This window comes from Pseudophryne corroboree, chromosome 3 (genome assembly GCF_028390025.1).
Source record: "Pseudophryne corroboree isolate aPseCor3 chromosome 3, aPseCor3.hap2, whole genome shotgun sequence".
Taxonomy (NCBI): Eukaryota; Metazoa; Chordata; class Amphibia; order Anura; family Myobatrachidae; genus Pseudophryne; species Pseudophryne corroboree.
Window position 1 is genome coordinate 584,992,170 of NC_086446.1, and position 144,179 is coordinate 585,136,348.

The 144,179-nt window shown below is 44.7% G+C and overlaps 2 protein-coding genes across 3 annotated transcripts; one reads left to right on the top strand and one right to left on the bottom strand.

Moving 5' to 3' along the window:
• Positions 1-5,510: 5,510 nt before the first annotated feature.
• On the top strand, positions 5,511-6,865 carry LOC135058046 (uncharacterized). Its single transcript, XM_063963687.1, has 2 exons — positions 5,511-6,022; positions 6,105-6,865. Exons 1-2 carry the CDS (start codon positions 5,621-5,623, stop codon positions 6,678-6,680), a joined length of 978 nt encoding a protein of 325 aa, XP_063819757.1. The 5' UTR covers positions 5,511-5,620; the 3' UTR covers positions 6,681-6,865.
• Positions 6,866-17,504: 10,639 nt separating this feature from the next.
• On the bottom strand, positions 17,505-103,043 carry WNT8B (Wnt family member 8B). Of its 2 annotated transcripts, XM_063961431.1 has the most exons (7): positions 102,889-103,043; positions 68,608-68,641; positions 67,128-67,266; positions 66,325-66,540; positions 60,279-60,404; positions 27,959-28,101; positions 17,505-20,987 (listed from the first exon to the last, which is right to left on the bottom strand). In XM_063961431.1, exons 1-7 carry the CDS (start codon positions 102,951-102,953, stop codon positions 20,421-20,423), a joined length of 1,290 nt encoding a protein of 429 aa, XP_063817501.1. In that variant the 5' UTR covers positions 102,954-103,043; the 3' UTR covers positions 17,505-20,420. The 2 variants fall into 2 exon arrangements, with proteins under 2 accessions (XP_063817501.1, XP_063817502.1); XM_063961432.1 differs by lacking the exon at positions 66,325-66,540.
• Positions 103,044-144,179: the final 41,136 nt, after the last annotated feature.

Consider the following 144,179-nt stretch of genomic DNA (forward strand, 5'->3'; position numbering starts at 1 on the left):
TTTGTTTTTTAACTTGATATTTTTCATTACTTTTAACCATGTGAGACTATGCTATCATAGACTAATGTCCATGTCATGATGAATCTAGTAGTTATTCCTTGCATTTTATAGCTGGGTCAGCAGTTCAATGCAACATAACAGGCCTGACTACCAGGAATAAATTGCTATTGACGGTACTGGGATTTCCTCTGGGCAATGCAGTAGCACTGTGGAGCTTCCATAAACAATGTATTGTTTGAAACCCTGTTTGTATACACTACTTGTCTCAGAAGTCGTGCCAATCACTGCACCCAGTGTAATTTATAGCCGTGATGGTGGAAATAATATTGTTTACTTGGGTAGCATTTGCTGAAACCATGATTATACAGTATGTTGATTCTACATACTGTGTAATTAAATGCAAATGCAGCAGGAGGAACCTGTAGATGATGGACGCCTCCTGTGTGCATTTGCGAGACCTGAGTGCAGAGAGGCGCAGCTACAGTAGCTAGCCCTGCTGGCTACCTGATTGGCAGCTCATATCCCCCAGCAGCTGGACATTGTCGGACAGCCGCCCTTCTTGTTCCTGGGTCCCCTGCCAGCTCCACAACATCTGGAGATAAAAAAAAACTTACAGTACACAATGGTTATTAACAAAGAGAATATAATAGGTGATCATCAGCTTAGCTTTGATACTGTCCCTGAACTAATACGTTCTTTTCTTTTAGGGGTCGATGTATCGAGCAGTGAAAAGAGTGGGGAAGTAGACCAATGGGGAAGTTACCTTTAGAAACCAACCAGCTTTGAGGAAGCATTTATCAAGTACATTGTATAAAATGAAAACTAGATGCTGATTGGTAGCTATGGGCAACTGCTCCATGGGCCACTTCTGCACTCTTTTCACAGCTTGATACATCAACCTCCATAGTGAGGTCTGCAGCAACAAACTCCAATATCACTTCTTATGCTCTTTTACAGGTATTATATCCATACACGCATGGAGACAGGTTAAGCATACATTAATATCACAAATAAAAACACAAGTAGGATTGTTGAAAGGAGAGTGGGTCCTGTCTTAAGCTTTACTGAACATGTCTGGTACCCACCTCTCCTGGTACCTGCGGCTTTGGAGCACAAGGGAAGATAAAATGCTCTTGACTAAAGTCCACATTTAGGGGCTGATTCATCAACGAGATTTATCATATGCAACAAGTTTTAAAACCCGTGTTTGAAAAAAAGACAGGAGCTGATTGGCTGGAACACCATTTACCATACGCAACAGGTTTTAAAAGTCAGGCATATATAATTCAATTGTTTTTTAAGGCATCTAAACTAATGGTCTATTGGAGCTATTAAATTGTTGCTCTGATCAGACGCCCATTAGCCACAGCAGCCACATTTCAGACCCGGAGATGGCGAGGTAAAATGTGCAAAACATCTGCCGTTTGGGCGCCCAAACAGCACTTTTTCCGATTGCGACCATTAGTTTAGTCATGTTTGGCCGCCTTACACCGCTTAAATCTGACTAATTGGGTGTAATAAGTGTGAAAATTAAAGGGCGCCCAAAACAATTGAATTGCAACAATGGGCACCAATTAATCATTTCTATTGTTGCATTGGTCTACATTGGAATTGTTATTGAGGATTTGTAATAGTTTATTAGTACTTATAAGTTGTTAATTAGGGGTCAATAGTTAATTGTGAGTAATGCACATTTTTTTTTTAATTTTGGTGGTGACCAGATTTTCAGAGGGGAGAGGGAGAACAAAAGGAAGTAGAGTAAGAAAACATGCTTTGTGTGTATTTAATTCATTGTTTTGACCTATTTCTAGGCTTGCTATTATAATAGGTTCTATGGCTGACTAAATTTAAGCCTGCATTTCAAATGGTTTTGAGCAGCCACAGAATTTGTGTAATCTTAGGTGTCCCGGATTAAAGGGATATCATGGCATGCCTTCCTATTACTGAGATTAAGGGTACGATGTATATGTTTGGAAGGCTAGAGAGATGCACAAAGCCTTTAACATGGCTCTTAAGGGGGGTACACACGGAGAGATCTGTGCTTAAAATCTAAGCAATCTGACTAGATTGCTTAGAAATTAAGCATACATATCTCAGTGTGTATGCCATAAAGCGATAGCGATGCGCAGCCCCGCGCATCGCTATCGCTGATTGTAGATTGGCCTGCATGCAGGCAAAATCTAGTACAGTCGCTTAGCACATCGCTCGTGTGTACAGAATGAGCGACGTGCTACAGCGATGTACGTCACTCTCCTCTGCCACTCCGTCCTCTGCCGGGTCCAACCTCCGCCTCCTGCCTCTCCTGGTCCCGCCTTCGTCTTCTTCCTCTGCTGGTCCCGCCTCCGTCTCCGTCTCCGTCTCCTGCTTCACCACCACAGACTAGAGTCACACCAGCTACAGCCAGCCAGCGCAACGCACGTCAGCAGCAGCAGCAGCAAAACGGTAAGTGCCAACGGGTGCGCTGTGGGCAGCATAAACGGCATTGATGGGTGCCGGGGGGGGGGGGGGGGGGGGTGTTTGCGTGCGGTGCGCTGAGCCCCTTGTTATCGACCGGGCTGTATTAACAGCCGTGAGGGGACACACACACACACACACACACCATTTTCATGCATGTATTTATAGGGGGGAGTGTGTGTGTGTGACACTGTTATTATTAATATACTGCCGGGGGGGGGGGGGGGGGGGGTGTGACACTGTTATTATTAATGTACTGCCGTGGTGGGGGGGGTGGGGGGGGGGGGGGGGGGGCTGGGTGTGACACTGTTATTATTAATATACTACCAGCGGGGGAGGGGGGGAGGGGCGGGGCACCGTTATTGATGTTAACTGGGCTGTATGTATTTACAGCCGGGGGGTGGGGTGACACCATTATTATTAATGTACTACTAGCCGGTGGGGGGGGGGGGGGGAGACCATTATTATTGATGTTAACTGGGCACTTGTGTGGGTTGTATTAACAGCCGTGTGGGGGGGGTTCACTACGATCTGCCGGCGACCAGCATACCGGCGCCGGGAGGCCGGCCGCCGGCTTACCGACAGTGTGGCGAGCGCAAATGAGCCCCTTGCGGGCTCGCTGCGCTCACCACGCTACGGGCACGGTGGCGCACCACACTATTTTATTCTCCCTCCAGGGGGGTCGAATAAGTGTCGGTATGCCGGCTGTCGGGCTCCCGGCGCCGGTATGCTGGTCGCCGGCAGATCGTAGTGAACCCCCCCCACACGGCTGTTAATACAACCCACACAAGTGCCCAGTTAACATCAATAATAATGGTCTCTCCCCCCCCCCCCCCCACCGGCTAGTAGTACATTAATAATAATGGTGTCACCCCACCCCCCGGCTGTAAATACATACAGCCCAGTTAACATCAATAACGGTGCCCCCGCCCCTCCCCCCTCCCCCGCTGGTAGTATATTAATAATAACAGTGTCACACCCAGCCCCCCCCCCCCCCACCCCGGCAGTACATTAATAATAACTGCCTCTTCCGGCGCGGCGCATGTGTGCGGTGGCTGGGTAGGAATTTCCCCTTCCCCCTCGTTCCTCCCCCGGCTCCGTCCTCCCAGCCAGTAGCAGCACTCCCCCCTGTCTGTGCTAACGTCCTCCCACATCAGTGATTGCATAATATTCATTAATTTCTCTCTATTTCTCTCTCTCTATCTCTCTCCTCCTGTGGATTACTTCGTTTGTCAGTGTAATTTTAATTTTTACAGGTGCCCCTATTGGATTCTACTGGACAAGTGGACGTGACCGGCGTGGGATGTAGGTAAGTAATCTGTCTCTCATTGTTACAGGTACCCCTATTGGATTCTACTGGACAAGTGGACGTGACCGGCGTGGGATGTAGGTAAGTATGTGTGAGTGTGTAAGTGTGTATTTAATAAATTTTTACTTTCACGGTGTGTGTGTTGTGTTTTTATTTGGGTATTTTTTTTGTTGTAGAACTACAGGTACCAGCGGGCCCGTTATTTCCCCGCATGCTGGTACTTGAGGTTCTCCAAGTACCAGCAAGCGGGGGAGGCTTGCTGGGCCTTGTAGTTCCACAACAAAAAACAATATTCTTTTTTTTTACATACTCATGGCTATCAGCCCGGCACCCACCGCCCAGGGGTGCTGGGGACAGCCTCGGGCTTCACCCCTGGCCCTTGGGTGCCTGAAGGGGGGGACCCCTTGATTTAAGGGGTCCCCACTCCTCCAGGGAACCCCGGCCAGGTGTGACTAGTTGGGGGGGTAATGCCACGGCCGCAGGGACCTACATAAATGTGTCCCCCGGCTGTGGCATTATGTCCCTGGCTAGTGGAGCCCGGTGCTGGTTTTAAAAATACGGGGGACCCCTACATCTTTTGTCCCCCGTATTTTTGGAACCAGGACCGGACTAAGAGCCCGGTGCTGGTTGTCTAAATACGGGGAACCCCTGTCCAATTTTTCCCCCAGTATTTAAACAACCAGGCCCGGCTCAAAGAGCCCGAGGCTGGTTATACTTAGGAGGGGGGACCTCACGCATTTTTTTTATTTTTTAACCCATTCAGACCCTTCTCCATTAATGGGGAATGTCCACTAAGTAATGTCCACTAATGGGGGGGCCATTACGTGTAACAACGCTACTAATGGGGGGGCCATTACGTGTAACAATGCTACTACTAGGGGGGTCATTACGTATAAGGAAGATACTACTACTTGGGGGGAGCATTATGTATAGGATGCTACTATTACTTGGGGGGCATTAGATATAACAATAATACTACTACTTGGGGGGCCTTACGTATAAGGACGCTACTACTACTGGGGGTGCACTATGTATAAGGATGCTACTACTACTTGTGGGGCATTACGTATATGATGAATAAGATTGTGCTACATTGTGGCGTAATTTTGAATGGGGGTACTATTGTGTGGCTATGCCCCTTACTTGTGAGACCACACCCCTTTTCCCGGTGCGCGCCAAAGGAATATGGGAGGGCGCAAATTTATAGTTTGCAGGGGGGGCGCCGAACACCCTAGCACCGGCCCTGGGTGGAGGGCTGGGTAAGTTGATGGTGGGCGAGTTTGTAAGCCATTGGCGGTGGCAGCGGGCATCGGCACAGGGGCAGTAGCGGGCATTGGCTCGGCGGCAGTAGGGGGTCATCGGCAGGATTCGGCGAACATTATGGCTGTAGTGCCTCACCAGCCACTGACCTCGCCACACGCCACTGGAGTGTGGGCTGTATTAACAGCCGGGTGGGGGGGGGGGGGGGGTTGTTATTAATTATGTTTTTATGAGGCTGTCCTGTGTATCGAGCGATACATATATGGGGGAGTGTGATGCGGCTGGTGATAGCGGTCTAGGAGAAGATGGATGTATCCGTATGATTAGACAGGCTGCTTAATGTGCTTTGAAGCTGTATTAGCAGGCGGGGGGGGGGGATAGGGGGTGTTACTATATGTTTGTGGTGCTTAAGTGGCTTTACCTGGTTGCAATGTGTGTATAAGCGGCTTTACCTGGCGCAGCGTGTGTATAAGCACCATTTCCTGGTGCAACACGTGTATAAGCGGCATGGTTTTTTTAATGCGAGGGTCAACATATTTTATTAAAGTTTTTCCTTGCTTGTTATTTAAATAGTGTTGTTTTATTTTTCTCACAGCAATGGCTTCTTACATGGACCGGGAGTTCACAACTGGATTCATTGATGTGTATCGGGCCAGCGAATGTCTGTGGAAGGTCCGTAGCAAGGATTTTTCAAACAGACAGAAGAAGGATCAGGCCTACAGACAATTGGTGGAGTACAGCAAAGCCCATAACAGTGATGCTGATCTACTTTGGGCGAAGAAGAAGATAGCAAACTTGCGGACGGTGTTCAAGAAGGAACACACACGCGTGATCGAGTCTCAACGTTCAGGAGCCGGAACTGATGATGTTTACCAGCCGACGCTATGGTATTATGAACAGATGAAGTTCCTTTTGGAGAGAGAGGCGAAATTACATGGACAGGGTAGCCTGGATAAAGAGTCTCCTAAGACGCCAGAGGAAGAGGGGACCCTTAATCCGGTAAGTTAAAACACTTTAAAATGTTCAACTTTATCATTGTTTAATCAACGCCCTAATGTTTTATTTTCTTTTTTTTTTACAGGAATCTACCCCGGAGGTAATGAACACTTCCGCAACAGAGGCAACAGAACTGGAGCTCAGTGGTGAGGAGTCAGCACCATCTCGGTCGACAGCACCACCAAGGCGGAGACAAAAGAATTCATCATTGAGTTCCGATTCTGCATCCTCCAGCACGGTTCAATTTATCCAACGGGCAGAGGAAATGCTTAATAGGCCACCAGACTTCTATCGTCAATTTTCAAACACGATAGAATCTCAGATACGTGTAATGCCCGAAACTGTTTTTAGAACTTTCAGGCGCATAGTATTTGATGTATTGAGAAGGGCCGAGGATAATGACCTATCCGATGACCTGGATCTAATGTCAAATCCTGTGCGGCGCGCACGAAATGCCCCACAGTCCCAGTATCCTTATCCCCAACCATACTATTATCCGCCGGGTAATCCTCCGCCACAGCGCCCTTTTTTTTCGCCGGGACCCCCACCTACACCCACTCTGCCCACTCCTCCCACCAGCACTTTGTCCACTGGATTGTACTCAGCAATGCTGAGTACACAGCTCCCCCCAGAGGACGAGGCTACTTTTTTCAATTATTAAATTATAATTTTTTTTATTAGTTTTTTAGTTTCCGTTGGACAAATTGTTCCATGTTTCCTCGACTCTTTTATGTTGTTCATAGTTACCATAGTGTCGGTTTTTTGTCCTGGACTTTTGAACGTTGGGATATTGGTCATTCTTATCGATGAATCCAGTTGCATAAGTGTTAAAAATTAATATATTTTTATAAGTAAATTATTTTCAAAACAAAAAAGAAGTGTTGTGTATTTTTTATGGTTTATCATTATATTTTTAATTTTTGGGGGAGTTATGATAGGAATGCTGTTGTACCAAATTTGTCCTCACTTATCCCCCCTTAAAAAAATTTTTTTTTAAGGGGAGATAAGTGAGGACAATCCTACCTTCAAGGTACTGTTAAAGGGGACATTTATTACAGAGGGATGCGGTTAAGATCTCTGCGTCGGGTTCCCAATAGCCACAATCCTGACATATTCTCCCCCTGTGGGTGTCCATGACACCCATAGAGGGAGACTAAAAATTTGGCAAGCAAAGCGAGCCACAAGGGGCTTCTTTGCGCTCGAGCCGCTGCCGGCATTCCGGTGGCCGCCATCCCGACGTTGGGATTATGACTGTCGGGATGCCTGCTGCCGGGATATCATACTGATTCCCAGGGCCAGTGCTATGGTGTCCGGCGCCCTCCTGCAAACTGTAAATTTGCGCCCCCTCAGACACAGAGGTGATACAGTGACTGGGACGGAACACAGGGGTGATGGCACACACAGGTATGCCTGACTTGGTTCACACTGTTGGATCCCATTAGTCCTCACTTATCCCCCACAAAAAACGACGCAGTCGTGAAGTGTCCTGGGTATACCTGACCCCAGAGTTCCTCATGGCTACGTTGTTTTTTAATATACATGCAAAACACACACAGGTACATACTCTGACAACAGAAGTTTAAAACAAGATACATTTTTATTTTGGAAATAAATAAAAAAAATACAATAAAATATAAAACCAATCAAGCATATGTAATGTCTATCAAACATAAAAGCAGTTAAATGTAGGAGTCTTGCCAATCCACTGCACCTACTCCATTAAAAAAGGTCAGGTAGTCGTCCCTGACCTTTCTAGCCTTTAAAGTGGGATTAGGTGTGGACTGTGGCCTTTCAAGTCCAGGCAACCTAGCAGAGTCCACATCAGAGTTGTCGGCCTGAGCAGGCAACCTGGCAGAGTCCACATCAGAGTTGTCGGCCTGAGCAGGCAACCTGGCAAAGTCCACATCAGAGTTGTCGGCCTGAGCAGGCAGCCTGGCAGAGTCCACATCAGGGTTGTTAGCCGGAGTAGTAGATGGGGGGCATTTTGGGCCAGTCTTACGCCTTAGATAATTGTGTAGAACACAGCAGGCCAACACAACCCAGTCTATTTTATCCACCCTTAGGCCAATAGCAGAGTGGAAAATTCTGAACCTACTACTCAAGATCCCAAATGCGTTTTCAACTATGCGGCGGGCCCTTGAGAGCCGATAATTAAAAATGCGTTTCTCCTTGGATAAGTTCCTTTGTGGGTAGGGTTTCATGATGTGCTCGTGCAGAGCAAAGGCTTCATCTGCCACAAACACATAATTCAAGCCATGCATGCAGTCCTCAGCTTTCGGTAGGTCTAATTGGTTGCAAAGCAGCCTCTCATAAAACACAGTATCTTTGATTGATCCGCCATCGGATGCTCTTCCATTTTTCCCCACATCCACAAATATGAACTCATAGTTGGCATTAACTATAGCCATCAAGACTATGCTAAAATAACCTTTATAGTTATAATATAGAGATCCACTTTTTGTAGGAGGAGAGATGCGGACACAACAGAAAAAGACACACCCTCCCCTCCCCAGTGGCGTAAGTTCGTCCCAGTCGCCCGGAGGCATGATACATTTTGGTGCCCCCCTACACATACACACACATACCATATGTAGCTATCCCGCACCCATGGTGAACAGTAGAAGGGTGCTCAGGTACCTTTCCCAATAGTAATATAGATACACATAGAAAGTGGACGCATTCCAAGTCAGTCATTACAATAAAACAGACACCAGCATACCATTATAGTACACCTACAGTGCTCCCTCACCCACCAGGTCTCCATGGAGATGCTTTGGCGCAGCGGTGTGCCAATATAATTAGTGTTCACTGTAGTATTTTTTTTTTAGGGCAGGGTGCTGATCACGGGGAGGGCACATTTTTCATTCGTGAGGGTAAATTTTTAAGTTAAATGGGCAAACTTAGGTACATACTATAATGCTTGGTGCTCCCATTCCTATGGGCAAAACATGGACAGTGCGCACCGAAGGTGCGCAGCAAAAATCTAGGGGCGTTGTTTCGTGGGGAAGGGGCGTGGCCACATAATAGTGTCAATTCACATTACACCACACGGTAGTGCCCCTAATACACATTGCACCAGTTAGAACCTCCTATACACACTGCGCCAGGTAGAGGCTAGAGCACGTTATACATATTGCGCCAGATAGAGCACATTATACACATTGCGCCAGATAGAGCACATTATACACATTGCGCCAGATAAAGCACATTATACACATTGCGTCAGGTAGGGAGCACTGAGGCACATTGCACCAGGTAGAGAGCACTGAGGCACACTGCACCAGGTAGAGAGCACTGAGGCACACTGCACCAGGTAGAGAGCACTGAGGCACACTGCACCAGGTAGAGAGCACTGAGGCACACTGCACCAGGTAGAGAGCACTGAGGCACACTGCACCAGGTAGAGAGCACTGAGGCACACTGCACCAGGTAGAGAGCACTGAGGCACACTGCACCAGGTAGAGAGCACTGAGGCACACTGCACCAGGTAGAGAGCACTCAGGCACACTGCACCAGGTAGGGAGCACTCAGGCACACTGCACCAGGTAGGGAGCACTCAGGCACACTGCACCAGGTAGGGAGCACTAATGGCACACTGCACCAGGTAGGGAGCACTAATGGCACACTGCACCAGGTAGGGAGCACTGAGGCACACTGCACCAGGTAGAGCACTGAGGCACACTGCACCAGGTAGAGAGCACTGAGGCACACTGCACCAGGTAGAAAGCACTGAGATTAATGTTTACAGCTGCAAAATACTTACAAGGTTAATTTAGCCCAGGGGGACTCTCATGTACGTACCGGGTCCGGCGGCGCACGGCTGGATCCGGCGACGTGGCGGGGTCCGGCAGGCAGCAAACGGCGGGGCGGCAGGGCGCACAAAAATGGGCAGGGCGGGATTCAGCTGTCTAAAAAAGGGGCAGACACCTAGCGTGAACACTAGATATATATTAAAAAAAAGACAAACGCCTCATTCACTTAAACACACGTCTCACTTAAACACACACGCCTCTCACTTACATACACCTCTCACACACACCTCTCACACACGTGCCTCTCACTTACACACACCTCTCACATACACATGCCTCTCACATACACATGCCTCTCACATACACATGCCTCTCACTTACATACACATGCCTCTCACTTATAGGCCCTACACACATAGCGATTTCACTGCACGATATGAACGATCTTGTTCATTAATGAACGAGATATCGTTCATATCGTGCAGTGTGGAGTCCCCAGCGATGAACGATGCGCGACCCCGCGCTCGTTCATCGCTGGGGCCATGTCGGCTGTGCATGCCGGCCAATATGGACGAGATCGTCCATATTTGCCTACAAGTCTACGGAGCCGGGTGACGGGGGGAGTGAAGAAACTTCACTCCCCCCGTCACTGCCCCCCCGCCGCTGGGTCGCTCGTCGGCCACCTCGGCGGCGCATCGCCGAGTGTGTAGGGCCCCTTACATACACATGCCTCTCACACACACACACATGCCTCTCACTTACATACACATGCCTCCCACTTACATACACATGCCTCTCTCACACACACACACACACACACATGCCTCTCACTTACATACACATGCCTCCCACTTACATACACATACATGCCTCTCACACACATGCCACTCACACACATCACACACACACATGCCTCTTTTACTTGAATGTACAACTTTCCTTAAAAACACACACACCTCACTTAAAAACAAGCACACACAAAACACAGTACTTCCCCCCAAATACACCTCTCCCCCACCCCCCACACAGTGCCTACCTTTGGCTATCATCCAGAGCATGGAGGAGCAGAGAGTTCTGAGCTTCCCTCGGGTGGCTTACTAAGGGCCCGGGAGGAGCTGTGCTCTGGATCTCCCCCTAGCTGCAGCCAGTGCCATCTCTCTCTACAGGAGGCAGCTTCCGTGTCATTGACACAGCTCCTCCATCTGCAATAGCAGCGCAGTCCTCAGGCTGCGGGAGACAGTGGAGGAGATGCGCCCCCTTGTGGCCAGGAGCCCGGCGGCAGCCGACTCCACTGCCTCCCACAGTTCCGCCCCTGCCCCTCCCCTATAATACCAACCCACTATTTAAAAAGGTCTTTTTTTTGTTTAGAAAAAGACACACTCTCCCCACCCCCCTCACTATAATACCAACCCACTATTTAAATAGTTTTTTTTTTTGTTTAGCACAGATTGCTCAGCACAGATTGCTCAGCACAGATTGCTCAACACAGATCTCACGTGTGTATGGGAGATCTAGACACCGGGATGTTCAAGGGACATCTCCCGTGATAAATTGCTCAGAACACATCTCTTGCAGAAATCTCTCTGTGAGTATGGGCCTTTAAAGTGCTGCTCATCACTGTCCTAGCAGCTTACATGTAAGATAACAGCTATAAGCTCAAGATTGCACGTCATCTGATAATGATAGTAGAAGACTTGACCAATTCAGACTTGACCATAACGATCCTAAACATGGCTGTTATATACCATACACATGATTCAATAATTGTTAGTTCCAAAGAATCATTTCAATCCCAGAACATCTCTCCAATCACTGTCTCTGGACAATTATTATTAGACCCATATAGCATGTGCAGCACAAACTAGAGCCAGAGCCAATCCGACAGATTTTAGACTGTTGCTCATTGGTGCTGCTTACACACTATGCAATTATCGCCCCTATTTGACATATAGAAAAGTCAGAGCGAGAATTACATTGGGGGTAATTCCAAGTTGATCGCAGCAGGATTTTTGATAGCAACTGGGCAAAACCATGTGCACTGCAGGGGAGGCAGATTTAACATGTGCAGAGAGAGTTAGATTTGGGTGTGGTGTGTTCAATCTGCAATCTAAATTGCAGTGTAAAAATAAAGCAGCCAGTATTTACCCTGCACAGAAACAAAATAACCCACCCAAATCTAACTCTCTCTGCAAATGTTATATCTGCCCCCCCCCCCCCCTGCAGTGCACATGGTTTTGCCCAACTGCTAAAAAAATTTCCTGCTGCGATCAACTCAGAATGAGGGCCATTGTGTATTCCCTGCTTTAGGGCATGGGAGGCACAGACTATAGACCTGATTCCGAATTGTTAGCAGTGTGGCTGCATCTGCTATTTTTTACACAGCTCGTGTCCAAGGCCGTCTGGAGGCGAGTATCCGTATCTCTGGTAATCTGCAGGCTATTCAGAGCAGCAGAGAAGTTATACAAGACGGATCTCCACTTGTAGCTAAATGGGTGTAACAGGACATGTGTGTGCAGTTTAAAGTGTGAACTATGCAGCGGTGAGCCTACGTAGACATCCTGTAATTTCAGCTGGATCTCTGGCACCCAGGATACTGCAGATAATGATGATGGCCCTTCTTACAAGCGAGTGCATAGGAACAGGGCAGCTGAGCTATATACAGTAGATGTGGCCGACTCTGAACACAGGCAGAGATCCGCAGCTATTTTCAAGCATGCAATGCCGAATCAACCTCTAACTCTCCCCATCAGAACAAGCTCTACACCTTACCCTTAGTAACTACCCAGCACTGTATGAGAAAGTGCTCATGCATTCAGCATTGTCAGCACAGCGTTCACTGTCATTGTGGCACCTTTTTATGTCTGAGAGACGCAGTGATGACATAGTAAGGTGATGCATGGTCAGAGTGGTTGTTTCTCCAAAGTTTGCAAATTAACACTATTAAAAAGACATTTACCTAATGTGTTCACTCTGAGCATGTAGGCAAGAAATTAAAATGTCTTTGAGAAAAACTGTTTCCATGGGAGAAAGCACATTTCTTTGCACACAGCAAACAGTCGTGAGTGGTCCTCAATAAAGTTTTTTGCAACACCCCCCCCCCCCCCATATCCCCCAACATCCTCCTCTAAACAAGTGTCTAAAAGTAATATTGGGTGCAGACACAGGTGACTGTAGAAATGCTTAGTGCACACATGTAAATCTTGTGGGGTGTGGTTCATTTGGTTGACATGCATTAGGTCGACATACATTGGGTCATCCACTGAAGGTCAACATGTACAAGGTCGACATGGAAAAAGGTCGACATGAGTTTTATTACTTTTTGGTGTCGTTTTCTCCGTAAAATGATGGAAACCCCAATTAGTGCACCGCGTCCCTTCGCATGGCTCGCTTTGCTCGCCATTCTTCGGGCAAGGTGCCTTGCGCATTACCAATTGTAGTCCACATGGATTGTTAAGTATGAAAAAGGTGAAAAAATGAAAAATTGTGAAAAACTCATGTCAACCTTTTTGCATGTCGACCTAATGTCCATGTCAACCCAATGTATGTCGATCTAACGACCGCCTCCCAATCTGGTGGAGACCAGCACAATGCTGAGGCTTCAGATTGGCTGTATTAGCAAAACAAGATAAATTATAAGGAATACTGTATCTCAGTAACATAGCTATTCTAGGACTGTCCAGGGCAGGATATCTATCTTTTAATAGATGGTAAACTGTATCCATTCAGGGTTACAGAATTTTCAAACTGGCAGAAATATGAGTCAGTGTACATAATGGATTGTGCTACAATAACTGAGTACAAAATGGTCCAAATCCAATTATTTCACCCCTGCTTGTGAGGAGGGTGAGTTGCCGCGCAACGATGTACAAACCACGGCAGCTGCCTTGGGATCTCGCCATGGAACTCGCAGTGAGTACTTATCTTACCCTAGATTTCTGTATTTTTGTACACAAAAACCTATGAATCGCACTCGAGGGGGCGAGAACATCAGCGTCTATTGGATTGAGCCCTAAACGTTCAGTGAAGGATGCAGTTGTATTAGACCCTTTACTTATCCTGCGGGGCAATCCAGTTAGCCCCAAAGGTAGTCCTCCGCAGGCTGAACTTAACGGATTTTTATTTTTATTATTTTACCTGTTTTTAGGTGCCACAATTTAGTTATTTCATAGGTCCAGGAATTTATCACGGGTCCTGCGGATTAACGCCTGATAACAATGTCGTTTATCGGGCAAGAAAAGGGGCTCTAATTGAATAGCCTCAGGCATTAAAGCTCGAGGCTATACCCCTTCATGCCCGGGAAATTATTGGGGTCATTGTCTGACATCATGGGTGATTCTGCAACCATTCTGGCTAATCTGTCTCACATGCTTCATGTGCGTGGACCCTCATGTTTTGGATCTGGGTTCATCTTTATGTTTTGTTTTGGTTTTGCAACCACCCTCAAGTGTTTTGGTTTAGATTCAGTTTAAAGATAAAAAATATATAATCTTTGATAAAAAGCAGTTAAAAAAACAGCTAAATGTCATATTTGCAATCCTTAAAACAAAATTTGGATTTAAAATATGAATTCTGAACCACTGAAAGATCCGAACCAGGACTCAGACCTAATTGCTGTTTTGCTAAAATCACAGCAGCCGCTTATCAGCACATGCGCCACAATCGCATTCTGTGTGCGCAACCCTTCACAGTGCGATCGATTCCTGCAATTGCATTATATTTGACAGGCGGTGGATGGTCAGAGGCAGTGACGCAACGTTGTGGGGAGGGGAGTGGAGCAGGAAAAGTGGGAGTGTCATGGCTGTTTTCAGGGTGGCCCGATGACAATTCCTGCGATAGGGAACATGGAGCTGGACCGCCTGCACACGCAGCCTGGCTGCATATGCAGGGGGTCTACCTCTAATTCCCGATTCTGCAATGTGATCACAATTTTGCGATCGCATTGCTAGCTGGCCTAACCCTGTGCTGGGTTACCCCCAGTATGCAATTTTATCCATATCAATTTTTGTTAAAATAGCAAAAACTGCTACGGACTCAGAATAACCCCCACTGATCAGATTGGATTTCCTCGTGATCTCCTTGGCTTTTGGTTCGTTTCGGATCCACAAAACACGAGTGTATCTGGATTTCTAAAGAACTGAATTGCACATCTCTATTCATTTTTGTGATTTGTGAGCTCCTAGCATGACATAAAGAGCTATATCACAGTGCTTACAATTTACATTGACAAAAAATAAAGGTTTGGATAATTACATTTTAAAATACATATTTCATCGGCATAAATACCACAAGTGAAAAGGTAACCATTTTTCTAGTAGTTCTAAAACATCTGAATCATTTTATACTTTTTATATGTATTATTGGATCATGCATCTAATTTGTGACTCCCATTAACATGAAATGTTTAAAAGGGAAAAAAAAAACACTTCATCCATAAGCATGTTTTAAAAAACAGGTGTTGCTGAATTTATTGCATTTTCTACAAGATACACACAGACACATGGTAACGTTTTAGTTATCTATAGTATAAAAAAAATCCTACATATCTTTACAAGCTTAAAAAGACACTTATGTATAGCTTTTTTTGAACTACAACTCCCAGCATGTACTGACAAACATACTGGAGAGATGTACATCTACATTACATGTTACACTGTATGTCAGGTCTGATCCTTCTATTAAAAGTCTGTTAAAAAAATTTTTTTTTAAATGTACAGTATCTAAAAAATCCTGTAATGTACACAACGTCAGCACATACAGTATTGCTCAATATTCAATAAACTCTGCAACTGGTGCTGCCAGTATGCCAATTATAGGATCCAAAACATACACCCAGCATAGCATGCCACTGACTGCAAAGCAGCACAGCACTCAAGTACCTACTGGTACTGATTTCCCCACCTGTGTTATGTATACGCCAGTGCCTGTGCAATAAATTAAACTTACAAAGTGCTTAACTTTCTATATACAAATTTAGTAAACTGCTAAAGACATTTTCTCAATCTCTCCTAGGACAATTATTAGTGGTTAGTAATGGAGAACAGCAATCAAATCCTCTTGCGTACACATTAGTGAACTATGGGGGTCATTCCGAGTTGATCGCTCGCTAGCAGTTTTTAGCAGTCGTGCAAACGCTAAGCCGCCGCCCTCTGGGAGTATATTTTAGCTTAGCAGAAGTGCGAACGAAAGGATCGCACAGCGGCTACAAAAAAAAAATTGTGCAGTTTCATAGTAGCTCCAGACCTACTCCTAGATTGCGATCACTTCAGACTGTTTAGTTCCGGATTTGACATCACAAACACGCCCTGTGTTCGCCCAGCCATGCCTGCGGTTTTCCTGGCACGTCTGCGTTTTTTTTTATCACTCCCTGAAAACGGTCAGTTGACACCCAGAAACGCCCCCTTCCTGTCAATCACTGCGGCCAGCACTGCGACTGAAAAGCTTCGCTAGAAATTGTGTAAAACTACTTCGGCCATTGTGAAAGTGCGTGCGCATTGCGCCGCATGCACATAAGTGCCTTTTTTTGCATCATCGCTGCGCAGCGAACAATTTCAGCTAGCGATCAACTCGGAATGACCCCCTATGCACATTGCGATCATAGCACATTTTGCCAATAATGTTTCAATAGCGTGAACATTATAGCCAAAATTGACCTGCATGTACAGACGACAGAACACCTCTTTAACGACCCCCAATATTTCTCAGAAGGGTCAAAATTAGCGATATTGTTTAAAATATCGCCTAGTGTATACCCAGCTTAAATATTTAAAATAGTAGAGATAACATTGTGATTACCAATACTGTATCATCACACTCTATATCATGAACAGTAAAATGACAACATTTATTTGTTTATACCAAAGAGCACTTGGTAAAGTTTCTAAATTACATCTTTCTGAGCCCTTTCAAAGGGCCTACTACATGATTATATGGAATTGCACAGCCATAAAGAAGCAGCTCTGCAATTCTGTGTATTTAAAATTCTAATGCAGCAGGAGGCATCTGCACGAGATAAACACATACTGTTTGCATTTGCGAGATACAAGTGCTGCGCTTGAGAATACAGCCTTGGGTAACCATCATGACAATCAGTCATGATTTGCGATGGCTTTAAGCAGCAGTCAGCTTACGCAGGCTGGCCGTCGGATCTGGGCACCTGCATCCAGTAAGTCTGCGTCCGATGATGCAGACACTGGACCCGTCGTTCCTTTAAAATGTGGGTGACACTCCCTCATCTTGAAAAATGGTGTTGGGTGCCACCCACAAGCTCCGCAGAATGTCAGTCATGCTGCAAGCAGTAGTGCATGAATCATTCTGCATGTGCGCAGAATGGGTCTTGCACCTGCGCAGACGCCCAAACATCGTATTTGTATGCAAACCATCATGTTTGCGTACAAAGATGAATCCGGCCCAAAGTGTGAGATTTTGCTTGTATACATTTTAAAGGAATTTCAATTTAATATAAAGTAAAATAAAAATGAATCTGAAAAACAGATGGGGCTTAATGCAATAGCAGCCATTGTCTGTACACAGTGCAGAGAGAGCCATTTTGTCAGTGACTATAAATGAGATACGTCCCATGTTTCCAAAGGACTATGGGGCAGATTTATTAAGCTTGGTGAAGTGATAAAGTAGAAGGTGATAAAGGACCATCCAATCAGATCCTAACTGCCATGTCACAGGCTGGGTTTGAAAAATGACAGTTAGGAGCTGACTGGCTGGTCCTTTATCACCTTCCACGTTATCACTTCACCAGGCTTAATAAATCTGCCCCTGTATAACTTGGTGCTAACACTAATTTCTAGAAAAGTATGTACTGTACTGTTTCCTCCAAATCATACATACCCAATATTTTACTAAAGCACTCCAGGAATCACAGAGAACAAGTAGGAGACGTGGGGCGTTGTGTGATAAATATCATAATTCCAGATGTACAGCAGCAGGGACAAGGGCCACAATGATGCGTCTCACTGGGAATGTGGGCAAATCCAGGAGGATAGTTTACTCCCTAGATAGTTTGGGAGATCTCCTGAAAATTGCAGGCTTCTCAGACAGTCTGGAGGAGTACAAAACTATGCTGGTTTGTGCCCCAAATTCTCCACTGTGTAGCTGATAGATATATAAAGCAATGCAAATTTAACATGCTATAATCAGACAGTACTTGATTAGACTCATAATAAGCTGATATCTGGTTTTCTTGGGTTACCATCAACATTGCTAATTTCACTAAATAATCTCAATTATTATTTTTGTTATGATGTTGATTTTTTTTTAGTGTGTTTTTAGAAATGGTATTAAGCATTGAAAACAATAATAATGTGGGCTCTTAAACAGTGGCCCAAATGTATTAAACCTTAACAAGAGATAAATCTGAGATGCATAAGGAGTGATAAATGACCAGCAAACCAGCTCCTGTCATGTAACAGGCTGTGTTTGAAAAATGACAGTTAGGAAGCTGATTGGCTGGTCATTTATCACTCCTTATTCGGCTCAACTATAGCTCTTGTTAAGGCTCAATTACATTTGGGCCATTGTGCTTGTTTTAGTAGACATACTTCACTGGATTGAGTAAAACCTGAGCAGTCCAGAGCCAGGAATGCCAGACTGTACTGGCTCCCTGTAGCAACCTCTGCCACCGTGGAGCTTGTAGTGTGCAGTCCTGCCTGAAGGGTGTCATGTCCGGGTGAGTGTCTGTGACAGCTATAGCCAGGAGATGGGGAGGAAGAGATTACTACAGTATGTGGTCTGAGAATGGGGTAAAAAAACTGGAACAATCTGGACCATACGGGAATACTGGACCATAGGATCTCTCCTTCCCCATTTCCCAGGAGGGCAGTTGTCACAGACAACCTCCTTGGTGGGACACCCCCTGGACAGGGATGCACATTCATTGTTGGACTGGTCATGAAGGGCCCACCAGGTAATGCAGTGATAGAGGCCCGTACTTAGGGATGTGACCAGCCTCCAGAGGGTGTGTGGCCAGCCTCCACATAGGCTTGGCTAACCATTGGAGTGTGCATGACCTGGGTTCCCATTATACAGTACTAGTTACCAGCCTGATAAAATGACTGCACAACATAACAGTAATCTCAGCGCCAGAGGCTGTGCACGCTGGAACGGAGCAACTTTTAAATTGTTCCATTGAGCACCATCTAGGTGAGGAGCAGTGTTAGTCTTTTATTATATAGGATGTATAGTAAATATTGAAGTGCATGCATTAAAATATACCAAATTATTAACAGGAATGCACCGTAGAAAATAAAACAAAGTCCTGTGCAGTATAATGCAACACATGTAATGTATAGTGTAATTCAAGTTCACATCTAGATTCTGATCTCTGGAGGAGAGGATGGACCCTCATGCAGTGGGGCCCACCAGGAATTTCCAAAACAACCCCACTGTGGGGCCTGCATGCACTACAAGTTCCACAGTGGCATAGGTCACTGCAGGTAACTAGCTCCAAACCGCATTCCTGGATCCTGATCATAATTGTTTTTACCAAATACCTACATTTACAGAATGACTGGAAAATAAACTGGATTACATACCTTATCTACTTCCTGCATCTAGGACTACATATATTTTGTGTGCGTTTGTTTAAACACAGTGCCCCAATGTATATCTTGCTTAGACCACAGGTTCTCAAACTCGGTCCTCAGGACCCCACACAGTGCATGTTTTGCAGGTCTCCTCACAGAATCACAAGTGAAATAATTAGCACCACCTGTGGACCTTTTAAAATGTGTCAGTGAGTAATTAATACACCTGTGCACCTGCTGGATTACCTGCAAAACATGCACTGTGTGGGGTCCTGAGGACCGAGTTTGAGAACCCCTGGCTTAGACTAATTGTTATTCAGATGTGGAAGCAAACCAAAAAAGCAAGCAACTGGGAAAACCATTTTGCCCTTCAGTTGGCACAGATGTAACGTGCAGAGAGAGTTAGATTTGGGAGGGGTGTGACCAAACCAAAATTTAAATTGCAGTGTAAAAATAAAGCCGTCTAACATTTGTGGGCTACATGCCAAAGCAGACTATATTTACTGTGCACTGGAAAAATATAAATGTATTTCCTCTCCTTGCATTGCGAAATGGTTTGTTCCAGATACAAACTTGAGTGTTTTTTCTGCATTGCTTCCAAATCTGAATCCGTCCCACTGTGCAAGCTCTAAAGGACTGATTATTTTTAGAGTACTACAATAGTTGAGCTAACACTCCCAGCATGATGATTGATTGAGCATGCTGGGATTTGTAGTCCAATGACAGGCTGTTCTACTAAAAAACTATTTCTGCAATTCCTTTGTTTTGCAGTTTGCTTCATGGAGGTTATGAGAAGTGATAGAATACAGCACTTTCACCCAGTACAACAAAAGTTGATTTTTAAGAGAGATTAAAACTTTAAATTAAAATAAGAGAACAGCATGAAAAATCTATAAATTAAAATTATTTTCTTAGACTTCGAGTACGCATTGTCAGGATGTGATACTGAACAGATGAATTGCATGTTTTCAATTTAGTTGTCCGATTAGTAACTATTTGTGGGAACCATATCATTCTATTGTCTCACCAGGTTGACAAATCTATGCTTCGTGTCCAGCAACAATAAGGGTACAGTTTCATAAATGATGCAGTTATGAAGCAGTGAGATAGGATTCAAAATGTCTTTTTTGGTTTTGTTTCCTTTTTACGTGCGATGCCGCCTCCGCTCCTCTCGCGCTTCTCCTTTTTAACGCAGAAGTATTTGGTCACACTTTTCCTGCATTGTTCACATTTAACAGCACAACACCAGTGAAACTTGCAGTTACAGCTGGAGACCATGTCTGCGCTTCTCTCCTCCACAACCAAACCACAATCTCCACACAGACGCTTGCAACTTCTCTTTTCCCACTTGCTGAGCGTCTTCCCTCTCTTGAGGCATTCCCTGCCTTCTGTACCCAGCAGTCCCAGAGTCTTATTCTCCAGGCAGTAATCTGGAGAGTCTTCTAGGTGCACAAGCTCTTTCTTGGATATAGAACTGAAGGTTTCAGCTATGGCACCCCTGCTGGCTGCACTATTACCTGCTCCTTGTAGTAGATCCACTTTTAGGGCTTTGTGATATTTTTCCTTCAAGTAATAGCCCACTTCTCTAAACTCAGGCAGCTGAAGCCAGCAAGTTTGGGTAGTGCAGCTTCCAGAAACCCCATGGCACTTACAGGTCCTCTTCATGGTGCTTTTCACTGCCTGTGTAAGATGGAAGAGGTAAGTAGTGTCAGTATTATATAGTGTCCAGTGCCGTAACTAAGCATTTTAGCGCTGTGTGCAAGAAACGACATTGGCACCCCCCATGTAAGATGGGGGTAGTGCGCGGCGCAGGCGCGCAAAAAAATACATAAGGGCGTGGCTTCATGGGGAAGGGGCGTGGCCACAAAATAATAGCAATTCATACTACGGTGCACAGTGGTCTACATTATTCAAATTACGCTGCACAGTAGCGCCACTACACCAGGTAGAGCCCCTTTTATACATTACAGCAGACAGCGTCCCCCTTTTTACACATTACAGCAGACAGTCTCCCTTTTAACACATTGCGGCAGCCCGTCCCCCTTTTTACACATTGCGGCAGACAGCGTCCCCTTTTTTACACATTACAGCAGACAGCGTCCCCTTTTCTAACATTACGGCAGACAGCGTCCCCTTTTTACACATTACAGGAGACAGCGTCCCCGTTTTTACACATTACGGCAGACGGTGGCCCCCTTTATACACATTGCGGCAGCCAGTCCCCCTTTTTACACATCACGGCAGCCAGTCCCCCTTTTTACACATTGCGGCAGCCAGTCCCCCTTTTTACACATTGCGGCAGCCAGTCCCCCTTTTTACACATTGCGGCAGCCAGGCCCCATTTTTACACATTGCGGCAGCCAGTCCCCCTTTTTACACATTATGGCAGACGGTGTCCCCCTGAGAGAGAGAGAGAGAGAGAGAAAAAGAAAGAGAGAGATACTTACCATCTCCCCGCTGACAGGCTCCTCATGCAGCTCCCTCGGTGCAGGCAGGTGAGAAGGAGGAGGGAGGGGGACTGGAGCCGCAGCAGCGCTATTTCATTGGTAGTAAGCACCGCTGCAGCATCCCCCTCTCCTTCCGTATTGGCTGCCCGGCGCTACTGTGGATGCTGGGATGGAGGAACCGCATCCCAGCATCCACAGCAGCGCCGGGCAGCCAATACGGAAGGAGAGGGGGATGCTGCAGCGGCGCTTACTACCAATAACATAGCGCTGCTGCGGCTCCAGTCCCCCTCCCTCCTCCTTCTCACCTGCCCGGCGCTGTAGCTCTCCTCCACAGCACGGCGGCGGCGCACGGCGCAGACTTCAGAGGCATGTAATGAGTCAATTTGACTCATTACATGCCGCTTGCCGTGCGCCCTCAGGGCAACTGCGCTGTGTGCCAAGCCCACTTGGTACACACGTAGTTACGGCCCTGATAGTGTCAGACTGCGGCATGAAGAGCACACCGGGGGAAACACAGTGATAGGTGCCCATGTTTAGTGGTGTGGCCAGCCGCCACATTGTTTTAACTAACCATTAGAAAGTGCATAGACTGGGATCCTTTATAAATATACTGTATATATAGTAAATACTGCTAGTGCATGCATGATCATGTACCAGATTAATAACACCAATGCACTGTAGAAAATTAACCATAGTCCTGTGCAGTATAAGGTAACACTTTTATAATTGAAGTGCATACCTGGAACCTGATTCCTAGAGGAAGAGATGGTGCCCCAGGCAGTGGGGCCCACCGGTGGTTTCCCCTGTGGGCCAGTCCAACCCTGGTAGTACAAGGTTCTAGAGGCACATATTATTTGGAGCTGTGTGTCTGAGTCAGAGATGTATTCCCAGCTACAAATTTGTATGCAGCAGCTGTGCGAAAATATGCAAATGTTGCTGCTGTTTGGATTTGTGGTGAGACACCCATCAGTGGCTTTGCAAATCTTAGCAGCTGTATACAAAGACAGTTTTAAGTTAAACTATGATCGCGCAGCAGTCACAACCTATAATTCACCCACAACATGATCGCAACACACATACATTTCTGCCACCACCCCCTGTAATCTCTCCCAAACGCTACCTGACTGTCAATCACTTTGTCAATAATCTCTGCGACTGCCATCGCAGTTGCATGTGCAGTTACACTTAGTCGCATGTGCAGACTGCCGATAATCACTTAACTGAAAAATAAATCATGTTTGCATCTCTGTATGAGGCCCTCTGTGCGTCCAGGTGTTGTTATAGTAACAGCATTTTGTAACTGCGTGTTGCACCCTCTTTCCTTGCAGTATTTTATAAATTTTAGCATTAACATACAATGCAGCTGGTAGCATTGGTGCCACTGAGGTACACACATTGGCTAGTGTGTACCCGGCTTAAAGGTGCATACACACGGAGAGATTTTGGCTATGAGAGATTTTGACTGAGAGATTTCCCTTGAACTGGCAGTAGGAGATTTTGACTAACTTTACCAGAGATTTTGTCTAACTATGCAAGAGATTTTGGCTATGGGAGATTTTGGCTATGGGAGATTTTGACTATCTCATTTAAATAAAGGGATGAGTGGGGGAGTGTCATATATAGGACGATTTTACAGGGTGGCTGGTATTTAAATAGCTAAAAGTAAAAAAAAAAAATTGCGTGGGGTCCCCCCTCCTATGTAAAACCAGCCTCGGGCTCTTTGAGCCAGTCCTGGTTGTTAAAATACAGAGGAAAAAATGAGTAGGGTTCCCCCATATTTAGACAACCAGCACTGGGCTCTGCGTCCGGTCCTGGTTTAAAAAATACGGGGGACCAAAGACATAGGGGTCCCCCGTATTTTTCAAACCAGCACCGGGCTCCACTAGCCAGGGAGATAATGCCACAGCCGGGGGACACTTTTATATTGGTCCCTGCGGCCGTGCCATTACCCCCCCAACAAGTCACCCCTGGCCGGGGTACACTGGAGTGAGGACCCCTTAAATCAAGGGGTCCCCCCCTCCAGCCACCCAAGGGCCAGGGGTGAAGCCCGAGGCTGTCCCCCCCATCCGTGGGCGGTGGATGGGAGGCTGATAGCCTTTCAAAATGACAAAAAGAATATTGTCTTTTGCTGTGGAACTACAAGTCCCAGCAAGCCTCCCCCGCATGCTGGTACTTGGAGAACCACAAGTACCAGCATGCGGGGAAATAACAGGCCCGCTGGTACCTGTAGTTCCACAACAAAAGAAATACTCAAATAAAAACACAACTCACACACCGTGAAAGTAAAACTTTATTTAAACACACTTACACACTCACACATACTTACCTACATCCCACGCCGAGAATCACGTCCACTTGTCCAGTAGAATCCAATAAGGGTACCTGTAAAAATGAGAGACAGATTACTTACCTACATCCCACGCCGATCACGTCCACTTGTCCAGTAGAATCCAATAAGGGTACCTGTAAAAATGAGAGACAGATTACTTACCTACATCCCACGCCGAGAATCACGTCCACTTGTCCAGTAGAATCCAATAGGGGTACCTGTAAAAAACAAAAAAAAACCCTCACCTATTATCCGGTGAAGTTCATTCCACATAGTGTTTAATATTACATCATCCATACACAGCGTAGGCACCCACCACACACAGACATCACAGGCACCCCCCCCCCACACACACACACACACACACACACACACACACATACAGACAGCACAGGCTCCCTCCACATACAAATAGCGCAGGCACCCCCCCGCTCCCTCTACATACAGATAGCGCATCCACCCCCACCCTCCCTCCACATACAGACAGCGCAGGCACCCCTTCCCCCTCCCTCCACATACAGACAGCGCCGGCACCCCCACCCTCCCTCCACACACAGCGCCGGCACCCCCACCCTCCCTCCACACACAGCGCCGGCACCCCCACCCTCCCTCCACACACAGACAGCGCCGGCACCCCCACCTTTCCTCCACACACAGACAGCTGACAGCGCCGGCACCCCCACCCTCCCTCCACACACAGGCAGCGCCGGCACCCCCACCCTCCCTCCACACGCTGACAGCGCCGGCACCCCCACCCTCCCTCCACACACAGCGCCGGCACCCCCACCCTCCCTCCACATACAGACAATGCAGGCACACACACCCCTCCACCAATAGACAGACATGACAGTGCCATCAACCCTCACCCCCATAGACAGACAGAACCTTCTCCATCCCCCCCCCATTGACAGACAGAACCTTCTCTACCCCACCCATTGACAGATAGAACCTTCTACACCCCCAGCCCCTCATTGACAGACAGAACCTTCTCCATCCTGCCCCCCATTGACAGATAGAACCTTCTCCACCCCCCCCCCAGGCAGCATATCACCATCTCCGTTTCTCTCTCCCCCCACACACCCCGGACGTCAGCCAGTGGAACTGCTCTCAGCCTCTACACGCACAGGGAAGCTGAGCTCCGGCCCACTGTGCAGCAGGTAACCCCCACACAGCGCCATCCCACTGCAGCTAATCTTCCTCTCTCTCTCCCCCCCCCCCCCCCCGGAACGGACAGTAGAGAGCGCCCATTCCTCCCCCTCCGTCCCCCAGACCACGGACACTGCAGAGCGGCCAGAGGACGGACAGTAGAGAGCGCCAATTCCTCCCCCTCCGGAGGACACTGCAGAGCGGCCATTCCTCCCCCTCCATCCCCCGGACCACGGACACTGCATAGCGGCCAGGGGACGCACGGTGCAAAGCGGCCATTCCTCCCCCTCTCATCCCCCCGCGGACCGGACACCAGGCACGAGTGTGAGAACAGCACTCCATAATATACTCACGGTTTGATGAGTATATTCAGTCTTCGGAATGCTGCTGTACTGTTCCCTCAACTTCAGCCTCCACGCACCACTGAGGTAAAAGGGGTGGCGGGGAGTGGCTAAAGATCGCTATCGCTAGGAAATATCGCTGGGCACTTAAAATATGAGCGATTTTAACTAACTTCTCCAGCGACCTAGTCTAAATTGACTTGCCTGCCCAGTCTATTTTTCCCAGCGATAGCGACCTGGCGGGGACGTGCATCGCTATCGCTGCTTGTATACACATGGAGCGATATGCACTAACTTTCTGAGCGATTTTGACTATATAGTCAAAATCGCTCAGTTATATCGCTCCGTGTGTATGCACCTTCAGTCTCGCTAAAGAGACAATACGAATGGTCACAGAGGCAGCCAAGGCCCTGACCAAGCAGAAGTATTAGGTGGAGAATTTTAGATGAGTATTTTTCTGATTGCTAGTAAATTAACGTATTAAACAAACTTGTACCAAAGATATATTAAAATGATGCAGATCTGTTTTTCTGGAACTTCAGTAGGTATCTTTTGAATCAGTCTCTCATAAGGAGTGACATAAAACATAAAATGTAATATGCAAAACACAGGCTTACTTAGCCAAATGAAAGCAAAAAATTAAATGCTTACATCAAATATAAATTAAGACTTATCTGGTATTGGACCAAGAATTGGATCAAAGGTAAATTGCAAGTAAGAAAGGTGACCACAGATCCAATGCATTTTGTCCTATCCAGTACCAGATAAGTTGTTTGTAGTTTATAAGTGATATATGCATTATATCCGCATTTGTTCTTTTACGTTTCTTATGTATTGTTCCAATGTAATGCAGGGACCACACTCCCTGTTATAGTGTGCCCAGCATTTCACAGCCTGCCCTGGTGCTTGTTATAGCTTTTATGTGAGGGCCCCTTGCTGCTTGTACCCCTGCATCAATGGCAACCATCTCTGGATATGAATCCTGGTGCTAAATTCACATTGCAGGTTGGGGACATGCATTTGTTGTTATTTAGTGTATTTATTATTTGTAATTCATTAAGAAGCCAGTCATCAAGTTGATGACTGGCATCTCAAGTCTCTCTTAAATGAAATTCATGTAGCCACATTTATGCATTATGTAGATTTTTTCTTTTAGTTGTTTTAGAATACATGCAATGTAGACTGGCATTCATTTTACATGTACATTTGTATCCAACTGTACATGAGATCCTTGGACTATACGTGTGTGTGTGTGTGTGTGTGTGTGTGTGTGTGTGTGTGTGTGTGTGTGTGTGTGTGTGTGTGTGTGTGTGTGTGTGTAAAATTTTAAATAGTACTTGAAATCGGTCATCCCTATAGCTGCCAAATAGGACACTGTTGTCAGGATTCACAGTGATTTTAAGAATTTTGTTAATCACAATTGCTGTGGCTAGACTCACCAGGGAACCCGGCAAGGAGATATGCACTTCACTGCAGGAATCTCATAGGTTGCAGCATCCAGGAAGAGTACCAAAGGACTAGCTGGGAATTGTAGCAAAGATAGAATATTGCAGTACACAGGTAGAATTCAAGAGGAGATAATTCAAGGTCAGGGTCACTATTAGTGGTTTGTAAATAGAATGGCATGCCAATAGGTCAAGGATGTAGGCGCAAGAGCAGAGGTCAAGTCAGGATGGGGCAGATACACAAAAGATAATACTGGAGGTTATATCAGTAGTTAGAAACCACAGGAGAGTCAGGAAGTCTTAATCCAGGAGTTAGACAAGAATCTGAGAAAGAGACATTAGAGGAAGTGGTTTTATAGGACAGAAGCCTCTTTGATTGGCTGCAGTGGTTGGCTGAGAAGAAACTGGGGAGTTAAGGCTTTGGCAAAATGGCAGCACCCACAAGTGGAGACTACAGCTGGAGCACTGTGAACTACCACAAGATTGCAGAGCCCAGCAGCCAGATGGAACAATCAACCTGTCCCTGCACCAGTGAGTCATCACTGCACAGTGAAGTATGACAGCTATATACTAACCTACAGAGCTCATCAATATTTCATTGTTTAACTGTACCAAATTTTGCAGCAAAATGTTTTGTATACTCACAGCAACCCATTACATTGCATCTAAAGAAGAAATACATTTTATTTTAAAGGATTTTATGATTTATTTAGATATCAAAACTTCAGATTGATATGGCAATTCTGACTTTCTAGTATTTCTACCCATTCCCTAACTGGTATAAAATTCCTTACTCTTCCCCCGTTGATAGTAATATTATATTCCATACATTGGTTGTAATATAATTTTCAGTATCTGCTTATTGTATTTGTTTGTTTTTTTATTGCTTAATTTTCAATAGAAATGTAAGTACAGAAAACATACATTCAAACTAAAACTGTACCTTCCTTCCTGCCTCGTTATTATGCAGATTCATGGCAGCTCTTGCATCTTGTCCCGTCTCTAGTGCATCCACAAACTGCTTAGAAATTGCTTCTCCGAAGCCTACATTGTCACTGCAGCCACCCCAGAGCCATCCTTGTCCTCCTGTGAGCCCAAACACATTACAGCTCAATTAACATTGTGAAGTTTAAATGGATGGCATTAAATAGAATTAGTTCTTTACTGTTCCTATTCTGAACAGTAGCATGTGGTGTATTTATCAACCTCATATAAAAATACCTCCTCATAGGAGGAAATCCATTTATCTGCAGGGTTTGCCTTGTGGGGGAAAGAGCTCTAGGTTTCACGCCTGGAGCTATTCAATAAAACTGCCTTTCCCCTGCATGCAAAACCCCAGTAAGTGCCATTTGTCATGGACTTTTTCTCATAGCTCCTGAAGCTGGGAGGAAAAGTTCACCTCTGGGTCTTAAAGCGGGGGTTAAACGCTGCTAATCGAATCGGCCAGTGAGGGCAAATTAACAGTGGATGAACACCGCAGCTAATTGGATTCCTTCCATAGAGTACATGACAGCAACTAGACTATCAGACATACTTCAAATGAGCTCCTGGGATGAATGATGTTGGCAATAGATGAAGCACCAAGAGATGCCAGGCTGGTAGACTCCTATATCTATAGAGCATATGTGGCTGCTTAAAATTTAGTTTTGTAAATCCAGGCATGAATCCTGCATTTCAGAATATGTGTGACCTCTACAGATAAAGAATTACTCTGTAAGGCAACACAAGTTCTATCTTGTGGAGCATTAGAATGTAGCTGTCCTTTGTAAAAGTCTCATTCTCACATGAGCTAGAGCCTCATCTGTTCTCTGTATCATCCATGTTCTCATACTGACAGAGTTGATTTATAAAAGTTCAGGTGCCATTGCAAAAATGCAGGTTGCCCCTATTGTCTGCAATATGCTTGGAGCTTGCATGTTAAAATGGCAGCATCTCACAGTGTTGCATGTCTTGGTGGGAAGAGCTGGGCAAATCTGTGACTTCCATAACTAAATGTGGAATAGGCACATTTTAATTCCATTTTGTAAAACAAGGTTTTACTTTGTATGATGTGATATTTACTAGAGATTTGAGACGTGAAGATGTTTAAAATACTGAAGTATACCTGCATCCCTCTTCTCCCTGCAAAAAATGGACTTGAATTTTACATGTTCTTATCTGTGGTAAACTAGGCCTTGACCTATACTTTCGGGGCATGGTTTCTACTTCCAAGCACAATTTTCATGGGAAATTTCATTTTCAATTGTCCATAGGGCCTAATTCAGAGTAGTACGGAAACCTGATAGTTACTGCTCAGATAGTGGGTGGACTGCGCAGGACCCGTTCTGCAAATGTCTCACAAGTCACTTTATCATACAGAATAATAAGCAAGCACTGCAAGGATGGGGCTGATCATGTACCTTTTTCCCTGAGAGGTTAAAAAACTTTATAAGAAAACACCAAGAATCAACAGCTAGCACAGCCTAAGGATGGCACTGATGGCAGATGATTTCACTATCGATGGCAAAGATAAGGATGGTTTCCCACTATCGATGGTAGTCGTGGACCTGATGTTTTTTTTCTCATTCTTGCACTGCAGCGCAAAGCTAATAGATGGCAGCTAGTAGCCCTGAGCCACAGCGCCACCACCGGCTCTGAGCTTGGCATCATGCAGTTCAACAACACACACTAACACAGTCAGTATGACATAGTAGATGTGAGCAATGAGATCAGTCCACACGATTCCAAACCAGAGTAGATTTTATTGAATATAACAGGACACGTGATAGAAGACAAATGGCAGTCAATACGATAAGGTGTCAATCTTTCTTGGGCTAAGTACTATACAGCCGTGCAGCACTGTGACAGTCGAATAACAGTTTCAGGCTTGTGCACATGCAGATACTTTTACAGAGGCATGTAAATATGTCTTGCCATTGGAGTTTAAACAGTCTGACCTTAAAGTTTGGTAATAATATTTAGTTAGACGTGATGTTATTTAGACAGATGAATCATGCACAATAACACAGTTAAGAAACAGCTAGTATCGAGGGCGTGGCTTGGCAGCCATGCAGGGTGGATGTGCCCAGTGTGAGCTCCAAGACTCTGGTGCTTTTATATCCCTCTGCTTCATCTGCACCTGCCCCTTGCCTGTGTGGAGTGCTTCTGGGTGAGCGGGTGGAGGTTACAGAGTCGGGAAGAGCGAATTCATGCTTCCGCAGATTGTGGCCTCCCTGCACCTACAGTACCTGATCGGGGACTGGAGTTTGGACATCGGGTGGAAGAGGGCTCCATTCCGGACGAGTGGCAGCTACGTGGTGGCCTGGTGATTCGGATGCCGGCGGGCATGGCCAGGAGATCCCCGCTGCAGCTACACGTCTCAGAGCTGCACGGCTCTCAGTGGAGCCGGAGACAGAGTGAAAAACGACCTGCCTGGGAGTCCTTAAAGGGGCGGTAGAGGCCATCTTACTTCCACCCCTGGATGTTCTTCATTGCTGCTGGGTGCCGATCTCCGCTAGACGCCGGATGACCCGTGCCCTTCCTTCACTGTTTAGAGGCAGCCAGCGGAGTTGCTGGCTTCCTCCCATCTGACACTAAAACCAGACGCTGCAGTAGTGCCTGACTGGCTGGTGCTGGCTTTCCTTAAGTGGGGCACTAGATAATATAAGGAAGACCTCCTGCACACATAGCGCCCTTGGCGTGAACACTTTACTGTGGGCAATAAAAAAATGTAATGAGGAAGGACGTGAGCTCCCCCTTCCCTGGCCCACCTGTACTGACCTCCAAGATTCGGGACCAAGCCGCAGGCCAGGGGTGTATCTAGGGGCCCGAGCGCCCCTGGCAAAGTAGGGGCTGGTGCGCCACCCCCCCCCCCCCCCCCCCACACACACACACACATACACATATTTGAAATAAGGAGAGTATCAAAAAAGGGAGTGGCCTTGTGGGGAGGGGCGTGGCCACACAATAGCACTTTTAATTCAAATTATGCCACAGTAGCATATTACACAGCACAGTAGTGTCTCTTATTCACGTTATGCCACAGTATCACATTACACCGCAAAGTAGTATCTCTAATTCACGTTATGCCACACAGTAGTACCCCTATAGGAAACACTGTCTATAGTAGGCATATGGGGAATGCAAATAGAAAAAAGAAATGTGGACCAGTGCTAGTAAATATATTTCTATTTCTATAAGTGGAATGCGGTCAAACCATATTCAGGGATGCAACTGCAATATCCCTGTTCTCAGCGCTCCGTCGATTGGATCACATTGGCTGTAAACACAGCTGCCTGATTGACAGGCAGAAGTGGGGGGCGGTGATGGACCATTGCGGAGGCAGCATTGGAAAAACGGGGTCAGGCTGTCTGCATTTTTGGGGCGGCTGAGTGACATCACACGCAGCCACCCCTATGTGAAAAAATAGGATTTTAATACTTACCGGTAAATCCTTTTCTCCTAGTCCGTAGAGCAGAGGTTCTCAAACTCGGTCCTCGGGGGCCCACACAGTGCATGTTTGCAGGTCTCCTCACAGAATCGCAAGTGAAATAATTAGCTCCACCTGTGGACCTTTTAAAATGTGTCAGTGAGTAATTAATACACCTGTGCACCTGCTGGGTTACCTGCAAAACATGCACTGTGTGTGCGAGGACCGAGTTTGAGAACCTCTGCCGTAGAGGATGCTGGGGACACTTCAAAAACCATGGGGAATAGACAGGATCCGCAGGAGACATGGGCACTTTAAGACTTTGAATGGGTGTGAACTGGCTCCTCCCTCTATGCCCCTCCTCCAGACTCCAGTTATAGGAACTGTGCCCAGGGAGATGGACATTTTGAGGAAAAGGATTTATTTTTATTTTTAAACTAACGGTGGGATACATACCAGCACACACCACAAACACACCGTACAACATGGCAGTCAATAGAACTCCAGTCAACGGCATGAACAATGTCAGCAACAGGCTGACCATAACAGAAAACACAACTCGTGTGTAACATAATCAATAACTAAAAAGTAATTACTGCAGATAGAGTCCACACTGGGACGGGCGCCCAGCATCATCTACGGACTAGGAGAAAAGGATTTACCGGTAGGTATTAAAATCCTATTTTCTCATACGTCCTAGAGGATGCTGGGGAAACTTCAAGAACCATGGGGTTATACCAAAGCTCCAGAATGGGCGGGAGAGTACGGATGACTCTGCAGCACTGATTGACCAAACCTGAGGTCCTCATCAGCCAGGGTGTCAAATGTGTAGAATTTCGCAAACGAGTTTGCACCTGACCAAGTAGCTGCTCGGCAAAGTTGTAACGCCGAGACCCCCAGGGCAGCCGCCCAGGATGAGCCCACCTTTCTGGTAGAGTGGGCCTTCACTGATTTCGGCAACGGCAAACCAACCATAGAATGAGCATTCTGAATTGTAGTACAGATCCAACGCGCAATAGTCTTGTTGGGAGCATACAGGACAAACAGAGCGTCTGTTTTCCTAAGTTGAGCTGTCCTGGCGACGTAAATTTTCAAAGCCCTAACCACATCAAGGGATTTTGACTCAGCGAAAGCGTCAGTAGCCACAGGCACCACAATAGGTTGATTCGTGTGGAATGATGAAACCACTTTCGGAAGAAACTGTTGACGAGTCTTCAACTCTGCTCTATCTTCATGGAAGATTAAATATGGGCTTTTGTGAGACAAGGCCGCTAATTCAGACACCCGCCTTGCAGATGCCAAGGCCAATAGCATGACCACTTTCCAAGTGAGAAATTTTAACTCTGTCTCCTGTAAGGGTTCAAAGTCAAACCAATGTGATAGAAGGAACTGCAATACCCCGTTAAGATCCCACGGTGCCACCAGGGGCACAAATGAGGGTTGGTTGTGCAGCACGCCTTTGATGCAAGTCTGAACTTCCGGAAGGGAAGCCAATTCTTTTTGAAAGAAAATTGATAAGGCCGAAATTTGTACTTTAATGGAGCCCAACTTTAGGCCCGCATCCACACCCGCTTGCAGAAAATGGAGAAAACGGCCTAGCTGAAATTCTTCCGTGAACCCTCTTGGACTCACACCAAGACACATATTTTCTCCAAATACGGTGATAATGTTTCACCGTTACTTCTTTCCTAGCCCGAAGAAGTGTGGGAATGACTTCACTGGGAATACCTTTTTGGGCTAGGAATCCGGCGTTCAACCGCCAAGCCGTCAAACGTATCCGCGGTAAGTCTTGATACACGCACGGCCCCTGCTGTAACAGATCTCGTAGAGGAAGAGGCCAAGGATTTCCTACTATTAATTCCTGAAGATCTGGATACCAAGCCCTTCTTGGCCAGTCCGGAACAATGAGGATCGCCTGAACCTTTGTCCTTCTTATGATCTTCAGCACCTTTGGAATGAATGGAAGCGGAGGGAACACATACACCGACTGAAACACTCACGGTGTCACTAGGGCGTCCACTGCTATTGCTAGAGGGTCTCTCGACCTGGAACAATATCTCTGAAGGTTCTTGTTGAGGCGAGGAAGGTTCTTGTTGAGGCGAGACGCCATCATGTCTATTTGAGAAATTCCCCAAATACTTGTCACTTCTGCGAAGACCTCTTGATGAAGACCCCACTCTCCCGGATGGAGATCGTGTCTGCTGAGGAAGTCTGCTTCCAAGTTGTCCACTCCTGGAATGAATATTGCCGACAGAGTGCTTGTATGTCTTTCCGCCAAGCGGAGAACTTTTGTGGCCTCTGCCATTGCCGCTCTATTTGTTCCGCCCTGGCGGTTTATGTTCGCTACCGCTGTTATATTGTCCGACTGTATCAGGACAGACAGGTTGTGAAGAAGATGTTCCGCTTGAAGAAGGCCATTGTAAATGGCCCTTAACTCCAACACGTTTATGTGTAGAGAAACTTCCTGGCTTGACCATCTTCGCTGGAAAGTTTCCCCTTGTGTGACCGCTCCCCAGCCTCGGAGACTCGCATCCGTGGTCAGTAGGATCCAATCCTGGATCCCAAACCTGCGTCCCTCTAGAAGGTGAGAGATGTGCAGTGAGATTCTGGTCTTGGAGGACAGGAGTATTTTCCGGTGCATGTGCAGATGGGATCCGGACCACTTGTCTAACAGATACCACTGAAACACTCTGGTATGGAACCTGTCAAATGGAATGGCCTCGTAGGCCGCAACCATCTTCCCCAGTAACCGATTGCATTGATGAATTGACACTCTCGCTGGTTTTAGAATTTGTTTGACAAGACTCTGAATCTCCAGAGCCTTCTCTTCTGGAAGGAAAACTCTCTGTAATTCCGTGTCCAGAATCATTCCCAAAAACGACAGTCGTTTTGTTGGATTCATCTGTGACTTTGGCAAGTACAGGCGCCAACCATGTTGTTGTAGAACTGACAAGGAAATCGTGATGCTCTGCAGCAATCGGTCCCTGGATCTCGCCTTTATCAGGAGATCGTCCAAGTCTGGGATAATTGTTACTCCTTGCGCAGGGGAAGCATAATTTCCGCCATTACTTTGGTGAAAACCCTCGGAGCTGTGGATAGACCAAACGGCAGCGTCTGAAACTGGTAATGACAATCCTGAAAGGCAAACCTCAGGTAAGTCTGATGCGGAGGATATATGGGGATGTGTAAGTAGGCATCCTTTATGTCGACCGACACCCTAAAATCCCCTTCTTCCAGACTGGAGATCACTGCTCAGAGAGACTCCATCTTGGATTTGAACTTTTTTAGAAAGAAATTGAGGGATTTTAGGTTCAGAATTGGTCTGACCGAGCCGTCCGGCTTTGGGACCACAAACAGGCTCGAATAAAAGCCCTCTCCCTGTTGTGACGGGGGCACCTTGATAATCACTTGATTTTGACACAGCTTTTGTATTGCGTTGCATACCACCTCCCTGTCTGGAGGAGAGGCTGGTAAGGCCGATTTGAAAAATCGTCGAGGGGGAACGTCTTGAAACTCTAATTTGTACCCTTGGGACACTATTTCTAACACCCATGGGTCCAGGCCCGAACGAACCCAGAATTGACTGAAGAGTTGGAGGTGTGCCCCCACCGGTGCGGACTCCCGCAGAGGAGCCCCAGCGTCATGCGGTGGATTTGGCAGAAGCCGGGGAGGACTTCTGCTCCTGGGACCCTGCCATGGCAGGAGACCTTTTACCTTTACCTCTTCCTCTATTAGCAAGAAAGGAATAATTTTGGCCCTTTTTGTATTTATTTGGCCAAAAGGACTGCATCTGAAACTGGTGAGGTTTCTTTTGTTGTGGAGGAACATAAGGCAAAAATTACGATTTACCCGCGGTAGCCGTAGATACCTGATCAGCGAGGCCGTCACCAAACAAGACGTTACCTTTATATGGGAGAGACTCCATAGTTTTCTGTGAGTCAGCATCAGCATTCCATTGATGAATCCACAATGCCTTTCTAGCTGAAATAGCCATAGCATTGGCTTTTCGATCCCAACATGCCAATATCTCTCGCCGCTTCCTTCAGGTATGCTGCGGCATCCCTGATATAACCCAGCGTTAAAAGGATACTATCCCTATCTAGGGTATCTATATCAGATGACAGGTTATCTGCCCACTTTTCGATAGCATTGCTCACCCATGCAGATGCAATGGTTGGCCTGAGCAGAGTACCTGTGGTTACGTAAATGGATTTTAACGTATTCTCCTGTCTACGATCTGCCGGCTCCTTAAGGGCTGCCGTGTCAGGAGACGGTAACGCCACCTTTTTTGATAACTTTGACAGGGCCTTGTCCACAATGGGGGATGACTCCCATTTATCCCTATCCCCAGAGGGGAACGGATATGTCACCTGGATCCTTTTGGGAATCTGAAACTTTTTATGAGGATTTTCCCACATTTTTTCAAAGAACGTATTCAGTTCATGAGAGGGCGGAAACGTTACCTCAGGTTTCTTTCCCTTATACCAGGCATTCCCAACCGCGGTCCTCAAGGCACACCAACAGTGCAGGTTTTAGTGATATCCAGGCTTCAGCACAGATGGTTAAATCAAAATAACTGAGGTACTAATTAAGTCACCTGTGTTCCAGCCTGGATATCACTAAAACCAGGACTGTTAGTGTGCCTTGAGGACCGAGGTTGGGAAAAACTGCCTTATACATACAGACCCTAGTATCAGGAACCGCAGGGTCCTCAGTGATATGTAACACTTCTTTTATTGCCACAATCATGTACTGAATGTTCTTAGCCAATTTTGGGTCTAATCTAGTCAAATTATAGTCGACACTGTAGTCAGTATCCGTGTCAGTATCCGTGTCCGCCAACTGTGCGAATGAACGTTTATGTGACCCTGAGGGGGTTTGGACCTGTGATAACACATCCTCCACAGACTTCTTCCATGCCTGGTTCTGAGAGTCAGATTTATCCAATCTCTTATTAATAAGAGCCACGTTAGCATTTAAGGCATTCAACACATTTACCCAATCGGGTCGGCGGTGCCGACAGGGTCACCCCCACAGCTGTTTCTGCCCCTAACACAGTCTCCTCCTGGGAAAAGCATTCAGCCTCAGAAACGCCAACACACGTGTACCGACACCCACAGACACACAGGGCAAATTGGGACAGACCCACAGTAAAGCCTGATAGAGAAACACAGAGGGAGTTTGCCAGTTCACACCCAGCGCTCAATCCCGGTTCTGAAAACTTAATATTAAGCCCCAGACCTGTAGCACTTTTAAAATAAGTTATAACTGCACCAAATTACTGTGTACCCGCCCCCAGTTTTGCACCCTGTTAATTGTACAGTGGTAGGAGGAAAGGACCTGCGTCTCTGCAGCTTCTGTGAGAGAAAATGGCGCTTCAGCCAGCTCTTTTTTAAATACATAAATGCCGGCGGGGGTCCGAATTCAGTGCCCAGGCACCTCAATCACCTTCTGCCAGCCTAATAAGAGGTTTCTAATTCTGCCCAGGGCGCGCGCCCCCCCGCGCGCCCTGCACCCTGCACTGCCACTGTGTGAGTGGGAGCATGGCGCGCAGCACAATTGCTGTGCGGTACCTCATAGCCATCACTGAAGTCTTCAGGTCTTCTTCTACTCACCTGTCTTCTGACTTCTGGCTCTGTAAGGGGGTGACGGTGGGCTCTGGGAGTGAACCCCTAGGCGTACCTAGTGTTCCAATTCCAAACCCTCAGGAGCTAATGGTGTCCCGCAGCCAAGAAGCAGAGCCTTTAAACTCATCAGAAGTAGGTCTGACTTCTCTCCCCTAAGTCCCACGATGCAGGGAGACTGGTGCCAGTAGACCTCCCTAAAAATAAAAAACCTAACATAAAGTCTTTTCAGAGAAACTCAGTAGAGCTCCTCAATGTGCATCCAGTCTGCCTGGGCACAGAATCTAACTGGAGTCTGGAGGAGGGGCATAGAGGGAGGATCCAGTTCACACCCATTCAAAGTCTTAAAGTGCCCATGTCTCCTGCGGATCCCATCCATGGTTCTTGAAGTGTCCCCAGCAACCTCTAGGACATATGAGAAATGATATACAGTACAGTCACACATGCAGTATATACAAATAGTTACACACATATACAGTATACAGTCACATACATACATAGTCATACACTAATACACACATAAATACAGTAGCTACTTATACACACACAAACATACTTACACATATAGTCACATTCATAAAGCAGACACATACAGACTATATAGTGTTTACCCCTCTCACTTCACAGACAGGGTTCACTCAATGCATGTACTTTAGTAGCTCCTTGTCCTCTCCTTTATGCTGCTTGGTTGCCTGGCACTGCCCCGCCCCCCTGTTTCTGTTCCGTCCACTTCCCGAAGGGCAATGCCGTGCAGTGCAGTCTTGTGCCACCCCTCCCCTCACTTAATCTGGATTGTACCTTGTGATTGTCTGTTACTGCCGGCGCCGGTTTCCAGCGGCACAGCACTGCACTAGTGATCAATCAGACTCAAAATAAACTACAGCTCCCAGAGCTCACGGCAACAGGGGATGCTGGGAGCTGTAGTTTATGTTGAGTCTGATTACAAGTAAGGTGCGGTGCGCTGCCGCCTGACACTGCTGCTGGCACTAACAGACAGTCACCAAGTCTGACAGTACTACTGGATTCTACCCCCTGGACGTGGATGGCACTCCAAGGCAGCGCCCCCTCCTTGCCTGGTACCCCTGGCAAGTGCCATCCTGGCCAATGGGTAGATACACCCCTGCCACAGGTCTCCCATTGCTGTGCCTCTCCACAGAGCAGTGACTGACTCTGGTGACAGCGTCTGGAGTGTGCACAGATCGGTCTATTCCCCAGCCCTAACTCCCGCAGCTCAGGCTTCCAGGTGGCTGGGGGTGAGGCTGTGGCTGGAACAGGCACCCACCATACTGTGCCCTGGAGCCCATACAAAGGTGCTGCACAAGGGAGGGGGTCTAACTGTGCCCTTATGCTCCGGCCCTCCCAACATTTCCAGTTCACCCCCAGTGCTTCCCTATAACCCTGGATGGGCATGATTCCACCTGTACCTGCCTTACAGTGCTGCCTTGCCTAACATGCAGTGGCCTTTCCTACTCACGGCACAGCTACACAGATATTTGGCCCCATAGTACCATACCTAGTGACTTTGCTTAATCTTCAGGCTTCGGTCATTTATTTGTTAATTAAGTACTCCCAGCACATCAGGGGGACCTCCTGTCCCCTCCATAATGGGACTTGTTGAGTTGGTATCTCCCTATTAATGACCGGCCCCCCCCCACCTATATGTCCACTTGAAAGTTATCAGTGGCATCCCCTGGGTATACACCCCATCTCACCCCACCTGGCTCCCATTGCTCTAGGTCTGTTACTCTCCCTGGCTGATGCGTACTTATTGAACCCATACTGATCTGGTCCACATGCAGAAATCTACGACCAAGACTCCTAAACAAGGGGGTGCTGATATCTCTCAACATTTCACTAGGGGTTATAAAAACACCCAGCACTAGGGTCACCCCTCCCCCCCTCACGAATCTATGGATACCTCTGCCAGATCACCCTCTGCATTTTCTACTAAAGATCTGATCATGGAGTTTAAAGATTCTTTGGAATCGAAATTGGATAAAGCAGTGGCATCAAACAAATCAGACATCTCTCTTGCTTCAAGGGCCACCAAGATGGAAACCAGTCAGGATAATAAAAAAAAAAAAAAAAATGAATGACACTGGTCGCGACCTGGATCACATTGTGTCTGAATTATCTGAACTTCGCACTAAGAACGAGGATCTCGAAAATCGCAAACGCAGAAATAAACTGCGCATCCGCAACATCCCAGAATCCGTCAATGGAGATGCTTTGGAACCCTACCTCCATACACTCTTCTCTTTCCTGTTTCCGGACCTGGGGGTCAAATTGCTGCCGCTAGAAAGGGCCCATCGCACCCTCCGACCTAAGCCTAGAGACGGGGAACCTCCTCGAGATGTGGTCCTTCGTTTTCTTAGCTTCAAGGACAAAGAAAAGATCTTAATCTCTACATGTGGAAAACTGCATATACTTTTTCATGCGGTAAAACTCCAATTTTTTTCAAGATCTGGCCCCGTTGGCCTTCGCAAAGAGGAGGGAATTCCGTGACCTCACTAAAGCCCCATGCAACAGGAATATCCGTTACCATTGGGGTTTCCCCTTTAAATTGATCATTTAAGTATTTCACTCATTCAGCGACTTTGGTGAAGAAGAGTTCTTAACATGTCCGTATTCGTTACAGTGCCTCCCATTTTCCTGTATACTGTGTTCCCCCTGGGCATCTTACGAGACTGATCACACCCGGGACAAGCCTGTATTTCATTTCACAGTTTGACCTGACTTTAGCTAATTTTTTATGCTTGTTATATTCATTGTGTCCAGATTTCCTCCTGGTCCTTCCTGATACCATGACTTATGATTCATGACTAGTGATGCTTGTCAATGTTTTTTTTTTTTTTTTGCTTCTGATGAAAATGATGGTTCACTTTTATGCTTAGACTTTCCAGATTTGGAGGGCTTGACAGTTTCTAATTTAATTATAGATGACTCCTCCACTCCCTCTGGCTTGAGTTTTTGTAGGCCCTTTGACATGGCTACTCAGTGCCTATCGCCCATACTGGTTTGGATATACCATTGTTTTGTTTTGTTTTTCTCACATTGCCGGAAAAGGACAGAGAAAAAACTCTTTTTTGTATTTGTGTTATTGGTGTATTTATGTCTTTTTCCCTTTATATCAGGTCCCCTTTTTCTACACAATTGTACCAGTGTTATTTGTTTGCTCCCCCCCTCTTTTCCATGTGTGTCCCTGCCCCCCCCCCCACATCGTTCACCAGTGGGAGGCCATCTCCTCCCCCTACTCTCACATCTTAATCATTAGCCTTCAACTCACTTTGAATGACATTTGCTCACTGATTTATCTGTATTGTTTTATACTGTTTTGATATTAGCTCTATCCCCCCCGCAACAATTTTTTACCCTTGTGGCGGTTTGGGTTTTCCTGCCCTCGCCCATTTGAACCCAAGGGTCCTACATTTCGGGTACCTACCCCTTCTCCTTGAGTAGCGCCTTCATCTTTTTCTCTTTTTCTTCAGCCCTGCTCAATTGAGGTTGAGCACACCAACTCCCCTTTTTCTTGATTCTTCATTTTTTCTTCTCTGGCTTTCTTTTCCCCTCTACTTCTTTCTTCTGAGTGAGTCAACTTCTCTGCTCTTTTTTTTTTCCCCTTTCCTCTTTGCAATATGCCTTTTATTATTGCATCTATGAATGTCTGGGGCCTCAATACGCTTCAAAAACGCTCTCATCTGTTCCGCACGATACGCTCTCTATGGGCTGACATTGTCCTTCTCCAGGAAACGCATTTTAAGAACCCTGGACATCCCACCTTGATATCCAAGCACAATGGAGTAGCCATCTTGATTAGCAGCAAACTCCCCTTTGTTCAAGGTTCAGTACATGTGGACACGGACGATAGATATATAATTTTAACTGGCAGGCTAGGCCACTTGGAGGTAACCATTGCCTATCTATATGCACCGAATTCGGGCCAACTTCGTTTTTTTTCAGTCTTCTTCTCTGCTCTTCATAAACTCAGAGTTGGCTATGTTTTTGTAGGTGGTGACTTTAACGCTGTCCTAGATCAGTCCTTGGATAGGTCCTCCCCTCATAAAAACCCATGTACATGCCTTATCTGTAGCTCATTTTTTAAATATGTTAAGGAGGCGAAGGATTATACCTCCTCATCGTACTTATTCCAGGATCGATTATCTGTTTTGTGGTCCCCCAGCCTCTAATCATTTACTAACGTCAATGTTCACACCTAATGTCTGGTCTGACCACTTCCTCAATCATGTCCACTTTTGATCTTCTGGACATACCGACCTGTCGTCCTTCATGGCGCTTGAATGATACTATACTCAAAATTCCCACATTTAAAGCCAAGATGGGTGACATTCTTAAAGACTACATTTTTCTTAACAATGATGATTCTGGCTGATCCCTGCTAGTGTGGGAAGCTCACAAAGCTGTCTTTAGAGGGCATGTGATCAGTTATGCATCCCACCGCAATAAAGAGCAAAAAATGACTCTTAGAAACCATACGGATCAGGTTTACTCCCTGACATCTCTCCATAAACGGAGCCCCACTGATTTTAATTACAAACAACTAGTTGCTGCTAGAGCAGCTCATGCAATTATGTCTGAAAAAATAGTTTTTATGAGAAAAGCAATAAGGCTGACACTCTTCTTGCCAATAGGCTAAAAATGCAAAAAATTGCTTCATCTACAGTATTGCGTCGATCAAGGATACTCAAGGTACGACTCATTATAATCCTACTAAAATTAACTCCCTTTTCACTGAATATTATACTCAACTATATCATTCCCCCTGACCTTATACCTGTCTCACCTGACTCGTCCGCACAGATTTCAGATTATTTGACATCATATGCGTTGCCTCGAATCGATGCCGCCGCCGCCTCCTCCTCCAATGCTTTGTGTAAGCCCATAACGGACGAAGAGGTTTCGGCAGCTCTCAAACACCAAAAGCCATCAAAGGCCCCAGGGCTTGATGGCTTTCCCTTTGCATAATACTAATCTTTTGAGAACCAACTCGTCCCTCACCTGACTTCTACCTTTAATAGAGTACTTAACGGTCAGTTTTTTCATAACAAAACTACCAACGCTGTATTCCCCAGATCGGGCAAGGATCACCAACAGATTTCTAATTATCGCCCCATCTCCCTTCTAAACGCAGACCTTAAGCTATTTACAAAGATTTTGGCTATACGCTTGAACCCTCTCCTCCCATTCCTTATTCATCCTGATCAGGTGGGTTTTGTTCTCTCTCAGCAATCTCTTGACAATACTAGACATACTATTAACAAGATTCATTATGCTAACTCTATCAGACTCCCTTCACTACTAGCTCTGGATGCAGAGAAGGCTTTTGATGGGGTTTCCTAGGTCTTCCTTGACCAAACCCTACGCAGCTATGGTTTTCAAGGTGAATTCCTTCAAGTTATCCAGGCACTCTATCATAACCCCTCTACCTTGGTCTTGGCAGGTGGGATTCTTTCGGACCAATTTTCTGTATCCAATGGGACACGACAGGGATGCCCCCTGTCGCCACTTATATTTGCCTTAATAATTGAACCTCTTGCCTGCCGTATTTGGCTTAATTTGTACATTGCAGGCTTTACCGTTAAGGGTTCCCAATACAAACTCTCCCTGTTCGCAGACGACGTCCTCCTCACTCTCACCAACCCGCTTGTCTCCCTGCCCAATGTTTTCAAGGAACTGACTCTCTCTGGTTATAAAATCAATCATGATAAGTCGGAAGCCCTCTCTTTACACATTCAGACAACCACATTGGATCTCCTTAAGTATAATATTTATTTTACTTGGCGGCACACTTCTATTATATACTTAGGGGTACATATCACTTAATCTTACCATTCACTTTATGAAGCTATTCCCCCCCACCACCACCTATTTAGAGAACATATGAAGGGCTGGAAAAAAAAACATTTAATTTCCTGAATTGGCAGAATCAATGTCATTAAGATGAATGTCTTACCTAAACTGTTATATCTCTTTCAGACATTGCCCCTGCCGGTTCCTCTCCGGGTCCTCACGTCTCTTCAAGCACAAAATAGTAAATTTATTTGGGATAATAAAAAGCCTCACCTACGCAGGGATATCCTTCAGAGGAGTTCCATTAGTGGTCGCTTGGGTCTCCCATCACTGTCTAGAAGATATTATTATGCCTCCAAGCTTAGTCAATTGGATGCTTGGCACTCCCAGAGGAACGTAAGGAGATGGGTCGACTTGGAGAGTGATCTGGTACAGGTGGATGTGATCTCCCACCTTCCGTGGCTTTTCTGCCTCCACAGACCAAAACCCATTTCTTCTGTCACAGCAGTCTCCCTTACACTCTCGATATGGGATTCAGTAAATTCTAACCTTTCCCTCTACACCTATCCTTCTCCTCTGACAGCCTTATGGAACCACCCTTCCTTTCCCCCTGGCCGATCACCTGTTATGGCTACTACATGGTCAGAAGCGGGCATCACCTGTTTTCATCATATAATTCGTAACAACTCTTTTGCGGAACTTCAAGAGAAATACTCTCTGCAGACGTCCTATTTCTACCAATATCTTCAAATTAGAAACTTTGTTTCGACCTCTACCAGAGCGATTGGTCCTTCGTGTATACCGACGGCTATTGAACATCTTTGTATTTACTGTTCTATGGGCGGAGACACCATCTCCCTACTGTATCATTCCATCTTATCCCTGGACTCTCCTCCCCGAGTGGCACACGAGATTTCCTGGGAGGAGGACTTGAAGATCTCTCTCTCTCAAAGAGACATGGGATACTATTTGCTCAAATATCTCCAAATGCTCGATCAGTGTCTCCATTAAGGAAAATTCCTATAAAGTGTACACACGCTGGTATCTTGTTCCGGAATGTTTGCATCGAATTTACCCAACCACTTAGAATCTTTGCTGGCGCCAGTGCGGCCAAATAGGTTCCTTTTTTCATATTTGGAGGAGTTGTCCTAAGATTACCCCCTTTTGGTCCCTGGTCCAAACTCTCATAAACTCAGTTGTCTCTGATTGCCCCTCCCTTACCCCGGCGATGCTTCTTCTGTGTGCCCCTGCTTGCCAGTTGTCTAAATCTGATAACAAAATGATTTTACATATAGCCTGTGCAGCTAAATTTCAAATCGCTAAATCGTGGAAACAAATATACCCTCCTACCAGAGCTGAATTTGTGAACCGCATATGGTTTGAGGGTAAGATTTAATATCTGTACTCCTCAATGAACAACACAGTGGACAGGTTTCACAGTACTTGGATATTCTGGTATGCAAAGTACAACGTGGCTCTTCCAGGACTTAATTGAGGCACTTTTCTAGGTATCCCCCCCCCCCCACACACACACACACAAACTTTTTTCTTCTCTTCTCTCCGACTCACTCTCTTCCTCACTCTATCTCTTTCTTTCCTCTCTGGCTTTCCCCCTCTCCTCTTCTATCCTCCACCCTTTTTCTTTATTATTCTTCTGCTCGCTTTCCCCTCAGCAATGACTCCTCTTTTCAATCCTACTACCAGTTCTAATTCGCTCTCCTCCCTGATAATGTTTGTAGTCCTCCATATTTTTTTCTACGGTACCACTGGTTGGCCCTCTGAAAATCCTTCTGCTTTCTGATTTAGGAGGTTTTTGCTCATAATTATTATATGCTTCCCTCTCCTTCTATACCTTTTACTTCTGAAAAAAAGTAACATTTTTGTTCTTTGTAATGCCGTCACTACAGATCTAGATTGTTTATATTGTGACCCTGTTTTTGCGAAAACTCTGTATTTGCTGCCGATTGCAATTTTGTTCAATAAAAACTTTATGATAAAAAAAGAAACAGCTAGTATCGATTAAGCATTTAACTACATAAACACCCGCTCTCGCTTATATATGTCACTTGTTGCGAGTTCTGAATATCTAAAACTTTCTTGAAATCTTCCTGCTTCTTTTGAAGATAGGTTCTTTTGAAGATATTTTGAAGTTGGTTGTAACTTGTATCTTACTTGACCAGCTTCTCGCTGTACCTGCTAATTCAACTAGGTATCCAGTATAAGAACTCCTGTCCTCTTCATCTGCTCCCCAATCTGCATCACAGAATATTTAAAGTTTTAGTCCTTGAAATTATAAATTTTAATGAACTAATACCCTTTAGTTAACTCAAGATCCTCTTAACCGCTAACCAATGATGTTTCTCAGGATTCAGTGAAAATTGGCTAACGTGGTTCACTATATGTTTCATGTCCAGTTGACTTCCAACACTTGCTTACATCAGACTCCCAATTGCATTTTGGTATGGGATAGCTCTCATCTCTTCTATTTCAGATTCTGTAGTTGGTGACATGCTTCTAGTTAGTTTTGTACTTTTGCCAACAGGAGTATATACTTACCATATTTCCGTAGTACAGTTTCAATATAGTTTTACTGATCTATGCTAGTAGTTCCAGCCTTTAAATTTGGCAAAATTCTTATATGCAGCAGGTGACTTGCGGGACCTACTGTAGGTCTTTAAATCTAAATATTTCTCCTAAAAGTCTCTTTACATTTTCAGTGTGACTTTCTTGACCAGCTAGTAGCAAACCATCCACATACACTACAAAGAATTGATCTCCTATTATTTTGTGGTATAGACAATGATCTGTTTGTGAGCAAAGTCCCTTTCTAGCAAAATAGTGGCTAGTTTGATGTACCAACTACTGCCACTTTGTTTTAAGCCATATAATTATTTATTTTTTATGTACTGTATGCATACTTTTCCTTTTTAAAACAAAGTTTTATCATAGTGCTCTGGTGGCTCCATAAAGATTTATTTAGCTAGTTCACCAGTAAGAAATGCTGAATCAAAATATAATTTATACCTGTATAACAGCAAGTTGCATAGAGCGGATATAGCAATTACAAATGTAGGGTACTGTACCTTGCGACAAGGGAGAACACTTCACAGTATTCAATTCCAGACTTTTGAGTAAATACCTTTGCAACAAGGCAAGCCTTATAGCAGGCAATTGATCCATCGGTATTTAGCTTTCTACAGAAACCCCATTTGTTTTTGTTTCCCTGTTGGCTGGTCTGTTCACAATAGTCCAAGTCCCATTTGCATATAAAAATGCCAGTTCCTTATTTATAGGAGACTTTTATTCGGGCCATTTATTACTTAATTTTGCTTCTTCTAAACTTTGTGGCTCTGAGAATGCAATATTGGCAAATTCCTCACAATACCTTTTACCCATCTGTTATGTCTTGTTGAAATCCTTCTTTGTTGTTGGTTTTCAAGGTTTAAAGACTCTTGGTTACAGATATATGTATTTACAGGTAGTTCAAGTATTACACATTTCTCTGACGTCCTAGTGGATGCTGGGTACTCCGTAAGGACCATGGGGTATAGACGGGCTCCGCAGGAGACTGGGCACTCTTAAAAGAAAGATTAGGTACTATATCTGATGTGCACTGGCTCCTCCCTCTATGCCCCTCCTCCAGACCTCAGTTAGTATCTGTGCCCGGCCAGAGCTGGATGCACCCTAGGGGCTCTCCTGAGATTCCTAGAAAAGAAAGTATTTGTTAGGTTTTTTATTTTCAGTGAGATCTGCTGGCAACAGACTCACTGCTACGTGGGACTGAGGGGAGAGAAGCGAACCTACCTGCTTGCAGCTAGCTTGGGCTTCTAAGGCTACTGGACACCATTAGCTCCAGAGGGATCGAACACAGGCCCAGTCCTCGGTCATCCGGTCCCGGAGCCGCGCCGCCGTCCCCCTTGCAGAGCCAGAAGAACGAAGAGAAGTTGAAAATCGGTGGCTGAAGACTCCGGTCTTCATTAAGGTAGCGCACAGCACTGCAGCTGTGCGCCATTGCTCCCTTAGCACACCACACACTCCGGTCACTGATGGGTGCAGGGCGCTGAGGGGGGGCGCCCTGGGCAGCAATTAGATTACCTTACTTGGCGAAAAGCACATAATACAGTCTGATAAACTGTATATGTGCATTAACCCCCGCCATTACAGTACATAAAAGGACAGAAGCCCGCCGCTGAGGGGGCCGGGCCTTCTTCCTCAGCACACCGGTGCCATTTTCTCTTCACAGCTCAGCTGGAAGGAAGCTCCCCAGGCTCTCCCCTGCAGTATCCTGGTACACAAAGGGTAAAAAAGAGAGGGGGGGCACATAAATTTAGGCGCAAAACTGTGTATATAAGCTGCTATAGGGGAAAAATCACTCAGTATAGTGTACATCCTTGTATTATATAGCGCTGTGGTGTGTGCTGGCATACTCTCTCTCTGTCTCTCCAAAGGGCCTGGTGGGGGAACTGTCTTCAAATAGAGCATCCCCTGTGTGTGTGTGGTGTGTCGGTACACGTGTGTCGACATGTCTGAGGTAAAAGGCTCCTCTAAGGAGGTGATAGAGCGGATAAGTGTGTGGGAGGGTGTCTCCATCAACAACGCCGACACCTGTTTGGATATGTGTAAGTGCTGAGGTAAAATTATTGCACAAAAGGTTAGGGAACAGAAAGGAAATCTACCCTGGTCTGTCCCTATGTCACAGAGTCCTTCAGAGTCTCTCTATGTTCACTATCCAAAATAACAAAGTATCGACACGGAGTTTAACTCCACTGTCGACTACGATAATGCAAAGTTACAGCCAAGAGGGCTAAAAGATATTCAATATATGATTATTGGAATAAAAGATGATTTGCATATCACTGATGACTCATCTGTCCCTGACATGAGAGTACACATGTTAAGGGGAAGAATGCTGAGGTAAATTTCCCTCCTCTCATGAGGAAAAAGAGCGGGAATCTCCAGACAAGAGACGGCAGCTTCCCACAAGAGAATTCTCAGGCTGTATCCTTTCCCCACTAGGGCCAGGATGTGTTGAGAATCTTCCCCTTGGGTGTCCTGTTTGCACTAGCTATTCTCAGGGATCCTGCAGATAGTGTGCACATTCTAGTATACTACCCAGACCGGCGATTGTGTCGGCATGGGTTTATAGCGCTGTGGCAGCGTGGACAGGTACCTTATCAGCAGAGATTGAGACCCTAGTATGCATATAAATATTTTAAGATGCTGTCTTAAGTGATAGATATATAATTATAAAGCATGCCCAAAGGGACATGAGTATACTGGGTCCTAGAGACAAAAGCTATGTCGATTTCTGCTTGACGTGTCCTGTAGAATATACATTGGACAGATGATGCCGACTTAAGAGGCATATGGAAGGCTGAGGATTGTGTGGAGAAAGGTTCTCGGGCCTGGTCTCCACAGCTATAGCTGGTAATTCTGATATTTTGCCTTATATTCCTGCACAGCCTAGGAAAGCACGACATTATTAAATGCAGCTTTTCGAATAAAGAAACAAGAAAGTCTGAGGTGCTTCCTTTCTTGTCAGAGCCGGGGGCAGAGGAAAGAAGCTGTACAACACAGCTAGTCCCCAGGAACAGAAGTCCTCCCCGGCCTCTACAAAAATCCACCGCATGTCGCTGGGGCTCCACAGGCGGAGCTAGGCCCGGTGGGGACACGCCTTCGTAAGTTCAGCCACAAGTGGGTTCACTCCCTGTTAGATCCCTGGGCAATAGAAATTGTATCGCAGGGATACAGGCTGGACTGTGAGAAGATGCCCCCTCACCGAGGACCCGGCGGGCTTCCCCCCAAGAGAGGGAGCCAGTGTTAACTGCAATTCGTAAATTGTATCTTCAACAGGTGGTGGTCAAGGGTCCCCTCCTTCAACAAGAGGGTGTTATTATTCGACCATGTTATAATCCCGAAACCAGACGGTTCGGTTAGACCCATATTGAATTAAAATCCCTGAACATATACCTGAAAAGGTTCATGTTCAAGATGGAATCGCTAAGAGCGGTCATTGCAAGCCTGAAATGAATCGGGACATAAGGGATGCATACCTTCGTGTCCCCATTTATCCACCTCATCAGGCGTACCTCAGAATTGCAGTACGGGATTGTCATTACCAATTTCACCAAGGTAATGGCGGATATGATGGTGCTACTGCGGAAGCAATGTGTCACTATTATCACATACTTGTATGATCTCCTCATAAAAGCGAGATCAAGAGAGCAGTTGCTGGACAGCGTATCACCTTCTCTGGAAGTGAAATGGCAACACGACTAGATTCTATATATTCCGAAGTCGCAGTTGGTTCCTACAGCTCATCTGCCTCGCCTAGGCATGATCCTAGACACAGACCAGAAGAGGGTTATCTCCCGATAGAGAGAGCTCAGGAGCTCATAACACTGGTCAGGAATCCAATGAAAACCAAAACAGGTGTCAGTGCATCACTGCACTCGAGTCCTGGGAAGGATGATGGCATCATACGAGGCCATCCCCTTCGGCTGGTTCCATGCAAGGACAATGGAACTTACTGGACAAGTGGTCCGGATCACATCTTCAGATGCATCGGTTAATCACCCTATCCCCCAGGGCCAGGGTGTCTCTCCTGTGGTGGCTGCGGAGTGCTCACCTTCTCGAGGGCCGCAGATTCGGCATTCAGGACTGGGTCCTGGTGACCACGGATGCAAGCCTCCGAGGGTGGGGGACAGTTACACAGGGAAGAAAATTCCAAGGTTTGTGGTCAAGCCAACAGACTTGCCTTCACATCAATATCCTGGAACTAAGGGCCATATACAACGCCCTAAGTCAAGCGGAGTTCCTGCTTTGCGACCAACCGGTTCTGATCCAGTCAGACCGCAGGGGCTCATGTAAACCGCCAGGGCGGCACAAGGAGCAGGGTGGCGAGGGTAGAAGCCACCAGAATTCTTCGCTGGGCGGAGAATCAAGTAAGCGCACTGTCAGCAGTGTTCATTCCGGGAGTGGACACGACCTCCACCCGGAAAAGTGGTGACTTCATCAGGAAGTCTTCACGCAGTTTTGCAAATTGATGGAAACTGCCTCAGGTGGACTACATGGTGTCCCACCTCAATAAAAAGATAAAAAAGGTTTTACGCTGGGTCAAGGGACTCTCAGGCGATAGCTGTGGTCGCACTAGTAACACCGTGGGTGTTCCAGTCGGTCTATATATTCCCTCCTCTTCCTCTCAGACCCAAGGGCTGAGAATTGTAATAAACGGAGGAGTGTGAACAATATTCTTTGCTCCGGATTGGCCAAGAAGGACTCTGTATCCGGAACTGCAAAAAAATGCTCTCAGAGGACCCATGGCCTCTGCCTCTCAGTCAGGACATGTTGCAACAGGGACCATGTCTGATCCAAGACTTACCGCGGTTGCGTTGGACGGCATGGCGGTTGAACGCCGGATCCTAGCGGAAAAGGGCATTCCGGATGCAGTTATTCCTACGCTGATAAAGGCTAGGAAAGACGTGACAGCAAGACTTTTTCACTGTATATGGCGAAAATAGGTTGCTTGGTGTGTGGCCGGGAAGGCCCTACAGAGGAATTCCAGGGGGGTCGATTCCTGCACTTCCTACAGTCAGGAGTGACTATGGGCCTAAAATTAGGATCCATAAAGGCCAAGATTTCGGCCCTATCCCTTTTTCTCTCAAAAAGAACTGGCTTCACTGCCTGAAGTTCGGACGTTGTTACAGGGGTGCTGCATATTCAGCCCCTTTTGTGCCTCCAGTGGCACCTTGGGATCTTAACGTGTGTTGGATTCCTAAAATCCCACTGGTTTGAGCCACTTAAGACCGTGGAGCTAAAATATCTCACGTGGAAAGTGGTCATGTGTCACGATCCGGGTATCTGGACGCCATTACTTACCTTTCAGATGCCTCCTAAGGCTGGCTCAGCGCTCCAGGACCGGATCTCATCTGTTATACTGATTTCCACATTCCTGCCTCCTCTCCTGTCACTCTGAGACGCTGTCACAGCGGCGCCATGTTACATCTTGAATGGCGTCTCCCGCGGCCTCCGCCGCCGTACCTGAGTTTCTGCATGCAGGATGTCAGAATGGCGCTTACGTCAGCCGCGGCCTCCGCTGTTGCCCGCGTGGTTCAAATGTGTACTCATCAGTCTGGCGTCTCCTGTTTACTGTGGCCGGCGCCGCCATTACTGTCTAAGTTCCCACATGGATTACAAACCAATCTTCCCTCCAAGTGTCTGCATGGGCGCAGCCATGTTGGATTCTGTCACCTGCTCAAATTCCTCCAATCCGTTGTTTGCATTGTAATCTGCATAATTGCCTAGCCAATCCCTTCCTTGCTGCAGGTATAAGTATTCTGTGCCTGAGCAAGGAAGGCGTCAGTGCTTTGGTTGTCAAACCTAGTTCCAGTTTGTCTCTCTCTCCTGTGGTTGTTTTCCAGGTTCCAGTTACCATCTCCAAACTTCCACTAAAGAGACCCGCTCCAGTTTACCATCTGCGGTGCAGCCTGACTCTCCAGTCCTCTGGGACTCATCTGTTTCCAGTTACAGAATTACCTGCTTCCAGCCTAGCTTCCAGCAGAGTTCAGCTTTTCTTAAACCTCTCACCACCGGTACTATTATTTCACCGCTCTCAAGCTCCATATATCCATCATATTTCATCGCTCTCAAGCTTCATTTATTATTTGGCTGGTTCCATCCAGCAATCCACTCCGTGCTAACATCAGTCTGGTTCCAGCCAGTACCCACAGCAGCCATTTTACCCACAGCAGCCCAGCTTTTCCTGGAACACCAGCTGGTACGATCCTGGGCTATCTCCATTGCTACAGTCGGGCCTGGTAAGGACTTTCCAACTAGAAGATAATAAGAACTGTCTCATACTACCAGAGCCCTGTGGCCCTTGCCACCCTGTAGTACCCAGGAACTGTATTATTTCACTGCTGATTTTATGTTTTCCTTTTATTGCTGCTGTGATACGGAGTATGTCATAATAAACATCATTGACTTTTATTCTGGTTGTCGTGGTCACGCCTTCGGGCAATTCTTCTACGTGTAACTTACATGTCTAGGGGTCTGATACAACCTCCCAGGTTCCACTACACCTCAGCCCCTACAACTGAGGCTGCCTCCCGTCAGCTCAGGCCCTCAGTTGTGACAGTAAGCACTGACCATATGAATCCAGCCGGAGACCAGGATCAAGCGGCCAGGCCGATGCAAGAACTGGCAGCCCGACTTGAACATCAGGAGGCTGCACAGGGCCACATCATCCGCTGTCTCCAGGATCTCTCTACTCGGCTGGATGGGATTCAGACAACCCTCCGTGGATCGGACGCGTCCGGTGCGTCACCCACAGTGACTCCAGCTGTAACACCACCCACCTTACCCATTTCTGCTCCACGTCTTCATCTTCCAACACCAGCAAAATTTGACGGATCTCCAAGATTCTGCAGGGGATTTCTCAACCAGTGTGAAATTAATTTTGAGCTACAACCTGGCAATTTTCCCAGTGACCGAACCAAAATTGCCTACATTATTTCTCTTCTCAGTGGCTCAGCCCTTGACTGGGCATCACCGTTATGGGAGAGATCTGATACCCTGCTGTCCTCCTATTCTGATTTTGTGTCAACATTCAGGCGTATCTTCGACGAGCCAGGCCAGGTAACTTCAGCTTCATCTGAGATTCTCCGTCTACGCCAGGGATCGCATACTGTAGGACAGTATCTTATACAGTTCCAGATCCTGGCATCCGAACTGGCATGGAACGACGAGGCCCTGTATGCTGCATTCTGGCATGGCTTATCAGAGCGTTTTAAGGATGAGTTAGCTACCAGAGACTTGCCTTCTAAGTTAGATGAGCTAATCTCACTCTGCACGAAAGTTGATTTACATTTCAGAGAAAGAGCAACTGAGCGTGGAAGATCATCTGCTCCAAAGTCTTCTGCTCCTCCTCCTCGCCAACTGTCACCATCCAAAGATGAGCCCATGCAAATTGGTCGTTCCCGTCTAACTCCTGCTGAGCGCCGAAGATGTCTCTCTGAGTCTCTTTGTCTTTACTGTGCAGCTCCGTCTCACACCATCAATGCCTGTCCCAAACGTCCAGGACTCCAGATCCTAGCTCGCCAAGGAGAGGGCCGGCTAGGAGTAATGATCTCCTCTCCATCTCCTCATGATTGTAATCTCCCAGTCTCGCTCCAAATTGCTCAACGTTACAGGAACGTCATTGCCCTCCTTGATTCCGGAGCAGCTGGGAATTTCATAACTGAAGCCTATGTTAAACGGTGGTCGTTACCCACCGAGAGACTTCCTTCGTCCATCTCCTTAACTGCCGTGGATGGCAGCAAGATTTTCGACGCAGTTATTTCTCTAAGGACTCTACCAGTTCGTCTGAGAGTGGGAGTTCTTCATTCTGAATTTATCTCTTTTCTAGTGATTCCAAGAGCCACACATCCAGTGGTTCTGGGCCTTCCATGGCTCCGTCTCCACAATCCATCAATTGACTGGACGACTACGCAAATTCTGGCATGGGGTCCCTCCTGTGCTGAGACATGTTTGTTTAAAGTATTGCCTGTTTGTTCTTCCTCCTCCAGGTCGTCTGATGTTCCACCTCCTCCATATCAAGATTTCACGGATGTGTTCAGTAAAGCTTCTGCTGATATCCTTCCTCCTCATAGAGAATGGGACTGTCCGATTGATCTCGTTCCAGGGAAGGTTCCACCTCGAGGCCGAACTTATCCGTTGTCTCTGCCTGAGACGCATTCCATGGAGGAATACATTAAAGAGAACCTAGCGAAGGGGTTCATCCGACCTTCCTCTTCTCCAGCCGGCGCAGGCTTCTTTTTCGTAAAGAAAAAAGATGGTGGTCTGCGGCCGTGCATCGACTACAGAGGTTTGAACGACATTACCATCAAGAACCGCTATCCTTTACCCCTGATTACTGAGCTCTTTGATAGAGTTAGCGGAGCAACCATCTTCACAAAGCTGGACTTGAGAGGTGCATACAATCTCATCCGGATCCGTGAGGGTGACGAGTGGAAGACCGCCTTTAACACCCGTGACGGACCTTATGAGTACCTCGTCATGCCCTTCGGATTGAGCAACGCTCCAGCTGTCTTCCAGCATTTCGTGAATGAGATCTTCAGAGGCATCTTATACCGCCATGTCGTGGTCTATCTAGATGATATCCTCATCTTTGCCAATAATCTAGAGGAACATCGTTTCTGGGTAAAGGAGGTTCTGTCCCGTCTCCGTGTCAATCATCTCTATTGCAAATTAGAGAAATGTGTCTTTGAAGTCAAATTCATTCCGTTTCTAGGTTACATTGTGTCCGGTTCCGGACTAGAGATGGATCCTGAGAAACTACAAGCAATCCAGAATTGGCCGATACCCTTAACCCTCAAAGGGGTCCAGAGGTTCTTAGGGTTCGCCAATTATTACAGAAAGTTTATACGAGACTTTTCCACCATTGTGGCACCTATCACTACATTAACCAAGAAGGGTGCTAACCCGTCCAAGTGGTCTGAAGAAGCTACGCAAGCTTTTCATCTCCTAAAACAATGGTTCATCTCTGCACCAGTTTTGAAACAGCCCGATATCGACTCTCCTTTCATCTTAGAGGTGGATGCCTCCTCCGTTGGAGTAGGAACGGTGTTATCTCAGAGGGCTAAAGATGGCCATCTACATCCTTGCAGTTTCTTCCCCCGGAAGTTCTCCCCAGCTGAGCGCAACTATGCCATTGGTGACCAGGAGTTGCTAGCCATCAAGCTCGCTCTAGAGGAGTGGAGATATCTGTTGGAGGGAGCTTCTCATTCAATCACTATACTTACTGACCACAAGAATCTTTTATATCTGAAAAGCGCACAATGTCTCAACCCTCGTCAGGCCAGATGGGCACTTTTCTTTTCCAGGTTCGACTTTAAACTCCAGTTCTGTCCGGGCTCTCAGAATCGCAAGGCAGATGCCCTTTCCCGCTCATGGGAGCAAGAAAATGAGTCAGAGTCTTCAGACAAGCTTCCTATTATTAATTTATTGGCATTCTCCACGGTAGGGATGGACTCTACGCCCCCACCAGGGAAAAGTTTTGTGAAGCCGGTGCTAAGGAAGAAGCTCATGCATTGGGCCCATGCTTCCCGTTTTGCCGGACATACAGGTATCCAAAAAACCCTGGAGTTTATCTCTAGGTCCTATTGGTGGCCAACTCTGAAAAAGGACGTCATGGAGTTTATTACATCTTGCCCAAAGTGTGCCCAACACAAAGTATCCCGCCAGTCGCCTGCAGGGCAACTGGTTCCACTATCCGTTCCTCATCGACCATGGACCCATTTGTCGATGGATTTCGTTACAGACTTACCTATGTGCAACAAGTTCAATACCATCTGGGTGGTAGTTGACCGGTTCACCAAGATGGCACACTTCATTCCTCTTACCGGTCTTCCGTCAGCTTCCAAGCTGGCCCAAGTGTTCATACAAGAGATCTTCCGACTCCACGGTCTTCCTGAAGAAATTATCTCAGATCGAGGAGTCCAATTCACAGCCAAATTCTGGCGAAGTTTATGTCAAGTCCTCCAAGTCAAACTAAAGTTTTCCACGGCTTACCATCATCAGACCAATGGTCAAACTGAGAGGGTGAATCAGGACTTGGAGGCCTTCCTCCGTATCTATGTGTCTTCCTCTCAAGATGACTGGGTTCAACTACTTCCCTGGGCCGAGTTTTGTCATAACAACCAATATCATTCCTCATCTTCTTCAACACCATTCTTCACTAACTATGGATTCCACCCTAAAGTTCCTGAATTCCAACCGCTTCCAGCAACTTCTGTTCCAGCAGTGGATATCACTTTACGTCAGTTTGCAAGCAACTGGACGAATGTACGTGCGGCTCTGCTCAAAGCATCGTTCAGGTACAAGAAGTTTGCGGATAAGAAGCGTAGAGCGGTTCCTGCTCTCAAGGTGGGTGATCGGGTGTGGTTATCCACGAAGAATTTGAGGTTAAGAGTTCCCAGCATGAAGTTTGCACCTCGCTACATCGGTCCTTTCAAAATTGAACAAGTCATCAATCCTGTTGCTTACAGACTCCAGTTACCTCCCTTCTTAAAAATACCCAGGACATTCCATGTTTCCCTGTTGAAACCGCTGATCCTGAATCGGTTTCATTCTACACTTCCTCCAGCTCCGAAAGTCCAAACTCAACGAGGCGTTGAGTATGAAGTGGCCAAGATTCTGGACTCACGTCACCGTTATGGTCAATTACAGTATCTTATTGACTGGAAGGGTTACGGCCCTGAGGAACGCTCATGGACCAATGCTTCTGATGTCCATGCTCCTGCCTTGGTCCGGAATTTCCACTCCAAGTTTCCTCAAAAGCCAAAGAAGTGTCCTGGGGCCACTCCTAAAGGAGGGGGTGCTGTCACGATCCGGGTATCTGGACGCCATTACCTACCTTTCAGATGCCTCCTAAGGCTGGCTCAGCGCTCCAAGACCGGATCTCATCTGTTATACTGATGTCCACATTCCTGCCTTCTCTCCTGTCACTCTGAGACGCTGTCACAGCGGCGCCATGTTGCATCTTGAATGGCGTCTCCCGCGGCCTCCGCCGCCGTCCCTGAGTTTCTGCATGCAGGATGTCAGAATGGCGCTTACGTCAGCCGCGGCCTCCGCTGTTGCCCGCGTGGTTCAAATGTGTACTCATCAGTCTGGCGTCTCCTGTTTACTGTGGCCGGCGCCGCCATTACTGTCTAAGTTCCCACATGGATTACAAACCAATCTTCCCTCCAAGTGTCTGCATGGGCGCAGCCATGTTGGATTCTGTCACCTGCTCAAATTCCTCCAATCCGTTGTTTGCATTGTAATCTGCATAATTGCCTAGCCAATCCCTTCCTTGCTGCAGGTATAAGTATTCTGTGACTGAGCAAGGAAGGCGTCAGTGCTTTGGTTGTCAAACCTAGTTCCAGTTTGTCTCTCTCTCCTGTGGTTGTTTTCCAGGTTCCAGTTACCATCTCCAAACTTCCACTAAAGAGACCCGCTCCAGTTTACCATCTGCGGTGCAGCCTGACTCTCCAGTCCTCTGGGACTCATCTGTTTCCAGTTACAGAATTACCTGCTTCCAGCCTAGCTTCCAGCAGAGTTCAGCTTTTCTTAAAGTGCCGGTATCATTTCTGCAGATTACCTCTCACCACCGGTACTATTATTTCACCGCTCTCAAGCTCCATATATCCATCATATTTCATCGCTCTCAAGCTTCATTTATTATTTGGCTGGTTCCATCCAGCAATCCACTCCGTGCTAACATCAGTCTGGTTCCAGCCAGTACCCACAGCAGCCATTTTACCCACAGCAGCCCAGCTTTTCCTGGAACACCAGCTGGTACGATCCTGGGCTATCTCCATTGCTACAGTCGGGCCTGGTAAGGACTTTCCAACTAGAAGATAATAAGAACTGTCTCATACTACCAGAGCCCTGTGGCCCTTGCCACCCTGGTAGTACCCAGGAACTGTATTATTTCACTGCTGATTTTATGTTTTCCTTTTATTGCTGCTGTGATACGGAGTATGTCATAATAAACATCATTGACTTTTATTCTGGTTGTCGTGGTCACGCCTTCGGGCAATTCTTCTACGTGTAACTTACATGTCTAGGGGTCTGATACAACCTCCCAGGTTCCACTACACCTCAGCCCCTACAACTGAGGCTGCCTGCCGTCAGCTCAGGCCCTCAGTTGTGACATCATGCTTTTGGCCTTAGCTTGGACCAGGCGTGTGTCAGAATTGGCGGCTTTGTCATGTAAAAGCCCATATCTGATCTTCCATATGGAAAGGGCAGAATGGAGGACTCGTCCCCAATTTCTCCCTAAGGTGGTATCATCGTTTCATTTGAACCAACCTATTGTGGTGCCTGCGGCTACTAGGGACTTGGAGGATTCCAAGTTGCTGGACGTAGTCCGGGCCCTGAAACTTTTATGTTTCCAGGACGGCTAGAGTCTGAAAAACTGACTCGCTATTTATCCTGCATGCACCCAACAAGCTGGGTGCTCCTGCTTCAAAGCAGACTATTGCTCGCTGGATCTGTAGCACGATTCAGCTTGCACATTCTGCGGCTGGACTGCCGCATCCTAAATCAGTCATAGCCCATTCCACAAGGAAGGTGGGCTCTTCTTGGGCGGCTGCCCGAGGGGTCTCGGCTTTACAACTTTGCCGAGCTGCTGCCTGGTCGGGATCAAACACGTTTGCAAAATTCTACAAGTTTGATACCCTGGCTGAGGAGGACCTTGAGTTTGCTCATTCGGTGCTGCAGAGTCATCCGCACTCTCCCGCCCATTTGGGAGCTTTGGTATAATCCCCATGGTCCATATGGAGTACCCAGCATCCACTAGGACGTCAGAGAAAATAAGAATTTACTCACCGGTAATTCTATTTCTCGTAGTCCGTAGTGGATGCTGGGAGCCCGTCCCAACTGCGGACTCTCTGCAATACATGTATATAGTTATTGCTTAACTAAAGGGTTATTGTATGAGCCATCTGTTGAGAGAGGCTCAGTTATTGTTCATACTGTTAACTGGGTATAGTTATCACGAGTTGTATGGTGTGATTGGTGTGGCTGGTATGAGTCTTACCCTGGATTCCAAATCCTTTCCTAGTAATGTCAGCTCTTCCGGGCACAGTTTCCCTAACTGAGGTCTGGAGGAGGGGCATAGAGGGAGGAGCCAGTGCACACCAGATATAGTACCTAATCTTTCTTTTAAGAGTGCCCAGTCTTCTGCGGAGCCCGTCTATACCCCATGGTCCTTACGGAGTACCCAGCATCCACTACGGACTACGAGAAATAGAATTACCGGTGAGTAAATTCTTATTTTTTCATGCACTTCACAGTTTGTCTTATGAAATATCTCCATGATTCAACAATTTTATGTTAGCAAAGCCCCAAAGGCTATATCACTTGCTCTCAAGACAATATTGTATACAGTCTTGTGAATTGTAGTCCAACTTGCATCTCCTTTCCTTTTGAATATGTACATAAGCTGTGCAACCAAACACTCTTAAGTGACTTATGTCAGGTTTCTTACCTGTCTGCATTTCAATCAGTATTTCCCAACAGTGGGTGAATTGTTCTTTAGATAAACCATCGTTTGATATGTCCCAGCCAAAAAAAAATATTTTCAAGTCCGGCATCATTCAGCATTGCACGGGTTCTTTCCACTATAGTTTGATACTCGTCTTGAGGAAGTCTCCGTTGCTAGGAGACGAAACGCGTTGACGCCCCTTTTCTACGAGTTCATCATTGGACACCCGTTATTTGGCAGACAGGCTCTTTACCATCTCGGCTCCCGACACCCCGTTCGGTGTACATACTACAGCCAAGTAACCTCTAGGAACCGCACCGCACCTCCGCTGTGAGGTAAAAAGTTATTTCAGCTACTCACGGCATTTTGTTATTTGGAAACTGCTGCGGCTATGGATATGAACGGATCTCCGCAGTGAGACCACTATAACACCAGCCATCAGTGGATGTGCTTTTCCATACTGCTACCATCAGCTGAATAAATTACGTCCCTTGTGGGGAAGTTCCTATTATAACACCATCTTATGATCAATTGACGGCTTCTCTAACAGAGGTCAGAGCATTCTAGCAAGTTTGCTTTCCAATTATTACTGAGGCATCAACCAAAAATCTTCATCTCTACCTCGTGCATTTGCACACAGGACCCTGTGATAAACTCCAGGAACCAGCACGGGGGTAATTATTATTGTTTTTGCCTCTAATAACTTTTTTATTAGCTAATGCGGAGCCTTCTGTGGACAGTCCATATGATTTTACACTGGGACGCCAGTGATAGAATCAATTGACATTCTTTGCTAGAGAGCTTCTCTCTCAAGATAACCATTTTTGCACTTTAGATATATTGTATACTTTTGTAACAGCACGTTTACAATTATAGATACAGTGTTTCTGCTTACATATATTAGAGGTAGTAACCTCTGAATTTTTAAACTGCTAATCTTCTATGTATTGTTTGGTTTATGTGTCTATGTGGTATTTAACTGTTTGATAAAATATTTTCTTTTTAAAAGGTCAAGCCTCATTGAGTCAATTATTCTCCATGCTAGACTGCATTTAATTAATTAATCAATTGATTTTAAGTGATTTTTGGAGCGCAGAGCATTCCTTTTGTTTGTGTTATAGTTTGATTTGCACAGTTTTCTCCTGACGTATACAACATGGTTAGCTGAGGTTTGATCCTATATTTTCTCATGAAGTCCAAAAAACATATTGGTACTCTACTGCTATGTTCAAAGCTGACTCACAAGTTCCACCACTTGTTGAAAGCACCTAGTTGATATATATATTTTTAGAGTAATAGTCCATCCAGTGTTCATTATGAAGGACTATGTATTTCTCAATAAAGATCAATGTTCCCTATTACAAGATCTAAAAAGCCCTTTCCCATTTCTTACCAAGTTGTCCATTTCTGGAGTCATCACAACCACAATTATCGAAGTCTCCCAGGCTGCAGTTCCGTGTCAGTGTGTACATTACTCCAGCTGAGCTTATGGCATGGACAAAAGCAGTTTCCCGGTTTGCTGTAACACAGAAATTAAAATGTATTTTTATTCTCTATATTTGACAGAGTTTTAGTTATTTTCTGTTACAATCTAATAGAATGTCAAAATTTACGCTTTTTTGGTTATTTTGAGTGGCACGTATCTTAAGATATATGCAATTTAAAATAGTATAGTATAAAGCTGTTGCATCAAGATATGCTTTAAACTGGTGTATAAAATATGTATAAAAAATCTAAATAAATCAAATTTGCAGCATATGCCACTAGCCCAAAGTGAAAATTGTGCCTGGGTTTATAGCCTTGCTTGGTTAAAGCTACTGCAGCAGAGCTGTATTAAGAGTGGGGGGAGGGGGGGGGGGGGGCACAGGGGGTGAGTACCCCAGGGCACCCTTTACTCAGGGGCCCATCTGGCCAGAGCTGAGTCCACTCAGCTGCCCTCTGCTGCCTGCACACAGTCCTCATTCTGCACAAAGGGTTACACAGTTTGCTACAGCAGTAGAAGCTGCCTGGTTTGCAGGGACCACACCTCCACCTGGTCCTAGCATCACTGAGGAGAGGCAGAGCCTCACTGAGGAGAGACAGAGATGGATTGGCGGACTGAACTGGAGACTTTACAGACTTCTGACTGCAGCTGCTGCAGTGATAAGAAGTGCAGAAGCCAAGTCAAGCATGCAGGGTAGTCGGGACTCAGGAGAGGTGATCTTTCTAGATGTTCCTCTTCTATACTCTCTCTCGTGTTCTCTTTTATCCTCACAGTAGTAAGTGGAGAAGAGCTCACTGGGCAGGGGGGCCCAGATGCAGAAATGTATACACTGCCAAGAGAAGTTAATCCTCACTGCCCCGTGTACAAAATGTAACAATTATTTTACTAATGTTCCTAATTGTCAAACTGGAGGATAGTATCATGGGTTGTTGTTGTTGTTTACATATAGTGCGACTAACTACATTTAATAATAATACTTTTTCTGATTTATTATAGAAAGGTCCCTGTAGTGTATACTGGTCACTAGAAGGGTCCGTGTAATGTATATCAGTCACTAGAATGGACTCTGTAGTGTATATTGGTCACTAGAATGGTCTCTGTAGTGTATATCGGTCACTACAATGGTTCCTATAGTGTATACTGGTCACTAGAATGGTTCCTGTAGTGTAATACCTGTCACTAGAATGGTCCCCGTAGTGTAATACCTGTCACTAGAATGGTCCCTGCAGTGAATACTGGCCTTATAATGGTCCCTGTAGTGTCACTAGAATGGTCCCTATAGTGTATACTGGTCACTAGAATGGTTCCTGTAGTATAATACTGGTCACTAGAATGGTCCCTGTAGTGGAATACCGGTCACTAGTATGAGTCTGTATTGTAATACCTGTCAATAGAATGGTCCCTGTAGTGAATACCGGTCACTGGAATAGTTACTGTAGTGGAATACTGGTAACTAGAATGGTTCCTGTAGTGCATTACCTCACTAGAATGGTCCCTGTAGTGGATACTGGCCTTAGAATGGTCCCTGTAGTGTATACCGGTCACTAGAATGGCCCCTGTAGTGAATACTGGCCTTAGAATGGTCCCTGTAGTGTATACCGGTCACTAGAATGGTCCCTGTAGTGAATACTGGCCTTAGAATGGTCCCTGTAGTGTATACCGGTCACTAGAATGGTCCCTGTAGCGAATGCTGGTCACCAGAATGGTCCATGTAGTGTATACTGGTCACTAGAATGGTCCCTGTAGCGAATGCTAGTCACTAGAATGGTCCCTGTAGCGAATGCTGGTCACTAGAATGGTCCCTGTAGTGTATACCGGTCACTAAAATGGTCCCTGTAGCGAATGCTGGTCACCAGAATGGTCCCTGTAGTGTATACCAAAGTGCCCGCCCCATGCTACGGGTTCCTTGTCACTTCGGCAGTCTAGCATGTCATACGTTTTGCAGGGGTGATCTCTTACTGTTGTTGCTTCCCCTATTCTCATTAGTTGTGACCAGAGCAGACTATGGGGGGGGGGGGGGGGGGGGGAGCTCATGGGGCTTGTGAGTTGCTATTGCGACGGTGTGTAAACTCCAACAATGGCACCTAGCCTCGCCCTTCTTTGCAGCCCCTTCTAGTGCCGGACTCACTGCCTGTGGGGCTGCAAACAAAGTTCTGCGACTCCAGCGGTACCATAAGTGCTGCATACAGTGCCTTAAGATGTACGAGGATAATTGGATTCCATTGAGTGCTGGTTTTATGTGGAGGGCTATGCTTTACTATAAATATTTTTTTTTTTTTTTAACATTGCAAAGAACCGTGCTGATGATCACCATTATCCACGTATCTTATACCAGGGGACAAGTACTCACAAAAAATACTCCATTTGAATGGTGTAATTGGAAATATGGCTTATTAAGAATAGTTTTGCACAGACGCATGTTTGCCCACCCTTACTTTACTTGAGTTACATACAGTGCTATAGTACACAGAGGGCCCGATTAAGAGATATACACAAACCCAATGGTTTATTTACATACATCTCCTATGTACGTAACAGTTGCAGTGCCCCCTAAGCCGCAGCATGATTGACATGTTTCATCCACTTAGGGGGTGTGAAAGGGGCGGACGTGGCCAGCTTTCCAGAAGATAGATGGGGGGGGGGTTGTCACAATTTTCTGGTTGTACCGAGGCCAGTGGCTACATCCTAAGACACAGCTTCGCTGGCACCGGCAGTGTGAATATAATGCCTCCTGCAGCATTAGCATATTTTAGCACAGCTGCTGCATACTAAAACACAGCTGCTGTGCTTCTGCGTCCATCTCTGAATCAAGCCCAGCACATATAAACATACATGTTGTGTTGTATGTAATATATGTGCTGGCTGGTTACCCTGGGGATCGGCAGCCACCACTGCAGTTGGGAACACACATCGTATAGAAAAAAATCTGTGTCTGTGCTTTGCTTGAACATTTTCAAGTACATGGTGGTTTAGGAGCACATTCTAGTTCATGGCAGGGGATGCCAAATTAACTGTTCACCAAAATCTTTGTATTGTGTGCACATATTACAAATAGTACATACAGTATATTAAGCCTACAAAGAAGGGCAGAACTGAAGTTTGTGTGCGGCTGCTACAGTGCATTGCCGGGTCACCCCGATGGTCAATAACAATACATCAGCTTCTATCAGGATTATAAGGGGCTTGTGCATAATTCCCCCTCTGCACTTATCTATGTAGATGTGCAGGGGAGAAATAAAAAAGTTTTGCTGAATACGTCTTAGTAAGTTTAACATTTTTCATCGTAGTTTACAACCATTAAAAAAACAAAAGTATAGTTCAGCAGTTTGGGAAATAATGCAATTGTACTGTATTCACTGTACAGTTATTGTGATAGTAATGTAAACCAAAAAATATTACAGATTTATAACTGCCAATATGTAGAATAGTAATCAAATAAATTGGGACACATTTGACTGTACCCACTATTTGGCTTGACACATCTTACCTACACCCTGAACAGCAGGACAAGACCCTTGAAACACCTGGATGGTGCAGACCACAAAGAGTACACTCTGAGAGTTGAGAATCCATAGACATTACAGGGATGTAGAGATGCAAGCTGAACACAAACTGAAGAATGTAATATAGTTTGTTTCAAGCTCGACTCATGGTTACCCTTTGTTTCCTCTTACTCCTGTAAGCTTTGTACTTGTGTGAACATCTTCAAGATCACTGTAGATATTATTTGTAGGGGCGATTGATGACTATTTTTGTTGGTTGTAACAAAGAAATTATTAGAAGCCAAGAAAACTCCATCAAATAAATTCCTCGTTAGTGGCTGAACATAGGAATATCAGGACATTTCCTTCTCTGTGCACTAGTTCAGTGGTCACAAGATGTGCAGTAACTAAATTAACCATTAGTAGGGTATCCTAGTAGCCATTTACCTGGAACCTCAAGTTTGGGAATAACCACACCTGAGAAACAAAAAGCATTATCTTCCCTTGTGCCAGAGTCTACTGCGCATGCGCGCGTCTCGGGAGACATGATGCCTGCCATGTTCCAGAGACCAATTTTACTACTGCGCATGCTCAGCGGCCATTTTGGGTGTGATTTTTGCATCGGCTGCAGCGCACGACACAGGACTCCAGAAAGGTATTAGAAAACATGTGCGCACCGTGGCCCCCCCTTGACCCAGGGCCCCATGTGCAACGCACACATTGCACCCATTATAGAAACGCCAATGGTAGGCAGTATATAAATAGCTGGTGGTAATAAATAATCAGTACTTGCTGTGAAGCAAAGTTGCTTCTAGTTGTAGGATAAACCAAAGCTGACATGTCTATATAATGTTTCCAAAGAACATTTGGACATGGAAGAATCCTGCTCAATTTACCAGGGAATGGAATACAGGTGCATACACACTTAGCGCTATACAGGTATATTCAATTGATGTCGGATCCTTTCCAATGGAAAGAATCCGACATTTTAGTATTCAATGATTTGGCCTTTCCCGACAATACCAATCCGACTTTTTTTAAAGTCGGATTGACATTGTCGGAAATGGGGCTAAAACCTGATTGATTTGGCCGCGATTCTGACAAAACACGTGGATCCGCGGCTATTCCGACGCTTGTCGGAAAAACGGCAGCCCAGTTGAATAGGTCGAAACAGTTTCCGACCTAAAAAAGTTGGAAACTGCCGTCTTTCCGACAAGACGGCAGTTCCGACTACAATTGAATATACCCCATAGTAAACTATATCACTCGTTTTCCCCCTCCTGAGCGTGTAGTTTGCTATATTGCCTAGTGTGTATGCAGTGGAAGACAAGCGATGCGCGGCCCTGCGGGTTGTTAATGACCCCCGGTCTCTGCCATGCATGCAGCTAATTTTGGACTCACCATCCAAAGCTGCATGCTCCAGCCTACCGCAGCATGACATCACTGTGCAATATCGCACAGAGTGTATGCCTGCCATCGCAAGCACAAAATGCGTCCTGGGAAAAAAAAAAGCTTGCAGAGATGGCTGTATTGCAAGGTACATCCAGCCCAGGCTGCCCAGCAAGAGAAGAAATTACATCTGATATATTCCTGGAGAAAATGGTAGTATGAATGCTTGGTTTATGCCAGGAGATCAGACGATCAACGTGATTATAGTAAATGCTAGAAATACAGTACACAAGTCATACATAAATAGTACATGTCTGGACAATTATATTAATAACTTTGCATTTACCATGTAATAATATGTTAAAACAAGAAGCAAAGAAAAGGAAAATACTGATTACATTCGGATCAATGCACATATCCATAGCCTTCCCCTTTAAATGATCAAATAGGAATCTGCTTTATTGGTAGGGAATAATTACAAATATCAGTGTAAGAATAGATTTCAGCATTCACTTTATCATAGTATGAGTGAGGGTTTCAGACACATTCAGCCAATCAGAAGCGGCAATGATTTCATCATCAAAAGTTCACATTTTGCAACAGGGGTGCAAGTGGTCGATCTCCAAAGAACACATTTGCGTGGTAGGCACGTGATGCATATTGTGCAATAGGCCATTATTATACGTTTACCGCATTTAAGTGCCTTCTCCAAACACTGGTCAGTCTCACTCAGCAGAAGATGACCTATGCACAAAATGTGTCCAAGTCACCATAGATAGGTATGTTAATTGAGACAGAAAATTTTTTGAAAGCAAATTGTGTTTGCATCCAAATCTACAAAAGTCCCGAAATGTGGGAAGAATTGGTCTGCGTGTGATTATTGTATATTTATTGTTCCTCATGCATTGTGGTGCTTTGTAGAATTCTAACTTTCTGAGAGGTAGAGTTAAGAAGCAGATCAGGTTTAAAATACTGATAAAGAAAAAAATATCTGCCAAAGCACCATGTGAAGGATTAGGCTCTGCAAAAAGACCAGCATCTGTGGAGTTGGTCCTATTACAAAAAATACATATAAAGACTCTAACCTGGAGAAATGAATCCGGTGGAAAGAGAGGTTCCAGGTGGTGGGTAGTTCGGTGGAAATGGAATCTGGAGACGAGATAAGAAAGTCCGGTTGTATTGAGATTCCAGTCTAGAGAAGAGGATCCTGTTGAAATGAATGCTCCAGACTGGAGAAGTAGGCCCAGTTTCATATAGGCTGCTGCCTGTGGTAGAAGATCCTGTAGAATGGGAATTCCAGTCTGGAAAAGAGGATACTTGGGAAATTGAGGTTTTTTATTTTAACCCCAGTCAATTTATTTTGAACCTAGCTGGAAATTTGTTAATGAAGACTTCTTTATTTTGAAAAGTAACAAAAAAGAGTTATGCCATCAGGATGAAGGAAAGTCCAGCTGATTAGAAGATATATCTCTTGTAGAACCTTTGAGTAGAAATTGCAACCCACCACCATGAAAAAAAGCAACCAAAACAAAAATAGCCAAATAACCAAAATAGATTTTAGGGAATATTCAAAAAATGACTCTCCAGAACCTGCCAATAAGCAAAATCTTAAACCAGCTTGGAGTGTCAAACATGTTTGAAAAGCTTTTTTTTGTGGTTTAAAAATGATTGTCTCCAAGGAACAAGGGTATACATATATAAGTAGGAATACATCAGAAAACGCCCAGTGAAGAAGAAATATCTAAACCAGAGAAGTTTGTTTTGGGAAATTGATACTGAGATGCTCTTATACTGTAGATAACCATGTTCAAAGAGGAAACTATATCAATTTGCTAAAATAAGCTTCACAATCCAGAGGAGCTACAAACAATTTATAAAAGCCTCTTACCACTGCGCAGTCCACTATGGCTGGAGAGTTGCAGTGTTCTCTCAGGACAGTTCCACCGATCCCAGGCAAACTGGTACTTACACTCCTCAATACCACTCTGTGCTCCAGCCGCCACACTGCTTGAGTAAATAAGATAAGCCTGTAAGAAAAGGGAAAGAGGAGATTAAATCATGTCATGTAAAACATGTATACATATAATTTGGAATAGTGGATTGTTGCGTAATCAATACTTAAAATGGATTTTTAAACAAGGCTCTGATTCAGAGGTAGGTGCTAACTGCACTGTACAGAGTAAAAAAAATATGCAAGAGACGCCGGATACGTCTGTAGTTAAGTCAACCAGTGTAACCTTCTGTGATCCGCTGCTGAATCCAGTCAACTGCATAACTATTGGACATCTGAGTAACACTAGAGTTTCTCATTTGCAACATTTTGCAACATGCATCACTAGTGACTAGGATGTTGGTAGCAACCTGCGGGAGTGCACATATCAAGGGTACAAACTAGACAATGTACCCGATATGTCGATTGGGCGACATATTGTCTAATGCAGGCCTCTCCAACCTGTGGCTCTTCAGCTGTTGTGAAACTACAAGTCCCAGCATGCCCTGCTACAATTTTGCTATTAGGAAATGCTAAAACTGTGGCAGAGCATGCTGGGATGTGTAGTTTCTCAACAGCTGGAGAGCCACAGGTTGGTCAGGCCTGGTCAAATGTGCACCCAGCTTTAGTTTCTAAACAGTGGAAAGAAACACTTGGAAACAGTATACTAAACAGAGCTCTACCTATAGTACAGTCATTGGCTTTCTACGAGTGCAATATGTGTGATATACATGGGCCCCTGGGTTTAGGGGGGCCACACTGCACACATAGCACCCATGTTTTATTACTTAACCTTCCTGAGTCCCGCGACGCTGCCACATCAAATTCAATGGCAAAATAGCCATCGCGCATAAGCAGTGGTGATTAGTCTCCAGAACTTAGTGGGTGCCATGTTTCCGTAGACCTGCGCATGCGCAGTACACTCTGGCAAAATACCAGAGTCTACTGCACCGTGGAGAGGAAAGGGCCAACCTAGAGTCTGCACATGGGCCCCCATTGCTGTTAAAATGCCCCTGAGTACAATAATCAAATATCTAGCCTAGAGGTAACGTCCTGCACTCCAGCCGCAATATAATTATACATCTCAGCATGTCATGTCACAGTTGTATCATGCTTTAACAGCAAAACTGTGGCAGGATATGCTGCAATGTGTAGTTCTACATTAGCTGGGATTCTGCATGTTGCCTAGCCCTGAGCTAGCCCAAGAGGGCATTTTCTATAAAGATTGAAATACTGTACATATTTCATGTCTAACAGTACTACAGTAGTTACAATACAAGACAAATCCATAACCCTGCTGCACACTATAAATGAGATCGCACACAAGCCAGAAATCAATTTACTAAGTCTACGTGCAGATCAAAGGAATGTCTCTTACCTTGGGGCCGGTCATCAGAAAATTGTTCACCGACCTGCAAGAGACAGAGCAAGCCATTAATTGAAAGAAACAAACTCCAGCTTTACCATTCAGCCAGGACATGCCAGAAATTCTTCTTTCGCTTGTCATATTTAGACAAAAAGCCCAACATTCTTTAATTTCATCGAGGCAAAATATAAATTAATTGCAAAAACATAGATAAATAAGCCATCACTCCATAAATGTATAGCAATACTTGTCAGGTCAGAAGAATGGAAGCCATCATAGGTAACAACAAAGGCCATTTCGGTGTTCAGAGACACCTTTCTTTAATCAAGGATGAAACAAGAATATTAAATAGGTGGGCAGAGAAATAACCACTTCACAGGAGACAAAATACAACTTCAGTACAGGGTATACAATATGGGTAGGTATCGAGAGAATGCCAGCAGGGGGTGGGTGGGGGGGGGGGGGGGCGAGCGCAACAGAGCCCCTTGTGGGCTCGGTGCCTTGCTACGCTCTCCACAGGTTCTCTTCCCACTCTATGCGTGTCTTGGACCCACGAGTAGGAATAGTCCCTGTTAGCATGCCGACTGACTGGCTGGCCTGAGATCGGGATTCCAGTATCGGTATAGTGACCGGCAGGATCCCAACCGCCAGTCACATGACTACATCCCATAAAATACATGTATGAAGTGACTCTTGCATTGCATCAGGCAACACATTTTGTCAGTAGTGACTTTGAGCTCTATGATGAAGTGCATTAGGCCACACCTCTTATGCATTTAATAAGTAATGACTATGAACCCTCTGATGAAGTGACTACTGATGAAATGTTTAAGGGACAGTGTGTTTAAGATTTCAGTCAACATGTATGAAGTGAGTCTGAAATGATAGTAGCCTGGGTACCTACATTATTCTCCTCTCCCCATTACATACAATAGAATTAGCCAGGCAGCAACAATTGTCTATTTTTGTACTGATGAAGCAATAGTTCTATTATTTGCAAAACTGTTAACTTTTAGTTCCGTTACACCTGTTTATTATTTCTACACTTCTAGTTATTGCCTCTGTTCAGAAAAATCTATAATAGGTGCAGGGTATGCGGTCCAGGGGAGCCCACGCTCCTCACCCTGCACCCTTCTGAAGTCCCACGGCAGCCGCTGTTGCAGTCATAAATCACTGGGAAAATGCTGTAGCAGACTTTTTTTTTAAGTGATTTGCACCTGCGCAGTATATATGTCCCTGGGAATAAGGAGCGAGCGCCATTTTCCCGGAGACCCACACATGTGCAGTAGACTCTGGTACAGCCACTGACAGGGATGAGGGGGACCTCACAGAGCCTGCACATGGGCCCCCTCTCTTAATCCAGTCTGCACACGGGCCCCCTCTTTTAATCCGCCCCTGAATACTTGCTTGCAAACTTTCCAGCTGGCAGCAATTGCATCTATGTGTTTATTTTTAAGCATCTATCACACAGCTGAACTAAAATATAAAACAGAACATAAGATAAGACCACCTGATCACGGTTGCAGGAGCATTATAAGCTGTTTATCGGCTAACCCTCCCACATTGGTCCTGCATACACACCTACAGTATACAATCTTCAGACCATTCAGCCGATATCAGGTTATCGGGCCAACGATGGTATAGGTGTGTACCCAGCTTTACACTGATGCATAGCTTTTTGAAATAGCTATTATTCCTAAGGTTTACAGGGGTGTGGTTCATCAAATCGACAGTGTCTAGGTCGACAATGTTTAGGTCGACCACTATAGGTCGACATGGATGGAAGGTCGACAGGGTTTCTAGGTCGACATGTGCTAGGTCGACAGGTCTAAAGGTCGACATGAGGATTTTTTATTTTTTGGTGTCGTTTTCTTCGTAGAGTGACCGGGATCCCAAATTAGTGCACCGCGTCCCCTCGCATGGCTCGCTTCGCTCGCCATGCTTCGGGCATGGTGCCTTCGCTCCGCTACTGCTTCGCTCGGCACACTTTACCGTTCCAATCGTAGTCCACGTGGATCGTTAAGTATAAAAAAATTCAAAAAAAGAAAAAAATTTGAAAAACTCATGTCGACCTTTAGACCTGTCGACCAAGCACATGTCGACCTAGAAACCCTGTCGACCTAGTGACTGTCGACCTATAGTGGTCGACCTAAACATTGTCGACCTAGACACTGTCGATCTTCAGACCGGATCCCGGTTTACAGATTGTAAAACCACCCAAGCAATGCTAACCTGGAACCATGACTAAGGCATGACTACGCTGAATGTAACAATGTGTCTATTCTGGCTTTATGCCAGAGTCTACTAGTTGCCGGAGAGGAGGGCGTCTGCAATGGAGGCTGCACGTGGGTCCCCACCTCTCTTGAAACGCACCTGGTAAAGATTATTATACATTGACATACAGTATTTCACTGGTTGCTGCTCTTTTATGTTATAGATGGTGCAATGCAAGTCTTTGCTCTTCTATACGTTCTTGTTTGTTTTGTATTATGCCTGGGTTTTAGAGTACTTACAGATGTAGCCGGGCTAAGCGTAACCACGATGTGCACGCATGGGCACACGAATCGTGAGTGTGACTAGTAGTACCCGGCTGTGACTATTCGCACCGTGATTGCTTCATGTAAAGTCTATGGATTGCGGGTGTGAATATACACATGTGCCCGATAACGTGCGCTCACAATGTGGCTAATGAGTCGCAGGTGTGACTAGTCACAGCCAAGCTGAGCTTGGCTAAATCTGTATCACAAGTTTTGGATGAACAGAAAAATGTGAAATTGTGGGAAGTTTCTTCACAAAGCAATATATACGAAAAAACAGTAAATGCAGAACCACATCAACCCTCTTCGTAGTTGTATAATTATAATAATAGTTACATCGATATATAGATAGATAGATAGATAGATAGATAGATAGATAGATAGATAGATAGATAGAAGTGAAACAGTATGTATGTTTGTTCTTCATAGGCAGCCACATAGCTTGATGGATTTGGACCAAACTTTGTACACATACCCTTCAATATCTTACTTACAATTCTAGCAGGATTTAAACTAAACAAATCCACCCCTTTCGGGGCCAGGGCCATATATCTTATATATAAAAATAATTGTTCTGATTGATGGATTGATTAATTGATTGATTGATTGATTGACTGACTGGAAGAAAACTCACAGAGTGGTTAACATTGGTAAAATGTGGTAACACATACTAGGGAGTTGTGGTCCCAGTCAGACCTCCCGTTGGTGTACGCTGCCTAGAACTTGGGTCTGCCATTGGATGGCCTGCCTGCTCTAGGCCTGCCACTGGATGGATTTGGAAGAAAACTTCATGAAGTGATAACAATGGATTCCAGAAGACATACTAGGGGGTTGGGGTAGGGGTAATTCGGATCTCCCGTTGTATGCTGGCCAGACCTTTGACCCAGGGAGACTGTCCTGGACCTGCCTCTGGATGGATTCGGAAGAAAACTTCACAGAGTGGTAACAGTGGATGCCAGAAGACATACTAGGGGGTTGATGTGGTGGAATGTGCTTGGTAAAACTTTGACCCAGGGACCCTGTTCTGGGACATCCACTGGATAGATTTGGAAAAAAACTTCACAAATCGGTAACGCAGGATCCCAGAAGACATACTTAAGGGGATGGGGTCATATTTGTACCTCTCGTTGGTGTACGCTGGCCAGAACTTAGACCCAGTGAGCCTTTTCTGGGCCTGCCACTGGACGGATTTGGAAAAACACTTCATAGAGTAGAAACATTGTATCCCAGAAGACATACTAGGGGGTTGGGGTCCCGGTTGGACCTCCCTTTGGTGTACGCTGGGCAGAACTCTGACCCGGTGAGCCTGTTGTTGTCTTTCCATTGGATAGATTTGGAAGAAAAATTCACAGAGTGGTAATATTGTATCCTAGAAGACATACCAGGGAGTTAGGGTCTCAGTGGGACCTCCCGTTGGTGTACACTGGGGAGAACTTTGACCCAGGGAGCCTGTTCTGGACCTTCCACTGGATGAATTTTGAGGAAAACTTTACAGAGTTGTAACATCGGATCCCAGAAGACACACTAGGGGGTTGGAGTCCTGGTCGGACCTCCCGTTGGTGTGTGCTGGTCAGAACTTTGACTCAGGGAGTCTGTTCTGGACCTTCCATTCGGTGACTTTTGAGGAAAACTTTAATGAACTCTAAAAACCGACAGACATGACCATAATTCAATGATCTGAAATAACTGACTGAAAGAACCATAAATCAATGAACTAAAATAACTGACAGAAATAGAGATGGGAAGACAAAAAATATTGTGTACCCAAAAGCCTTGGAATAGCAACATTAATAACAGAAGGAAAACTACTCTGGTCAGCAGTCCCCTCATGGGTATGTTGGAATAGCTACTAAGCTACTAATTATGTATACTATGTTGACAGTTACATCCAACTCATTTATAACTTAGAACATTTTAAACCCGGGAAATGCCGGGTACTTCAGCTGGTTTAGATATAAATGTAAATATTTTAAAGGATTATATAAAAGGATTATATAAAATCTTGCAGATGGAAACTCTATGTGACACATCTTCTATACTCGCATTTATTTGTATTTTGTTAGGTAATAATAACCATCACTAATTGCACTTACTGAAAGCAACTGGGACACAGCAAATATATAATGTAATTGCTCTATTTTCATGAATAATAATGATAAAAACTGACCATGAAAAAACAACCTCAGTCCTCAAGGCATACCATCAGTCCAGGTTTTAGTGATATCCATGCTTGAGCACAGGTGGATAATTAGTACCTCATTGCTTTTTAGTTCACCATCTGTGCTAAAGCCTGGATATCTCTAAAACCTGCACTGTTAGTATGCCCTGAGGATCGATGCTGGGAATGCCTGTTCTAAAGGGTAAATTAATAACAGAAAAATAACAATATATATGTGGTCAGTAATAGTACATTTGAGCTTTTGATATTATATGACAAGAGTCCCGTGGTGTACTATGTCCTTATATGCAATACATAAAATAGGGACATGCATTATCAACTACAGTTTTTGCCTCAAAATGCCTCTAATATGCCAATATTAGATATGTTATATAATATCTGTAGGGGAAGAAGTATATGTGGCATACAAAATATGGTTACATATGGGGCAGATGTACTAAGCCTTGGAGAGTGATAAAATGGAGGGAGATAAAGTACCAGCCAATCATCTTCTAACGGCAAGGTTACAGGCTGTGTTTGAAAAATGACACTTAGGAGCTGATTAGTTGGTACTTTATCACTTTCTAAGGCTTAGTACATCTCCCCCTTAAAAGAGAACCCACCAAAAGAATGGCCAATGGGAATACTGATCTCATTCCTGAACTCCGTAAATAAAAAAAATCACAGGTTTTCAGAGATTTTGGAGGGAGGTGAATGATAAACCACCAGCTGCAACTCGCCATCCTCAATTTTTTATCATTGATCTGAATTTAAATTGTTGTATGTGATGAGCTATGAGATCAAAAATTGCTGATGAACATGCTGAAGAGATTGACAAGCAACAGTTACACAAACTGCCTGCAACTATCTATCCTGCCATGTCCTAATTAAGGGTCCCGTTACACATATGATTTAATTGTTACCAATTAGCACTTAACTAAGGGTTCCAAACAATATATACACTGCTCAAAAAAATAAAGGGAACACTTAAACAACACAAAGTAACTCCAAGTTAATCACACTTCTGTGAAATCAAACTGTCCACTTAGGAGGCAACACTGATTGACAATCAATTTCACATGCTGTTGTGCAAATGGAATAGACAATAGGTGGAAATTATAGGCAATTAGCAAGACACCCCCAATAAAGGAGTTGTTCTGCAGGTGGTGACCACAGACCACTTCTCAGCTCCTATGCTTTCTGGCTGATGTTTTGGTTACTTTTGAAAGCTGGCGGTGCATTCACTCTAGTGCAGAGGTTCCCAAACTGTGTGCCGTGGTTCCCTGGGGTGCCTCGGGACACCTGTAGGGGTGCCCTGGGCTGGTGGTCTAGGACCAATTCAAATTATTCATGGTCAATATAATAGGCAAAACCAGTGCTGGTGGCTGCCAGTCATAAAATATGTGGCCAAACAGAAGCAAATCTTGTCCCTCATCACACAACTGACCCTAAGGATGACATATAAACGTGATTGCTTAATGTAATATTTCTTTCTAAATTTCTCAATAAGAAATTTTAGGCCTAGGGGTGCCGTGAAAAAAATTCTGATATTCTAGGGCGCCGTGATTCAAAAAAGTTTGGAAACCACTGCTCTAGTGGTAGCATGAGACAGAGTCTACAACCCACACAAGTGGCTCAGGTAGTGCAGCTCATCCAGGATGGCACATCAGTGCGAGCTGTGGCAAGAAGGTTTGCTGTGTCTGTCAGCGTAGTGTCCAGAGCATGGAGGCGCTACCAGGAGACAGGCCAGTACATAAGGAGACGTGGAGGAGGCCGTAGGAGGGCAACAACCCAGCAGCAGGACCGCTACCTCCGCCTTTGTGCAAGGAGGAACAGGAGGAGCACTGCCAGAGCCCTGCAAAATGACCTCCAGCAAGCCACAAATGTGCATGTGTCTACTCAAATGATCAGAAACAGACTCCATGAGGGTGGTATGATGGCCCGACGTCCACAGGTGGGGGTTGTGCTTACAGCCCAATACTGTGCAGGACGTTTGGCATTTGCCAGAGAACACCAAGATTGGCAAATTCGCCACTGGCTCCCTGTGCTCGTCAAAGATGAAAGCAGGTTCTCACTGAGCACATGTGACAGACGTGACAGAGTCTGGAGACGCCAAGGAGAACGTTCTGCTGCCTGCAACATCCTACAGCATGACCGGTTTGGCAGTGGGTCAGTAATGGTGTGGGGTGGCATTTCTTTGGGGGGCTGCACAGCCCTCCATGTGCTTGCCAGAGGTAGCCTGACTGCCATTAGGTACCGAGATGAGATCCTCAGACCCCTTGTGAGACCATATGCTGGTGCGGTTGGCCCTGGGTTCCTCCTAATGCAAGACAATGCTAGACCTCATGTGGCTGGAGTGTGTCAGCAGTTCCTGCAAGATGAAGGCATTGATGCTATGGACTGGCCCGCCCGTTCCCCAGACCTGAATCCAATTGAGCACATCTGGGACATCATGTCTCACTCCATCCACCAATGCCACGTTGCACCACAGACTGTCCAGGAGTTGGCGGATGCTTTAGTCCAGGTCTGGGAGGAGATCCCTCAGAAGACCATCCGCCACCTCATCAGGAGCATGCCCAGGTGTTGTAGGGAGGTCATACAGGCACGTGGAGGCCACACACACTACTGAGCCTCATTTTGACTTGTATTAAGGACATTACATCAAAGTTGGATCAGCCTGTAGTGTGTTTTTCCACTTTAATTTTGAGTGTGACTTCAAATCCAGACCTCCATGGGTTAATAAATTTGATTTCCATTGATAATTTTTGTGTGATTTTGTTGTCAGCACATTCAACTATGTAAAGAACAAAGTATTTAATAAGAATATTTCATTCATTCAGATCTAGGATGTGTTATTTTAGTGTTCCCTTTATTTTTTTGAGCAGTGTATATGTATGGGGCGCAGTTCATTAAATTAATTATTGGGAGCAAATTAATATTACGTAATACAAAAAAATGTAATTGCATGTACAATATAACATTAAATATTAACGGTTCAGTATTATTTATAAATTAAATAATGGGGCCAATAATATGGCTATGTTAATTGGGGCCACATTAATTAATATTATACTGTATGACTATGCATAATCAAAATGTTATTTTTATTTAATAAAATAATTGTGCCCTATAAATATATTTATTCATCATTTAGGCCCCTCAGTTCACAACAATGAAACATGTTTAATGTGTTCCTTTATTTTGTTCTCAGTGGTTGCATGCAGTTAAAATATTTTAGCAAATTTGGCCTGTCATGCAATTTGTATCAGAACCCACTAAACTGCTGGGTATTGGAGGCCAAAATCTATGTTTAAGTTTGAGCTACCCACCATATAGCATTCTATTATATTTTCCCAATTTAGTTAATTAGGGCTACAGTTTCTTGAGTGAGGCAGAGTTAAGCCTTGATGCTTCATCTGCTATTAATATAATTAATGATTAAATAATCAAAGATTGAAATATAATATATGAATTCTTTCCCTGCATCCGTAGCTCAGGTGACAAATTATAAAACTGAAAATAACCTACTCCAGGAATAAACATTGGTGTGCAAATGCACATTGTGGAGAATCTAGAGAAGTGAAAAACAAATATAAACCACAATGCCTATCACCATACAGTATGTTTTCTGAAATTTCTAATGTACTTTTTTTTTTTTTTTAACTTCACAATATATTGTATATTCAATTGGAGAAGGAAAGAATGGCTTCCGGTATACCAAATAAGAAGTAATGTACTATACAGGTTATCCATATTGAAAAAAAATAGAAACATTTGCAGTTACAAAATTTTCAAATGAAAGTTTATTTTTCCTAGGACTGTCACTAAAAATTTGGGACAGTTGGCAACTATGAGATCATGGATTCCCAATATTTATAAGTACTCCCTTATAGGTGTAAATGTTTATTAAATTACCTTAATTGATTATATATTATATTTCTTTACAAACACATGGGGGGAGTTTAATTTCCCAAACTACCATTCAACTTGCAAACTACCGTTCAACTTGATTATGAATTACTCTGCTGGTTACACACAGCACAGGTTCAGAAACGAATACAGCAAAGAGGAGATTTGCATGGAAAAAAGTCAATAGTACTGGCTCAGAGGAAACTGCTAATTGCCGTTCTTGATCATGATGGGAAAGTAAACCTTATTGTGACGCATATGGGGAAGACCAGGACTTCACTTCTCAATTTATGTAGAAAAAATTACACAAAATATTAAAGTCAATTTAAGTTATTTTAAAAATAGCTTTTTATGAAGAGTACACTAATGTGGCAATCACTACATTTGGTTATTTGATTGCTGTACATCTAATTAGTCAGGATCTCTCATACAATGTGGCTTGTCACAGGGCCACAAGACTTGGCGTTGTACTGCCCAACATTGGATGAAGTACAGATTAAAACTTTCTAGTCTGGAATCAACGCTTTCAGTTGTGTCAAACTCTTGTCTGAAAGCACGTTCCAAAGACAAATTAATTATGAAGAGGCTTAAAATTAAAACACGAACACTGCGTATTTTTTAGGTTACCTGGTAACCATTTCTATGGAGCTTTTCATAAACAGGATGTTGAAAGAAGGGGGAACTGCCATACTTGCATAATTCTACTTTTTTCTTGTGAGTTTCCATTTAAATACTATTCCAAGTACATCATGTGACCTCTTCAAACCAAACGTATTTAGGTTGGGAAAAGCTACAGGCTGTATTCCTATGTAGTAATTTAGGACCAAACAGGATACTAGAGGGATTAGTTTCAAGAGGCAACCTCTGATACCACAGGACAAAAAAGGATAAAGAACATGTGGAAAAACATTGAGGCTGGTGACCAGTCAACATTATCATAATCCTATTAACTCTAAGGCTAGTCACACCTGGTATCTGAGGTAGTGATGGGGACTGTAATGTAAATACCAATATCCCTTAATCTACAATTGGGCTGTGTTAAAGTGATTGGAAGCTTTGAAGCCACCAAATATCCTTGTTCTAGACTCCACATGCACAAACATTCGTTGGTTGTGATAACTAGAATTTCTTTTGCTGGGTGGATTTCTGATCTGCCAACTGTCTACAGAGAGGCTCATGTAAAGTACAGTAGTAATCAGGTCTTCTACATACCAGGAGCCTGCACTCCATACAGATATAGACACATTTGTTATAATCCTTACAGATATTCGTGATTAGCAATACAATAAAACATTTAATAAGACCTGTCTTGCTGGAGCTTATGAGGTTAGACATCAGATCCATTTAGTTTATATATTTATCCATCTGTTTACTTGTAGTAGCATTTCTCAGTCATAGTACATTCTTCAGCCTTAATCATTATCATCATCCAATATATACGTTTACATAAGGCATTGAATTTATAGTAAACATTTAGGGCCTAATTCACACCTGATCGTAGCAGCAAATTTGTTAGCAGATGGGCAAAACCATGTGCACTGCAGGGGGGGGCAGATATAACATGTGCAGAGAGAGTTAGATTTGGGTGGGTTGTGTTCAAACTTAAATCTAAATTACAGTGTAGAAATAAAGCAGACAGTATTTACCCTGCACAGAAACAATATAACCCATCCAAATCTAACTCTCTCTGCACATTACATCTGCCCCACCTGCAGTGCACATGGTTTTGCCCATCTGCTAACAAATTTGCTGCTACGATCAGGCCTGAATTAGGGGTGGTCTTCAGTTTTACGGCTGTCGGGATCTCGCCGCACAGTATACCGGCGCCGGAATCCCAACAGCCAGCATACCGACACCTTTTCTCTCTCTTGGGGTCACGACCCCCCTGGAGGGAGAACTGCGCCACCGTGCCCGCAGCGTGGCGAGCGCAGCAAGTCCACAAGGAGCTCATTTGCGCTCACCCAGCTGTCAGTATGCCGGCGGTTAGGATTCCGGCGCCGGTATGCTGACCGCCGGGAGCCCGGCTGCCGGCATACCCTACTACACCCCTGAATTAGGCCCTTACTACAGAGGTGCAACTCTTTCCCTTCACAGTCCATACTGTACATCAAACTTTTTTTTTCTTCTACAAGAAAATAAAAGTAAACTCAAGGACAGACAAAGGTTGTGTGCCCATGACTCAAATTGTCTAATCGCATACCTGACAATAGATGCAAAGCAGAGAACAAGAGATTAGATCCAAACCAGAGAAAGTCTGTCCTGTAAATTGGTCGTCCAGAAGGTCAATTCAGTTTATTTATTAACATTGCAAATCAGTCCTAAATCCATAGCGAACAGATACTTGTTTTTAATCTCTAGCACTAGGCTAGGGTTTCTTAACTCCAGTCCTCATGCACCCCTTACAGCTCATGTTTTAAGCATTTCTCTCTGTAGAAACAGTAATTACTGATCCAGCCAAGTAGAGTAAGTAAATAAAAAATGTGGGCACTACAAAAACTAAATGATGTATAATTTGGTCTTTTTCTAAATAAAGAAAACCATCTGGTACAGCTGCCCCGCAATTTAGGTCCGAAAACCTACAACACCAAGAACTATATAGAAAAACAATAGGGGCGCTCGTAATCAGCTGGTGGTATGAAAATGTTAAAAATATATATAATTATTACTAGAGTATTACTGTCCCAAGTTTTCACATACACAGTTCTACCACAGATTCCATTACTCATATTCACATCGTTTGAAGTTCACTTTATTAAGATTTTCACCAATTTCTCTCTGCATGTTGCAGCTATCTATCACCCACCTGGTCTACCCAAACAACAATTTCTAGAAGATTTTTCTGCCTGGCTGCCACACTTATTATCCCCTGACATCTCCACCATCATCATGGATGATTTCACTTTTGCTATTGACAAGCCACAATCTCTTCATGGCTCCAAACTCCTCTTTCTAACTTCCTCACTTGGCCTCACACAATGGTCTAACTCCTCTACACATCAGGAGGGCCACTGTCTTGATCTTGTATTCACCAGGCTCTGCTCAGTTTCTGAATTCACTAACTCTCCTTTCCCTCTCTCTAATCACAACCTTATCATCTTCTCAATCTCTTCCATTACTCCAAACTCTATGACACTGAAATCAAGCAAATCTCCTCTAATCCGCAGAAATACTAACACTATTAATTTTCAACAAGTTTCCACCTCTCTGCAACAACTGCTCTCACCAATTTCAACATTTATCTCTCCTGAGACTGCTGTATCCCACCTGAACAAGACTCTAGAGCGAGCCCTTGATGAAGTGGCTCCGGCTACCCATCACACTCCATGTATTCTTAGATGCCAAATGTGGCACTATAAATCAACAAGACACCTACAAAAACTGTCACGTAAAGTAGAATGTTAGTTGCGTAAATCTCACATATAAGACCACATCCCACTCTTATCGAAATGCCCTGGACACTGCCAAACAAACGTATTTCCAATATCTAATCTCTTCTCAAGTCACCAACCCCAAGTGACTTTTTAATACATTTAAAACATCTCTTTACCCTCACACCCACCCCACCCCTTCCCCACTAGCTACTATCCGTGCATAAGAACTTGCTTCCTACTTCAAGGAAAAGATTGATAAGATCTGAGATGAAATGGTATGCTTGTCCTCAGCCAGTGACCTGCTCAATTCCCTACCGGAACCCTCTGGCACTTTCTCTTCATTTGATCCCACAAGTGAAGATGAAGTATCAACACTCTTCTCATCCTCCTACTCTGCTACCTCTCCTGTTGATCTTATACCCTTACAAATCAGCAAAACTTTGTCTCCTGTGCTTATCCCAACCTCAACTAAAATCTGTAATCTCTCTCTACTGGTATCTTTCCTTCTCTGTTCAAGCATGCATTGATTACCCCCATTCTGAAAAAAAAATGCAATTCTGACCCAAATTCTCTCTTTAACTACCGTCCCATCTCCCAATCTCCTACACTTGCCACACACACTTTCTTAACTCCCACAACTAATTGGACCCACTTCAGTCAGGCTTTTGTTCCCAACACACCACAGAGACAGTACTGACTAATGTAATGAATGATCTAGTCACTGCCAAATCCTCTTCTTATTCTTCTAGATCTCTTTGCTGCTTTTGACACTGACCACTCTATTCTCATACAAACACTACAATCCCTAGGTCTTCAGAACACCGCCCTATCTTGGTTCTCACTCTAACTATCTAATCACTCTTTCAGTGTTCGCTTCTCTGATTCCACCTCCCCTTCACTCCTTTGTCAGTTGGAGTACTGCAAGGCTCAGTCTTAGGTCCTATGCTTTTCTCAATCTATAGCTCATCTCTTGGTAAACTAATCAGCTCCTTCGAATTTCAGTATAATTTGTCCACTGATGATACTCAAATCTATCTATCCTCCCTAGATTTGTCATCATCTGTATTGGTCTTTGTCACGGAATGCCTTTCTGCCATTTCATTTTGGATGCCATCTCACAACCTCAAACTCAACATTTCCAAAACATAATTAATTATATTCCTGCCAGCCAAGAGTAGTTACCAACCTGATATGTCCATAACTGTTGACAACTTCCAATCTACCCTACCCCACAGCTACCTAGGTGTCATCCTTGACTCTGAACTGTCATTTGTGCCACACATTCAATCGGTCTCTAAATCATGTTGCATACATCTAAAAAACATATCCAAAATGTGACTGTATCTTACACAAGACACTGCAAAAACTCTAATCCATGCTCTCATTATCTCACGCATTAATTATTGCAATAGTCTCCTTACTGGTCTTCCTAAGAAAAGACTCTCACCACTACAATACATTTTGAATGCACCTACAAGGCTAATCTTCCTAGCAAGACGTTCATCGTCTGTGGATCCTCTCTGTCAGTCTCTCCATTGGTTGCCCATATTCTACCGTATTCAATTAAAAATACTTCTACTCACATATAAAGCTATTAACCAAACTACACCAACATATGTCTCTTCGCTTATCTCAAAATATCTCCCAACTTAACCTCTCTGCTGTGCACAAGATCTGTGTCTCTCATCTGCATGGATCACTCACTCCCATTCACAATTGCAGGACTTTCATCGGGCAGCACCCACCCCATGGAATGCCCTCCCATGCACAATAACACTCTCCACTAGACTACAAACTTTCAAGCGTTCCCTGAAAACTCAACTCTTCAGGCAAGCCTATCAAATTCCTGAACCACCCACATGACCTTCAGAAGCATTTAATATCTCATTACATCCCATCAGGACATCTTTGCAATCTGGTGTGGCCACTATGCTATAGATAGTGCCTATCCTTATGTATCCTTCCTCATTCCCTATAGATTGTAAGCTTGCGAGCAGGGCCTTCCTACCATTGTGTCTGTCTATTATTACCCAGTTTGTCTTATCATTGTTGTTTCCAATTTGAAAGCGCAACGGAATATGCTGTGCTATATAAGAAACTGTAAATAAATAAATAAATTAATTAATATACAAATAGATATACAAATATTCTAACACAAGGTTTAGCACAGGTTGACCCAGACTAATTTGCTTAAATTAATGAAATTAAAAAAGGTTTACTGTGGCCATAGATCTATAAATAACATTGGTCAACAAAAATAAAAAATATATTTGAGTCTTTATTTTAATGACTATTATCTGATTCTCTATATCGAAAAATAACCAAAACCTTTCTTTATTTTTGAAAAACTTTGCTTTTGTCCCTTTTAAAATGATCAATAAATATTAAAGTTTTTGAATGTCCATATAAGGAAAAGTGTGTTTTAGTAAGTAAGGGAGGGGATGAGCAGGGGAAAGCAAGTGGTATTCTGACCCTCATTACACATAAGCAGTGTGTAACTATTCAGATACTGTGGCTAAACCTTGTCCATCTCTCAATGCACAGACAATGAGATTTCTGGAACTGTAAACCTTTTATTAATACAGGCTGGAATGATTGTCCATATAATTTAGCTTTTTCTGGTAAAACTATTTTTTCTTTAATTAGTAATGTGGAAGAAATAAAAATCAGATATGCAGAACCCTGACTCAAAATTCGTGTTGACCAGTGTAATTGCACGTCTAGCTGTTATATACTGTATATAATTCCAGGAAGCCTATGGGAGTCACTTTGGCAAGTATACAGTAGTTCTAGGTACATTTTGCAGAAGGTGTTAGTATCAAAGCAAGATAAAATCATTTAAGCAATTGAAACTGCAATTGAAATATTGCAGCATAATCACAGTATCTAAATATGGGGGATCTGGTGTTTTACCACCACAAAAAAGAAAAAAAAGACCACAAATCGGTAACCGTTTGTGATAACCCGGCGCTGTAATGGTATAAATCCTTATAAACTAAATTGTTTCAGCAGCTGAGTAAAAACAACTTGCCAGGTTGCAACATTTAAGGACTATAGAAAGAGAGATATACTCTGCGCTTGAAACAATGTATCTAAAATATATATATGCAGTCGGACACAGAAGATTGACTCAGTACAGCTTGAATATAATGTAAAACACTTTATATAGTATCTGTTAGAAACAACATTTACAACATTTACTAAAAACAGATAATCATTAACGGTTGGTACATTCTCTCACACAGTGCCGTAACTAGCCATTTTAGCGCTGTGTGCAAGAAACGACAGTGGCGCCCCCCCCCCCCCATGTAAGACAGGGGCAGTGCGCGCCGCAGGCGCGCAATTTTTTTTATAGGGGCGTGGCTTCACAGGGAAGGGGCGTGGCCACAAAATAACAGCAATTCATACTACGGTGCACAGTAGTCTACATTATTCAAATTACGCTGCACAGTAGCGCCACTACACCAGGTAGAGCCCCTTTTATACATTACAGCAGACAGCGTCCCCCTTTTTACACATTACGGCAGCCAGTCCCCCTCTTTACACATTGCGGCAGCCAGTCCCCATTTTTACACATTGCGGCATCCAGTCCCCCTTTTTACACATTGCGGCAGCCAGTCCCCATTTTAACACATTGCGGCAGCCAGGCCTCCTTTTTACACATTGTGGCAGCCAGGACCCCATTTTACACATTGCGGCAGCCAGGACCCCATTTTACACATTGCGGCAGCCAGGACCCCATTTTACACATTGCGGCAGCCAGGCCCCCTTTTTACACATTGCGGCAGCCAGTCCCCCTTTTTACACATTGCGGCATCCAGTCCCCCTTTTTACACATTGCGGCATCCAGTCCCCCTTTTTACACATTGCGGCAGCCAGTCCCCCTTTTTACACATTGCGGCATCCAGTCCCCCTTTTTACACATTGCGGCAGCCAGTCCCCATTTTTACACATTGCGGCATCCAGTCCCCCTTTTTACACATTGCGGCAGCCAGTCCCCATTTTTACACATTGCGGCAGCCAGGCCTCCTTTTTACACATTGCGGCAGCCGGGACCCCATTTTACACATTGCGGCAGCCGGGACCCCATTTTACACATTGCGGCAGACGAGACCCCATTTTACACATTGCGGCAGACGAGACCCCATTGTACACATTGCGGCAGACGAGACCCCATTTTACACATTGCGACAGACGAGACCCCATTTTACACATTGCGGCAGACGAGACCCCATTTTACACATTGCGGCAGACGAAACCCCATTTTACACATTGCGGCAGACGGTGAGAGAGAGAGAGAGAGAGAGAGAGAGAGAGAGGGATATACTTACCTTCTCCCCGCTGACAGGCTCCTCGTGCAGCTTCCTCTCGGTGCAGGCTGTGTGAGGTGAGGAGGAGGGAGGGGGAGCAGGGAGCAGCAGCAGCGCTATTTGATTGGTAGTAAGCGCCGCTGCAGCATCCCCCTCTCCTCCTGTATTGGTTGCCTGGCGCTGCTGTGGATGCTGGGGAACCGCATCCCAGCATCCTTAGCAGCGCCGGGCAGCCAATACAGGAGGAGAGGGGGATGCTGCAGCGGCGCTTACTACCAATCAAATAGCGCTGCTGCGGCTCTCTGCTCCCCCTCCCTCCTCCTCCTTCTCTCCGCTGCCTGGCGCTGGTCCTCTTCTCCCTACACAGCGGGGCGCACGGCGCAGACTTCGGCGGCATGTAATGAGTCAATTTGACTCATTACATGCCGCTGGCCGTTGCGCCCTCAGGGCAACTGCGCTGTGTGCCAAGCCCCCTTGGCACACACGTAGTTACGGCCCTGCTCTCACACAGACTAACTAAATGAGAGTTGAAATAACATGCAACATGCAATAAAGCTATTAAAATAACTCTTTCAAGTGGTGATGGTGAAAATCAAAACACTGGCGACCCGCAGAAATATTTACAGTCTCACAGTCTCAGAATTTTGTATGAAACATTGAAGGAAAGGTGCAATTTATAATTTATGCTCCCGGCGGGTATCACCAAATGAACAGTGTGACGCCCACTCTCTGTTACACTGTTCATTTGGTGATACCCGCCGTATTGACACAGTCTGCAGCTCAGTATAACCGCGACAGCTTCGGTCGCAGCTTTCTGCCGCACGTTGGTTCCATCACTGCCGCACGGCTTTACTAACACTGGTCGGGTGAGTTTTAAGTGTTATGTGTTTTACATTATATTCAAGCTGTACTGAGTCAATCTTCTGTGTCCGACTGCATATATATATTTTAGATACATTGTTTCAAGCGCAGAGTATATCTCTCTTTCTATAGTTTTACCACCACAGTTATAATTCACACTCTGGATTTATTTATCCAAATGCAGACTGAATAACTGCTCGGGCTCAACACTTTCCGACTTCTGGTTGGTGTTCCACCTGTGTGTCACCATTTTGAAAATTGCTGACGCATTTCTCTGCTCTATGGCACTGCGGTTTCATCATTATGCAGTTGTTTATAGATCTGTGGCTACAGTAGTCTTTTTAATTCAATGAATTTAAGCAAATTAGGGCCTAATTCAGAGTTGTAAGCCATTTACGGGGCATGTATGTGATGTCAGCTGAGAGCTACTGCATCCAAAAACATGACGCTTGCGTGACTACTGCCGCCTCTAGTCTGCGTAGTCATAGACCTACTTGACCAGTCAATGTTTAACGTTCTTGTTTATAGGCTGCATATGTGTACGCAAATTGTGAATGAGTTGCGTTCACTCGTTAGGTGTCTATTTACATTTCTGGGTGGGAACTTCACTTGCTACATTTAGCAGTTGCATAGCGTATAAAATCACAATTGTAATTGCATTAGTGTACAGCTTTAAATTAGGTCCTTAGGGGGTCATTCAGACCTGATCGCATGCTAGAGTTTTTCACTGCGCTGCGATCAGGTCAGAACTGCGTATGCACCGCAATGGGCAGGCGCGTCGTACGGGTGCAAAGCGGATCATTGCTGTGTGATGAATTTTACGAACAATCCATTTGCACAGCCGATCGCAAGGAGATTGACAGGAAGAGGGTGTTTGTGGGTGTCGACTAACAGTTTTCTGTGAGTTTTGGAAAAACACAGGCGTGTCCAAGCGTTTGCAGGGCGTGTATCTGACATCAATTCCGAGACCTGACAGGCTGAAGTGATCGCAGCGGCTAAGTAAATTCTGGGCAACTCAGAAACTGCACAAAACTTTTTTGTAGTGCTCGGCTGCACATGTGTTCGCACACTTGCAAAGCAAAAATACACTCCCCTATAGGCGGCGACTATCTGATCGCAGCACTGCAAAAAATAGCTAGTTTGCGATCAGGTCTGAATTAGGCCCCCTGTCTGGGTTGACCTGTGCTAACTGTTTGTGTTATAATATTAGCATTATCCATTTGTATTTTAATAATCAATTTTCTAAAAATTATTTTCATACCAGCAGCTGATTACGAGCACCCTTATTATTTTTCTTTAAAGTAGAGGAAATGCTCCTGTAAATAATTAAGGCAATCCTGAAAAACATGAGCTGTTGGGGGTGCAAGAAGTTAACATCAAAACTTTGCAATAGAGTTGGAGTAGACCAGGATCTACATTGTCAAAAGCTTCAGAGAGGTCAAGAGAATGAGTATGGAGCAGTGATTCTTAAGGTGCATACACACTGTGACGTCACACGCAGCTGCCGCGACAGGTAAGATGGCGCCGGGACTCCTGCAGCCGCAGCTAAGCTGCGCCGGCATGAGTCAACCTTAGTTCACCGTGCGATCTGCACTAACTTTTCCTACGATTTTGACTATATAGTCAAAATCTTAAGAAAATATCTCACCGTGTGACCATTAGATGCTGCTGTAGATGGTTGTGCACCTTTGTGTGTGCAGTCTCAGTGGAATGATGAGGGCAGAAGGCTGATTGCAAGTTGAGACTGATGTACAAAGGAAATATTATAATAGCATGTTTAATTTTCTTTTTTTTCATGTACCAGCAAAAGTAGCAAACAAATGAATGCTGAAGTACTACCCACAATATCACATAGCATAGGCAGGACCAATGTGGAAAGCACCTCTCAGCTTCATCGTTGTGTTCAGCCAATTAGTATCAGCTAGCTAGCGCTGGCAACGTTGTTGTCATTATCATTGTAATATTTGCACCAGCCCTCAGGCATCCATAAGTGGTACAGTTACCAACAAGCATATATGTGGGTAATCCAAATGCATGAACACAGTCTTACTATGCTTGGTCTGTGTTAGCACAAACCCACCCTCTACTGTTCCACCTCTCAAAACATATTAGGCAAATGCAGGGGGGTTTCTGGTCGCCTGGAAACCCCCCTTCCTTTTGGCCAGTGGCTCAAATTGTGACCACAGCAGCAACAGTATATAACACGATTTCTTGAGCTGCCACTACATCATGCAGTTTAAGGGACATGCACATGCCCAGTGTTAGCAGCTTCTTCTACAAAGTTTGCTATGTGTGTGGATCTGAACACTCAATCACTGCACTGGACCAGAGAGTAGCTGCAAGGAAGTAGAGACATGAGCCTTCCATGAGGTGGGAGAATGTGTGCTCATAATGTCCAGTTCTGTCTCCTACAGGTTCTAATATATATGTGTATTTATATATTATGGGATCTTTAACCTTTTGATGACCACTTTTTTATAGTAAATATGTTTAATACAGCCTATACTATAGACCACTTATATATTCAGAGTATAAAAAGACCGATGTATACATATATGTCCAGGGTCGGTATTAGGTTCGTCAACCACTTCCTCAGACTCCCGTCCTTGCTCCAATGTTCTGCAGAGTGGGAGATTGTGGAATGCATTTGGAACCCCCCCCTCTAGAAATCCTGCGTTTGTCCCTGAGACTAGTACCAAATTTGCAGTACACATTTGCATATTTAACACTCAAGAAATGGGTGTATTTCAAACTCACCCACATAAGCTACATATGCTATTGTACCAAATTATCAGCCCTCTACACCACTCACATAAAACATGCAATTTTCTATGTTAAAACCACACTCAGACCCCAGACCAACATTGCTGTTTGGCTGGGTCATACATGATAACCAACCAAGCCCTTTTTACCTTTGCAATCTAGCTGTACCGATTTGTTATCTGTGGCAGTCTTAAACCATACCATGTAGCCCCGCAACCACTGTAAAATGCGACTTTACATGACACACACACACTACCACCACCACCATTGGATTGGTGTGCCCCATTTCGGACTCTCCCAGAGGGGGCTTAAATAAAGTTTGCAGGTATGTGTTATCCTCATGTATTAAACACCTGTTATACTATATATAGGGGGGAGTTCAATTAGCCCACCACTAATTGCTGGTGCCGGACTTATTCAATTAGCGGGGCTTACCCTGTGCATGAGCACCCACAGATGGACTGATCCTGCAAGGTAAAATCCATGTAAAAAACCCACAGAATCGTGTCACGCATGAGTAAAAAACCCACTGATTCTGCAGTTTACAGGGATTCAGTAAGTTTCCTTGTCTGAATCCCGATTTTTTAGTGCAGGAAAAAAGGCTGTTTTATTTAATTGCCTTTTCCCGCGCCGTTGGGATTATTGCCAGCAATTAGTCATGGGCTAAACCCCACGGCTAATTGAATAGCCGCCATAGTAAGCTTGAAAGCAGGGAGCTCTAACCTCTATCTTTATCTCTTAATACCCAGCCTAATTTTATTACTGTTTTGGTCCCAATGGTAAAGCTCAACAGAATATGCTTGCACTATAATATATCAATCTATCATACATATATATATATATATATATATACGTCCAAGATCACGTTCTCCAAACTTCATACAAATATTTCACCGGAGACCTCACAAAGATTAATAGGAACTCAGATTAAAACAAATTGCACATGAGGCAGGAAGTTTCCAAAATCAACATTTCAATATTTTTTGTCATACTGTCATGGTATATCCTGATGACAATATGAGATATATATACAAATATTAATGATATGACTTTTATATACAAATAATAACAAAAACAACAACAACAACAATTGACCTTAAAACCTTTGTATTCAGTTGGGAACTCTGGGAAAATGCAGTAATCTGGACAAACCATCAGAATACATGTATAATCTTACACAGTCCTAGTCCATGAATAACAAAATTGTTCTGGCTCTTGAATAACATCAACTATCTCTGTCTCACTTTTTGTTCAATCTTGTGTCCAATTATCACAATCCCTACAAGACTTTCCAGGTCTGGGCAAACACATTAGCTCAGGCTGTGATCACGCATGCCTTTTTGAACATCAGCAGCAGCCTCATTTAAATTGCTAATTTTCTAATGTGTATTGATTGAGTTTAGCTGTCAATGGAAAATTTGTCACAACATGATTTCAGCAAAAGAAGTTACAGTGAGCAAAGTTAAGTAAATGCTAAGAAAGTGAAAGCTCTGAAAACTGGGGTTAGTAATACCTCTTTTACACAGCCAGCATATAACACGGGTTATTGCACCCATGTTGCTGCTCGGTGTAAAAGGGTCGAGTTGGAATAATCCGGGTAGTTTGCAGGGTTGAACAGTGTAAACAGGAGCCGTCGCACGACCCAGCTTCCCGTTTACAGCATACTTGCCTACTCTCCCGGAATGGCCGCCCCCCCGGAAGAGCAGGCAAGTCTCCCGATTTCAGGAGTCCCCCCTGCCCGGCCACCAATTTAGCGAGTAAAGTGGGCGGTCTGGGCAGGCAATGACGTGATTCTTGTTGAATCGCATCATCATAACCACGCCTCCTGCTGTATAATGCCGGTAATACATGACGTGATCCATCAGTCACACACCCGTTCCGCCTCCACCACACCCCAGTTCCGCCTCTGGCCCACCCCCCTCTTCACGTCACATCACTGCCCGCACCCCTGCTGAGCCGACCTGGCTGCTCTCTCCTGGAGAGAGCAGCCATAAAGTCGGCAAGTATGGTTTACAGTCTATGTGTGGGTGGTGCTTGGAGATTATGTGATCTCCAAGTGCCACCCCCGTCGCGTCACCGGCAACGTCACCAACTCGACAATATGCCAGGCTGGTGACTCTGGTGGGAAAGGGGACTGACGCGGGTCGCAGCCGGGTAGCACCCATGTCAGGCTCCCAGCTGCGACCCGCGATTTCAGTCTAAAAGTGGTAGAATATTTGTCAATTTACATAGTTACATAGTTTCTGAGGTTGAAAAAAGAAAATTTGTCCATCGAATTCAACCTATTTGTGTACTCCTACACTGTATTATTTTCAGGACTAATTTTATCTGTTGATAAAGTCGGCCATTGTGTTTTTTTGCCTCATTTTATTATAACTATAGTGCTTGACCTCTGTACCATAACCCTGTATATCCTTGTCCATTAGGAATTTACCTAGCCCATTCTTAAAAGTATTGACCGAGTCCGCCATTACTACTCTCTCAGGCTGAAAATTACAAACTCGTATTGTCCTTACTGTGAAAAAACCTTTTTGCCTCTGTGTGCGGAATCTCCTCTCCACGTGTCTACTGTGTTGATCTTACCAAAAACAGATCCCTACAGTACAAAGCAAAACCACTGAAACAGTGTCATTTTAACACCTGCTACCGGCTATTGCTGTCGTCTTGGTTCTTGTACTTTTCTGAACATTTTAATGCAGCAAAGTATATAGGCTTTGTTAAGCAGCCAATACGCATCGGAAAGTTAGTATACAATATATCAGTTTTATCAAGTCTATCATTAACAAAGGAAAAGTGATTTGTGCTTTGAACTGCTACTGGATGTACTGTATATCACTAATGCTGACATTACAGAACACCACTCAGTGAAGTTGAAGTGAATGAGACAAATTGTGCTCAAATTGTGACATACCACAGTGAGAGGAGAGACTAGGATATTTTGGGGGTCACCCAGACATTTTAGGAGAGTCAGCAAGTATAATCTTCCCTGTGCCAACCCATTACTACCGTAATTGCACCCAGAATTCATGTGAATGGAACTCTGGGGCATATGCGCAGGAATCAGAAGTGTGTGGAGAGGAGCTTACTTCCCACCCCAAGCACTATTTGGCTGATCTTTGAATGTGCTGTAGCAGGGACGACTGGTGATGAGTCCCCCCCTGAACCACGCTCCACTGCACTTTGTAAACTGTTATAGAGGAGTGAAGTGGGTGGGTGGGTAATGTCACAGTACAATGGACAAAACCTGTTGTCAAACAAATTGGTTAAATCACTGATTTACGGGCTAATTCAGTAAGGATAGCAAATTCTGCTAATCAGCAGAATTTGCTATCCTTTTGCTTGCATGCTGGGCAAGGCCATCCAGCATACTGACCGGTGCCTACCCCCCTTCGACAAGCAGAAATTGTGAGCATTTCGCAATTTCTGCTTATCAGCAGAAATGAAAGACGACTCCTGCCAGCGCAGCATAGCTGCAGCCGCAGGAGTCTCGACGCCATTTTACCTGTCGCGGCGGCTGTGTGTGATGTCATGCAGCCGCCGCAACCATGCCCCTGACGCGCCTCCATTCATCCGCACCCGCAATGCTCCATCTCCTCCATGAAAACGGAGCGTTGCCGCCCCCCCCCCCCGCCCCATGACTGCCTCTGCCTGATTGACAGGCAGAGGCGATCGCTTTTTCTGCAGCCCACCATCGTAAAAATTCCGGTTGTATCGTGATTTGCGATCCAACCGGAATTAGCCCCTTAACCAATTCGTACGAAACAACAGTTTTTGTCCATTTTCCAGTGTTTGGGAGCACATGGTTACAGGGCCGGTTCTTGGGCTTCTAGCGCCCCGGGCAGGCAATAGGGGCATGGCTTCATACAGGGGGCATGGTCAGTTAAGCCCCCTGTACAGTAGTAGCGCTGCTGAAATGATGTGCGGTGCGCGATGACGTCATCGCGCACCGCACAGCAAAGGTCCTCTCCACGAAGGGAAACTAGACACTACGCGTCTAGTTCCCTTCGTGGAGAGGACCTTTGCTGTGTGGTGCGCGATGACGTCATCGCGCACCGGACAGTAAAGGTCCTCTCCTCGAAGGGAAACTAGATGCTACGCGTCTAGTTCCCTTCACAGCGGGGGGCAGCGGGACAGAGCGGGCAGTGGGGGGCACAGCAGCAGCGGATCTTGCCATGGTGCGGCGCCCTCCGGATGGCGCCGGTGCCCTCCGGAAGGCGGCGCCCCGGGCAAAAGTCCTGCTTGCCCGTGGCAAGATCCGCTACTGCATGGTCAATTGTCAGTTGCTCTCATCCTTTACCAGATTTTCATGCCAACCATGATCTAATAGATACTGTAATTGTATAGTGTATGCTCAGCTTAAAGAGGCTCATGTAGAGTTGGGCCTATGCATGATTTATTTCTCTTGCACCAGGGCATATTAATAGAGGAGAAGACCCTTGTGCATTCTCTGTCTGGGCCCCCTCTTCTCTAGCTGACTCTGAGCAATCGGGTCACTAGTAGAGCCTAGCACTATGTCAAAGTCTAGTGCACATGCTCAGGTCTCCAGGGAAATGGCGCAGTGACCATTTTCCAGATGATTTTCCTACAAGGCATGTGCAAAACACCAAGAAAATGGTCACCACACCATTTTTCTGGAGATTTTTTCAGTTCTGCAGCCATTGCGCGACTTTGGAGGGGTAATGCTTGCAATTCCTATGTTTAGAGAAGTGGGAAGGGCTGGCAAGCTTAAGACAAGCAGAGTATGGGCATATTAGCATAAATGTGACTAAGTTAGACCATACCTACTTTCCCGGAACAGCCGGGAGGTTTTCCAAATCTCGGGTGGTGCTCCTTGCTGCCTGGAAGAGTATTTAAATCTCCCACAAGTGCCTGGTGCTTTAATCAGGAAGTGGGCGGTCCGGGTGGGTGGCGACAAATCATTACAATGGCTGTAATCACTGCAATGTATAGCAGGGGGTAGGGCCATAATGATGTAATGACACTCCCACCAATACTATGCCAACCTGGATGTCCCTTCCTGGAGGATGAAGCCAGCAACTATTTTTTATACCTATATGTGATCATCAGGCGGCGTATCTCTTGAGTGTACTCAAACTTTGGTGCAAAACACACATTGACGATTACAATGACAGTGACACCCGACAGACACTTCTGATTGACTGATTAGCCTGGAATGCTCCCGCTGATAATATACAGATCATTAGTGTGGCTACTATATTATATAAAGCTGTGTGTATCTATTCACATTACTTGGGACGCGGTTAGCATACCGACGGTTGGGATGTCAGCAGTCAAAATTCCGGTGCCAGAATCCATACCCATGGGCAGAACACCGATGCCAGATTGCTGACATCGCTCTCATTGCAAAAACCCCACTGCCGTCATCCCAATCGTAAGTATGCCGGGGCAGATTAGGGTTAGGCTGTGGGTGGGGGTTAGTTTAGGCACTAGGGCGTGGGTTAGGGTTAGACTACGGGGGAGTTTTGATTAAGGCACTAAGGAGGAGGGTTAGGGTTAGGCTGCGGGGTGGGAAGGTTAAGCATCAGGTAGGGAGGGTTAGGGTTGTACAGGGAGATGGTCAGTATACTAACCACACCCTGCTGAGATTCTGAGCGTCGGGATGCCGCTGTTTGTATTATGACCACCAGTATCCCAACTACCTGCTTCCCATATGTATTCCCATTAGTTAATGTTTGCATTCAGATTGTGACAGTCAAATATATTGCCATTTTATTTTTTAACGAAGCAAACAAATGTTCATATTTTGAACTTCATTTGTGTATTTATTTTGTGATCGTATCTGTATATAATTATGTTTAACATGGTAAATGCCTCCTGCGCACTTATTAATAATGCTGTCCAGATATTTTTAAAAGTTCTGTATATGTTACTAGCTGTTCTACTCGTTTTTCGCACGGGAGTTTCTAATTTTCATGGTTGTAAATATAAATGAGTGTTAAAAATGTGGTAGATCTATAGAGATGTAATTTGAAGTGTCTTAAGTAAATATTAATCCATGGTTCTTGGCGTTACCCAAGGAGCACCCATAGCAGATACGGTAAAAAGTGACAGGACCATTTTTTTTAGTTTATTAAATTCTACCCACTGGAGGTGCAATCCAAATTTTAAAAACGATTGTCCGTTTGGGCGTTATCGTTCATGCAACACAAGCCACGCATCGGTAATGATGTCATTATGTCAACCCCCTTTTCATCCTCTTAGAGGAGGTTTATTAAATTTCTAATTATGTAGTTTTCCTATTTCCTACCTGCAGAATACCTATGTTACATTTCATCTCCCTAAACTTATTGGGAAGTAAGAAAACTACTGATGAGTAAGTGAGTGAGTCTTTCACATTTTTGTAGTTTACTGAATTCTACCCACTGGAGGTACAATCCAAATTTTGATCCGATAGTCCATTTGGGCGTTATAGTTCACGCAACGCAAGCCACACATCGGTAATGATGTCATTATGTCAACCACTTTTTCATCCCCATAGGGGAGGTTTACTAAAATTCTAATTACGTAGTTTTCCTATTTCCCACCTGAAGAATACCTATGTTAAATTTCAGCTTCCTAACATATCGGGAACTAAAAGAATTAGTGAGGAGTCAGTCAGTCAGTCAGTCAGTCAGTCAGTCAGTGAGTGCGGGCTTTCGCATTTATATATATAGATTTCCTTGTAGTATTATATTCTGTACAAATTGGGTAATGTAAAATCAACATTTACTACTAACACTGACAGTGCATATCTCTACACTTTCGTTACTCCTGGCATCAACCAAGAGCTTGTGATACTGTTTTATCTTGGAGGATCTTGGGGTGCCTCCAGGTAAGTTGGCTCTGAATTAAGTTAAGAAATAATTAAACATATTACTCAAAGTAGGTTCAATTATCATGTAGTGTAGGACCACCAAAACAGCGATGCTTTGGCATGGCTGGTGGCTTACCAAATGTATTTAACTGAGATCTCTGCATGATCTCTTATGTAGGATGTAAACCTCTTTTGCTGGTCTATGTGCAGTGATATGGGGACATTTTTTTTTTCTTGTCTAGATTAACCCCTCCCTTACATGCACCTGTAATGAGCCTATGGGGTATATTTACTAAAAGTCAATTTGGGTCGATTTTGATAGATTTCTGGTCGATGTTTAGTTGATTTTTTAAACGGTTTTGTGTTTCAGGGTCTAAATCACACTTTTACTAAATGATGATTTTAAATCAAAAATCATCTGTTAGTAAATGTGGGATTTATGGGTTATTTTTACTAAAAGTCAGTCTGGGTCGATGTTTGGTCAATTTTGTATTTCAGGTCTAAATTCCACATTTACTAACAGATGATTTTTGAATTTTTTTTTAAATGATGTCAAAAATCATCTGTTAGTAAATGTGTGATTTAGGAATCTATTTACTAAGCCTTGGATGGAGATAAAGTGGGTCATTCCGACCTGATCGCATGCTAGGATTTTTTGCTGCGCTGCGATAAGGTCAGAACTGTGCATGCATATGCACCGCAATGCGCAGGCGCGTCGTACGGGTACAAAGTGGATCATTGCTGAGCAATGGATTTTACGAAGAATCCATTCGCACAGCCGATCGCAAGGAGATTGACAGGAAGATGGCGTCTGTGGGTGTCAACTGACCGTTTTCTGGGAGTGGTTGGAAAAATGCAGGCGTTTGCAGAGTGGGTGTCTGACATCAATTCCAGGCAAGAACAGGCCGAAGTGATCACAGCGGCTGAGTAAGTTCTGAGCTACTCATAAACTGCACAAAACTTTTTTGTAGTGCATGGCTGCACATGCGATCGCACACTTACAAAGCAAAAATACACTCACCTATAGGCGGTGACTATCTGTTCGCAGCGCTGCAAAAAAATAGCTAGCCAGTGATCAACTCGGAATGACCCCCAAAGTACCAGCCAACCGGCTCCTAACTGTCATTTTTCAAACACAGACTGTGACATGGCAGGTAGGAGCTGATTGGCTGGTGCCTTATATCCGTCCACTTTATCTCCATCCAAGGCTTAGTAAACAGACCCCTTATACCCTGAAACACAAATTCGATCAAAAATCAATCAAACATTGACCGAAATCCACTTTTAGTAAATATGTCCCTATAAATCTACAGTTTGTGAGCAGCTTCCAGTTTGTGCATCACTGTTTTTTCATGGCGTAAATATGACACATATGCTACTGTTTAATCCATTTAACAACTGCATTTTTTTTCTACATAAAATGCCTCTAACCCTACATGAGTTCCTTAATATGTATTAACAGGTATTTCAAAAGCAAAATAACCATGCTTAGTGAACATGTCACATTAGATAATATTTTTACTAAGTTCTACTTAGACTGCATCAAGTATGATGAGCTTCTAAGCATATAGCGCCAGTTGTCCCATGACATTATATTCAGATGTGGGCTACTATAATAGAGAAAAACAACCTCAAACTTAGAAAGCGCTAAGCTCTTATGTGTGTCAGCTGTACAGCTCCTAAATATTAAAAACACCTCTTCCCAATTGTGCACTGCTGCTTTCAATAATGGGTAGTTGAATCCCAATAGTTATTATATAAAATCAAAAGACAAAAGGTTGAAAGCGCTGTCCACAATAAAAGAGTTTTTTTATTTTGTTAAAAGGTTATAGAATCACTAATTCATATATAGTCAACTAATCAATACTTCTGATCTAAAAATTAGACATCAAGGCATATTACGGACCTTAACTATTTTTCAGTGGTACCTAATAGTGAAACAGTTATACACAGTGGATACACTTGCATTAAATTGACACACTCTATTCTAAGTGAAACAATTGTATCATTCCAAGATGTCATATATATTACTCCACTCAGTGTATTTACTTCTGGTAATTATCTCCTTTAAGCAGCCTCCTACGAATAGGAATAATTGGATGGATTAAGTGTTCACAGTCCCAGACATATCTGGAGAGATAAGGTCCCCATAAACCTGGATTAAATTCACAAATTATTTTTATATATCCTCCCGCTGGGACAATGATCCATCCAGAAGCACAGATTTGAAGCACGCAGTATCTGAATTATAGCAAATACAAACACCAACTTTTCATAACACAGTCTCTTGACTGGAGACTACTGAAACTGAATTGATATAGACAGTTCTGACGGGCGTCCCCGTCTGATATAAAGAATTTGGGTAAATACAGTAGAACTCCTGTTAGATAATGAGCATGCTCCACAGTTCATTCATATAATCTTATTCTGTAATTGGAGGCCGCATACATGGCTATTCTCACCACTGTTAGCCTCGGCTACAGCTTCCGCCGGGCGTCCGTCGGTGTCATAGGCAGCACACAGCTGCTTCACTTGCACCAGAGATCTCGCGGCCCGCCTCTCCTATGTCAGTGCCGCAAAAGGCTTGTGGTGATACAGCCTGTCGGGCTGGTTTGCTCCGGCGGTATCCGTCAGCGACTGCGCGCTGTTCTCACTTCCCGAGATTAACCAGGTGCTTTACCGACAGGAGGAGACCCATAAGCTGTTTTAACGATTAGGTCCACACACGCAAGGAGCACTCTTGACGCGTTTCTCAGCCGTATGTCAATGGCTGTTTCCTCAGAAGAATGCACTCCCCTTCCTATTCACTGCTTTTATCATCAGTGGAGTATCAATCAACATCTTAATAGGATCCTTATGTTCATTAACCCTTTCACCTTTGGAATCCATTATTAGACATATAGTTACTCATAGCAACCTTAAAGTATTGATCTTAAAAACCTACACAATAATTAAACATCTCTAATATAAAACTATATAAGAACTGCTTATTCACAGCTGACACACACTGTAAGACATCCTCTACATCGCATATAAAAATAAAATAAAATAAATTGAATGAAATACCAAATCAATGGAATAAATATTTTCCACTAGATCGACCATCCAGTATTTTATATCTATTACCAACCTATATTATCGTAAACAGGCTATACGAAATTAGACATCAAAAGTTCTAGAATATAGACAGACTATGAATCATTTGTAGCTAAAATGTACTTTGTGGAAATTTTTATCCTCCTATTTCCCACAGCATAGGATTTAGAATGTAGGGAAATACCCACAATGTACAATTACACAAGGACGAACATACTATATTTATTTATCGGGAACCTGGTTATGTTTCATTATGAAATCCCAACATACCATACCCGGTTTCAACTTATTCACTGACCCATCTCCCTGTAGGTTCGTTATGTACTGGGGACCCAAATTCAAAATAACCATGCTTAGTGAACATGTCACATTAGATAATATTTTTACTAAGTTCTACTTAGACTGCATCAAGTATGATGAGCTTCTAAGCATATAGCACCAGTTGTCCCATGACATTATATTCAGATGTGGGCTACTATAATAGAGTGTTTGCTGAATCTGCCTGCTCACTCTCCTATACACAGAATGCCGCTGACATTGGAAAGCAGCTGCCATCAAAGCACAGGATAGGAGATAATAAATAACTGATACGGGTAATATTTCATAATCAAATAACTACAAGCAGATAACTAGCATAGAATAAATAGGCAACTGGCACAGATATATTTTTGAATCTGTAAAAGTCCTACTCAAATCAAAGCAAGTTATTGCAAAATAATGATCATTTAGCTGCAGTATTATCGGCTCAGCAATGAATATTTGAGGCATCATTAGAAAATAATAGAATAAGAACTGTGTGTTCTCTCACTTGATAAAATTACTAATATTCAATTATACCTAATTTTGCACATTAAAATAAACATTGACATATTTTGGAGATCTGTTCTATAGAATACAGAATTATAGTTCACCCTTCATTTATTCCCATTATATATATATATATATATATATATATATGATATCCAGTTGTTTCTACCATCTGGCTACGTATAGTGATTATCTTGATTTTCTTGGTCCTTTATCATCTGGTGAATCCCTACTATTTGCTGTAAGGACTAGAGTTACACTCTGTATTCAGTATTCTATTCTTTTTCCCAAGGAAACTTCTGATTGTTATCATCAGATACCTAAGCATAAGACTCCTCATATCTGGTTTTCCAGAAGAGAGCCTGTTGTTTTGTTTTTTTACGACAGTCGTAAACTGGGGGAAAGTCTTATCTGTTATCACTGGAAATTCTTAGCATAATTAGTATTCATGTAACTACAGGTTCACTGATATCACAACCAACATCCTTGGTGCAGAAGATAAGATTAGGAAGTATTTTTATACTAATATATTACTGATAAATAACCTTCATTAGTTAGATTTTCCCTTTCAGGCTTTGTAATTGTACAAAAATGATTCCCCAGTTTGGCAAATCCTCCAGATAGAACACTAAGGATGCAAGTGTCTGCTGTTATATACAATTAGCACAGCTAACCACAGTGTTGGGCAGATTTATTGCTGAATTCAAGCTCACAGAGACTGTAATAGTGACCAGAACACAGTTTGCTGCCTATGCTCAGTTTTGCAGGACTTTGACTTAAGGTGGATTCCTGATCATTTAGGCTCTTAGGCTAATTATAATTGTGCGTTTGAAATAGTATCTCAGAGATTCTATGCATTTCCCAGACATTCCATGCTCATAATAATGCTTAACTTTCTGGGGATTCTCATTGAAAAGACTTTGGTATGTGGTGGTCGCTATTATTACTGGGTCACATCATTTTAAATCCTCTACACAAGAAACATGGTGACTTGTGCACACAGATAAAGAAATTATCCTAAGTGATTTATTAGTATCCTCCGTCTCCTGACTCAGATGCAGAATATCCGGATGAGGATGGAAGGGCTAATGGCTCATACGCTTCAGAAAAATATAGTTTAGGATCTCTGAATTAAAATGAGGTGTCAGAAAAGGCAAAAGTAGAATACGGCTTATAAAATAAGTTATTTCTAGTGAAAAGGGCACATCTTTATCTAAAGAACTTGCAATTGTCTTTATTCCTCCAGAAAAGGTAGGAGTAAGCAAAGTGTCAGATATGGCTTGTCGGTGTTAGTAGCAGGTAAACAGACGCAGTCCAGGAAGACTTTCAAAGGTGCTCCCATAGTACAGGAATGGGTATATGATTTCTTACCAATGATTGCCTATGTTGTTTCTTCCAAATACATGTCCAAATACAGGTTGAGTATCCCATATCCGAGAATCCAATACCCTTAATATTCCGAAATACAACATTATTTGAGCTCCACTGAGATAGTGACACTTTGCTTTCTCATGGTTCAGTATACACAAACTTTGTTTCATGCACAGAATTAGTAAACATATTGTATAAAATTATCTTCAGACAGTGTGTATAAGGTATATATGAAACATAAATGCATTTCGTGTTTAGACTTCGGTCCCATCCACAAGATATATCATTATGGTATCCAAATATTCCAAAATACAGAAAAATACCATTTCCAAAATACTTCTGGTCCCAAGCATATCGGATTTGCTGTGCGAATTGCAACTGCATGCACAGTAAAGGTTCAATTCAGCCACTGAATCCAGATGAACACTGACAACACAGTAAGGTCAGGATGAGCAAATCAGCATATTAGAGCAGCTTCTTCATCCTCTGCCATAGGAATGTAGCCATTGTCCACTTGCCTATGTATTTTTTAAGTAAGCTTCATTTGTGCTGTGTATAATTTATGTTTGTTTTAGATATGCATAGAAGATGGTACTGGCAAAAAACGTCCAGTGCTAGGACTAGTTGGGACTAGCTCTACTACTTGTGCAATGTCTTAAATAGGATTAGGGGCATAATTCTTAGCAATAAGGAGGCACCAAGTGCGCCAAAACAATATTCCTGACTTCCTAGTGCCACGCAACTACATCTGCTGATTTATAATTGTTTCCAATAAGAAAAAAACATTTGCAAATAAGACACGTAAGGTATATTGATATCGAGAACACAGAAAAATTACTGATGCATTCAATAGAAATACTGAAGAAACATCTTTGACCTACTGTGATAATGCAAATACTGTATGAGACATAACTCTATAATGGGAACCAAAGAACATTCAGCTATATAAGTATTACTACAGCTGGTATTAGCGGCTCAGTTACAAAGCTGATCAAGAAATTGATACATAATGACTTGGTTGTATAAGTGTAATTCAGATTCTAGGAGTTAATTGAGTGAATTAAATATTTAAGTTATACAGGTTGGGTCTCCCACATCTGAGAATCCGATATTCGAGTCAAACTTTTTTTTTTTTTTTTTTTTTAGAGCAACTGAGACACTTTGCTTTCTGGTGTTTCAATGTACACAAACTTTGTTTCATGCACAAAATTATTAAAAATTATAGTATAAAATTACCTTCAGTCTGTGTGTATGAAACAAGAATGCATTGTGAGTTTAGACTTGGGTTCCATACCTCATTATGGTATGCAATTATTCCAAAATATGGAATTATCTGAAACCCAAAATACTTCTAGTCCCAAGAATGTCATATATGGGAGACTCAACCTGTCCTACTATATTATCAGTACATATTAAACAAGAGATCAACCGTCCAATTAACCATTTAGCAAATATAAATGTCAGCAACAAGCGACAGCTAAACACATCAAACTCTTCAGCAAGAAACTGATATTTTTTTAAATTTCTGTATAATGTTTAAATGAAGATTAATTATTTATCTCCCTGCAGTTGTATAACCTAGAAGTTATTAGAAACTATTTTTTTTCTAGAAAATAAATATATATATTAGTACTCCCTGTAAATAAATAACTGTGTATATCCCTAGTTGATTTCCACTAAATTTACGAACATATTACTTAGTAACTATGTACTTTATATAGATTATGGTGAAATATGTTCAACTAAATTACTGTTACATCTAATCCATTCAAGAAGAAATCCTGCATGATCCTAGCTATCAATGTATTGATTCAGATAGTGAGCACAGGCATCATACAATAGAACATAATTGAAACGACACATCATTTTATCTCCTGCCTTTCATGACCGCACATCACATGCTAACCCTGCAACTATGCAGAGGAGGGAGAGACACAAGGAATTCATTTTTTAAAAGGATAATGATGTTATAGAATCTACAGTTTCATCTAAATACAGAGACTTCTAGAGAAATATGAATATATTTAATTCTAAATGTCTATCTATCTATCTATCTATCTATCTATCTATCTATCTATCTATCTATCTATCTATCTATCTATCTATCTATCTATCCACCCACACACACTGTTTTTTATTTTTTTGATTGAAAGGGACTGAAGTAACTAAAAAAACCAAAACAAAAAAAAAAACCAATGTAGACGTTTTGTAGAGAATTGGCTGGTGGCGGAATTATTTCACTTCATACATGGTAAAATTCTAACATGCCTTATGACTTGCTTAAGAGGATACTTACCAAGAGTTGCAAAAATGGCGTGGAAGTAGGAGGAAGGTGATCAAGAGGGAGCCAATATACAACATAATCCAAGACTGGAAAATCCGGAGGCACTAAAATAAAGACTGTTCCTCTGCAAGTTGTAGTCAGGACCAGTGAGGGATCCCAAGTGAGAACCAAGGAGACAGAGGAATGGAGCTGCAACCTACTAAGAAGAGATTATCTACTTAATTAAAGATTTTCCCTCTAAACCCTTTAGCCAATCAGGACTCAAGTGCTAGAGAGAGATTGAGTTGATCAAAAGAACACCCCAGGCTCCAATAAAACAAACACCAAGATAGAGGATAGAAGGAACTAAGAGGGAGGAGGGAGAGCCTCAACAAAAAGGGATCCTATGTGTACAGTGCATATAATAACAATTTAGATCTAACATCATATAATAATATTTAGCTCTTGAGGTTCAGTTACCTAGTGTAATTATCACGCTATAGTTTAATAATAAACTGCGAGATTAATAAAATTCAGTTTTCCTACTTGGGCAGTGCCATTGCAGAGAAGGTCAGAGCAATAAACTGGAAGGTCACTGTGACATTTAAAGGTGGAGGCAATGGTGCCGAGGGGGTCTGCAGCCCCCTCCCTTCCTGAGTATACCTATAATCTTCCCAGTGATATCTACAGGATGATGGCCCTGCACATTGAAAGCAAATTCTCTTTGCACCATCATCCCAAATAGCACTGGGAAGATGGCCCCGGTTGAGTAGAGACACACCTACACCCCCCCCACACACATTATGATGGTGCCCCCTGTGGAGCGCGTTGTGGCCACATGCTAATTATCATTTTTTAACATTATTTTTAGGGGGTGTGTCCCCTTTTTAAGTCATGATCCCCTGTTTATTATTAATGCCCCACGTGGAGGTAGCATATGTGAAGACCTACTGTCGACTTGTTGACTGAGATTGACAGCAGTAGGATTTTCCTTCTGATGCAAATGATTTGTACACAGACTCGTTCCTACCATAAAGCAAGGTTACAGCTTTGATTCATGCAGGAAAATTCTAGGAGACACAGAGAGGACCTCAAAACCATCTCTTGCCCTTCTTCCCCTTCCCCCTCCCCAGTACCTCCACTCCTGTCATCATGTACAGGACACGAGTTACAGTACAGAGACATGCAAGCCATCAGGTTTGTTATTAGTATACTTTATGTGTTGTCAAAATGCATCTCCCCTACTAAAAGACAACTAAACCCCAACATTTCAAAAATAAACATGACGGGACAATAAAGTGTACAAAGTTATCCTGAAGGGAATACATACGATATACTGGTTGTTGGGATGCCGGCTCTCAGTATCCCGACAGCGGCATACCGCCAGTGAGCGCAGCGAGTCCCCTCACGGGCTCACTGTGCTTGCCACACACAGGTTATATTCCCACTCGGGTGGTGACGTGAACCCACCACCTGAGTGGGAATACAGGGCTGCAGTCGGGATACCTCCTGAAGAGTAGAGGTGTTGTCCATAGAAACCATTCCAATGCTAGGTGTTATTTATAGAATTTGATTGGCTGACTTAGCAGCACTCCCATTTTTTTCTTTTCCAGTGCTTTGGTAAATTTAACACTGTGAGCTAAACCCAAAGCAGGCAGACTATACAGTAGATGGAGCTGTAGGGTATTTTCTGTTATAACAATCTATGTTTATATTTTACTATGGCTCTTTTAAAAAAAGTATTACCCTACCAATATAGCTGAGGGCCCTTCCACATGTCACTTCTCCTTCATCAAAGATCAATAGTGGGTAGCACGGTGGCCCAATGGATAGCTTTGCTGCCTCACAGCACTATGGTCATATTTTTTTTCTTCCAACCAGGGCCCTATCTGTGTGGAGTTTGTGTGAGTTTCCTCTGGGTCTTCCCAGATTTTAAGCTCCACTGGGGCAGTGACTGATATGAATGATTAAGGCCGGTTACAAACTAGAACAATGTGTAGCTGGCCGATCCGATGGGCGACGAGACTCTCCTTTGGCAAGTGCGTACACACTTGCACGATGCAGGGGTCGATGGTGCAATATAGGATGCTATGCTACCTCTATTACTGTCTGTTCACATCCAGTTTTTGTTTTATCACTGTTGTTTCCAGTTGTAAAGTGCAACAGAATTTGCTGCACTCAGGGCCGGCAACAGAAATCTTGGGGCCCAATACAGTGATATCCCTGGGGCCCCCTCAGATAATATATAAAAGCGCAACAGAATTTGCTGCGCTATATAAGAAACTATAAGAAAAAATATATATATTTATTTATCTATATGCGTATATAAATATGTATATCTCTCCTTCTTCCCCAGTCTCCCTCTATCCTTCTTCCCATAGACTCCACAGACTGTCTCTCCCCAATGACTGCTTGCTGCATTCCCAGCTCCCCCACCCAATCCCAAAGCCCTGTATCCCCTCACCAATTCACTCTTACCCCGGGGAGAGACTTACCTGCACTGCACTCCCCAGTATCCAGACCCTCACACCACACAGCAGGTACCATGCGGAGCTCACACCCCACCAGAAAAGGTTGGCGCAGGGCATGGGAATCCTGGCAGTGGAGCTGCTACCATATCCCATAACTGCCTGCAACAGAGCTGGGCCCAGAAAGAGCGGGCGCACACTTGTGCCGCACACTGTGTGTGAGAGGCTCCTGTCACTCCGAGGCTGTGCCCACGTTGTCTACAGCTCGCTGCCCTATTTGGATAAGATGGCTCACATCCCTGCCGGGCACTAGGTGGCTGATTCTTGGGGCCCCTCTGATCATTAGGGCCCGGTACAGGTGTCCCTTTGGACCCCCCTGTCGCCGGCCCTGGCTGTGCTATATAAGAAGCTGTTAATAAATAAATAATGATACATTCGGCAGCATGGCATCATACACAATATCTTCTCGTTGGCTGTGCTGCACTGCTGACCGGAAGACATTGCATGTGACCGCTGGAGTGTGCAAATCATTCCAATTTGGCCAGAAACTACCTATCGGTCCGAGATCATTCTAGTGTGTACTAAGGGGCAGTTTTATCAAAGCTTGGAGAGAGATAAAGTACCAACCAATCAGCTCAAACACAGCCTGTAAAACGACAATTAGCAGCTGACTGGTTGGTACTCTGGGCTTTATGTTGTGGTGACTTTTGTAAGCCGTCACTTCTGGGCTGCTTGGAGGTGAAAACTGAAAAGAATGTTCACAGTTAGTGTAAAGCCCGGCATGCATTACACTGACTGTGGGTGCCGTTTAAAATTTTCTCCTTTAACTTGCTGTGAACAGCTTGCAAAAGCCGATGCTTAAAAAAAAAAACCTTTGTATCTCTTTCCAAGCCTTTATAAATCTCCCCTTACAGAGTCTCTGTAAAGTGCTGCTTGATATGTGGGCGCAATATATAGGCTATAACTGTTTGTAAGTAAAAAGTAATGGCCATATTGGTGCACATACCAGTTAAAAATGTTTTTTAGGGGCTATGTATTATGGGACAGAGACTCCAACGAGAGCCTGTCCCAGCGAAGTCAAAAAGTAAAGTGACAGCTACTGTAATACTAGCACTTTACTTCTGGAATCATTAATGCGTTAATGTAGCCTATAGCTAACCCCATTAAAATAAGTTAAGCTTTTTGGAGCTTATAAAATGTATTTTTATTTCTTTATTTGCAGTTATTTAAATAGTGCACATAGGCTTATCTGTAATAGGTGCAGCGGCTCTTGGTCCAGGAGGGCCCACACCGCACACCCTGCACCCATAACTGAAACAAACCTGTCTATTGTGGATTGTGGGAGGACACCCAAGCAGAAGTCTCTGGGAAAATGGCACAGGTACCATATTCCCTGAGATCAGTGCTTGCTCAGTAGCCTTTATAGCACATGAGAGCAATTATTGAACATCTGTGCATGCGTAGCATTCACATTGCGCATGTATGAGGGGTCATAGCAACAGAAAAGGCATACAGATCATAATCGCAATGTACCCGCTGTTTGACTGACAGGAAGGCGGCGTTTCTGGATGGAAACCTGCTGTTTTCTGGATGTGAAACCCAGGCGTTTTTGGGGAGGGTGTCTGATGTCAGTGCAGACCACTCCCTGCCCGTCTCAGTCGCAGAGTAGTGTCAGCCTCAGACCTACTCACATTTGCTCCAACGTCAAAACTAGAGATGAGCACCGGAAATTTTTCGGGTTTTGTGTTTTGGTTTTGGATTCGGTTCCGCGGCCGTGTTTTGGATTCGGACGCGTTTTGGCAAAACCTCCCTTAAAATTTTTTGTTGGATTCGGGTGTGTTTTGGATTCAGGTGTTTTTTTTTCAAAAAAACTCTCAAAAAAAGCTTAAATCATAGAATTTGGGGGTAATTTTGATCCTATAGTATTATTAACCTCAATAACCAATAAAATTTCCACTCATTTCCAGTCTATTCTGAACACATCACAATATTATTTTTAGTCCTATAATTTGCACCGAGGTCGCTGGATGACTAAGCTAAGCGACACAAGTGGCCGGCACAAACACCTGGCCCATCTAGGAGTGGCACTGCAGTGTCAGACAGGATGGCACTTATAAAAATTGGCCCCAAACATCACATGATGCAAAGATAAATAAATAAAAAAAGAGGTGCAAGATGGAATTGTCCTTGGGCCCTCCCACCCCCCCTTATGTTGTATAAACAGGACATGCACACTTTAACAAACCCATCATTTCAGCGACAGGGTCTGCCACACGACTGTGGCTGAAATGACTGGTTGGTTTGGGCCTTCACCAAAAAAAGAAGCAATCAATCTTTCCTTGCACAAACTGGCTCTACAGAGGCAAGATGTCGACCTCATCATCATACTCCGATTCCTCACCCCTTTCACTGTGTACATCCCCCTCCTCACAGAGTATTAATTCGTCCCCACTGGAATCCACCATCTCAGGTCCCTGTGTACTTTCTGGAGGCAATTGCTGGTGAATGTCTCCATGGAGGAATTGATTATAATTCATTTTAATGAACATCATCTTCTGCACATTTTGTGGAAGTAACCTTGTACGCCGATCGCTGACAAGGTGACCGGCTGCACTAAACACTCTTTCGGAGTACACACTGGAGGCGGGGCAACTTAGGTAAAATAAAGCCAGTTTGTGCAAGGGCTTCCAAATTGCCTCTTTTTCCTGCCAGTATATACGTACGGACTGTCTGACGTGCCTAGTGACAGTAGACGACATGTCAGTAATCGTTGGCAGGCCCTTCAGTCCGGACCAGATGTCAGTTTTCGCTCTTGACTGTCCTGCATCACCACCAGCGGATGGTTTTGGAAATCTGATCCTTTTCCTGGCAGCTCCAGTGGCGGGAGAAAATGAAGGAGGAGCTGTTGGCGGGTCACGTTCCGCTTGACTTGACAAGTGTCTCACCAGCAGGTCTTTGAACATCTGCAGACTTGTGTCTGCCGGAAAGAGAGATACAACGTAGGCTTTAAACCTAGGATCGAGCATGGTGGCCAAAATGTAGTGCTCTGATTTCAACAGATTGACCACCCGTGAATCCTGGTTAAGCGAATGAAGGGCTCAATCCACAAGTCCCACATGCCTAGCGGAATCGCTCGATTTTAGCTCCTCCTTCAATCTCTCCAGCTGCTTCTGCACAAGCCTGATGAGGGGAATGACCTGACTCATGCTGGCAGTGTCTGAACTGACTTCACGTGTGGCAAGTTCAAAGGGTTGCAGAACCTTGCACAACGTTGAAATCATTCTCCACTGATCTTGAGTCCGGTGCATTCCCCCTCCTTTGCCTATATCGTAGGCAGATGTATAGGCTTGAATGGCCTTTTGCTGCTCCTCCATCCTCTGAAGCATATAGAGGGTTGAATTCCACCTCGTTACCACCTCTTGCTTCAGCTGATGGCGGGGCAGTTTCAGGAGTGTTTGCTGGTGCTCCAGTCTTCGGCACGCAGTGGCTGAATGCTGAAAGTGGCCCGCAATTCTTCGGGCCACCGACAGCATCTCTTGCACGCCCCTGTCATTTTTAAAAAAATTCTGCACCACCAAATTCAATATATATGTGCAAAACATGGGACGTGCTGGAATTTGGCCACATGTAATGCACGCACAATATTGGTGGTGTTGTCCGATGTCACAAATCCCCAGGAGAGTCCAATTGGGGTAAGCCAATCTGCGATGATGTTCCTCAGTTTCCGTAAGAGGTTGTCAGCTGTGTGCCTCTTACAGAAAGCGGTGATACAAAGCGTAGCCTGCCTAGGAACGAGTTGGCATTTGCGAGATGCTGCTACTGGTGCCGCCGCTGCTGTTCTTGCTGCGGGAGGCAATACATCTACCCAGTGGGCTGTCACAGTCATATAGTCCTGAGTCTGCCCTGCTCCACTTGTCCACATGTCCATGGTTAAGTGGACATTGGGTACAACTGCATTTTTTAGGACACTGGTGACTCTTTTTCTGATGTCTGTGTACATTCTCAGTATCGCCTGCCTAGAGAAGTGGAACCTAGACGGTATTTGGTACCGGGGACACACTACCTCAAGAAATTCTCTAAGTCCCTGTGAACTAACGCCGGACACCGGACGCACGTCTAACACCAACACAGCTGCCAAGGCCTGAGTTATCCGCTTTGCAACAGGATGACTGCTGTGATATTTCATCTTCCTCACAAAGGACTGTTGGATAGTCAATTGCTTACTGGAAGTAGTACAAGTGGTCTTCCGACTTCCCCTCTGGGATGAATATCGACTTCCAGCAGCAACAACAGCAGTGCCAGCAGCAGTAGACGTTACACTCAAGGATCCATCAGAGGAATCCCAGTCAGGAGAGGACTCGTCAGACTTGCCAGTGACATGGCCTGCAGGACTATTGGCTTTCCTGTCTAAGGAGGAAATTGACACTCAGGGAGTTGGTGGTGTGGTTTGCAGGAGCTTGGGTACAAGAGGAAAGGATTTAGTTGTCAGTGGACTGCTTCCGCTGTCACCCAAAGTTTTTGAACTTGTCAATGACTTCTGATGAATGCGCTCCAGGTGACGTATAAGGGAGGATGTTCCTAGGTGGTTAACGTACATACCCCTACTTATTACAGCTTGACAAAGGCAACGCATGGCTTGACACCAGTTGTCCGCATTTCTGTTGAAATAATTCCACACCGAAGAGGTGATTTTTTTGGTATTTTGACCAGGCATGTCAATGGCTTTATTCATCCCACGGACAACAGGTGTCTCCCCAGGTGCCTGACTTAAACAAACCACCTCACCATCAGAATCCTCCTTGTCAATTTCCTCCTCAGCGCCAGCAACACCCATATCCTCATCCTGGTGTACTTCAACAGTGACATCTTCAATTTGACTTTCAGGAACTGGACTGTGGGTGCTCCTTCCAGCACTTGCAGGGGGCGTGCAAATGGTGGAAGGAGCCACCTCTTCCCGTCCAGTGTTGGGAAGGTCAGGCATCGCAACCGACACAATTGGACTCTCCTTGGGGATTTGTGATTTAGAAGAACGCACAGTTCTTTGCTGTGCTTTTGCCAGCTTAACTCTTTTCATTTTTTCTAGCGGGAGGATGAGTGCTTCCATCCTCATGTGAAGCTGAACCACTAGCCATGAACGCAGGCCAGGGCTTTAGCCGTTCCTTGCCACTCCGTGTCGTAAATGGCACATTGGCAAGTTTACGCTTTTCCTCAGATGCTTTTAATTTAGATTTTTGGGTCATCATTTTACTGAACTTTTGCTTTTTGGATTTTACACGCTCTCTACTATGACATTGGGCATCAGCCTTGGCAGACGACGTTGATGGCATTTCATCATCTCTGTCATGACTAGTGGCAGCAGCTTCAGCACTAGGTGGAAGTGGATCTTGATCTTTCCCTATTTTACCCTCCACATTTTTGTTCTCCATATTTTAATGTGTGGAATTATATGCCAGTAATATTATTATATCAATAGCAATGTCCTACTGTACTGTACTACTATATACTGCTCACAACAATACAGCACAGATATGGATACTTGCAGTGACACGGAGCTGCAAGATACAGCAATGGACTACTGTACTGTACAACTATATACTGTTGGTCACCAAAATGCTGCACTGTACTACTATATATACTGCTCACAACAATGCAGCACAGATATGGATACTTGCAGTGACACGGAGCTGCAAGATACAGCAATGGACTACTGTACTGTACAACTATATACTTTTGGTCACCAAAATGCTGCACTGTACTACTATATATACTGCTCACAACAATGCAGCACAGATATGGATACTTGAAGTGACACGGAGCTGCAAGATACAGCAATGGACTACTGTACTGTACAACTATATACTTTTGGTCACCAAAATGCTGCACTGTACTACTATATATACTGCTCACAACAATGCAGCACAGATATGGATACTTGCAGTGACACGGAGCTGCGAGATACAGCAATGGGCTGCTGTACTGTACAACTATATACTGTTGGCCACCAAAATGCTGCACTGTACTACTATATATACTGCTCACAACAATGCAGCACAGATATGGATACTTGAAGTGACACGGAGCTGCAAGATACAGCAATGGACTACTGTACTGTACAACTATATACTTTTGGTCACCAAAATGCTGCACTGTACTACTAGATATACTGCTCACAACAATGCAGCACAGATATGGATACTTGAAGTTACACAGAGCTGCAAGTTACAGCAATGGCCTACTGTACTGTACTACTATACTGGTGGTCACCAAAATGCTGCACTGTACTACTATATATAATATATATAGTATATACTGGTCACACAACAATGCAGCAGATATTGAGCACTGATGATCAGGATACTGTCTAGAACTGAGTCTGACACGGAGCTGCAAGATACAGCAATGGCCTACTGTACTACTATAATTACATACTGGTGGTCCCCACAATACAGCACACTGAGCACAGATATTTACAGCACACTGAGCACAGATATGGAGCTTTTCAGGCAGAGAACGTAGATATTTGCAGCACATTGAGCACAAATATGGAGCTTTTCAGGCAGAGAACGTAGATATTTGCAGCACACTGAGCACAGATATTTGCAGCACACTGAGCACAGATATGGAGCTTTTCAGGCAGAGAACGTAGCCATTTCCTCTCTGTTCAATCTCCAATGCACGAGTGAAAATGGCGGCGACGCGCGGCTCTTTATATGGAATACGAATCTCGCGAGAATCCGACAGCGGGATGATGACGTTCGTCCTCGTTCGGGTTAACCGAGCAAGGCGGGAAGATCCGAGGCTGCTTCGGACCCATGTAAAACAGGTGTAGTTCGGGGGTGTTCGGATCTCGACGAACCGAACCCGCTCATCTCTAGTCAAAACATGATCAATGTTCCGGAAATTGTGTATGCATCTGCGAATGGATAGCGATCTGCGATACATTCGCAAATTTGCACGGGGCTTTTTTCTTTCTGTTAGAGCGGTGCCTTTCTACTCGCAGACAACTGCAATTTCTCTGAATAGTGATCCATGCTGAATTAGGCCCATAGTCCGCAGCAGTTTACAGAGAATATTTGCCCATTCACATCAGTCCCAGTGGACCTTACAGTCCATATCCCTACCACATGTAGATACACAATTATCTGTCAGAATCCAGTTAACCTACCATTATGTTTTTGGATTGGAAATTATTATAGTCACCATAGAAAGCACCTGTATGTTGTCTGCTGCTTTGATCATTAAGTAAGGGACTGCAGCAGATACTATATACTATGTCCTATATTACAGCATTACTCCTTCTTAAATAGCCAACTATTTCTAAACAATAGCCATTTTGTAAGGGTTTTATTTTCATCTATAGGTCCTAAAAAGTGAAAACATCACTTCATTTCCCATCAAGATAGCAAACTTAAGGATTACCCCACTTTATTGTCTTGAACAGTTACTTTTTTATTTTCTTCAAAATAATGGTCAGCTTCCTGCCATGTTCCATTGGTCAAAATGTGGTTTCCTGTATAAAGTGCTCCCATTTATTTATTTATAAACAGTTTCTTATATAGCGCAGCATATTCCGTTGCGCTTTACAATTAGAACAACAGTAATAGAACAAACCTGGGTAAAAACAGACAGACATAGAGGTAGGAAGGCCCTGCTCGCAAGCTAACCCTTTGCTACTACTGTGGTCATGATTCCAGCCACTGGCTGATCCAGGGAACCGGGATTTCTGGGCAACTGGAGCTCCCTATGTTTAAGTTTGATACCCTATACTACACAAAGTTTTAGAAAATCAAGGTAATGGGTGTTACAGTATTATGGCCGCAACTAGGGGGACTTAGAGGGCATGTGGCCTGGGCACAGGATTAGAGGGGTCTTCTATCATCAGTGGAGAGGATCACCTCTCCACCTCCACTGTCTAAGCCAGAGGTTCTCAAACTCGGTCCTCGGGGGCCCACACAGTGCATGTTTTGCAGGTCTCCTCACAGAATCGCAAGTGAAATAATTAGCTCCACCTGTAGACCTTTTAAAATGTGTCAGTGAGTAATTAATACACCTGTGCACCTGCTGGGTTACCTGCAAAACATGCACTGTGTGGGCTCCCGAGGACCGAGTTTGAGAACCTCTGGTCTAAGCAGCTCAGCAAGAGCACTGAGGAGGACTCCAGAGCAAAGTCCGGTGCTCATCTGCATCCGCAGTCGGGGTTGAATTTAGGGGTCAGGCTGTCCCTTGGCAAATTATTGTCCGCCGCCCCTTCCCCCTTCATCACGTCATTGCCACCTTCATTTCGGGTGACAGTCCGGAGGCTTTGAGACCACCAATGCAGCCCCAAACTCACCCTACCACCAACTCCTGGACCATAATTTGCTGACCATTGTCTTACCCACATCATTTGCTAAATAAAATATATCCCCCTCTCCCCCCAAAAAATTTTATTGACAAAAAAAAGGAATCACTTGGCCCTTATCAGCCAGGTGTGCTGCCCCCCAGCAAGTGCAATCCCTAGGCACATCCCTGACGTGACTAGTGGGAAATCCCATTCTGTCCACAGTGTGATGTGATCGTCCCCCATGTCCTCGGGCAGAGGAAGCTGCAGCTAGCAGGAAATCTCTGTAGTTCGGGGGCTGCAACCGTCCTAAGCAGCAGTACATCCATGGCCATGCTCCGTCTCTGAGACCGACTCCGGAGGAGAAGAGCAGCAGGGGGACGAGGACGCAGAGAAAGATGGGAGAGAGCTGGAGGATTAGCCAGAGCAGCATCGGGGAGGAGCAGGGCCGTCTATGATGACTGGTGCTGAGAGGTCAACTCTACTGTACAGGGAGGGTGAGTCAACCTATGTATATGGGGGCACAGTGTGTGTGGGTGTATATGTATGGGAATACAGTGTGTGTATGGGGGCACAGTATTTCTATATGGGGCACAGTTTGTATGGGGCACAGTGTATGTATATGTAAGGGGCACAGTATGTGTGGGTATATATATGTATGGGGACACAGAATGTGTGTTGGTCCACATCACCCCTGGAGGGGGAATAGGGCCCAAAGCGTGGTGAGCGCAGCGAGCCCGCAAAGGGTCACGCTGCGCTCACTGCTGGGATTCCGGCTGGCGGGGTCCTGTCGTCTGTCTCCTGACAGCCGGGATCACATACTGATTCCGCTGGAAACAGGGGCAAGCAGCCCTTGCACTGTGGAGCCACATGTGTGAACTTTGGGTGACCCTTCATCTCTACAATGGTCTATATTTTTATTTTCTTATTTGACAAGTACAGCACTGCAATATATAGATTTGAGGTTACAAAAATAAATTTTTATCTAGGATTAAATTATATTTTAGAGTTGGGAATAATGAAAAATTAAGTGTTTCTGTAACTATAATGCTTCTGAAGAAGACCCTTACGTTGAAATGCATTAAGCGGTGTGACTACTGTCTGTCCAGCGGCTGTGGGGGCTTACCGTATAGGACCAACCACTTGAGATACTGGGTGATTATTCTTTCGACTTTTTAATACGAGTTCTGCATTTTTTATGTTGAATGTCTATTTAATAAAATGTGTTAGCATTAACGACAGTAAACTTTTTAGGAATAATAGAAATGATCACAGTACAATGTACAGTTTATCAATCATAATTCATAAATGTGATCATGGCATCACACCCCCTGCTCCTTACATATGGGTAGAGGAAAACTACAAAGTGAGATCTGCATAATCAAGGGATCAGTTATGGTAATTTACAGATTACAGTGGATAAAAGATTGCTGGTCACTCATCTATAACTTCTGAGCTTTCTCCATGGTAAATTATATCAGTTACAAAAACAAATAATTGTACCACGCAATTAGGGTGCAGATTCAGAAGGTCATTTGAAATGACATTAATTTAAGTGAAAGAAACTTGGAAACACAGCAACATTATATGCGCCAGTTTTACCCAAGGCGTTAACAGTAGTATATGCACCAGATTGATGCTAGGATAAAACAGCTACTGGAGGTACTGTAAAACTTAGCACTTTAATAACTTATCACACACACACATGTGAAAGAAACTGCAGTACTCCAGAAGTAGATGTAATAAAAATAGTTTAGTGAAGTAACATATTGCTGCAAAAGGCCGACGTTTCGATGCTGGTGAAAGCGGGCCGCGCTTTCACCAGCTGGTGATTGCGGTGCGTCACTTCTGGTGACGTCAAACGGCTTCTGCCGGCGTTGTCATGGCGCCATGTACACAATGCGCACCGTTGCTCGGCAACATCCTCAGAGCTGTTGAACTGTCCTCCCGGCCCTCCTCGCGGCGTGCTGTGGAACAGAGGCATACGTGTTAATTCTAAACGTACTTAAGACAAAACACACACATGTATTAAGCAAAACCCAAAGTTAATAAAGGTGCTCAGAACAAAGATGCCTATGTAATAATGCACATCATGGAAAAAGCAGCTATGCTACAAAATACACTAAGAAAAATCATATATAGCAGGGGAATGGTACTGCAATGTAAGGCACACAACATTATACCGTAAACAGCATGGAAACGATCACTCAAGTTATAGTAATCAAAGATAAATTAAAGGAACACATTCCAATTATACCGTTCGTTCAATCCATTGGGAAATACAGTGTTTAGAATATGAATCCATTTACTCTCACATCTAAGTAGTTTCCCATTACGATCATAAGGATGGCGGTACGTGATCAATTAGAATGTGTTTCATAGTGGCCAAAGGATGAGAAGCTTGTAGGAAGTGACGTGCCACTATTTGGTCCACCACTGCGGTCGTAAGGGCTTCACTAACAGACGACCGATGTACACCATGCGTTCACGGACAGTTCTGGTCGTCTTGCCCACGTAATATAAATTACATGGACACATGATGACATAAACGATGTGCATGAAAGACGTGCTTAATTTGAAAAATGCGTGAGGTTTGTGGATGTTTGAACGTAGAGCCAGTGACTATGTGAGAGCAAGTAGTGCACCTAGGGCACCAGTAACAGCCAGGGGGTCTGGTCAAAAAATGGGGTTCAGATAGCGCTTTCTTAAATCCCGTAATGTCCGAGTGGACAACCATGTCTCGAATATTTCTTCCCCTTACATAGCAGGCCATAGGTCTCTTCTGTTTAAATGAGTATAGATCTTTATCTGATGTTATTATTGGCCATAAGGCATGCCTGGCTCGCTGTACGACTTGGCTCAATGTTGTAAATGCCATTCTCCATGGTATCACTGTGTCTGGTTTACCCTGCTTAGATTGCAGTAGTTGTTCCCTACCAATAGCCAGCACTTCCCATTTTTGTTTCCAAAAAAGACTCAAATTGTAGCCTTAAGCTACAAATTTGTCAATGATGGTATCTATACCTTTAGATGCTACCACTGGACTACTGTCACGACAAGCTATTTTTGTGAATCCATTGGACTCAGATCAATCGAAGGAGCAAGAGCTCCGGAATGCAGGAAACAAGGAGGACGAAGGTAGTTCCTTTTCATATATTTATTAACGGTAACAGAGCAGAATTAAACTGTAGGGATATTGGGACTGACCAGTTCTAGGTTGGAAACTGTAGAGAATGTCCACTGAGTGATACGAGGCCAAAACAGGAGTATTGTGAAGCATAAGCTTTAGATGGTACGAAGATGTGGCAGAAGGGCTGGGAAGACTGTTTGCTGGATGATGTGAAGACGTGAATGAAGAACGGTGAAGACTGTTTGATGGATGATGCAAAGACATGAATGAAAAGGAACACACTGCAGCTGGCGAACCGCCACGGGAATCCCGCTGAACTCGCGAACACCGGAGAGGGAGCGGTTAACCGTGAGCACGCACTGGGGAGCTGGCGAGCGTAATGCAGCGAGAGCTGGCTGAAACTCGGTGAGAAAGGTAGGACCAATAATAAGAGACGCACAGACAAAGCTGCGGGAGCACAGAGCAAGGGTACTGAGAAACTGCAACAAAGCACTGGCACAGAATACCACAGCCACAGCCTATTTATAGGCAGCAGGGACACAGGATTGGCTATATTCACCCATCCAGCTCATTGGTGCTACACCTGGTCTCCAGCATGGCCGCCCCCTGCATCGCAGACACACTCGGAAGCTGCAGCCACTAGGTCCTCCCCTATGGCTCCAGAGAGCCATCACCCCTGCCGCTGACTGCGCCACATCCCCACACGGCCACCGAGCACCGCAGGCCGCCGCACCGGAAGTACCCGAATCCCAGGACCTGCAGCGGTAAGAGCACGCCGCATGACAGTACCCCCTCCTTAAGGGTGGACTCCGAACACCTTCGAACTTTGTTAGGATTTTTGGAGTGGAAATTTTGTATCAACTTCGGAGCATAGACATCCTCAGCGAAAACCCAAGACCTCTCTTCTGGTCCATACCCTTTCCAGTTGAGAAGATATTGAAGACGTCCATAACGACAACGAGAGTCTAGAACAGAGGTTCTCAAACTCGGTCCTCGGGGGCACACACAGTGCATGTTTTGCAGGTAACCCAGCAGGTGCACAGGTGTATTAATTACTCACTGACACATTTTAAAAGGTCCACAGGTGGAGCTAATTATTTCACTTGCGATTCTGTGAGGAGACCTGCAAAACATGCACTGTGTGTGCCCCCGAGGACCGAGTTTGAGAACCTCTGGTCTAGAATTTCCTTAACCTCAAATTCTTCTTCTTGCAAATTGCGGATTTTAGGAGATTTTGGCAAGGCTGCACGAAATTTGTTTAGGATTCAAATCTTCAAAAGTGATATGTGAAAAGCATTAGGTATCTTGAAGGATGACGACTATAGGAAAAGAACCAATATATCTGGGCGCAAACTTCATGGAAGGTACTTTAAATTTGAGGTTGCGAGTAGATATCCAGATTTGGTCCCCCACCTTGTAACTGGGCACTGCCTTTCGCCGTCTATCTGCGAAGGTTTTATAACGTATGGAAGTTTTAACTAAAGACTTGTGTACTTGTGTCCAAATCTTAGAAAGTTGCTTGAGAACTAAGTCTGCTGCTGGTACTTCCTGTGCTAGAAGAGGTTGAAATTCTGGTATTCGCGGGTGGAAATCAAAAATAGGATTTTAATTACCTGCCGGTAAATCCTTTTCTCGTAGTCCGTAGAGGGTGCTGGGATCCACATTAGTACCATGGGGTATAGACGGGTCCACTAGGAGCCATTGGCACTTTAAGAGTTTGAGAGTGTGGGCTGGCTCCTCCCTCTATGCCCCTCTTACCAGACTTAGTCTAGAAACTGTGCCCGAATAGACGGACATCTTCGAGAGAAGGATTTTACACAGATAGTGGTGAGATTCACACCAGCTCACACACAATGCAAACCAAGCTAACTAGCTTGAAACATCAGCAACGGCTGAACAATATTACTTACCAAGTAACTAAACAGTACTTACCAAGAACTAAGCAGTACTGAACTAAGTAACCACTGCAGGATCACGAAGCGCTGGGCGGGCGCCCAGCATCCTCTACGGACTACGAGAAAAGGATTTACCGGTAGGTAATTAAAATCCTATTTTCTCTAGAGGATGCTGTGGTCCACATTAGTACCATGAGGATGTACCAAAGCTCCCAGAGCGGGAGGGAGAGCAGGAGGCTCCTGCAGAACTGATTGACCAAACTTCAGGTCCTCAGAGGCCAAAGTATCGAACTTGTAGAACTTTGCAAACGTGTTCGACCCAGACCAAGTAGTCGCACGGCAAAGCTGTAAAACCGAGACACCCCGGACAACCGCCCAGGAATAACCCACCTTACGAGTAGAGTGGGCCTTAACGGACGTAGGACACGGCAATCCTGCCGTAGAATATGCATGCTGGATAGTGAACCTGATCCAGCGAGAGATTGTCTGCTTAGAAGCAGGACACCCAAGTTTCTTGGGATCATACAGGACAAACAGAGAGTTCGATTTTCTGTGACGAGCAGTCCTCTTCACATAGATTTTCAGAGCCCTAACAACATCCAAGGCCTTTTATGAAATTGAGGAATCAGTAGCAACTGGCCCCACAATAGGTTGGCTGATATGAAATGCCAACACAACCTTCGGAAGGAACTGCGGCCGTGTCCGGAGCTCAGCTCTATCTTCATAGAAGATCAAGTATGGGCTTTTACATGACAAAGCCCCCAACTCCGACACACGTCTAGCAGAAGCCAAGGCCAACAAAGTGACAGCCTTCCACATGAGAAACTTGACCTCAACCTCCTGTGGAGGCTCAAATAGTCCAAATGGAGGAACTGCAACACCACGTCAAGATCCCTGGGCGCCGTAGGCGGCACAAAGGGAGGCTGGATGTGCAGAACTCCCTTCAAAATAATCTGAACCTCAGGGAGGGCAGCGAATTGTTTCTGGAAGAAAATGGATAGGGCCGAAATCTGGACCTTTACGGATCCCAATCTCAGGCCCATAGCCACACCTGCTTGCAGGAAGAGGAGAAAACATCCCAGTTGAAACTCCACCGTAGGAAATATCTTGGATTCACACCAAGATACATACTTTTTCCAAATGCGATGGTAGTGTTTAGACGTTACTCCTTTCCTAGCCTGTATCAAGGTAGGAATGACTTTGTTCGGAATGCCCTTCCGAGCTAGTATTTGGCGTTCAACCTCCATGCCATCAAACGTAGCAGGTCCTCCCGAAGAGAAAGAGGCCTCGGCTCTTCTAGCAGTAGATCCAGAAGATCCGCATACCAAGCCCTTCTTGGCCAGTCTGGAGCAATGAGGATTGGCAGAACTCTTGTTCTCCTTATGAGTTATAGAACTCTTGGAATGAGTGGAAGTGGAGGAAACACGTATACCGACTGGAACACCCACAGAGACACTAGGGCATCCACCGCCACTGCTTGCAGGTCCCTCGACCTGGAACAATATCGCCAAAGCTTCTTGTTGAGACGAGAGGCCATCATGTCTATTTTGGGTATGCCCCAAAGATCTGTTATCTCCTTGAACACCTCCGGATGGAGACCCCACTCTCCTGGATGGAGATTGTGTCTGCTGAGGAAGTCCGCTTCCCAGTTGTCTACTCCTGGAATGAAGATTGCAGACAGCGCCATCGCGTGTTTTTCTGCCCAGGGGATGATTTTTGTCACCTCTGACATTGCAGCTCTGCTCTTCGTTCCGCCCTGTCAGTTTATGTAAGCCACTGTCGTTAAATTGTCTGACTGCACTTGAATGGCCCGATTTCTCAGAAGATGGGCTACTTGGAGGAGACCGTTGTAGATGGCTCTTACTTCCAGAATGTTTATCGGCAGGCCGGCTTCCAGACTTTACTACCTTCCTTGGAAGGTTTCCCCTTGAGTGACTGCGCCCCAGCTCAAGAGACTTGCATCCATGGTTAGAAGGATCCAGTCCTGAATCCCGAACCTGCGGCCCTCCAGAAGGTGAGGTAATTGCAGCCGTCAGAGGAGTGAGATCCTGGTCTTTGGCGACAGACGTATTCTCTGGGGCATGTGTAGATGAGATCCCTACCATTTGTCCAGGAGATCCAGTTGGAAGAACCGAGCATGAAATCTCCCATACTGCAGAGCCTTGTAAGAGGCCACCATCTTCCTCAGAAGGCGAATGCACTGATGAACTGACACCCGGCCTGACTTCATGAGATCCCGGACCATTGTTTGTATCACCTAAGCTTTTTTCTCTGGAAAAAACACCCTCTGCACTTCCGTGTTGAGGATCATTCCCAGAAATGACAACCTCCTGGTTGGTTCCAAATGTGATTTTGGAAGATTCAGGATCCAACCATGTTCCCTGAGAAGCTGGGTTTGTGAGACCTATGGACTGCAACAGCTTCTCCTTGGACGATGCCTTTATCAGCAGATCGTCCAGATATGGAATTATGTTCACCCACTGTCTGCGGAGGAGAACCATAATTTCTGCCATCACCGTGGTGAAAACCCTCGGTGCTGTGGAGAGGCCGAATGGCAGGGCCTGGAACTGAAAATGACAGTCCAACAGTGCAAATTGGTGATAAGCTTGATGCGACGGCCAAATCGGAATGTGGAGGTACGCATCCTTGATATCCAGGGATACCAGGAATTCCTCCTCCTCCAGACCTGATATCACCGCTCTTAGAGACTCCATTTTGAACTTCAACTCCCTCAGAAAGGGGCTTAGTGATTTTAAGTTCAGAATGGTCCCGACCGAACCATCCGGTTTCGGTACCACGAAAAGGTTCGAATAGTAACCCTAGTTTTCCATCTGGGGAGGAACTGGTACAATAACCTGTGCCTCCACCAACTTCTGGATGGCTCCCTCTAGGATAGCCCTGTCTGCCGGCAAAGCTGGCAAGCCTGATTTGAAGAACCGGTGAGGAGAGAGATCTTGAAATTCCAGCCGGTACCCCTGTGACACAATATCTTGTACCCAGGGATCCAGGCCAGACGACATCCAGACGTGACTGAAATGTCTGAGTCTCGCCCCCACTGGCCCTAGCTCCAGGTCGCGTGCAGAGGACTTTGGCATACCTAAAGCATGCTTCTGTTCCTGGGAACCCGCAGCAGCAGTTTTCTTGGATTTTGGTCAACCTCCAATAAAGAAGGTGGTGGACGGTTTGTCATTCTTGTTTTAGCAACTCGAAAGGACTGTGATGCAGCTGAAGAAAAAGGTTTCTTTGTAGCAGGTGCATCTGAGGGAAGAAAAGGTGACTTACCCGCTGTAGCCGTGGAGATCCACGCATCTAACACTTCCCCAAAGAGAGCCTGACCTGTGTAGGGTAGGGTCTCCACACCTCTCCTGGATTTTCGCATCAGCAGACCACTGGCGCAGCCAAAGTCCCCTACGAGCTTGACAGACATGGAAGATATCCCTGCAGCCATTGAACCCATGTCTTTCATGGATTCCACCATAAATCCTGCAGAATCCTGAATGTTACGTAAAAACAATTCAACATCACTTTTATCCATAGTATCCAAATCCTCAAGTAACGTGTCTGACCACTGTACTATAGCTTTGGAAATGCATGCACAGGCAATAGTGGTACGTAGTATCGCCTCTGAAGCCGTGTATATGGATTTGAGCGTAGTATCCTGCGATCAGCCGGCTCCTTTAAGGCAGTAGATCCTGGAACAGGTAAAAAACACATTTTTTGAGAGTCTGGATACAGACGCCTCCACTATGGGTGGGTTCTCCCATTTTTTCCTATCCTTCTCAGGCAGGGGAGGATCCAGAAGAAAATTAAAGGGGTGGCACCATTATAGGGGAACGGTAAGTTATATTTATATGCACCTAAGGCACGCGTGCTCCCAGATAAGGGGCGTGGCCTCACAGAATATGCCATAAGGTAATGATTGGCTGTAGGAGTGCATCCTGGTTTATTGCCAATGGTTCTCCCTGATGAAAACGCTGATTGGGCCTTGAAATGTTGGTCACCTGTTCCATTAGTTATGGGAGCCTGAAATGCACCCCAGCACAATATAATTATTAAAGTTTTTAGTTGGTGGTGGCATGTGCAGCATACTTGTTTTTGGCACTGCATGGAGACTGCAGGACATGAACTGCACATCTTTGATTAGCAGAAGCAGCCAGCTGGATCTCCAACAAGCAGCATAAGACAATTGCAGGACAGCCCTGTCACAATCACACGGGCCGTCTTCTCACAGCTGAGGCTGAGTGTGACTGCACCTAGCATGGTGGTAAAGGAAGTGGAGGATGAAGCGCTGGGAAACTATGCGGTGCAGTGAGGGCTAATGAAGCCTTCTGCGCCATCATAAGTAACAGTCTTACTCCATCCTGGCATGTGAACCCGCACCTGGGCTGGACTCTGGCTGGCAGTGGGGGAGGTAGGTTGCAGTGTGAGCAGGGGGAAGCTGGAGCTGCAGCTCCAGCCTCCTTATTGGTTACCACACGGACTTGCTGTTAATGCCGCTGCGGGTCCTAGTGCCTGCCGGCTCTTTTATCAAATCTGACTGACGGAAATAGCAGTAGTGCTGCTGCTGTTCTCCTTTTGAAAAAAGAAGAAGTTAGAAATGACAGGGGGGGCACGGACCAGGGTGCCCCCCCTCCCCGGTTCCGTCTATGTCCTCAGGAAAGGGGGAAGCTACCAGAACCCTTCTAGGGATCTGGATTTTTTTCTCTGGGTTTTCCCATGCTTTCTCAAAAATAGCATGTAATTATTTGGACGCAGGGAAGGTTAGCATGGCTTTCTTATTGTCAGTGAAGTAAGCCTCCTCAACCTGTACAGGTGCTGTATCAGCAATATTCAACACATCCCTAATAGCTTCTATCATCAACTGCACCCCTTTAGCAAGAGATGAGGCCCCCCTGAGCACATCCCCATCACCGTCTGCCGTGTCAGAATCAGTATCCGTGTCATCTTGCATAATCTGGGCAAGAGCACGTTTGTGGGAACCTATAGAGGGGGGCCCTGAGGTAACAGAACCGGACCAAATTGCCATAGAGTTCTGTAAAACCCGAGTTGCAGATTAATTCTGTACAACCCTAGTAGAAATCTGAGAAATCATAGAGTTGATAGAGGATAACCATTCAGGCTCCCTTGCTGGTATCTGCGCTAAAACAGTGCAATCCTGATTACATGGAATGAGATCATCCTGAGAGGACATATCCTCTGCAGCATATGACGCAGAGTCCCTGGACATAGCTAAATGGAGACCCCAGCCACTCCACACACACACACATGGGAGGATAGACAGAGTTTCACCCCCAAGAATGGCAAGAGATTGGAGCCAACCCACACACAGCACTTTCAAGGTATAGGGAGACCCCAACCAGCGCTGACTGTGCATCTTAATAGGTTACACAGTCTTTACATAGCCTCTCCCCCCCTTCTACAACCCCCTGGTACCGTAAGAGATAGCTGGAGTTGATATGGAGGGACTGTTCTTCACTGACAGTGTTTCTGCAGGCAGGAAAATGGCGCTGAACGCTGCTGGGTTCACTCTGAGGAGAAGCTCTGCCCCCTTAATGGCCCTGTCTTCTTGCTCTTCTGGAGATTATACTGGCCTGGGGAATTGTGCTGGCAGCGATCTTGGGACCCTGACAGGCTGAGAGGTCAGTGTAGGGTGTAGGCGCTGGCTCAGGGCACCCCTCACAGCGCCACACTATGTACGGCTGAGCCCCGGAGCGCAGTTAGTACTGCGCTCCATACCCTGTTGCCGCCATCTTCACACTGGCTCCCCGATTGCTAGGGAGGCTGGTGACTGACTCACCACTGATCTTCTGGCTCTGTAAGGGGGTGGTGGCATGCTGCCGGGGTGAGCAATCCCCTGTGGCGGGTAACATTCGATCCCCTCACCAGCTCAGTGTCCTGTCAGTGGAGATAGTGGCTCAGACCCCGCAGGGCGTACACTACTCCCCCCTTAGTCCCACGAAGCAGGAAGGCTGTTGTCAGCAGCCTCCCTGTAAAATAATAAACTCTAAAAATAAACTTTTACTAAAGAAGCTCTGTAGCCCCTATCTGTGACCGGCTCCTCTGGGCACATTTTCTAAACTGAGTCTGGTAGGAGGGGCATAGAGGGAGGAGCCAGCCCACACTCTCAAACTCTTAAAGTGCCAATGGCTCCTAGTGGACCCATCTATACCCCATGGTACTAATGTGGACCCCAGCATCCTCTAGGACATAAGAGAAATTAACGTAGAAGGGTGTGGACTTAGAAGATGAGTGGAAGAGATTATTATGGGCGAATTCTGCTATTGGAAGAATGTCCAACCAATCATCTTGTGAAGAGGAAATACATAATCGAAGAATGGTTTCAAGATCTTGATTTACTCGTTCTGTTTGTCCATCCGACTGAGGATGATATGCTGAAGAATGATTCAATTTGATGCCTAGAGAGAAGCAAAGTGCTTTCCAAAATTTGCCCACAAACTGCATGCCCCGATCTGACACAATTTCTAAAGGAAGACCATGTAGCCTGAAGATCTCGGAGATGAACAATTTGGCAAGCACTGGAGCTGTGGGCAGACCCTTTAGAGGAATGAAATGCGCCATTTTTGAAACTCAATCTACCACCACCCAGATGGTGTTTCTTTCCTTCGACTGAGGTAAATCAGTTATGAAATCCATCGAGATATGGGTCCATGGTCTCTTGGGAATGGATAACGGATAGCAGTAAACCCGGTGGCGAACCCTTGGGATTTTTGTGTTGGGCGCATTTAGGACAAGCGGCTATAAATTCCTGGATGTCAGTTATTAGACGCGGCCACCAATAGGACCGTTGAATGAATTCAAGAGGACCCCAGGATGACCCATAAAAGATGATGCATGAGCCCAAGTTAATAGCTGTTTTCGGAGTTTTGGAGCGACAAATGTCTTTCCAGGCGGGGGTACAGAAGCTGAAGTGATTTGAGTTGTTAAGAAGGATGTTTGATTTACGATGGCTTGCTTACTTATCAGATCATTGGACCGGGAGAGAGCATCAGCTTTCTTGTTCAAGGACCCTGGGCAAGTTTGAAGTTAAACCAGGTGAAAAAGAGAGCCCACCTTGCTTGCCGAGGGTTAAGCCATTGAGCCGTTTGAAGATAAAGGAGATTTTTATGATCCGTGTATACTGTGATGGGATGTTGTGCTCCCTCTAAAAGATATCTCCATTCTTCGAATGCTAACTTGATTACAAGCAATTCCTGCTCCCTGATGGCATAATTTTGCTCCACAGCAAGAATCTTCGAGAGAGAAAAAACGCATGGATGGGTCTTCTTGTCCTCGTAAACTTGTGATAAAAGGCCCCAACTGCCTCTGAGAAGGCATCCACCTCCACGAGAAAGGGACGATTAAGATCTGGTTGACGAAGAATGGGAGCGGACATAATGGCTTGTTTCAAACCAAGAAAGGCTTTAATAGCTTCGGGAGGCCAATTTGAAGCATCCGCTCCTTTGTGCGTCAATCCTGTGATGGGTGTGACCAAGGTGGAGTAACCCTTAATAAATTTCCGGTAGAAATTGGTGAAGCCAAGGAAGCGTTGAATCCCTTTGAGGGTCGAGGGAGCTGACCAGTCGCGAATAGCTTGAACTTTGGAAGGATCCATCTGAAGCTCCAATCCAGAAATGATGAACCCCAAGAATGGAATGGATGTTACCTCGAAGGTACATTTTTCCAATTTACAGTATAGGCGATTCTTCCTCAGATGAGTCAATACTTCCTTGACTTGAATACGATGGGATTCTAGGTCTTTGGAAAAATATTAAGATATCATCGAGATATACCACTAAAGATTCATAGAGAAGATCCCGAAAATGCTCATTCACATAACTTTGGAAAATGGCTGGAGCATTGCAGAGACCAAATGGCATTACAGGGTACTCGTAATGCCCATCCCGAGTGTTAAAGGCCGTTTTCCATTCATCCCCAGCTCGGATTCTAATCAGATTATAAGCGCCTCGCAGGTTTAACTTAGTAAAAATTGTGGCCTTCTTCACGCGATCAAATAATTCAGGGATTAGTGGAAGCGGATAACGATTCTTGATAGTGATTCCGTTAAGTCCGTGGTAGTTGATGCATGGTCGCAGACCACCATCCTTTTTCTTGACAAAAAAGAATCCGGCAACTGCAGGAGATGATTACGGTCTAATAAAACCTTTGGCCAAATTCTCTTGTATGTAGTCTGACATAGACTGCGTCTCAGGAATAGATAATGGGTAAATTCAGCCTCTAGGGGGAGTCTTATCCGGCATCAAGTCAATTGGGCAATCCCACTCACGATGAGGTGGTAAAGAATCTGCCTCTTGCTTACTGAAAACATCTATGTAAGACTGGTAAACTGTGGGTAACTCAGAAACGTGAACTGAACAAAGAGGTTTAACTGGCGCCAGACAACCATTGATGCAAGATTCTCACCAGGACAGGATCTCCATAGTTCGCCAACAGAGCTTTGGATTGTGTTTTTGTAACCAAGGTAGTCTGAGAATTACATCGTGAGAGGCTTTGGGAATCACGAGAAAGGAGATATATTCGGAGTGTAGTACGCCCACTTTCATTCTGAGAAAAGTTGTTTGACAGGTGATTATGCCTTCAGGGATTCGACTTCCATCCACCGCCGTAACGCAAATTGCCTGTTCCAGGGGCACAGTCCAAATCTTAAACTTCTGAATGATGGCAGAAGAAATGAAGTTCCCCGCTGCTCCAGAATCTAGTAAAGCAGAGATAGAGAGGACAGAAGATGGAACTTCCAAACAAATTGGCAAAGTTGACTCCTTTCCAGTATGTAAGAGGGGTGGTGGCGGTGGCGCGGTGCGTGTAGTGCCTGCTGCCGTGCAGGTGTAGGTTCACCACTTACCAGGCGCCGCACTCTCTCACCTTCAGGTACCGGAACCTTCAACGGACCTGGAAAATCTTCAGTTGGACCCGGACACGATGACCTAGGAGGAAGGAGATTGCTGAGTGCCGTCCTCCTGACTGTGGACCGAAACGCCCTCCGGAACCGAGGAAAATAGCTCTTTCGGGCTAGATGAGGGTCATCCCCGGCGTACGCCTCAGAGCCCGAATTTCACCTATTGGCACTCTCGCACCAGGTGGAAATTCTACCTTGCACCGGCGTGCAAGGATCACCGTTCGCCCTGAAGGAAGGGAGACAGATAGGGACAAACACAGAAAGAACACACAGACAGATGTTACTCACCGTCCTACGTCTTGTACTCCGATCTTCTCCACTTACAGGTCCCTGTAAGGAGGCAAAGAGAGAAACAGCCGTGCAGGGCCTAACTCTAACCTAGTGTGCATCCGCTACACTAGCTACATGAACAAAGCCCTCAAACTGGCTCAAGTGTGGGTGGTGCAACACAAACTATGCACAAACTCTAAACAACACTTTGCCCTGCACGGTAACAACACACATATCAGAGTACAACATCAAACGGTGCTGTTCCTTTAAATCCCTACCTACCGCTGGAAGGGGGTGGGCGCCACACAGCCTGCCCACCTCCTGTACCCTCCCTTATGTGGGGCTCAGGCCAAGCGGACCTGCCTACCTAAACACCTCAGGGTGGCCTGGGCCTAGTGCCCCGTGCCACCTTTATTCACCTCAGGGGAACTGCTTATTTATTGGGCATAGCGCCCCCTATTTGCGCACGGGCCCGAGGCCCGACATTACCCACGGGCCTAGCGCCCACCTAACTTGTCGCCCGTTGGGTGACCTGGGCCTAGTACCCAGCGTCACCTTATATTCACCTAATTGGCCAAAATACACTAGGGCCTAACGCCCTCTAATGCCCCACAGGCCTATTTCCTGATGTGCCCCTCGGGCCTAATGCCCGCCTACTGCGCCGTTGAGGTGGCTTGGGCCTAATGCCCAAATCACCTAATAAAATGGTGGCCCCAACCTCCTATCTGCGCCCCAGGCCTAGTGCCTGAATTGTGCCCCCGGGCCTAATGCCCGTCCCTGATGTTCTAGGGAGGAAAGGAGAGGTGGGTGGAAATAGCCTCACTGAGGCCTCACCTGATCCGGGGGTCCCCGGCGCCCTCTTCTGCCGCTGACCCATCCTGGCCAGCGGCGTCGCCTCCGCTCCTCCGCGTCCAGCCGCCGCTGGACATCTTCTGTCAGGAGCCCGACGTCTTCTGGCCTCTTCAGCGGCCACCAAAGCTCCTCTTCAAACGGCCGTCGTCTTCTCCTCCGCGCCGGTCTCTCTTCTGCGCTCCTGCGCGCCGACTTCCTTCTCCGGGTCCCGGCCGCTTCTTCTTCCGCGCTCTTCTGCGCGCTTCTGGTCCTCTTCGGCTCCCGCCCAGCGTCTGACGTCAGACGCCGGGGGTGGGGCCTATGACGCGGCGAGCCGCATTTGGCTTGCCGCGCCCGCAACTGATTGGCCGGCACCCCGCGAGCCGCGATTGCCTCGCGGACGGCGCCGGGATTGAAAAGACGCTGGCGGCGCTTCTCATTAGCGGCCCAATTGGCGCCAAGTTTGAAACGCCGCCGCGCCGCTGCCCGCCGCCGCCGACAGTCCGGTGCAGGGAAATATCTGGTCCCTGCACCGGACACCCGCCGCTGCAACGATGTGCCCTGTAGTACAGGACACATCTCCACACAGTACATTATTCTAAAGTAACTCCTAGCTTAACCTCTCTGGAGTAAGCCGGGAGTTTTCCGGCCGGAGCTTGCAGGACTTCACAAAGTGTTCTGAAGTGCCGCAATACATACAGAGATTCCTCAGGCGGCGACGAGAACGCTCTTCTTCTGAAAGCCGGGAACGACTGATTTGCATTGGCTCCTCTGTTGCTGGAACCAGTAGAGACGAGAAGGGATCTTGTCGCGGTCTAGAACCGAAACAAAGACTTGGACATTCGAGCGTAGATTTCTCCAAACAGCGTTCTCTATACCTCAAGTCCAGTTTGTTACAAGTTGAAATCAGCTCGTCCAATTTCGTGGGCACATCCCGAACCGTCAGGTCATCCTTAATCCTATCAGAAAGGCCATTCCAAAAGGCAGCGATTAAGGCCTCCTCATTCCAATTCAATTCAGAGGACAAAGTACGGAACTTGATTACCTACTGACTGACAGGTCGCGGCCGAAAACGAAGGATCTCGAGGCACGCTGAGGTGGTTCGGCCCGGCTCGTCGAAGATCTTGCTAAATGATTAAACAAATTCGGCATAATTGGAAAGGATCGGGTCTGCTCTCTCCCAGTGTGGAGATGCCCACTCCAATGCTTGACCAGTGAGCAGAGAAATAATATAGAATCAATAAAGTTGAAACAAGCGCCTCATAGTGTAATATTTCCCAATATCAAGCCACAAACAACACTTAAATAGGTAATCATTGCAACAGATAATTAAATCAATTCAGGCGTATCACTACTGTCTGTCTCGTATTCTTCTTACGATGATCTATAATTAATAGAAATAGGGAGGACACCTCATGGTGCAGTAATTTCTTATTCTGTTATTTAATACCGACAACAGAGATTTCATGCGTACCAGAAGGATGATATTAACCATGTATATCACAGTCAAGAAAACCCTCTTTTCCACACACAACACTTAGGTATACTTCGTACCAGATAGATAATCCAATTGGGCGTATCACAATTATCTGCCTCGTGCCTCTCTCTGGAAGGTCTATAATCAAGAATGATAGAAACACCTCATGGTGCAGTAATTCCTTATTCTATTGTGTATTGTAGTAATAGAGATTTTGAGCGTACCAGAACGATAAAGTTAATCGTGCATGTCACAATCAAGGGTCACCAGATTTCTGTAAATAGTCTCAATTGCTCCGACGTCCCCAAAAAACTGATAAATTCCAGTTCATATGTAATGTCAAAGTCGGAAAAATATCATGATTCACATGCCTTGTACTAACCCCATGCACATGCCCGCTGCGTGTGCACACGCTCTGCCGTGCGTATGCATATTCGCACTTAGCGTAATGGAGCTTCTACGGCCGTGCGCTTTGGCGCGTGGTATGCGCATTTACGGTAGAGTTTGTGAGCGTCTAGCGGGCGACTCGATCGCAACATATTTAACTCATATAGTGTGTTTTATAGTTAATATTCCCCCAGACAACGTCGGCAAGTATGTTAAGTTTAAACGGTTCTTGGACAGAGAGATTCCTCTTTACATGCTAGGAAGGCTCAGATAAAGGTTGAAAGGTGGTGTTTAGTATCCAGCTGTAGGGTATTTTAAGGGTAATATTCCTATGATAGTTAGGAAAGATTCGCATATTCCTGCGCATAGTTATGCGCAGAAGTAGAAAATAGATAAATTGTATTTAAAATAAATTACAAATAAGTGCAGGGTAAGTGAATGGAATTCAGTAATTTCTTTCCCACAGACTGAATTCAATGGCCTTATTTACACTAAGCTTTGAGATTCTATGAAAAGGGCTTACACCTTTGTTTATGAATAGGGCCAGGTTTCTCTCCAGAATAATGAGTGCTGAGTTGTCATTGTCTCAACTGAAGGAGGGGACAGTGGGGTAAACAAAGCCCAGAGACAGAGTTTGTTTGGAAGATCCGAAACAATAGCTACCCACAACAATCCAGACAGACAGGAATTTGGAATACTAACAAGTCCTAGTCATCACCCACTTCTTGAACTAACCAATGGCCCCTGGTGCAGGACATGTCCCACCCCCTAACCAATGGAAAAAGAGCACACAGTGTCTATTGTAGTATGTCTTGAGCTAGTGAATAAATATAGCTTGCAACAGGCTTTGACACACAAGACTCTGAAGGCTTTCTCCTTGATAGCTGAGGACTGAATTCAGGTTGCGCCGGCGAAACATTCTCACGTATGTATATTTCTCTGTAGCCATCTTGTTATCTTTTAAGTGTTTGCCATATATTCTCTTTGTTTGTTCTGTTTGCGATCGTTCGCTATTGTTCACATTTATTTCTTGTTATACTGTGTAGATATTGATGTTAGGTCTGTAGTGTATAAGCTGTAACTGTTTTTCCCCTTTTACATACTAAAATCTTCTAAGAAGGTGTTGGAACCTTACCAAGTGTTGTGTGTTTCACCATTTATTACTAAGGGTTTCTGAGCATCTCAATCGCTCAAACAGCTTGCTTAATAACAAGGTTAACCAGTGTTACATCATTGCAGTATCTCAGTACTAAGGTTTACAGTATAAGCATATTCTGTGTTTAAGGTTTAAAAGGTTATTGACTGTGTGTGCGCTCGCTGTGTGTATTCCATACACCCAGCGCAGCGTGTGTACATTACTTGCGTACCACGTGCGAAGTCTTTGTACGCAAATAGCGTACAAAGTGCGTAGCACGTGCACATGGTTTAGCGGCCATAACGGCTTCACGGTATTAGTACATAGCTTATGTTCAAAGGTAAATATTTGACTCTATCAATTGGGGGCGATCGTCCAGGCCTCCTCATATCCACAGCCTAGTAGAACAAAGCATACTTTTATCTATCAGCAAAGGTCGGGAAGGTAGTATCCCCTGTTATCCGTTTGGTGGTTGGGGATACAGTAGTGCTGATTAGATAAAGAATCTGCTCCGCTTGGTTTGTAGGGATGCTGGTGGGATCCGGAACCAAAAGGTAAGAACGTTAAGCTATTGTCTTTTAAATCTGTTTCATTTCTGTTTGGTGCCAACTGCGCACGCAAGACACGTAACACACGCACACACCTGTACTCTGCATATCTGATCATATTGTTGCAAAACAAGGTTCAAATGAGTCATATTGTGTTTGATTCAGATTGGATTGCTTATCTGTTTAAGTAGGTTTAAAAGTATTTTTAAAAGTTTGCATAGCTTGATAGTTTTATTTTTAACCCAGGCCTAAAATAACTTCAGGGGCTTGCATGGTGATTTTTTTGTGACAAAAGAAGCCGCATGGTCTGTCCTCCATTTTGTGTAACCCTCATGGATGTGGAAGGGGGAGGAGCAGCGGCCATTTTGGGGAAAGTCATTTTTTTTTTAAATAGCTGATTTTCAGTTGACTCAGGAATAATCAGCCGTCCTTTGTCAAAAAGAAATCACCATTTACGAGTTTCCAATGCATTTATTTAACCCATGTCATAATCAATTATAAATAGTTCAGATGGGGCTTAATGAAAGTTAATAGTAAAATGAATATTTGATGTAAGAACGACACACAGAGATAAAACAAAGTTGTTGTTTTTTTTCTTTTTCTCTCTTCCTTACCTCCAAGATTCTGTTGAACTCTGCTGCTTGTGAGATGGGCCATTGAAATGCAAATTAACCTGTGTGGCTGTTTTTTTTCCTGGCAGTGAAAAAAAATCACCTTCACAGACAGTCAAAAGCATATTCATATGCAAATTAGAAGCACTGAATAAGTAAATGAGTCTCAGGAAACCAGTGGATGGTACATAGATATAATATTATAATTATGTGGGTGTTTACATCAATGTATGCTCTGCAAGATGGCTATCATACTATTGGAAGCATTGATTATTAGATTAATTTAGAATTGTATTGTATCTGTGTATTTTCACCTATCTACCTTTCTGTTTGCCATTAGCATTGATAACGTGCTGAGAAAAATTTGCTGCTATTTTAAAAAGTAAGGAGTAATACTTAAGGGAGTAATTGTAAAAAACACGCACGCAGCATAGAAGATACTGTGTGGTGTTTGGTAAGCGATTATAGTTAAATATCGCTTACATTTATAGAAGCGTGTTATTTGTGTTACTGCGGACGTATCCAGCCTGTGTACACGTGTCTCTCACCGAGTGCGAGTCAAGCGTACGCGACACAAAGGCCTACACACGTGGCATAAATTACGCAACATGCGTACAGATACGCCCTCTAGATACAAATCACACGATAACATTGTTTTAGTAGGGCGATACGGAAGCCTCGAGATAATAGCACAATTTCTTTCAGTTTCCTAAAACTAGTTTAAAAAGATCCGTCTCTTGCTGCATCTCCTCTAGGATTAACCTGTGTTACCTGAATGAAAGTAATTTTCTGTACAGAAAAATCAAAGTATATTTGAAGTGAAAGAAGCATGTGTATACAAGTGAATTTTTCTTTGGGTGAACCTTGAGAAAAATCGGGATCTCGTAGAAGTACACCCGTGAAGTGAAGCACGTGGTGGCGTGGGAGGCATCTCACGTGAACAGTGAAATAAGGTAAAAGGAGCAAGTAGTGTTACAGCAGACCAGAAGGTCGCTAAAATCAGAAATCCGTTAAAAGTACCTATACGAAGTTCTGAAGACCCTGACTTAAGAAAAGTCAGAGGTAAGTGAGCGCAACCCAGAGGGGGGTTGGCGCAAAACCCATATAGGCCCGTGTTGAGAATACGCTCCGGCTGAAGGTTTCGCAGCCTAAACAACCGATTCCGCTGGTCGTAAGGCGGATAAGTAATAGTTACTTATACGAAGGGCGACTGTACCGCACGTAATTGAGTGCATTAGTTGGTTACCTTGATACCCATTCAGTTTTTGTGGGATCATAAACGCTATTTGTACATTCTAACGTGATTTGTGTAGGTTTTTTTTATTTTAAGGGAGGTTCGCTGTTCACTCAGGAATTCTTCAATGGCCAATACTTACTGGGGAGGGTAGCATACTCCCACACGCCCCAGTAAATAGCGGTTCATAGGGGCCCTAGGTTGAGTACAGCAGCGCTAATGCAGTTTCTGGGTGTATTGGTCAACGTGGGCGAGAGGGAGTGAAGGCACTTAAGCTTTCATCGGCACCTTACCTCAGGCAACTTGGTTTTTTGTAGGAATTCGCAAAGACGGCAATACCTGCAAATAATGGGGGCCAGTTGCTCAAGTAAGGGACGATCAACCAAGGTTCAGGTTGATTTAGTACCACGACCAGTTGGGTCGGCGAGGTATATAATGTGTGAAAAATATGGATCACACACAGAGGTTTTATGCAATGAGTGGGAACGTATGACTGTGAACGATGGAGAACAGTTCTCCAGGCTGGGCAGTTTTGATCCTGAGGTGTTGCAAAATTTAAGGAGAAGTATAGGTCTCATAAAATCCGGAAAGCAACGGAATAGACATTATAATTGTTTACATTTATGGCAACAGGAAAGTGAGATACAAAGGGAATTAACTTACACAGCTTGTTCTCACTTTAGCAGGAAACACATGGCAACTGGAGAAACAATGGCTACAGAGAATGGCATACTGGGATATGATGATAATAATGCACTTAGTAACTGTATTAACGATGATAAGAGTAAATGTAATAAATGTAATAAATGTAATAATGATAGAAGGAAAACTGATAAATGTACAAATTCTAACCCGTGCAAGTTGCACCCCATGTTAAACTTCCCTCAGGATTACAAGCAAGAAAGTGAGCCCAGCACGATGTCGGCACCTTTTCCAGCAGCCATCATACGAGACACCCAGGTGGGCACGGCCCAATCAGTAAAGGCAGTAGTCAAGCCCCCTAACGGAGGGTCAGGTGAGGTCGTGTCCACAGGTAAGTACGGTATTGTATATCATGCACAGACAATTGCACCTCACATTGTAGAGTCAACACAAGATGGTGTAATTGAACTAAATTCTGTCAGGGTGATCACAGTCCCCAATGGGAGGACTGACGCTCTGGGAATCACTCCCGCCAGGGACAGTGCAATGCACTGCCCCTGGTCCCGGACAGAATTGAGGACAATTATGTCTGAATTTCCCGATCCCAGGAAAGATCTAGCTGCATGCCAAAGTTTCATTAAAGAACTAGGTAACGCCACTGAACCCACTAACAAAGGTTGGCGAACAGTACTGCGGGCATGTTTGCCCTCTACTATTGACCCTTTGAAATTCATTTCTGATTGTAAGTTAGACGAAGAGAGACCTCTCACCGATGCATACAATCAGGAAAATGTTAAGCAGATCAACATGCAATTAGGAGTATATTTCCCAACTGTTGTCAAGTGGAACAAAATTTTCTCCATAAGACAACAAGAAGGTGAAACTGCTTCTAATTATTTCAATCGAGCACTGCAAATAATGGCTAGATACACTGGGATCGCGGACATTGAGGAAAATGTACATTATAGAAAAGTAGCAGTTTATGTATTAATGGAAGGTTTAACAAAAGTGTTGAGAACAAGGGTACAGACCACTCAACCTAACTGGAGAAGTATCTCGGTGGCTGCGTTAAGAAAGTCCGCTGTTGGGCACGAGCGGAACATCAGCAAACACAGGGAGACACAGGGCGGTAAGCAGATGACCATAAGTAAGCTACCTCAGTCAAAACCCCAGACCCCTGTTGGTGAGTCAAATGTGATAAGATGTTATAGTTGCCAGAGTGAAGGTCATTTTGCACAAAATTGTATGTTTAAAGACACATTATTTATTTATTTATTAACAGTTTCTTATATAGCGCAGCATATTCCGTTGCGCTTTACAATTAGAACAACAGTAATAGAACAAAACTGGGTAAAAACAGACAGACAGAGGTAGGAAGGCCCTGCTCGCAAGCTTACAATCTATAGGGAAATAGCATACCAGGTATATCAACCCCTAAGACATCAACAAGACCCCAATCGGCGACCACATACATAATCATATGACTGCATTTATAATGCATGTTTCTTATCTTCATCTCTACTATCTTCAGGTAGTGACACACATAGTCGACAGGTAATATAGGCACATATATTAGCACTCACATATTTTCCCCTTTCATGTATCATCAACTAATGTGCACCCCATTTGTTGTAACCAAAAGCCGAAAAGAGCTCGGTAGAGTTTGACAGCCCATCCACAGACCCTTGATACGGGATAAGAAGGATTCAATGTATACTTCGCAATACCTCGAAGCTTGATTTAGAACACGTACGGCACGATGATACATGACCCCTCAGACATGGATTTCATACACACATGCTTTTACTATCTCACTAGGTCATATCTTTCCCACCTTCTCCTCTCCTCCCTCTACCCAATCATAATAAGGTATTCCATGATGACATATATATTTTTCTGTTTGAATTGTTTAGATAGTGGCAGTTATTGTTGACTGCCAAAGGGTGGACTGTCAAAGTCGGAAAAATATCATGATTCACATGCCTTGTACTAACCCCATGCACATGCCCGCTGCGTGTGCACACGCTCTGCCGTGCGTATGCATATTCGCACTTAGCGTAATGGAGCTTCTACGGCCGTGCGCTTTGGCGCGTGGTATGCGCATTTACGGTAGAGTTTGTGAGCGTCTAGCGGGCGACTCGATCGCAACATATTTAACTCATATAGTGTGTTTTATAGTTAATATTCCCCCAGACAACGTCGGCAAGTATGTTAAGTTTAAACGGTTCTTGGACAGAGAGATTCCTCTTTACATGCTAGGAAGGCTCAGATAAAGGTTGAAAGGTGGTGTTTAGTATCCAGCTGTAGGGTATTTTAAGGGTAATATTTCTATGATAGTTAGGAAGGATTCCCATATTCCTGCGCATAGTTATGCGCAGAAGTAGAAAATAGATAAATTGTATTTAAAATAAATTACAAATAAGTGCAGGGTAAGTGAATGGAATTCAGTCATTTCTTTCCCACAGACTGAATTCAATGGCCTTATTTACACTAAGCTTTGAGATTCTATGAAAAGGGCTTACACCTTTGTTTATGAATAGGGCCAGGTTTCTCTCCAGAATAATGAGTGCTGAGTTGTCATTGTCTCAACTGAAGGAGGGGACAGTGGGGTAAACAAAGCCCAGAGACAGAGTTTGTTTGGAAGATCCGAAACAATAGCTACCCACAACAATCCAGACAGACAGGAATTTGGAATACTAACAAGTCCTAGTCATCACCCACTTCTTGAACTAACCAATGGCCCCTGGTGCAGGACATGTCCCACCCCCTAACCAATGGAAAAAGAGCACACAGTGTCTATTGTAGTATGTCTTGAGCTAGTGAATAAATATAGCTTGCAACAGGCTTTGACACACAAGACTCTGAAGGCTTTCTCCTTGATAGCTGAGGACTGAATTCAGGTTGCGCCGGCGAAACATTCTCACGTATGTATATTTCTCTGTAGCCATCTTGTTATCCTTTAAGTGTTTGCCATATATTCTCTTTGTTTGTTCTGTTTGCGATCGTTCGCTATTGTTCACATTTATTTCTTGTTATACTGTGTAGATATTGATGTTAGGTCTGTAGTGTATAAGCTGTAACTGTTTTTCCCCTTTTACATACTAAAATCTTCTAAGAAGGTGTTGGAACCTTACCAAGTGTTGTGTGTTTCACCATTTATTACTAAGGGTTTCTGAGCATCTCAATCGCTCAAACAGCTTGCTTAATAACAAGGTTAACCAGTGTTACATCATTGCAGTATCTCAGTACTAAGGTTTACAGTATAAGCATATTCTGTGTTTAAGGTTTAAAAGGTTATTGACTGTGTGTGCGCTCGCTGTGTGTATTCCGTACACCCAGCGCAGCATGTGTACATTACTTGCGTACCACGTGCGAAGTCTTTGTACGCAAATAGCGTACAAAGTGCGTAGCACGTGCACATGGTTTAGCGGCCATAACGGCTTCACGGTATTAGTACATAGCTTATGTTCAAAGGTAAATATTTGACTCTATCAGTAAAACATGGGGTGCATTTTTTTTTCACTTTTACACATCAAATGGTTCACACAAAATAGAAAAAACACACTTAAAAAAGTAGAGAAATATATAAATAAAGATGGGGGCTTAGCTTAACTACACCACAGCAGTTGTCCAAAGTTCAGGAGAAGGTAGGTAAGTAGTCCTCTATGCATTTCGCCTCAATCAGGCTTCATCAGGAGTAACTACAGGGAACACAAGTGGGGCTTAATATACCCCTATCTATCAGGGTAATTGTTTCCACTCGTTTGGTCTGTATCCGTTCCGTGACATCACCGGAAGCGGAAGTTAATTAGCAATATTATAAATGTTTAAAAGAGTATCATAAATTAACCCAACAATAGGGTTAAACATTATTGAGCGCCTTTAGTTCACAAAACCCCGTAAATAAATACATATATTTCTAAAGGAACCGTCACATTCGGAGACACGATCTCCCCGGATGTGACGTATCGCCGCCGGAGTCAGGCTCTCGGATTAGCGCCTGTGGTCCGAGGCGTGTCATGCCCGGATGTAATAGAGGGATGCGGAAGTGTCCGGACCGCGGTGGAACGCAAACCACCCTATTTGCACCTGTGACTCTAGGCGCGTCATACATGGATATGGCAGAGGGGTGCGGAAATGTCCGGACCACGGTGGAACGCACACGTGGACCGGAACTAAACTTGTTGAGACGCACAAGATCCCACTCTCATATCTATTGCTTAGCAACCATGCGTTAAGGGTAAACAAGGGGAACCAACAGCTTCTATTATATATAAGAATACAATTACATACATTTGAGCTCATTATCATGATCCATGTTGAGATATCTACAGTTACAGACTATATAACTCATACAATGCTGTTTGATTTCTAAGATAGCAATATATATATATATATATATATATATATATATATATATATATATAAAATTATACAGAAACCTTACAAAAATGTGTGTTTAACATAAAAGATTATGGAGCAATATCAGAAAGGTTAAAATCATTGCAGGATATATGACATAAGATTTTTGTAGCAGCATCAAAAAACATTAAAATCATTACAAAATATATGTTTCAATTAAAAGTCATCACAGGATATATGACATAAGAATTATTTGGCAGTATCAAGGAAATTATTACAAGATATATGTTTCAATTTAAAGAGCTTTCACACACGATTCATATGTTGTGGATACCTATTATGCGTATTTAAGCTTTTATATGTTTATCATAAAAAGGGGGCAATTTCATATCCCTCATTGTGGCCTACCGGACTCAAAGTATTTTAAGTGAAAATCCAGTACATTTCCCTCTGAGATTGTAGTTTGAGAAGGTCTCCTCCTCTGGTTCCTAATTGTACATGTTCTAAACCTCTAAAGGTGAACGTGTCTACTTCAGCATTATGATGTGCTGAAAAGTGTCTAGATAATGGGTGACTGTCTATCTTATTTTTTATATTTCAGATATGTTCTTGTATGCGTATTTTCAATACTCTTTTAGTTTTGCCTATATACTTTAGTCCACATCCACATTCTATAAGGTAAATGACCGAACTGGTATTACAATTAATTAATTGTCTAGTCTTAAATTCTTTGGAGTTATCTGAGTTCCAAAAAGTCTGTCTATTCGGGTTCACAAATCTACAGACATTGCCGTGGCCACATTTATAGGTACCTACACACTTGGGGAGTGTGTGTACAATAGTAATATTCATCTTCAGTTGGCTGGGTGCCAGGATTTCCTTTAGGTTTCGTGATTTCCTGAAGATTAGTTCTGGATGATCCGGAAGTACGTCTCCCAATACGGGGTCCATTTTTATAATATATGCAATCTTTGTGCGAGCTGAAGGGAAGTTGGCCGACTGAAGCTCAAACTGGATTTCGCACTGGTTGAGGAATCCCCTATAAAGTTTTGGAGAGCCATCGAACTTACTAGGTGGAGGTAGCTGCAGACGTGCTGTTGGGACTGTCACCGGAGGAACCACTGCAGGGGGTGGAAACTACCGGAGCCGGAGACTGTGGAGACCTAATGGCCATGTGAAGAGCATCCAACCGGTCAGACATGGTTTGCATAAATTGAACAATTTGCGACTGAGTGGACTCCTGAATATCCAAGCATGAGAGAATGTTGGCTGTAGCATCGCCTCCGGAGTCCTGGTCACCTGACGGATCCATGCGGCCAGTGCTTACTGTCACGACAAGACTGTTTTTGTGAATCCACTGGACTCAGACCAACCGAAGGAGCAAGAGTTCCGGAATGCAGGAAACAAGGAGGACGAAGGTAGTTCCTTTTCATATATTTATTAACGGTAACAGAGCAGAATTAAACTGTAGGGATATTGGGACTGACCAGTTCTGGGTTGGAAACTGTAGAGAATGTCCACTGAGTGATACGAGGCCAAATCAGGAGTAATGTGAAGAATAACCATTTAGATGGTACGAAGATGTGGCAGAAGGGCTGGGAAGACTGTTTGCTGGATGATGTGAAGACGTGAATGAAGAACTGTGAAGACTGTTTGCTGGATTATGTGAAGACATGAATGAAGAACTGTGAAGACCATTTGCTGGATGATGCTATGACGTGAATGATGAACTGTGGAGACTGTTTGCTGGATGATGCGAATACGTGAATGAAGAACTGTGGAGACTGTTTGCTGGATGATGCGAAGACATGAATGAAAGGTACACACTGCAGCTGGCGAACCACCACGGGAATCCCGCTGAACTCGCAGACACCGGAGAGGGAGCGGTTAACCGTGACCGCACACTGGGGAGCTGGCGAGCGTAATGCAGCAAGAGCTGGCTGAAACTCGGTGAGAAAGCTAGGACCAATAATAAGAGATGCACAGACAAAGCTGCAGGAGCACAGAGCTAGGGTACTGAGAAACTGCAACAAAGCACTGGCACAGAATACCACAGTCCCAGCCTATTTATAGACAGCAGGGACACAGGATTGGCTGTACTCACACATCCAGCTCATTGGTGCTGCTCCTGGTCTCCAGCATGGCTGCCCCCTGCATCGCAGACACACTCAGAAACTGCGGCCACTAGGTCCTCCCCTCTGGCTCCAGGAAGCCATCACACCCGCCGCCAACCGCGCCGCATCCCCACAAGGCCACTGAGCACCACAGGCTGCCACACCAGAAGCGCCTGAATCCCGGGGCCCAAGAGCATGCCGCATGACAACTACTAGATAGCCTTGCGACATACATCATTTGCGATTTAGGCAAACCCCTTTTCAACGGCTTAGGGTGGTGACTAGATGCCAACAATAGAGTGTTTCGATCAGTCAGGTTTGAAAACACTTCAGTGTGTAGCTTCTTGGATCTTAAGGACACCAGTACATCCAAATAATGGTTAGTGGTGTGGCTATATTGGTAGGTCACTTTGTAGAAGCACAATTGTTAATTTCCTCAATCATGTTTAACAGTGTGGTTTCACTGCCCATCCACACCAGTAACAGATCATCTATGAATCACATGTAGCATTTGATGTATTGTGAGAACTCCTCCTTACTAAAGAACATGTCAGCTTCTTCCCTGAACATGAAGATGTTGGCGTAGCTGGGCGCTACGTTACTGCCCATGGCACATCCTGACAGTTGCCTATAAAACTGGCCATCGTGGACAAAATAATTTTGTGTGAGGGTCAGCTCTAGCAGTTTCAGGAACAGATTGATATTCAGATCCTTGATAGACTGCGATTCATAAAAAGATCTAACTGCCGCCAAGCCTTGCGGATGGGGCATGGAGGTGTAAAGACTGTTGATGTCCATAGCAAACAAAATTCTATCATCTGGAACCTCAGTAAGAGATGATAGACCCATCCTTAATATACTTTGGATGTTTCATGACAAATGGCTGAAGAATACAATCCAAATACATTGAGATCGGTTGATATAATGAGTCCTGTGATGAGATTATGGGATGTCCCGGTGGGTGGTCCTAACTCTTATGGATCTTTGGGATAGTATACAATATAGGACTAACTGGGAATGGTTGCTGAAGTGCTGTAAATAGCTTGTCATCCAGTAGCCCCTCAAGTTTGACCTCCAGCAGGATGTCATTTAATTCTGTCTGATATTTGATGGTAGGGGCCCCGGGCAATTTTTGTTAAGTAGTAGTATCAGCAAGTTGGCGGTCGATTTTAGACATGTAATCTGTAAGATATTATATTACAATTCCGAGTTGGATTCATAGTCATTCAAGACCGTGTCGAATTTTCTTGTCTTGAATTTGGCTAAATCTTGCTGGTAAGAGTCGATCGTTTGTTTAATTTTGAGATACCAATCCGTCGTGGGGTCACTAGTGAGGATGTTACTATTGGTAGCTTCAAATTTTGAAATCTTGTCCCGTGATATCTTTAATTCCCTTTCGGTTTCTTGGATGACAAGTAGCATTAGGTCAAGACTGCACTTATTGACAGTCCAGATCCATTTTTGGCAAAAATCTGGATTAAAGTGACCAATCGTAGGCGCGCTACGAACGCGGAAACCATGTGGAATCATCTTTTCTCTATAATACTTGGTTAAGGATATCCCATGCATTAGGTAATCAGTTTCCCATTTTTTTTACATTTTATTAACTGATTAAAAGCTTTCTCTGCTGATTGTTGTGAATCTGTGGACGGCCACTCCTCCTTAAACAGGATATCCTCCACGACCTCATCAGTAAAGCTGTGTGTGAGACCTTTGGTTGCTGACATTCCCTTGCATCCAAATGTATGGCTTGTCGCTGTAGCAGAGCCTAAATCCATGATGTGTGCTTCCACAAAAATATCTCTAATGTAAATCAATATGTTCCCAAGAGGGTACAAACTTAGCTATGGTGCCCTGTTCCGGTTTAAGTTAGGTAGCTCACGATAGACAGGCGTGGGTAAGAACCGGCACTCGTTGCTGGAGATAGATGGTGGATGGGTGCCTTCAGTAGTTAATCATGATAGACAGGCGAAAGAAACTGCGGTACTCCAGAAGTAGATGCAATAAAAATAGTTTAGTGAAGTAACATATTGCTGCAAAAGGCCGACGTTTCGGTGCTGCAATGCACCCTTTTAAAGGCCAGCAAATGAACAAGATAAACAGTGTGTAAAGTACAACTTACCTAAATAGGCTGGAGACATCAGGCCGCGGGAGAGCCGGGCCTGGACCGTGCTTCCGCCAGCTGGGGTGATTGCAGTGCATCACTTCCGGTGACGTCAAACAGCTTCCGCCGGCGTTGTCATGACGCAGTGTACACAATGCGCACCGTTGCCCGGCAACATCCTCAGAGCCGCTGAACTGCTCTCCTCGCTGCTTGCTGTGGAACAGAGGCATACATTTTAATTCTAAACGTACTTAAGACAAAGCACACACATGTATTAAGCAAAACCCAAAGTTAACAAGGGTGTTCTTTGATTACTATAACTTGAGTGATCATTTTCATGTTGTTTACTGTATAATGTGTGCCTTACATTGCAGTACCATTCCCCTGCTATGTATGATTTTTCTTATCCTTAGTGTATTTTGCAGCAGAGCTGCTTTTTTCCATGATGTGCATTATTACATAGGCATTTTTGTTATGAGCACCTTTATTAACTTTGGGTTTTGCTTAATACATGTGTGTGTTTTGTCTTAAGTACGTTTAGTATTAACCTCTGTTCCACGCGTTTCATCACACAGACTTCATCAACCCCTTGATGAAGTCTGTGTGACGAAACGCATTGGGAGACCTGTACTGACCTCAGATCCAGATAAGATTTAACCTTTTTATTCATTTTAATATACTTTTTTAATATACTGAATACAATATACCCCTTTTTATAGAGTATTGTTGTGTATGTATATGTTGTCCCACCTTTCCAAAAAGTGTTTAGTAATGTGATAACCTTGTTAATAAACTGTGTTTGTTTTATATTTTTAATTTTTCGGTATTCCACCTTATTGCTGACACCATTGGTCACCATATAACCCCCATCCCCCTTTTGCC

Bases quoted from the DNA above. Each gene is read 5' to 3' on its own strand.
- LOC135058046 (XM_063963687.1), top strand. From the start codon at position 5,621: ATGGCTTCTTACATGGACCGGGAGTTCACAACTGGATTCATTGATGTG. The intron at 6,023-6,104 runs GTAAGTTAAAAC...TTTTTTTTACAG, and splicing joins AAGAGGGGACCCTTAATCCG to GAATCTACCCCGGAGGTAAT.
- WNT8B (XM_063961431.1), bottom strand. From the start codon at position 102,953: ATGTTGTATATTGGCTCCCTCTTGATCACCTTCCTCCTACTTCCACGC. The intron at 66,541-67,127 runs GTAAGAGGCTTT...CCTCTTTTCCAG, and splicing joins CCATAGTGGACTGCGCAGTG to ACTGGAATTCCCATTCTACA. The intron at 20,988-27,958 runs GTACAGTTTTAG...CATCTTACACAG, and splicing joins ATAACGAGGCAGGAAGGAAG to GCAGTGAAAAGCACCATGAA.